This window comes from Manis javanica, chromosome 17, assembly GCF_040802235.1.
Source record: "Manis javanica isolate MJ-LG chromosome 17, MJ_LKY, whole genome shotgun sequence".
Classification (NCBI taxonomy): domain Eukaryota; kingdom Metazoa; phylum Chordata; class Mammalia; order Pholidota; family Manidae; genus Manis; species Manis javanica.
The window spans coordinates 36,943,690-37,049,703 of record NC_133172.1 but is presented as its reverse complement, the minus strand read 5'-3'; the positions used below and the strand labels follow the sequence as shown (position 1 = coordinate 37,049,703).

Genomic DNA, 106,014 nt, shown 5'->3' with positions numbered 1-106,014 from the left:
AAGAGTTTTATGGTTTCATGACTTACATTCAGGTCTTTGATCCATTTCGAATTTACTTTTGTGTATGGGGTTAGACAATGATCTAGTTTCATTCTCTTACATGTAGCCATGCAGTTTTGCCAACACCAGCTATTGAAGAGGCTGTCATTTCCCCATTGTATATCCATGGCTTCTTTATTGTATATTAATTGACCATATATATTTGGGTTAATATCTGGACTCTATTCTGTTCCACTGGTCTGTGGCTCTGTTCTTGTGCCAGTACCAAATTGTCTTGATTACCATGTCTGTGTAGTTGAACTTGAAGTTGGGAAGCGAGATCCCCCCTGCTTTATTCTTCTTTCTCAGGATTGCTTTGGCTATTCGGGGTCTTTTGTGGTTCCTTATGAATTGTAGAATTATTTGTTCCAGTTCATGGAAGAATGCTGTTGGTATTTTGATAGGGTTGCATTGAATCTGTATATTGCTTTAGGCAGGATGGCCATTTTGATTATATTAATTCTTCCTAGCCAGGAGCATGGGATGAGTTTCCATTTGTTAGCGTCCTCTTTAATTTATCTTAAGAGTGTCTTGTAGTTTTCAGGGTAAAAGTCTTTCACTTCCTAGGTATTTTATTATTTTTGATGCAATTGTGAGTGGAATTGTTTTCCTGATTTCTCTTTCTGCTAGTTCATCATTAGTGTGTAGGAAATCAACAGATTTCTGTGTATTAATTTTGTATCCTGCTACTTTGCTGAATTCAGATACTTGTTCTAGTAGTTTTGGAGTAGAGTCTTTAGGGCTTTTTATGTACAATATTATGTCATCTGCAAATAGTGACAGGTTGACTTCTTCCTTAACAATCTTGATGCCCTTTATTTCTTTGTTTTGTCTGGTTGCTGTGGCTAGGAACTCCAGTACTATGTTGAATAAAAGTGGGGAGAGTGGGCATCCCTGTCTTGTTCTCGATCTTAGGTGAAAAGCTTTCAGCTTCTCGCTGTTATGTATGATGTTGACTGTAGGTTTGTCATATATGGCCTTTATTATGTTGAGGTACTTGCCCTCTATTCCCATTTTGTTGAGAGTTTTTATCATGAATGGATATTGAATTTTGTTGAATGCTTTTTCAGCATCTATGGAGATAATCATGTGGTTTTTATCCTTCTTTTTGTTGATGTGGTGGATGATATTGACGGATTTTCAAATGTTGTACCATCCTTGAATCCCTGAGACTAATCCCACTTGATCACGGTGTATGATCCTCTTGATGTATTTTTGAATTTGGTTTGCTAATATTTTGTTGAGTATTTTTTGCATCTATGTTCATCAGGGATATTGGTCTGTACTTTTCTTTTTTGGTGGGGTCTTTGCCTGGTTTTGGTATTAGAGTGATGCTGGCTTCATAGATTGAGTTTGGAAGTATTCCTTCCTCTTCTGTCTTTTTGGAAAACTTTAAGGAGAATGGGTATTATGTCTTCCCTGTATGTCTGGTAAAATTCAGCGTTGAATCCATCTGGTCCAGGGGTTTTGTTCTTGGGTACTATTTTGATTACTGATTCAATTTCGTTTCTGGTAATGGGTCTGTTCAGATTTTCTGTTTCTTCCTTGGTTAGTCTTGGAAAGTTGTATTTTTCTAGAATGTTGTCCATCTCTTCTAGCTTATCCAGCTTGTTAGCATTTAGATTTTCATAGTATTCTCTCATAATTCTTTGTATTTCTGTGGTGTCTGTAGTGATTTTTCCTTTCTCATTTCTGATCTGTTCATGTGTGTGGGTTCTCTTTTTCTCTAAATAAGTCTGGTTAGGGGTTTATCTAATTTTTTGTTCATTTTCTCAAAGAACCAACTCTTGGTTTTGTTTATTTTTTCTATTGTTTCATTCTTCTCAATTTTATTTATTTATGCTCTGATCGTTATTATGTCCCTCCTTCTGCCGACTTTGGGCTTCATTTGTTTTTCTTTTTCCAGTTTCAATGATTGTGAATGTAGACTATTCATTTGGGATTGTTCTTCCTTCTTTAAACAGGCCTGGGTTGGTATATACTTTCCTCTTAGAACTGCCTTCACTGTGTCCCACAAAAGTTGGGGCTTTGTACTGTTGTTGTCATTTGTCTCCATATATTGCTTGATCTCTGTTTTAATTTGGTCATTGATCCATTGATTATTTAGGAGCATGTTGTTAAGCCTCCATGTGTGTTTGTGAGCCTTTTTGTTTTCTTTGTACAATTTATTTATAGTTTTATACCTTTGTGGTCTGAGAAGTTATTGGTAGGTAGAATTTCAATCTTTTTGAATTTACTGAGGCTCTTTTGGTGGCCTAGTATGTGGTCTATTCTGGAGAATGTTCCATATGCACTTAAGAAGAATGTGTATCCTGCTGCTTTTGGGTGTAGAGTTCTGTAGATGTCTGTTAGGTTCATCTATTCTAGTGTGTTGTTCAGTGCCTCTGTGTCCTTACTTATTTTCTGTCTGGTGGATCTGTCCTTTGGAGTGAGTGGTGTATTGAAGTCTCATAAAATGAATGCATTGCATTCTATTTCCTCCTTTAATTCTCTTAGTATTTGTTTCACATATGTTGGTGCTCCTGTATTGGGTGCAAACATATTTATAATAGTTATATCCTCCTGTTGGACTGCCCCTTTTATCATTATGTAGTGTCCTTCTTTATCTCTTGTTACTTTCTTTGTTTTGAAGTCTATTTTGTCTGATACAAGTACTGTAACAGCTGCTTTTTTCTCCCTATTGTTTGCATGAAATATCTTTTTCCATCCTTTGACTTTTAGTCTGTGTATGTCTTTGGGTTTGAGGTCTCTTATAAGTAGCATATAGATGGATCTTGCTTTTTTATCCATTCTGTTACTCTGTGTCTTTTGATTGGTGTATTCAGTCCATATACATTTATGGTGATTATCAATAGATATGTACTTATTGCCATTGCAGGCTTCAAGGGTACCTTATTTGCTATCTAACCATCTAACTTTAACTCACTTATTATGCTATTATAAATAAACAGTCGGATGATTCTTTATTTCTCTCCCTTCTTATTCTTCCTCCTCCACTCTTTATATGTTAGGTCTTTTATTCTGTACTCTTTTGTGTTTCACTTGACTGATTCCGTGGATAGCTGATTGTATTTTTTGCCTTTTGTTAGTTTTTGGTTTGTCTACTTTCTTTGCTGTGATTTTATTTTCTCTGGTGACATCTATTTAGCCTTAGGAGTACTTCCATCTAGAGCATTCCCATTAAAATACCCTGTAGTGGTGGTTTGTGGAAGGCAAATTCCCTCAACTTTTGCTTATCTGGAAATTGTTTAATCCCTTCTTCAAGTTTAAGTGATAGTCTTGCTGGATACAGTATTCTTGGTTCAAGACCCTTCTGTTTCATTGCATTAAATATTTAATGCCATTCTCTTCTGGCCTGTAAGGTTTCTGTTGAGAAGTCTGATGATAGCCTGATGGGTTTTCCTTTGTAGGTGATCTTTTTTCTCTCTCTGGCTGCCTTTAATGCCCTGTCCTTGTCTTTGATCTCTGCCATTTTAATTATTATGTGTTGGTTTTGTCCTCCTTGGGTCCCTTGTGTTGGGAGATCTGTGGGCTTCCATCATTTGAGAGACTATTTCCTTCCCCAGCTTGGGGAAGTTTTCATTAATTATTTCTTCAAATACACTTTCTATCCCTTTCTCTCTCTCTTCTTCTTCTTGTACCCCTATAATGCAAATATTATTCCATTTGAATTGGTCACACCATTCTCTTAATATTCTGTCATTCCTAGAGATCCTTTTCTCTCTCTCTGCCTCAGTTTCTCTGTATTCCTGTTCTCTGATTTCTATTCCATTAACAGTCTCTTGCACCTCACCCAGTCTGCTTTTAAGTCCTTCAATTGATTGTTTCATTTCTGTTATCTCCCTCTGGACTTCATCCCTTAGCTCTTGCATATTTCTCTGTGGCTTCATCAGCATGATTATGACTTCTATTTTGAATTGTTTTTCAGGAAGATTGGTTATATCTATCTCACCAGGTGCTCTCTCTCTGGCATTGTTTGAGTGATTTTGGACTGTACCAGGTTTTTCTGCCTTTTCATGGTGATAGACATGATCGCCAGCAAGTGGTGCGTGTGTCACCTGGGAGAACAAAGTCCCTTCCTGCTTGCTGATCACCTTGCCTTTCTCCACTGCCTGTGCCAGTTACCCACACACAGGGAGCAGTCTCTGGGTTAATCCTCTGAGCTGCCATGGGTGGGGCAGCCCTCCAGATAGCCTAGGATACTGCAGGAGGTTGGAGACGTGCCCGGTTTGTTCTCCTGCGAGAACACACCCCTTTGTGCTTTCTGGGCCTTGCATTGGCTTCCTCTGCCTGTTCCAGGCAGCTGTGTGTAGGCAGCAGCCTCTGAGTCTGGCCCAGTTAGCTGCAGGCTGCAAGAAGACTCTGTGTGGTTGCTGTGGGCAGGGCTGCTCCCCGACAGTTGTGGGTCAGCCGTTTTAATTACAGTGCTGGCAGGGGGGAATGAATGGCAGGCTGCTTATCACTGTGAGGGACTTTGGAGTTGCACTGCCACCCAGGGGGTTAGGGCACCTGAAGTTCCTTAAGATTCCAGCCTGCTAGGCTGAGTGTGCCGGGACAATTTTGCCCACCTGTTAAACCCTTGTTCCTTTAAGAGTTTTAAAATGCCCGCTTTTCTTTTGTCCCAGGGGAGCTGGCTGTGGGGTCCTGCTCGCAGACTACATCTTGGATTTTACTTTTCCATTTCTCTAATATCCAGTACAACATGCAATGTGTGTCTGTGCTCCTGGGGCAGATTACTAGGGCTGGTTATTCAGCAGTCCTGTGCTTCCACTCCCTCCCCACTCTGATTCTTTTCCTCCCACTGGTGATCTGGGGTGGGGGGAGTGCTCGGGTCCCGCTGGGTCACGGCTTTGTATTGTACCCTTTTCGTGAGATGCTGAGTTCTCACAGATGTACATGTAGTCTGACTGTTGTATCTTCTGTTTTAGGAATAGCTGTATTTGCTGTATTTTCAAAATATGTATGGTTTTGGGAGATTTCCACTGCCCTACTCATGCCACCATCTTGAGCATCCCCCTTCTCCATTCCCTTTTTCTCCATCCATCTTCTATCCATCTCAGCCCCTTTATGTAATTATATTTACCACCTATTTACCTCTTTGACTTTACTCCTATTTCCTGTTTACCTCCTCAACTTTTTGTATACAAGAGCCAATATAGTCAAGGTATGCCTTAGATAAGTTTAAGTAGGATTTCTACTCATATACACAATAGAGTCCTGATTAAAATAATTTGACATTTGACTATTTACACTCTATCTAATTTCTCTAATTTACATTGTGCTTGATAATTTTATCTATAACAGTCTTTTCTCATCTATTGGATATGTTCTTAAGAACTGGTAAAAATATTTAAGCTTTTTATTTAAATATAATATACATAAAGAAAGTGTGTATAATATATATTTCTTGAAGAATTTTCACTAACTGGTCACACTTGTGTAACCAGCTCCCAGATCAAGACACAGAATATGATCAGCATCCCAGAAGCCATCTTGAGCCCTGCTGTAAGGCCTGCTCACCACCCCTCTTACTGCTTCATCAACTACAGGGGTAACCTCTATCCTGACTTCCAGCTTTTTCCGGATGTTGTAGTTCATGTAAACAGAATCATGTGCTCTTGCATCTGGTTTCTTTCTCTCAACAGCATGTTAATGAGACTTGCCCACATAGTACATGGTTGTAATTCATCTTTATCATTGTTGTGTGGGTATTATTTGTGTGAATATGCCATAATTTATCCAACCTACTGTTGTTGGCATTTGGATAGTTTCCAGTTTCAGGTTATTATGAATGGCGTTACCATGAATATTCTAGAACATGTCATTCAGTGACCACATGCACGCTTTCTCTTTGATATTTACCTAGGAGTAGCTTTGCTGGGGTCACATAAGTCAACTTTAGCAGACTAGACACTCTTGAGTTTTCCAAAGCAGTTACACAAATTTACTATCTTACCAGCAGAGTGAGAGATTTCCAGCTGCTCCACATTGTTATCAATACTTGCTATTTTCTGAAGGACTATTTCAGTTTGTTTTTTTAATTGAAATATTGTTGACATACAATATTATGTTAGTTTCAGGTGAACAATATAGTAATTCAATGATTATGTACATTATAAAATGCTCCCCATGTTAAGTGTAGTTACCATCTGTCCACCATACCAAGTTATTGTGCTATTATTGGCTGTATTTCCTATGCTGTACTTTTCATCCCCATGATTTGTTTATTTTACAACTGGAAGTTTGTACCTCTTAATCCTCTTCACCTATTTCTCCTGTCCCTACTCCCCTCCCCTCTCACAACCACCAGTTTGTTCTCTGTATTTATAAATCTCTTTCTGTTTGTTTTGTTCTTTAGATTCCATCTATTAGTGAAGTCATATGGTATTCGTCTTTGTCTGACTTACTTCACTTAACATCATACCTTCTAGATCCATCCATACTGCTGTGAATGGCAAGATTTCATTCATTTTTTAGAGCTGAGTAATATTCCATTGTGTATATGTACCACATCTTCTTTATCCTTTATCTATTGGTGGACACTTTGGTTGCTTCCATATCTTGGTTACTGTAAATAGTGCTGCAGTGAACATAGGGATGCATATGTCTTTTTGACTTCGTGTTTTCATTTTCTTTGGGTAAATACCCAGGAATGACTGTGTGCTCTGCTAAAGTTTGTGCTAAGAGTATATATGCCTCATTTTATTCCCTGGAAAGGCACAAGTGGGAGAGAAAAACCTACCCAGTCACTCAATTGTATCAGGTAGGTCACAGATTGATTCAGAATTTACTGAATACTTAAGGTAGTTATATTTTTAGTTTTCTGAGGAACTTCCATACTGTTTTCTGTATTGACTGCACCAGTTTACATTCCCACCAACAGTGTAGGAGGGTTCCCAAGACTCTCAGTTTTATTCTTATTTAGTACCATGTATTTCCTTGCTTAATTTAACCGTATGCAGCAATCGTTCATTCCCAAAAATGAGTTACTCACTGGAAACCATGCACCATTGATGGACAGTTAGTAATTTTAGGTCAGAGACAACTTTGTTCAACACCATGAGTACTGGTTAGGTGACCAGGCAATCAAGGGCCACTGTTACTGCCACCACTTCTTTGAACTTCAGGACTTTTCCTTTTGACACTCAAATCTCTGAACAGAAATCATGTTATGTTGTTGTGGTCAAGGCTCTTCTGATCCTCTGTTGTAATCAGGCAATCAGATTCCCTGGATTCAGTCCAGTTCTAGCCCTGGCAAAGGCAGAGCTAGATGGCCCTAGAAGGAACTGTAGCCTGAGGGGTGGATCTCAGAGGGAAAACTGCCCTCCCCATGCACATAGTGGGGGATACCTGCACCCCCACTTTCACCAAAGAGTTCCACTGCCAGATTCTGAATCCAGCTGTACAGGGCTTCCTCCTCCCAGGCTCTGACTTTCACTTTCTCTGCTCTAAAAGCAATGGTGATTTCTCTGTCTGTCTTCCAGGCTCCAAAACACTGTTGCTGTCATCTCCTCTTTCATTCTGTTTGCACATGTGGGCAGGTGCCTTTAAAGACTTTATTTTATATCCTTTTAGAAGAATGCCAAGAGGGAGAGTAAATAAATGCAAATTCTGCTCCTTCTTTTTTAATAGGAAGTGGCAAACTGCTTTTTGAACGAACATTTAAAAATATTATGCAGTTGACTCTTGAACAATGCAGAGGTTAGAGGCACTGACACCCCATGCAAAAATCTGTGTGTAAATGTTGACTCCACCTAAGATTTAACTAACACTGTTGACTGGAAGTGCCTTACAATAACATAAACAGTCAGTTAACACATATTTTGTATGTTCTATGTATTAGATACTGTATTCTTAACAATAAAGTACAAGAAAAGAAAATATTTTTTCCACTTATCACAAATCTCCGAAAAGTTTTCCAATTATTTGTTGAAAAAAATCTGTGTATAAGTGAACCCATGCAGTTCAAACCCATGTTGTTCAAGGGTCAACTGTATATGTTTCTATATTTTTGACAGCTACATAGTATCCCATAGTAAGAATATTTAGTGAATTATGTAACCAGTGATTGTTGGTCCTTCATAGTTTTACCACTGTCAGTATCAGTGAGGTGAGCCATGCAATACATACACCTTTGGTCTTCTTTGAGTTAATCTTAGAGAGGAAATAGCTAGGATGATGGAGATGCCCCTTTTAAGTGTTTGAGTGGATTTTTCCAAATTGCCCACAAGAAAGCCTATACTAGTTGATCTCCCACATTAGTGGTTAAAGTTCCTACTTTCCCAGATTCTTGCCAGTACTTGGCATTGATGCTGGGGGATCTTGTTTGCAGAGTCGAAGAACGAACTTAGCAAACACTCAAGGTAGGAGAGCCAGAGAGAGGCTTTTATTTAAAAATAAAGTGAGAAGACATAGCTCATAGGGGACAAGAGAGCCCATAGTTATGCGTTGTCTAGGGGTTTTATAGGCAGTTGAGGATTTTTGGGAATGTGATAAAGGGCTTAGGGGTGTGGACTTGTTCAAAGTGACGTTAGAATGTTCGTCCTTGATGAGACATTAAATCCCTTTTAGCATGCTGAAGTGAATCTTACACATGATTATAAATGAGTAGCATAATAAAAAAACATGGGCTCTGCTGAGATACTTTCCTTTATCTGGGGAATATTAACTGATGTCACTGAAGAATGACTCTAGAGTTGAATGTTCAGCATGGAGTTTTGGTAGGGGGTTTCCTTGCATGCTGTTATGCTGCTCTGTCATTATCCTGCCTTGCTTTTTGCAGGGGGGCTCTCACCCTTCTCTGACTGCACCTACGGTCCCTATCTCAGCATGACACTAAAATAGTAGTGGCAAACATCCTTGCCAGTTTGACAGGGGCAGTCTGAGTATTTTCATGCTAATTGGCATATTGAAATGACATTTTAAATGTGTGTAGCTTGAAAGACCTAGGAACCTGTGACCTTCTAAAGTGAGAACTGAGTGCCAATACCAATAGATCCTTGGATTTGGCAAACCTCTGTGAAGTCCAGCATTTTCAAGACACTTACATCGTTATTCTTGCTGAGATGTGTGGGAGTCCAAAAGGTCAAGCATTCACATGTAGAGAACTTAGCTGTCCTTGGAAAGGAGAGCTCGCCTTCTACCCTCCCAGTGAGTGTTTAGGATGTTCCTTTTCGATAACCTTCTTGGCCTCTCCAGTGGCTTACCTACTTCTGCCAGATTCTACTTTTGGAAGCATCCCTTTTATCGTGTCTTTCCTAGGATTAAAGCATTTCAGTAGTTCCCCATTGTTCTGGGTGAAAGCCAGCTCTCCTTAGCTTGGCATTCACGTCCTCTGACCTCTATTCACCTTTCCAGCCCAAATGACTTCCTCACTAAGCCCCCAGACCCACCTTGCACCACTGCTAATATCTTCTCTCCTCTGGTTCTCCAAATCCTGCTTACCTCTTAAGGCCCAGTATAATCAGAGGTCATGAACAGTTTGTGGCATTAATGTATATAAACTCTGACAATGGGCACTTCTCAGGGTAAGAAAACATACAACACAAATCTCTAGTTTGAGGTCACTATATTCACCCAGAAGTCTGTAATAAAATTTTGTCTGCTAAGTTTGCTGAGCCCTTTCCAGATACAGTTCAACCTTAACTTTCCTGGGCCTAAATATTTTGATTTAGGATCAAAATTTTGTATTCACCCTTTTTCCTTTCTTCTCTCTTACTCTTAGAAGTCTGCAGGAAACCTTTTAATAGAATAGCTGTAGTTTTACAATCAGGCTTGTGAAATTTAAAACAAAGAAATACAAAAGCTCAGTGTTTACCAAAGGATAGTGTACTTATTTGCAGAGTTAGGCAAGATCACTTTAGATGCTGTACGAACTTTAAAGTGTTATATAATGGTTATGTACATTTTTTGCTATGTATTAGAAAAAGAGTCCCTAATGCCAAATTCATGATTTAATAGATATTATTTGTGGCAGCAATTCCTAGTGTTCATTAAAATCTGCCCTGTCTTCTTTGGCTCACATCCAGACCACACCTCCTAGCCTACCTTGAAATTAGACTGGCCACGTGGCTAAGTTCTTTCCAATAGAATATTAGTGGAAGTGAGGAGTGCCACATCCAGGCTTTGTCCAGCCTCTCTCACTCCCCCAAATTGTCATTCCTCCATGTTCCTCCCACTCCTGCTGACTAGAATCAACACTCATGACATTAAAAACCATGAGCTAAGGATGACAAATTTTCCATATTCTAGATCAGGGATCAGCAAACTATGCCTCTTGGGTGCAAGGTCAAATCTGGCCTGCCACCTATTTTTTTAAATAAAGTTTTATTGAAACAGCCATGCCCAGCTATGGCTACTTTTGCTACAACCTCAGAGTCGAGTAGTTGCTACAGAGACCATATGACCTGCAAATCCTAAAATATTTACTTTCTGGTCCTTTATAGAAAAAGTTTCCTGGCCACCTGGTTAGATCCCTGAATGAAGGATATCCACCTTATTGTCCTGAACAGCACCCCACTTCTTTCCATAAGCAAGAAATAAGCCACTGAAATTCTGGCACTATTTGTTGTCATGGTTTACCCTGCTCTCACAATAAATTCTTAACTCAATAGGAGCTCGACTAGGCAGTCCTATGTTGATTGCCTAACGTAGATGGTCTAAACACCAGTTGGTTTAGTGCCATGCAGGGTGACCACTTAGGCCCATGGGGAGTCCAGCACTCCCTTCCAGAACCCACCCCCAGGCCAAAGTTTCTCACAGGTGTTCACAGGTGCTGTCTGTCAGTCCTAGGACTGGATTAATCCCAGGGAGTCTGATTACCTAATTACAACATAGCACCAAGGGCCTTTAGATGTATGCATATATGTGATTTCTGCCCAATGATCTGAATGTCAAATTGAAGAAGGTCCCTAAAGCACAAGGAAGTGGCTGTAGTAATGATAACCCTTGGTGAAGCCAGTATCTGCTCCTCTTGTCATGATGGTGGACAAGGTTGTCCTTGTCCTTATATTACTATTATTGTCAACCTTAAAAAATAAATAACAAAGGTTATGAAGCAGCAGATTAGTTTATTCAGGAATAGAAGAGAAATTGCAATTCAGGGCATGAAAACTATGGCAACTCATAAGCAAGTCTGAGGGACAAAGGAGGAGAGCATCCTTTTACAGAGGAAAAGAGGCATTTGGTTGTTCTGTTCAAAAGTTCATTGGAGGAAAGTAAGAGTTCAAATTGGTGGCAGCTCTTCGTTGGCCACAGTTGAGGGGAGCTTGCTACTGCCAGGCTAAGAGGAAATCGTTCTTCCTGCTGGGCACGTCAGCTGTGACAAGTGCTAGTGCCTGTCAGCTCTCCCTTCAGGGCTCCCCAGCTCCAGTTTGAATGAAGATTCCTTTATTCATTTTCAAAATTCTCCCACTTGATCAAGATCTTTCTCTGAAAGCATCACTGATCAAGAGTCAGGTTTTCCATATTCAGTGGTTTTGTCCACTGGTGTCAGGAAGGACCTTTCCCAGCTGTCATGTCCCATGTCAGAAAGGACATAGTGATTGGAAACCATGTAAGGCCACATTTGAGTAACAAGGAAAGGTAGGAGGAAGAACTCAGGATTTTCTCACGTAAAGTCTGTACCTATCTTATCAAGGTCAAGATAAATCTTCCTGCAGCACTGAGCCAGCACCACCCTGTTACGTAGGTTGTTTCTCTAAAGATTCGATAGGCAACAGGTACAAAGCTTTAAAATGATTACACAAAACAAAATGAAGAGCAGAATAATAAATCCAGTTAGTGTATATAATTGTTCTAAACCAGGAACCCAAACCTGAAGGTAACCAGCTAAATAAATCAAAAGACCAGGGGTCAGTTAGGTTTTCTCCTAGCCTGACATAAAAATTGTTATAAATTCCAGAGGTTACGCGCCCAACACACACTTAGCATTGGCGTGGGAGATATAAATGATGCCGTTACTTTCCAGGCCAGTGACAGAGTGAAGGAAAGAAAGAGGATAGGGTTTTATGTTTAAAGTATGAAGTCTTGATCCAGTGTCTTGGGTAGAAGCAGTTGTTCTCAATGTCAGCTACTTCTCTGCCTAATCACTTTGATTCAGAGGTCTCCAGCATTTGTACCAGACGAGAGCCTTTTTTAGCTGTGAGATGTATATCCATGGTTCAAGTCCCTGAAGTCTGGTTGCCGTCTGGGTAGTAAGAAGGACCTAGTATAGTCCCTTTCAAGGAGGCTCAAGGACAGTTTTGTTCTTAGTCATTCCAAATCAGAAGGATGGAAAAAAATTAGAAACATTACTTTGGAGAGTCAGCTAGATATTTGAGGAAACTAGAAGAATTTAGGATCTACTTCAGTTTACAAGTATATAACAAAACCTCACAGCACTATTTATGATAGCCAAGAAATGGAAGCAACCTAAGTGTCCATCAGTAGATGAAAGTATAAAGAAGATGTGGTACATATACACAATGGAATATTATTCAGCCATAAGAAGAAAACAAATCCTACCATTTGCAACAACATGGATGGAGCCAGAGTGTATTATGCTCAGTGAAATAAGCCAGGTGGAGAAAGACAAGTATCAAATGATTTCACTCATCTGTGGAGTATAAGAACAAAGAAAAAACTGAAGGAACAAAAAGGCAGCAGACTCACAGAACCCAAGGATGGACCAACAGTTACCAAAGGGAAAGGGACTGGAGCGGATGGGTGGGGAGGGAGGGAGAATGGGGTAAAGGGGCATTAGGATTAGCACACATAATATAGGGGTGGGGCACGGGGAAGGCAGTATTTACAGAGAAGACACGTAATGATTCTATAGCATATTACTATGCTGATGCACAGTGACTATAATGGGGTATGTGGGAGGGACTTAATAATAGGGGGTCTAGTAACCACAATGTTGTTCAAGTAATTGTGCATTAACAATACCAAAAAAAAACTCTTTTATAAATAAAAAAAATAAAAAAGACAGCCAATAACAAGTATTAGGATATGGAGAAATTGAAACCCTCATACATTGCTGGTGGGATTGTAAAATGATGCAGCCACTTTGAAAAACAATTTGACAGTTACCCAAAATATTAAACATAGAGTTGCTATGTGATCCACCAGTTCTCCTCCTAAGTATATATTCAGGACAAAGGAAAATGTATGTCTAAAGAAAAATTTGTATATGACTGTTCATGGCAGCATTATTCATAGTGGTCAAAAAGTAGAAATAACCTAAATGGCTATCAACTTATGAATGGATAAATGAACTGTGGAATATCTATACAACAGACTATTACTTGGTAATAAAAAGGAATGAAGTCCTGATCGATGCTCAACACAGAGGAACCTCGAAAGCATTATGCTAAATGAAAAAAGCCAGACACTTAAGACCACATATTTTATGATTTCATTTATATCAGATGTCCAAGATCCACAAATCTATAAAGATGGAAAGTAAATTAGTAGTTGCCAGGGCTCAGGGCATGGGGGAAATGGGAGTAACTGTTAATGGGTCTGGATTTCTTTTTGGTATGATGAAAATGTTCTTATAATTGGGTAGCAATGATGGTGGTAGAACTCTGTGGTTATACTAAAAAACATCAAATCGTATACTTCAAATGGATGGATTTTATTTGGACCTGGTCTTACATGCCAAGACCATGTAATCTGCCATCCAGCGGTTGAGCTGCCAAGCTGAATACATGAAATCATTGGAGCATGTGAGGTAAATGTTAACAAGGAATCAGAGTATTCCAGTGTATATTTTAAAAATGCTTTTCTGTATTTCTCCCACCTTATCTTGCTTTATATCTGATCTCTTCATTTTCTAAATACATTTGTTTGTTTCTGAAAAAAAAAAAGCCTCAAAGACAACAAACAGGATTAGAATCTAATACAAAGGTACAAACATTACTTTTCTTTCTATAATTATCCCCATTGTTTTTTCCATAATCACAGCAAAACTGATTTGTTTGCATTAAATTTGGCCTGATTATTTACATAAGTGTAGCAAGAATACTGATTGACCATATATAAGCTCTCTTAAGACTGCTTTGCTGAAACTTCTCATAAGGAATCTCAGATTAAACTTTTTAAAGCCTCTGAACTTCATTGGCTTCTTAAAGTCAACCTGAACCCCTTAAAGCTATCTGGTAGTATCTAAGTCTCTGTATCTCTCTCTTAAATATGACAATCCAGTCAAAGTTTTGGCAGTATGTCACTATCTTTAATAGTTTCCTATCTCAAGTAGAACATATTTTCATTGAATTTATGCAAATAACTAATTATATTGCTATGAGAAAAAGTACTCAAGAGTTTCCAAGTTCCAAAGGAATCAGATAGGGAGAAAAAGATAAATATCTAATCTTGATTCACAACAGGTTTTACCAAATTGTTGAGTCATAGATAGTTTAAGAGAAAAGATTGCCTCATATCTGAAAAAACAAAGATTAAAGAACCAGCAGAATTTTTAACAAAAACACATAGAAATGAAATCATTCTCATCAGTTTTTTCAGTCCCATATTACTAATTTTTGTTCTGTTTGAATCCAACTTTTCCATTACTTCCAGAAATTCTTACCCAGTTCAATTTTATGATCTCAAAGTTATCAGAAACCTGTTTTCTCAGAGTTCTTTAATGAATCTCTTTGAAGATAAATTGCTTTTGTATGTACCCCTTTGCAAATAGCGTCTGAGTAAAACAGTAACTGTAAATGACAGAAGACTTAAAATTGCCTATTATTAAAGATCTGATGACAGTTCATCACAATGTAATTGGCAGTGTAAATTTGATTGTGTCTGTAACATACAACAGTTTAAGGTAAATGGAATGGTGACTATAAACATTATCCCATGACATACCAGATTTCAAGAAGTCTCATAATTTCTAGAATATTTATATTAATAACATCACCTATACAATATAACCTAACCAAGGTTTATCATCACTTATTTGACAATGCTGCCCATGTAATTTAACATACAGAATAAGTCTAAATGGTTTAAAGAGAGAGGAGAAAACCTTTGAGATGTTCCAGGAGCTGTCTGGAAAAACCCAAGGATAGTGGAAGGCAAAAAACTTTACTTAGAATTTGATTTGGGGAAGTTTGTCAAAAACGGCAAAAGGTTTTGAAACACTGTGTCAAATAGGATCATATGTTACCATGAAACAATACTTATTCATTTAACCATGATGACAATAGAAGATGTTTAAGGCAAATGCATAAAGTTACATGGTTCTGAGCAGAAACTTAGCTGTTTTAATATCAGGAAGACTCACTTTACTTAAGTAATCAAAGATCTGGTAAAGAAAGCAAACAGGATATCATTGTGATAAGTCACAGGGTCCTTGCTTTGTTTTATTTTTGTTTAAGGCAGACTGCTTTAAAAGGTAAAGAAAAACCTTTTATAATCTTTTATCAAAAGCAGACTAATAGTCCAAGAAAACTATGTCCTTTCACCAGAAGAAAGAAAATTAAGGTTTATTTTATGTAAATACACTATTGATATTAAAGCTTATTTTTAAAACCTTTCTTACAAATCTATTTAATCTCATCAAGCTTGATCACACATACCATTCTTTTCCCAAGATTCCTTTTCTGCAAACCTTCTACAACTTTCTATGTCCATTTTAGTTTGTCCCTTGTTCTTTTTCCCTTAGAAATAACCAGCCTTTTTCTTTAGATCAAAATCATTTTCATTTCCCTCAACAAAAATGCATCTCCATACCTCATACCTTTTCTAACCAAAAAACCTATCCTATTTTCCTGGCATACAGAGTTGTTTCCCTTATTATTTCTAGTAGCTTTCATTACAATTCTATGATTCTTTAATCAGAAATTTTAACCCTTAAAAATCTTAATTTCTAGTGAAAATTTCTAGTGTGCACTGTCTGTTGCCAGGTCAATCTTCAAAGAAGCATTCACCTCTGGGGACTGACTAATGCTGTCACAAAGTCCTTGCCTCCACCACGAGGCTCCCCCTCCCTGGCACACCACAGTGGCTAGAATGAATGCAAACGACCATCCCGTTTTTAATTTGGGTCTCCAGAAGCTTCATTTCAGCTTAAACTATGGCCTTGGTCAAGAACCCCTGACTGTTCTAGGACTGTCACATGCTTTATGGCTGCTGGTTGCCCAGTTCTCCCTGATGTCAATATTGGTTTGGCCTGGACAATGGCAGGCTTGCCAAATGCACTGGGAAAGCAGTGCAAGCACGGAGAAGGCATAGCTGCCTCTTCACCACTCTACCCTGGTGACAACCCTGCTTCCTGTTGTCAATCCTCCCCCTCCATTGCCAAGAACAAATTTCATGACTCTAGTAAGTGCCAGGGAGACTGGGGCATGTGATTCCTGGCTGGGCAGTCACTTCTCAGCAACAAGTCTCCACTGGGAGTGGCCAACCATGAAGTTTGAGCCATCAGCAAGTACCTCTGTTACCTGGTCATTAACTCTCTCAAGAACCCTGGCACTCCTGTTACCAACCATCCTTCTAGGCAGCCTGAGAATCCCGCAGGGCTCAGCAGGAAAGAATTGGTGGGGGTGGAGAAGATCCCAGAGGAGAGAGGCTGCAGGACCTCACTGACTGGCGAGTCAAGCATGTGCTTAGGGCACCAGCCAAATCAGTTTGTCAAAAAGGTTTTGACATTGTGGCAGAGTGACTTAGAGTATGGACTGTAACGTTACACAGCTTCTGTGCAACACTCAGCTCTTCCTCACAGTTGATGTGTGACCATGGGCTGTGCCAGTGCCTTGACCACACTGAGCCCTGGGAGACAACAGTGTCCATTCTCAGTTGCTTTGAGAACTGTGAGGTCCTGCATACAAAATATTCAGCACAGTCTTTGACATATAGTGAATTCTCAAAAAGTATTTGTTAAATGAATGTGTGAATAAATAGAAGTGGAAAACACAAATAAATAAAACCACAACAGCATATAGCCAAGAAATGGTTATTGTAATACAAAGTAGATGTATAACCTTCCAGATTTTTTCCTACACAAATAAAGATAACTAAAATGGGATATTACACACAACTAGATTCTTAAAAAATATTTCTTTATTTGAAGTGTAATTCATACACCATAAAAATTCACCTTTTAAAAGCATACAATTCAGTGGTTTTAGTGTATTTCACAAAGCGGTGTAACCATCACCACTATCTAACTCAGGACACTTTCATCAGCCCAAAAACAAACCTCATGCCCATTGACAGTCATTCCTTACTCCCCACCTTCCAGCCCCAAGCTGCCTCTAATCTACTTTCTGACCCTAAGGATTTGCTTATTCATATAAATTCATTTCATATAAATAGAATCACACAGCGTGTGACCTTTTGTGCCTGGCTTCTTTCATTAGCATACTATTTTCAAGTTTCCTCCATGTTATAGCAAGTATCCATACATCATTTCTTTTTATGGCTAAATAATATTCTATTATAAGGATTGATCACATTTTATTTATCCATCCATCAGATGGTGGACATTTGGGTGTTCCCACTTTGGGCTATTTCAAATACTGTTGCTATTTGTGTACAGGTTATTGTATGGATATGTTTTCAATTATCTTGGATATATACCTAGGAGTGGACTTGCTAGGAAATATAGAAACTCTACATTGAATTTTGAGGAACCTCTAAACTGCATTCCAAAACAGCTGGAACTATTCTGTAACCTGTTTTTTTCCCTTCACAACAGATTATGAGTGGCTTTCCTTGTCAGTAAACAGAGGTGCGCATCACTAGTTTGAGTGAATGCACAGTATTTCCTTAGCCAGCTGTACCAGAGTATATTTAAGGAATTCCCTATTAGCTGGACATTTAATGAATCTATGAAACAGGCTTTGAGCATTTTCCCAGTGTGCCCAGCAGGTAAAAGGACACTTTCTCAGGTGTATCCAGAGCACTTTGTATCTCTGTATTTTGCTGCTTTTGGGTTGCATTGCAATCTATCACCCCCCTCCACTTCCCACCCAAAACTGTCTTAACTACTACATGGTAAGCTTCTCAAGGAAATGGAACATGACTTGAACTCATCTTTGTATCTGTAACACTTAGAATAATGCCAGGCATTTGGTTAATGTTTGGAGAATGAATGAATAAATGGAAGGATGGATGGATTAGGTCCAGGGAGTTTGGAGAGATGGAGTTCCAAAGAACATTCTACCCAAAGATACCTGCCTGGAGAGGTAGTGAGTTCCCTGACCTGAGAAATGTGCCACAAAAGGCTGAGTCACTTGGCAGGAATATCATAAAGTTAATTTAGACTTAAGAAGGGAGACGGGAGGAAATTTAAGATGCTCCCAAACATGACAGCATAGAACTCTCTGAAAAAGGAGCCCAGGGAAGCTAAGAGATTTGTCCTAAATACCCCAGCTGAGTAGCTGTGCAGGTAAGAGCTGCTCTGAAAGTTTGCAAGCTTATTCTGAGGACCCGAACCAAAGGCATCTGTCTGCTGGTGCCTGCCTTGGGACGCTCACAGCCCACTGGGGTTTAGAGTCCCACAGTGAGGAAACACTTCTGTAGCAAGTTGTTCGACAAGTCAGCGACTATCTAATCAGAGTTTAGTACAGGGTGGTCCGAAGAAAGAGGGTGAACTCTGGGTGGGCGTGGCTTAGCGGCTCCCACAGCTAAAGCGATCTTTAGAAAGAGGAAGAGTTTTCCACTGTTCCCTGATTAGGCAAGCAGGCGGTGGGAGCGGGAGTCCGGGGCGGGAGCTTGGGGGCGGGCAGGGCGCGCGGGCGGTAGCGGCCGAGCTGGGGACGCAAGATAAAGCTCTGCGGCTGGATTCCCTGCTCCTCAGAGCAGCCGGGACACACCTGCAGGCCCGGGAGCTGCAGGCCTTCCACCATGTGGCTCTTCGTGGCGGTCCTGACCTCCCTCGCCTCCTGCGCAGCTTTGGGTGAGTCCATCGGAAATGCAAATCGTAGGCGCACGTTTGGAAGGCCTCGTGAGGGAATGAGATGGGGGAGATGCGTAGAGGGCCAAGAGGGCACAGCGCGGGTCCGCTGCAGCGCGCGCCCTCTGGACTGGGCGCACAGAGCCGGGGCCACCGGCGCGCGGGAGCATGAAGACCCCGAGACCGCAGCTGTTCCCGCCCTGCGCAGTTGAGGACTGCGGAGAGCTCAGTTTATTTTCCCCTTGATTATTAGTCCAGATGTGGACAAACCATGGCGAGTGGCTTAGCAGAACGTTAGTACAGGCTCCCCCTGCTTCTCTAAGCTCGCCTTCTACTTCCCTTTGCCAAAGACCTGTTCTCCCTACCCAAAGAAATCCAAGGAGGATTTTCGCTTCTCCATTACTGTACTAATGTAGGTCTTTCCTCAAAGCAAAGCTGTGTAATGAGAACTTTCTGAAAGTAGGGGAAACCCTTCACCTTATACCATTTCAGCTTAGGAAAAATTTCATAGGAATGCTCTGCTCTTTATTTGATAACGTATTTCAGATGGGTATCGACTCAGGAACCAGAGTGGGTGCAAATAAATCCCAGCTCAGCACTCAGGAGCTGTGTGTCCTTCAAGCAAAGTACTTTTCTGGGCCTCAGTCTCCCCCTCTCTAAAATGGGGATAACAACAGCACCTACCTTGCTGGGCTGTTTCTAAAGAGCACCTGGTATTGAGGGCAAACAAAAGGGGTTGTTTTGAAGTATAGTGTATTAATAGAAAATTTGGGGTATGATAAAGCCAGTAGATCAGGAACCAACTGCCGTTGAAAAGATGGTTTGTTACAGCTCGCCATGACGGGCCACAAGGGGAAGCCCCTGGGTGGGTCCAGAGGTAGCGGGAGGAGGGAGGAATTGTGCAGAACAGTCTTTATTGTGGTTGTGGGGGAAAAGGAGGCGAGGCAGAATACGCAGATTTAGGACTGGCAAACTAGCCAATTTCAACAGGACCTGGAGCATAAGCTGCCCACAGCTGTCAGGGATCTCGCCCTGGAGCGACTGGGGCAGAAGGACAGTGGCCTAGATTGTGAGAACTGATAAAGAATGTGGTTGGGATCTGGCGTGCTGGAAGGGCAAGTTGATTGCAATCTCTAGGAACGGGCTGACTTGGAGAGGGGCAGGCCCTCTCCGGGATCTGCAGAGGCACAGAAGCCCAATGGTCAGCATACAGAAAATAAAAGACCCAGTTAACACAAGGGTTCAGCAAGGGACTGCAGGAGGCATCTGTGCCATTTAATAGATGGAGAAACTGAGATTCAGAGAAGGCAATGTACCTGCCCAAGGTCAGCTGGAAAACCATGCTCTGGCATCTACCTATGGCTCCTGAGTCCACAGCCAGCGTGCTGGCCTTCAGTGCTCTGACAGCCCAGGCCCCATCTGGATTTATCCTCTTCCTGGGGGTGCAACACCATGAGAGGCCTGGCACTGAGTATAAGAGCGGATTAAGAACTGATTTAAGAGTGGATTATTCCCCTACTGCTGGTCACCCCTGGCAAGGCCATCCCATTTCCATCTTTAGAAAGTCCATACTGGCTGCCTCCATTTCTTCAGTTTCCTCATCTGTAAAATGGGCATATTAATGCCTACCTGGCATGGCTTTTGTGAAGATGAATTTAAATGAACTGGGGTGCACTTCTGGCACATAGTAGGTGCTAAGCACATAAACATGACATATAGTGTAAGTGGGAACTGCTGCCGTTAACCGTTTTTGCTCATACCTCTTACCCAATCCACCTACTCAGGCATCCCGGCCAGTTCTGTCCACTTCATCTTTTTTGAAGGTTATCATTGGATATTCTTCAGGAAGACCAGATCTGGATTGTTCTTTTCTGTTCTACCCACACACTTTGCGAGAGAGGCTGACTTTCTATGTCTAAAAGGGAGCAATCAGGAGGATAGCAGGTTAGAAATCTTTGCCTATGAGGAATAACTCATTCTGAAGCTATTGAGGGCATGCAGGAGAAGACTTGAGGGGTGGGCAAGATCAAGTGTCTGAAAGGTGGCCTGCACACGCAAGTTCTGGGTAGCCTCTGGGTGGAACCAGGACTGATGTGTAGCTGCAGGGATATGAATTTCCACTCACTGAGGACACTGTCTGCTCTACAAGAATGAAACAGATCAGAATCTGACCCCCGGTCTCTCTGCCCTATGGACGACCCTGCTCAGAGCACCAGGAGAATCCTCTTCAAGTGACTGACTCACTCTCCCCAAACCCTGGAACTGTTCCCTGCTGCTCATTTATCCACTACAGACAGCCTGAACCCTGAGGCTGGCATCGAGGACCCCAGACATGACAGGATGATTCCCTACTCCCCAGAGACTCCCTCTGGCCCAAATGGGCCATTTGCATTACGTTGTCTCAGAGCCTCCCCTTGGCCCCTTCTCTTCTCCTCTACCTGTATCTCCCCCTCCCCTTGTTCAATCCTGCCCTGCTGGGCGAGGCCCCGCTTCCGGTCACTGCCTCCATCATGCCACCCGTAAGAGGGCTTCACTCCCTCTTCTGACTCCCAGAGAGCCTTACTGGTGGCTCTCTCAGGACACTGACCCCTTTCTTCCTGGAAGAGGGGTCAAGTGGGTTTGTGGCCCATTTTCCCTAGAAGATTCAGAGTTTCTGAGACAAAGGGCTTCCTCTTGTTCACCCTCACACCCAGAGGGCAGCTCAGCACCAGGATTCCATGGATAGTCGTTGCCAGAGGCTCCTGAGAGGGGACACCTAATGTCTTAGTCACTCCTAGCAGTTCTCCTTGTTTGCATTTTCTTTCTACTTGATGTACCTCCAGTTATACCTTCCAATTTGCTCCTCAAGGAAGCTCTGTAAGTTAGGAAGGAGAGTTCACTTCCCCTCTCTTTTATGGAAAAAGAAACTGAGGCCTAGAGAGTTTAGGTGATTAATTCAAGGTCACATGCGAAAGACCCACCTGGAGCCCAGAGCAAATGCTGCACGGCTGATAGTCCTCATTTCCTCCCCATGTCTAGCAGGGCACCCACCTGTGCCACCTGTCATGGACACCGCACATGGCAAAGTCCTGGGGAAATACGTCAGCTTAGAAGGATTTGCACAGCCTGTGGCAGTTTTCCTGGGAGTCCCGTTTGCCAAGCCCCCTCTTGGATCCTTGAGGTTTGCTCCGCCGCAGCCTGCAGAGCCGTGGACCTTCGTGAAGAATACCACCTCTTACCCTCCTATGTAAGCCGGCGGGGCAGGGTGGGGGGCTTTGGCATCTTTCAGTGGGAATGTTTGTTTCCAAGAGATGCAGGACAGAGCCAAGGCAATCCTCGAGTGGCCTACACTTCATTCTGGAATCCTCAAGATACTGTAGATCCTTAAAAAACATCCCCAAATTCTCACAGTATGCTAGAGCCCTTTATTCAACAAATACTTATCGAGCACCTACTGTGTGCCAGGCAATTTCTAAAGATCCCACCTTCATGGAGCTTCAATTCTAGAAGGGAGAAATAGATAATAAACAACATGCAAATTAGTAAGTTATGTATTATGTTAGAATATGATCAGTGCTTAAAGAAAAAAATGTTGAGCAGATGAGGGGGATCAGAAGTCATGATTCTATTTATTCTCCTGTCTTGAACTTTGCCATAGCTGGGGAGTGGGGTAGGCCAGGAGATGTGTGGGTGCGGAGTGCTTTAGGATGTTGACCGGGAAAGTTCTCAGAGCCCACATGTGCCTAGCTACCTAGCTGGGAGCAGAGGAATGGCTGTAGTGTCCCAATCACCCTGACCACGCAGGTCAAGGGAGCCTCGCAGCTGCCTTCCCAGGGCACCTGCATGCCTCCCAGCATTGATTCAGACTTTACTCATCTCAGTAAAGCATTACTGGGAATTTCCAGGGTTACCTCTTGTTGTCTTCTTCCCTTCCCTTCTCTCCTTTCTCTTTAAAATAATGTTCACTATTTTTATTTTCTGATCGCAAATGTAATACCTACTTACGACAGAAAAGGGAGGCAGGACAGGTAGGTCAAGCTAAGAAAATGAAACTCATACACAATTCCACCACCTAGAGAGAACTGTTGTTTATATTTTATATTCTATTTTTCCAGTCTTTTATCTGTTACATATTTCCTCCCTTAAAAATAGAATCACGTGAGATTCTAAACCCAGTTCCAACTTGTGGGTCTTTTCCCCTCACACCAACAAAAAGTTATTTGATACCAGCTGGCTGCCCTATGACTCAACTATGCGGACACCGTCTACCTGGAGGTAGTATCAGTGCCCACAGGTTAGGGGCTCAGTGATGCCAGTTGCAAGTCCAAGTTGTCCACTGTGCTTCTGACCAACGAGCTATAAATCAGAGGTTCCCATAACCCCCTCCTTGGATTCCATTAATTTGCTCCAGTGGCTCACAGAGCTCAGGAAACCAGTTCTAAACTGGTTCACTTAAATTACCGGTTTGTGACCAAGGATATTAAGAAATAAGAAGCAACAACCAGAGGCAGAGATACACGGGTGAGGCCCAGAGCAAAGGAGCTTCTGTCCACTTAGAGTTTGGGGCTGCGCTTCGGGGCATATGGAAATGGGGCGAAGACCAAAGACGTGTTTCTTACTATAAATCACAATGTCACATCACCCTATACAAATAGTTTGGAAACCTGTTTCACTCGTTTATATCACGAACACTATTCTATGTCCTTAAATATCACAGCCTGACATTTTAAAGCTGTATTACTTTAGGTATTAAATCATGATTTATTTACCTAGTCTCTTACTTGATTTAGTAAGTAATGTATTAAGTTACTATTAATGTTTTTGGTAATGTTGGTAGTGCTCTGATAAGCATCCTATAGCTAAATTTTATGCATAGTCATGAATATTTTGGGGTAAGTTTCAAGAACTCACACTTTTGAGTGAAAGAGTATGCCCTTTTTGTTAAATGCCCTTCCAACTACACTCTGTCCATTAATATAGGAAAACCTCCATTCACCAGACTGTTGGCAGTGCTGGGGCTTACCAGAAAATATTTTTGGCTATTGGGGAGTCAAAATAATAAATATTATTATTATTATCATGATTATATATAGTTTTGCTGCTCATTCTGTTTTTATTTGAATACCAGTAATGTTTAACTCTTGTTTTTCTTCTTTGACATTTGAATTTCTTCTTTTATGAATATTATCCCCCTTGCTCTTGGGGAAAGTCCGCCCAGAATAGGATCAGGAAGTCATCTTTGCAGACTCTGAATCTGCCCCTTGACAACTGTGTCACCCAACACTGCAGAGCCTCAGTTATCTCCCCTATGTCCTGGGGGCAGGGGTGGCTGCCTTCTGCACACACTAAAAGTCAGAGATGTTGCTTATAGCTTTGGAAATATAAGGATGACATGATGGATCTTTCTGGCTATGTGAACCTGGGCAGATTCTCTAACCTCAGTTCTCTCTCCTATAAAATAGGGATGATAATAATAGAGCCCATGTCATGGCATTGATCTGAGATTAAATGAGTTAGTACATAAAGAGTACTTAAAACAATGCCCAGCATGCTGGGAGGACTCCTTAAAATAGTACCAGTTATTATCTGTGTAGTATCTTCAAGATTTGTTATTAAGGCACTAAACAGTGCTTGCCTGGGATGGGTTAATGATAGAATCTTAGCATGTCAAGGCTGCAAGACCCTTGTAAAAATCACTTCCCTCACTTAGGCCTGACAGATTTGGGCCAGAGCAGGCAAGGAATTCACCCAAGGTCACTCAGCAAATTAGTGGTTGAGGCAGGACTAGAATGCAATTCTCCTGGGGTTGCCCCACAGATGTTTCACCCCTGACCTGTTGTAGACCCTAATGTCTGTCATTTGAGTGATTTCTCATGGCTTGTGGAAGTCTCCCGTGGGCTAGAACATGTTTTCGTAGTGTAGGAACATGGTCACCCTCTAGCCTACCTTGGGAGCCAGCAGAGAGCTGGCTGCAGCCAGGCTGTGTGGGGAATGGGCCTTTCCCGGGTGGGTCACATATGGGGCATCCCAAGAGGTGCCAGGCCTTCTTACTCTACATGGTCCTGGGGAACCCTAGTGAGCCCCACGGCCCCCATCCAGGTTCCCCAGGTGGCCTCCTAGCCATCCCAGTCTCTCAAGTCTGGTGAGAACAAGTCTATTTAGCAGCCTACACCTGCTGGCCCGAGGCCTGGCCTGTGTGCAGGAGACAGCCTGACTGAGCTCTGACTGACCCCCAGGAGTTCTTCTTTCTCCCCAGGTGCTCCCAAGACCCACTGACCGGGCAGGTGCTCTCAGAGCTCTTTACCAACAGAAAGGAGAACATTGATTTCAAGTTTTCTGAAGACTGTCTTTACCTAAATATTTACACTCCCGCCGACTTGACGAAACAAAGCAGGCTGCCAGTAAGTGGCGAGTTCCATCACTCTGGGCCTTCTGGGGCCACTGGAAGAGGCTGAATGCAGCTGGGGGGCAGGCTATCATTCTGTGGCTGTTCCCAGGGCCCCGGGCTTCCTTTAGCCGCCAGATCCAGGCTGCATGTGACCAACAGAAACACGTTTTCCATGCCTCAGTTTCCCCTGGTGACAGACAGGAGGGCCTCTGGGGGAGTTTGCCGTACATGTCTAATGCACACTGTAACATTTCCAAGTTCTTTTATGCTAATAGGAGGACAAGAATTATTACTCTTAGTTGCTAGATTAGGAATCTGACACCCAGAGCAGCTAAAACATAATTTCCAATAAAGTTAGAGCTGCAGGGAATCTTAAGAGTTAAGACACAACCCAACCCTTTGTTTACAAATAAAGAAACTGAGGCCCAACATGGGGAAAGTGTCAGAGGTGTTGGGACAGCCTGGGGCAATCCAAGAAGCACTTTTCCTTAGCCTTTGGCTAACTGGGATTTTACTGTCGCTTATTCCCCACTTTAACTGTCTTTTGGCAGCCTTGGTGCCCCAGGGAGTCAGCAGCTCTGGAATAAAGGAGACCTGCAGGTGGGGCAGGCTTCCAGGCTCTGCACCTGCTGGAGGGTGGGGAGGGTCCACTGGAAAAAGAAGGGGGTCACTGGAATGGAGAAGGTGCAAGTGTGTGGGGAGGGGTGGGTTGGCACCCAGCCATCTCCCGGGAACACACCTGGCATGATGCCCAGGATGGGGGAGGGCCTCTGTGTACTTGTCTGGAAGCTAGCACTGCACATGCTTGGCACAAAGATGTTGGGACAAAAGTTCACTCATTCATTCATTCCTGCATTCATTCTTCTCCTGTGTACTCAGTGTCCCCTTAGGGGGTTAGGAGAAAGGAGGGACACAAAACACTTAGCATGCAGCCCCTGCTTTCGAGGGTCTTACCATCTGGCTGCACAGATATCAATGAGCTTCAGCAAATCACTGCTGGCCAGCCCTTGACTCAGCCTTCACCCAGAGATGAACACTAACCCACTCCCTCTGCCTGGAAGTAGGCAAGGCCCCCGGGGTGTAGGACGGACGGGGGCTCTGGGAACCTTGAGTCAAGAGAACCTCTGGTTATGGACACCAGCTCTGGAATTACAGGGTCCGGGGTTAAATCCTGGTTCTGCCTTCATTAGCTGAGCAGCTTGGCTCTCGTTCCTCAAAATGGGAACAATCACATGCGAGTATCCAGCGATGAGGACCAAGGTTTGGCTCAGTGCCTGGTGAATACACAGGGCAGAAGCTCCTGAAACCTTAGACTTGAAGGGAAGATCTTATGCCCATGTTAACAGCGACCCACTGGTCATGGCCATTGGCTGCCGTGAGCTGAGTGGCTCAACACGTGGACTCTGGAGCCAGACTGTGGGTTCAAACCCTGGTTGCACCACTTATTAGCTGCATGACCTCGGGCAGGTTAAGTGCATCACTTTCCTGTCTGTACCTGGATGAAGGCTGAGCCAAGGGCTGGTCAGTTCCTGTCTGTTAAATGGGAATGAGAGCCTCATGGATCGTTTATTTTTAAATGCTTAGGAAAATACTTGGCACATAGTTCATGTTATGAATGACTTCTTTAAACTAACAAAATTATTGCAATATTACTTTAGCCGCTCTCACTTCCTTGCTTACAAGCTCATTAAATGCAAGATCCACGTGTTATGAATTTCTGTGTCCACTCTCAACCTCAATTCTTATCACAGTACCTGGCACATAGAAGGTTCTCAGATCATATTAGTCAAATGATTGAAGACTTCTCGGAGGAGGTGGCTTTGAGGTTGGACTCCAAGAGAAGATGACACTCGGAGACTTGGCTGTTCCTATGATGATGTGTTCAGTGTGAGGAACCCTGGGAGGAGGTGGCACTGGAGCCAGGGAGACTGGCAGAGGCAGGGCGAATGGCATGGTGGCCTCAGGCCCAGGTGGGAGAAAGAGGGAGTTGAGCAACTGCCAGTTCCAGCTTTGCTGGGGACGGGGGGGACTTCTGGAAACAGTCTCCTTGAGCCATGGCCGACAGGTAGGTGATCAAACCAGACAACCTCATGAGGTCCCTCCCAGCTTTGCTCCCTATAACTGTTATTTGCTTCCTCCCTGTCCAGGTGATGGTGTGGATCCACGGAGGTGGTCTGATGGTGGGCGGGGCATCAACTTATGATGGGCTGGCCCTGTCTGCCCATGAAAACGTGGTGGTGGTGACCATTCAGTACCGCTTGGGCATCTGGGGGTTCTTCAGGTAAGATGCTAGGCCCTCCTCACTGCACACTGGCCGCCAAAACAGGGTGCAGGGATTCAGCTCTGTCATGCATCCCTCAAGGGGGTCTTTGCTAGGTTCCCTAGTAAGACATCCAAGTCCCTTTATAACTGGACCCCATCTACCTTCTCTTTCCCCAGCCACCCTGGTCTGCTTGCTTCTGAACTTTTGGAGATGCTCCTCCATGTGCCTGGAATGCTTAGTCTACCTGATAAACTCCTATTCATCCTGCAAGGCCCAATCCAAATGTTACCTCCTCTAAAATACTCATCTCCTTTTCACCTGTGCCATCCCGGTGGCTGCAGTTGGAGGTTGTCAGAGCATCGGATTCCAGTGGAAAGCCCTTCTGGGAGGAATGTCAGACCCACTCATCCCATTTCTTTCTTGGAATTGACACATACATGGCTAGTGTCTTGTACATCGAGTCTCCATGGGGACAGGAACCAGGTTTCCTGCAGGACAGTTACTGTGAACCTTTTTTGAAAGACCTGTGACCCTGAGATGACTGATGGGGCTCCTGGGGGTGAGGTGGGCTCCTCACTGGAAAAACCTCTAGAGTAGGAGGAAGGTTCTCCCCAGGGGTCACGCCCCAGAATGCATTGCCTTCATTGAGAGTCCTCACCCACGGCCTGGCTGCTCCCTGGCCCAGCACAACAGACACCAGCGCCCCCAGCTTCCTCTCCTCTCATTCTCTCCACTGTGCCATCCAGGGCTCTACTGTGACCACTGCACTGTTCAGGGTGAGGTCACCCATGTCCCAACAGCTCTTGGCCCAACCTTGGCAAGCATCTGCACACGGTCACGGCAGCATCCACGCGTGATCCCTCGCACTCTTTTGAAAAGCTTCTTTCTCTTGGCTTCTGGTCACCTCCTGCTTCATGGCTGCTCCTTCTCGGTCCCTTCACTGGACCCCCCTCCTTCCTGTCCTCGGGCCTTTCTCCATCTCCACTGGTTCCCTGAGTGACCTCAGGGGGCACCTTCATAGTTCCTTCTTTCAGCCCCAACTTCTCCTTTGAAATCCAGATGGACATCTCCTTCCACCTCCTGCTGTTTCCACTGGATGACTGAAGGGCACCTCACACCCACATGGACGAACTTAACCCTTGACCCCCACAGCTCCTCCCCCAAGAAACACTCTTACTTTCCCCACAGTGCCTGCTGCTCAACTGCTGGCAGCTCTCTCCTTCCAGTTGCAGCTCTGTGATCAGCCTAGACGCTTGTCTTTTTCTCACACCCCACATCTAGTCAGTCAGAAAATCCTCTTGGTTCCACATTTAAAATATAATCAGAATCCAACCACTTCTCACCTCCTCTCTTGTAACCACCCTAATCAAAGCCCTTGGTGTCTCTCACCTAAGTTATTACAAAAACCACTTACTTTTATAACCCTGTGGCTTTTACACTATATCTGATCCACACAGTAGCCAGAGTAATCCTTTCAGACATAAATTGCATCATGTCATTTCCCTGCAATGGCTGCCCATGTTACTTACCATGATATCAAAGTCCTTACCAAGTCCCATAAGGCCCTCTAGCTGCATGTCCTACACTCAAACTTTTGTTCCTTGGACCCCAGGGCCCTTGCACTTGCTGTTTCTTCTGCCTGGAATTCCCTTCTTTGGATACTTGCAAGGCTCCTGTGCTCCTTCATTCAGGTCTCTTCTCAAATGCTACAGCTCAAAAAGGCCTCTGGTCATGTGATCTAGAATAGAACCCACTGCCCCATCCCTGCCTTTTCCCTTACTCTGTTTTATTTTCCCTGAAAGCACTTTCACTACCTGATGTTATATTCTATGTATATCTGTTGAGAATCTGTAGAGGGATCTCTACGTAGTCAGAGGTTCTGCCTGTTTTGTTCTCAGTTGTGCTCCTGGCTCTTCAAACAGTGTTTGGCACATAGTAGATGCTCAGTAAATAGATGCTGGATGAGTGAATGAAGGGCCCTACAACAGAATAGCGCTTCAGGAATGGAAGGCAGGAGAAGACCCCTGTGTCAGGGCTGTGGAAGCCCGGGCTTACTCAGGAAGGTTGACCTACAGCCCCAGCCCTATCTGTGGTCCTGAAACCCCTGCCATGAAGTTGCTGCCCCCACCTACACCCTGTTTTCTTACTCACAGCACTGGGGATGAACACAGCCGGGGTAACTGGGGTCACTTGGACCAGGTGGCTGCACTACACTGGGTCCAGGAGAACATTGCCAACTTTGGAGGGAACCCTGGCTCTGTGACAATCTTTGGAGAGTCTGCAGGAAGTGAAAGTGTCTCTGTTCTCGTAAGTGTCCCCGGCCCTGATGTGACTGCTCATGGGGCCCCTCACTGGGAGACCAGCCAATCCAGCCATGGGTATCTTTACTTAAAAGCCCTGGATTCAGAACCGACTGTACTCAGCATGGGACCAGATGGTGGGGAGCTAATGGCCAGACTCTCTTGGCCCCAGGAAGCTCAAGAACTCAAGTTAGCATTGTGGAGCCATTAAGGACCTCTCACCCTAACCTGCAGCAGTGACGCTCCTACTCTTCTAACTTGTTGAGCTCTCTTTCTCCTCCCCAATCATTTTAACATTAGGCCTAGACCCACTTCACTTCTCTTGAGAAGTAGGGTGGGTATAAATTATGAGTAAAAGGAGGGAACCATGGGAGCTTGGCAGAGTGTGATTGTGTGGCTTGAAGGCAGATCTGCTTCCCAAGGGGACCTGAGCGCCAAGTACCAGTCAGGTCCTCCTCTGGGGTGGAGTGATGGCCTGTCCCCGCTCCAGAGGGAGGGCAGCAGTCTCTGGGATTAAGGGATGGGACTGGGCTGGGGGAGGAGTGGGCAGAGAGAATGGGTGGGGGGATGGGGCAGGGGCTGTGGGAATCTGGGGTGGGGAGTGGGGCTGGGGGAGGCGCTGAAGGAAACAAAGATGAAAACCAAATCAGAAGGTGCTGGAAGCTGTAAAATCCCTCTAGCAACCTCACAGTTGAGCAGAGGGTCTATTACTGACTGGTATAATAATATGTATTGGTTTCACAGTCAAATACTAGGATGAAAATATTTTTCATATTCAGTAAATGTGGAGAGAACAAAATAGTATGGAGAAACCTATCTCTAATCCTATTTCTGAGGGATGTCACCATGGGCATTTTCTAGTCTTTTTCCATGACTCACTCTGTCTGTTAATCTGTCCATCTCTGATTTTTTAAACAAAAACCTTCCTTATCATTATAACATACATATTTCTCTAAATATTAAATACTCTTCCATAGTATTTTCTTGTAGTTGCATAGTATTCCACAGTAAGAATGAAGAATGGTTCATTTACCAATCTCATAATATTAGAACCTTTGGTTATTTCCGAGTTAATTTTATTTCCAATTTTATTATAAACAGCCTGAGCATTCTTAGAAATGTGTGCCTCCATGATCATTTTTCTTAGGATAAATTCTGAACAATGGAAATGTGGAATCAGAATTGTGTCTTTAAAGTGTTGCCAACTGCCAAGCTGTCTTTCAGATACTTTTGATTGTAAGCAGAGCATGCCTCACACTTCCGGTTCTGCCCCTCACTCTGCACTCCTGGCTCCTGCCTACGGAGATTTTCTTGGAAAAGCCAGGCCCCACGGTCAGACTTGAGGGAAACCCTCAAGGCCAGGACCTGTCATGTCTGAGCGCCAGCACCCCCAGGAGAATGAGCCAGGGCAGAACTGCGGGTGGGGATGGCTCTTGAAATCCTCTGCCCCAGGAGTGTGAACTCTCTTCCTGTGCTCTCTCCTCCAGGTGTTGTCTCCCCTGGCCAAGAACCTCTTCCATCGGGCTATCTCTGAGAGTGGCATGGTCATCAGTCCTGTACTGTACAGGCAAAGCACAAAGGACATAGCTCAGGTAGGGTCGTGCCCTGGATCGCCCCATGCCCTTTGCTGTGCACTGCTGGAGTCTGTAGGGGGTTTTCTTGCCATGGGATCCAGCTGACATGCTCAAACAATCTTGGAGGTCAAAGGGCAAGGAGACACTTCACCCAACCTCCCAGTTTTCCCACTGACCAAACTAGGCCAGAGAGCAGACCTTGTCAAGGTCAGAGAGTGGTCAGGGCAGAGCTGGGCCTCAAACCCTTGACTCTGGACTGCTGGAGCGTACTGTCCTCTGACCATACTTTGCAGGGTGTGTCTAGGTGGGGTGCCAAGCTGGGCTGGGAAATGGACTGTCCTTGTCTTGTCTGTCTGAGGGTCTGAGTTCTGGAGAGCCCACTTACAGCATGTGGGCCTGGTGTGTTTCCTCTCGGGGGCCTTGTGACTGGGGTGGGTTCCTGGAGAATTCATGTTTTGATTCATGCAGTGACTCAGCAAATAATTTTGATCTAGCCAGGCATCTAGAAGTTTCCATGCTAATGGTGGGGATAGGTTAATGATTATAGAATCACACAATTACAACATGTCATTTGTGATAAGAGCAATAAAGGCTTTCCTGATGTCATAACAGAATATAAAAGGAGCACTTAGTCTGGTGTGCAGGGAGAGGTTATCAGGAAAGGCTTTCTAAAAAACAGATCAATGAGTGGAGATAGAAGGATGAATAGTCATTTATTTTGTGAGAAAAGAATATTCTGGGAAGAGGGAACACCATGTGTAAATGTCCTTCGGCGGTAGGAAGTGTCCCAGGTGAGACAGGGAGAATGGCTGATGTGGCCAGAGCAGGAAACGCAGAGGGAACCTGGAGTGAGCTGCGGATGGGGACATTGGGAGGGGCCCTGCTGCAGGGACCCTGGGGAGGAGTTGTCTTTATCCGGAGACTTAGGAAGCCAAGGAAAAGTGAGCAACAGGAGGCTCTGCTGAGGAGCGCCCACTGGCGCCAGTGATGTGGCACGTTTTGGTAGGGTTTTGAGACCTGGTTTTGTGGATTGGTGAGGACAGCAGCCAGACACTGTGTGGAGCTCTGGGGAGCCGTGCACGCTCCTCGAGGCCCCACCGTCATGGCGCATGGCTTCTCTCCCTCTGCACCTTCCCTTCTGGCGGCCCTCTGCGAGTGGCCTGCCTGAGGCCAAATGGCTAGAAAGTGGACGCGCTGAGATTTGAAACCAGACAGTGTGATCCCGGATGCCAGGCTCCTAAGCCCCACCCCATGCTGCCTCTCTTTGGACATTCAGCTTTGAGATCATTAACCCATTTTACCGGAGATAAGGTAACAAAGACAGGTTCATGGTGGGCGAGACTGGGACCCAGACCCGCCTTGTCTCCAATATTGTCTGCTGCCCCTGCTGTCTTAGACGTTGGGACAGAACAGCTCTTTATTGACTGAGGGAAGGGACGTGGCTCTTGAATTCTGCTGTCACCTGTCATCTTTGCAGCAAATTGCTTTCTTTGCTGGGTGTAAAACTACCACCTCAGCTGCTATTGTTCACTGCCTGCGCCAGAAGACGGAGGATGAGCTCCTGGAGACGTCACTGAAGATGGTAAGTGCGTCCATTCTGCGGCCTTACAAGCCTCCGCCCTGTGAACTTGGCCCCAGGAGTCATCACCCCAGCTGCCCCTGGAGCAGGGTCTCGCCTCCCTCCCAGGACCAAGTCAGCCTCTGGATCTGGATGGAGAATCTCTTTGTTTTTCTTTTGTATCATGAAGTGTCTCAAACATTAGCAAAATCAAAAAATAACATAAGGAGCAAATTGTGTAATAATCCCCAAGCTTTACGAAAACCTACTATTTTGCCATTCCTATTTTCAGACATATTTTTAAGAAATTAAGCACTACATATTCCCAAAGGTAACTGCCATTCTGAATTGCGAGGGTGGGGTTATTAAGAACAAAGATTTCCAGAAAGGCGTCATAATTTAATCCTCATTAATTTAGAAACTGCCTCAGTTATAACCCAGTGGTGGCCCAACTAGATTTTCTGAGACTGCCTCAATTATGACTCTAGAATACCCATCCATCCATCCATTCACCCATCTGACCAACCATCCATTCATCTATTTATCCATCCATCCATCCATCCATCCATCTTCTCATTAGCCACGTATCCACCCACCAATCTAACTACCTCACCAATATCCTCTCATCGATCCAATATGCATCCATCTATAATGTTCATTTATCTATTGTCAGTCATCTATGTATTGTCCAGCCATCATGTATTTCTTCGTCATCCATCCTTCTAAAATCAAATACCTGCCAGTTAACATTCATTTATCCACTTTTCCATCCAGTTCACCCATACTCCGTGTATTGGCCAACCCCATCCATCCATCCATGCTAAGTGTATGAGGCGGTACCAGGGAGGGTGATGCAGACATGAATAGGATATAGTCCCTGCTCATAAGTTCTTATCCAAGGAGAAACACACCCATACACACTGTGGGTTAAGTGTGGTGGGAGCACAAAGAGGGGATTCATTCATCATAGTAACCAAGAAGGTTACACCTGAGGATTGCTGCATGCCTGTGGCACTGTGTCATCACAGGGGCGGACACCCAGAGAATACAGCATGAAGGCTCGACAGGAGCTATTCTCTCAGGGTGGGGGTGGGGGTTTTGAATGTGAGCTTAGGCGTAGCCTGCACCCCTGCACTGTCTGGTCCACAGGCTCCTGAGGACTCCTGGGCCCCCAGGGACAGGCCTCGAGCACTGGACTCTGCTGTGTCCGTGGGCTGACTACAGTCTGGCCTTGGGGCTTGGATCCTGGTTTCTCAGATAAGGTGACCAAAGCATTCGAAGCATAAAAACACAACAGTTTTCTGATGCCTGGTAAGAGGCAATTGATTTCAGCAACTCTTCATGTGGCTCAAGAAGACCCACCTTGTAAGGGGAGAGCTTGGTGACTTTGAGAAAACCCAAAGGACCTAAGAACACATATTGTCTTTCTGAGATTTTCTGAGATGATGGGGAAGTGTCTCTGTGATCATCTACTTTCCCCAAACACACACATGTGCATGCAGGCACACACACCCACATGCACCCCTGGCTGGTAGGGCTACAACCTATCAGGGAGGCACCCCAGTTGGTCCCTTGCTGCCTACTGCTAAGACTTGTTAGCTACAGGGTAACATCACAGTCAGTGCAATCTTAGTGAACACACCACAAAGAGAAGTGTGGAGTGTGGTGAATTTCAGTGAGCTTCTCTGTAAGTCATGACTTTCCAATGCTAGATGAGAAAATGTATCTCAAAGTACCTTGAGCAGAGAAAGAAATGTAACAGAATCTTCAGGTACCTAATTGAAAACCATAGTTCAGGACTATGTGGCTTCAGACATGGCTGGATTATACAGAATTATGAAGAATCTGTCACTATCCCTCAGTTTTTTAACCTCTCAGTATTGGCTTCACTCTTGGGCAGGTTTTTCCACCAGGAAGGTTAAAGACAACAGCAACATTCTAGACTTACAGGCCTGCAAACCCTCTCACAGTAATCCCAGCAAAAGGTTTAGGGTAACTCTATTGGACTGACAGGGGCATGTGTCCATTTCTGAACTGAACCCTCTAGTCTGGAAGGTAGGGCACCCCAGGTCACAAATTGAGGCAGTCTCTAAACTGAGCAGCCTCTGAACTGAGCTCCCTCCCCTCCCTTCCTCGCCCCTCTGCCAGGGGCACCAGGGGCCTGCCCACTTCCTCTCGGCCCCGCCAGGGTGGCACCAGGAGAGAGAACTTGACACCTTTGGCATGCAGCTCACAAGGATCAGCTTTTCTCCCCAGAAGCCTTCTCACCCATATCCTCTGCCTTTGTCTTCACAGAAATTTTTCTCTGTTGATTTTCTCGGAGACCCCAGAGAGGTAAGCACCTCTGATGTCTTGATTTCAGGTTGTAAGTCTTCACACCTTTAAACTCCACTTTTAAGTCAAGCATGAATGAAAGAATTCTCTCTTGTGGACTCACAGTCACTCCTGACGTCATGTTACAGAGGCCTGGAGAGGGGCATGTAACTGGCCTGGATAACGCAGCCCGGAGGCCCAGCGGAGGGCTGAACCTGTTCCCGTGACTCCCAGTCCAGGGCTCCCAGTCATCAACTCTGTGTTCCCTGGGCTCAGACTTCCCCACTCCCCACTTTTTATTTACACTTCCTGCTCCCAAAACTTCCCCTGAGGGAGAACCCGGACTAGAAACTTCCACAATGGGGCGGTGGAGGTAACTGGGCGAGGAGCTCCTTCGGGAGCCTTCAGTGAGGAGCCCCATTCTTCTCCTGGGAGGCTGCAGGGTTGATCAGCTTCACGAGCTGTGCTGCTTTTAGGACCACCTGGGAGGGAGCCATGAATCACAGTCCTGAGGACACGGTCCTCCTCCCAGCCACACAACACACTGCCGTGGCGGCCTCCTCACCTCCCTGTCCTCCCCTCCTGCCTTCCTGCTCGTTTCCGGGTGCCCACTGCATCACCTCTGCAACATCTCATAGTGCTGGCCTCTCCGCTCTCTCCCTGGGGATTGCAGTACTTAACCTTAAAAGGTGTTGTGACCATTAAATGAGATTCAGTCAGTCTTTAGCGAAGACTTAATCAACATTTACTTTGTGCCAGGACCTAATTTAGGAGCTGGGGCTATAGCAGCGAAACAGGCAAAACAGATACAATCCCCTGCCCTGTTGGAGTTAGGGAAGGGTGCTGTAAACAAAGAAAGTACGGAATGTGTTCGATGGTGGTCAGAGTTATGGACAAAAAGGAAGTGGGAAATGGGGATAGAATTTGCCAGTGGTTTGGATTTACGCAGGGTCAGGGAATGGTTCAGTGAGAAGGTGACATTTGAGCCAAGTTCTGCAAGAGGCCAGGAAGCCAACTGTCAGGAAGAATGTTCCAGGGAGAGGGAACAGCAACCGCAAAAGCCCTGAGGCAGGAGGCCAGTGTGGCTGGAGAGGAGAGAGAGAGCAGAGAGAACAGGCTTAAAGATACAGAAGAAAAGGGAGGTGGTGGGGGTGGCCCTTTACAGGACTTGATTTTGCTTCCAAGTGTGATGGGAGGTATCAGGAGGGTTTTGAACAGAGGAGTGGCATGACCTTGGATTTTAAGGATTCATCAGTTGCTGTGCTGAAATCCATGGTAGGGAAGACAGGGCAAGCGCACGGGCAGCAGCTGGGGGCCGCTGTGCCACAATCATCCAGGCGGGGGCTTGCTCCCCCACAATGAGGCCCATAGCAGAGGGGTGGTGAGGACAGGACAGCATCTGGTTATTTTTAAAGTAATGGCTGACAGGATTTACTAGTGGACAGGCTGTGGGGAGTCAGAAAGAAGCCGTGAGACGTGCCCCTGGGTGTTTTACCTGAGCAGGGCAATGCAGAGGCCCGCACAGGGGGCCCACATGGGGGGCAGCGTTCACACCCACTCTGGCCAACAGCAGTTACTCTGTCTCTCCCTGCTGCTGGGGTCAGTCGTCACCTCCCGGACACCGCCCCAGTCAGATCCTTCCCCCGTTGTCTCCCAGACTCTTACTATCTTCCTCCTTTCCTCTCCTTTCCTGCCTCCTTCCATGCCCCATGGGGCTACCAGATTTACCCTTGTAAATATCACTTGGCATATCACCACCTCCTTAAAAGGCCGACCTTCCTTACAAGACAAATCCCCTTGCCTCCATGGACTTTATCACTTGGCATATCACCACCTCCTTAAAAGGCCGACCTTCCTTACAAGACAAATCCCCTTGCCTCCATGGACTTAACTCCTTCAAATCATACCCGAATGGCTGTGAGGTGCTGGGCCCTGCAGAGGTGCGCTGCGCTATCTGGCCCCCTCTCCACTCCACACCCCACAGCATTCCTGCAAGCCTAGGAGCTTTCTAGGATCAGCGCTGTGCAGTGACACTTCTGTCACTTTGGTCATGCCGTTCTCACTGTCTGGAGCGCCATTCATTCTCCAGAGCCCTCTGAACTGAGCAGCCTTTTGAAGACAGGAGTGGTGGCCCAGAGGTCTTTTCCCCTGATGTCAGCCCCACTGCATTCGGATTTGCTCCCTTGTCCTGCCGAGTCAGATGCCCTTTGCAGAACTGCTGTAGCAGCCAGAACTGGCCTGTCATTCATTGGCTCTTGACAAGCAGACGCAGGTCCTAGGAGCCACAGGGCCTCACAGCCTGGGGGTTATCCAGGTCCACTTGCCATCGGTGGGGAACGTGGCACTTTGGGCTGGTGTGTATGCAAGGGGTTTGCAGTATCACTGCTGATGAACTACAGCTAATGCTTATAGAGCCCTTCCCAGGTACCTGGGGCTGTGCTGAGCATTCTGCATTGTTCAGTCATTTAATTCCCATGACAGCCCATCTTATAGATGAGATAACTGAGGTGCAAACAGGTGAAATTACTTTCCCAAGTTACCAGCTAGTAAGTGGCAGTCAGGTTTCAAAGGCAGATAGTATTTGCTAATTCAAAGTTCATGGTGACTTCATAGCACTTAGCGACCAGGAATAATGGGAACGGACTGTGGATAGACAGCCGCAGGTAGATATGCATACACTTCAAATTGAGATATATACAAATATATTTTATACAAGTATATATAAAAATATGTAAATATGTACATATTTCCATACTTATATATGTGTGTATGTATGCCAATTTGAATGAAGATTTGCACCCCCCCACCCCCAACCATACCACTGTCTTCTGCCCTCTGGGGTCACACAGCCTTAGCCCCCTTTGTCAGGACCTGAAGTTCTTTGGCTGCTGCCCATGGCCATGCAGGTCTGTGGTGCTGGCCTTGTGCTCAGACAGGCAGGGATGGGACTTGGGTGAGGCCTGGAGAAGGAAGCCCAGACAGCCCCGCCTTCCCCCAGAGCTGCCTCCTCCTGCCCACGGTGGTTGACGGTGTGCTGCTCCCAAAGACGCCGGAGGAGCTTCTGGCCGAGAAGAAATTCAATGCCATTCCCTACATCATCGGCATCAACAAGCAAGAGTTTGGCTGGCTTCTTCCCACGGTGAGCGGGTGCAGGTTCCTTAGACCTGCTGCCCCTGCCCACTCTGGTCTCCTTCTCCAGACTCCCCATGGAGGCCGGGACAGCTGTCCTCTTTGCATAAGTTGACATTACTGTGGAGACCATCTCTGGGATGGGCCAGCCGTCCCCTGGGTGGTGGGAACCCAGGCCAAGAATGCTGAAATATTGGTGCCGGGGGCCCTGCAGAGATAATCTTTGGGCAGATGGAGAAACTGAGGCCTGGGAAGGGGGAGGCCTCGGGGCCATGCAGCCTCTCCCTTGGGCTTGGTGCCCTCTCTACAGACCCCACACTTGCTGCTACTATCTAACTGTAAACACTGGCACTTCCTTCCTCTAAAGGTCCGGAGGGCTTGCCCTTCTGTCCAAGGTAAACAAAGCTGGTTGAAGTGGTTTCAGTTACACAGTCACAGTCGGGAGACACAGTCACAGTCAGGAGATGAGACCAGTGTGCATTGAACTCAAGTCCCCAAAACAACAGGCTGGAGGCCTTTACAGGCCGGGGTGTGTTAAGGGGACTGCAGGGTGTGAGGGGCTTGTCCCTGTGCATGGGCCACCTGGATTTGTTAAGTGGCTCAATTTGGAGGAGAAACACACTTCTCCTGTCTTTATGACAGGTGGCAGGGGTACTCGTTGAAGCAAGATGCCCACTGATGTCAGAGATTTACCCTCCCAATGGAGGAGGAGAGAGTGAGTTATCTCCTGAACACTGGCACTTCAAAGAGATGGCTCTCAGGCCCTGAGGAAACAGTTCTGGTGGCAGATTTACATCTCAAAGGGCAGAGACAGGATACGTAATTGCAGGCTTTCTAAAGTAGCTGCTCTGAGAGGGGCTTTAGGGACCTATCTGCCTGTTTGCAGGTTTTGGCTAGAACAAACAGTAAATCCTCCTGGCAGGTATTTTTAAGGGGGTCTGGGGTCATCCTAGGGGTCCAACCTTAAGCTTCTAGAAGCTATGCTAGAATGTGGTCAAGTCTTTTGGTGCAGAGGTTTGGGTGGAGTTACGTGTAGGGCTCTGTAGTTCTCCCTCCAGAACAGTTCCATGTGTTATACTGAAGTGCCAGAGCCACAGAGGGCATTTGTAAGGTCTGTGTCATCTGCCCCAGAGCCCTTTGCTTCAACACCAGCCTGGCTTAAACCTTCCTCTCTGCCAGGATGACCAGTGTGGGGGCTGTAGCCTAATCTGTACATAAATTCATGTTGCAAAGCACTGGGACAGCTTCTTTTAATATTTACTTTGTCCTCTTTGCACTCCTTGAGTTTCTGGATATAGTAAGTTCATTTGATTCATTGATTTTGTCCAACTGGTCAAAGACCTGTGCTCGTGAAGACATGGCAAAGTGACCATCAGCCCTAATGGGCTTGCTTGCTCAGTCATTGTGGTTCTTCTGACTAATTCCCAGTGATCACAGCTACTTGACCTTCATTTTAACAGCTAATGGGCTACCCACTCTCCGAAGACAAGCTGCACCAGGACACAGCTGCATCACTCCTGTGGAACTCTTACCCCCTTGTTGTAAGGAATCATGGGAACTGGCTGAGACGCAAAGAGGGGCAGGGTCTTAACAGGCAGAATGAAGCCTGGGGCTGGATGGGTCTGCCCCCATTTTTCTCCGTTCCCACCTTCCGTTGGTGGGGGCAGAGGGGGAGGGAGTGCCCAGGTGGAGAGGTTCACCGCTCACACTAGCCTTCCTCCCTGGCTGGAGGAGCTGTGTCATTCACCAGGGGGTCGGTGGTCCCTTTCACTGTTGCTTCATTTCAGAACATCCCTAAGGAGCTAATTCCAGTGGCCATTGAGAAGTATTTAGGAAGGACAGATGACCCTGTCAAAAAGAAAGACCTGTTCCTGGACTTGATGGGAGATGGGATATTTGGTGTCCCATCTGTGATTGTGGCCCGTTTCTGCAGAGGTGAGTCAGGAGAGGGACACGAACTCTGTCAGCCTCACTCTCTGTCTTGTCAACACCTCCATATAGACATATATGTGGGAACTGCCAAGGGTCAGGCCTCCAAGGCCAATTCCATAGGACCTGAGGTGGAACACTGTCTTATTTTGGTTTCCGCTAGAAACCAACTCTGAGATAGGATCCAAGTGCAAGTAGATTATTTCAAGTTGATCCCAGAAAACACCAGTAGAGGAGTGGGGAGGTGACATGGAAAAGAGAAGGTAGCCAATCAGTGCTTCCCTGTCAGAGTATCTGCTGTGGACACCTGGATCTGGGGAAGGGAACCAGCGGAGGACATGTCTCAGGGGTCCCCCGTGAGAGCATCAAGGGAACTGGGGTATTTATCCTTCAGTTTCCATGAGTCATTGGTTGAAGGCTGTTGCCAGGGGGTTGCTAATTCCCTGGAGCTCTGACCTGCTGCACCTCGGGCAGAATGATCTCAGGTGGCTAAAGGTGTCAGGCAAAGGTTTCAGATGCTGGGGGAGAAGTCAGGCTGGCGTGCCCAGAAGCAGGGGATATGGTGAGGCACCAACAGCATCTGCCACAGGGGCCTCTCTCCTGAAGTTACTGTGATCCGTGGTGCTGGAGGGCAAATCTTAGAAGATGTGTCTTGGAAGGTCTCCAAAATCAGAGCTGGCTGCAAACTAGTTTGTTAACTAGCAGAGCTGGGGTTAGAGTGAGGTCAAGATGGGATCAGGAGGGTGGTCTGAGATCAGGAAAGCCAGAAGAAGTGAGCAGTGGGAGGTATGGGGGCAGTGGTCTGGAGAAGGTCAGTGTCTGTGTCTGCAGCCGGCTCCTGTCCATCCTGCTCTTTGCTGGGTCTGCCACGGGACCTTCCGACACTGATGCAGGGCGGTGTGAGTGGAGTGTGAGGTCAGGCCTGGATGAGCTCACCTGGAAAGGTGGCCCTTCTGGGTACCTTCTGAGGGCCTCACAGGACCCTTCCTTTCCTAGAAGCTCTCCTTTACCTAGTCTGCAAGCCAGAAAATAGTTCTTTGGGCCAGACCTCTCTCTAACCATGCTGCAGGGGTTTTAAGATTGAGACTTCACATGCATGATAAAAAGTAGCTATAGCTGGCCTGCCATGTCCCCAAGCACTCAATACAGTGATGTCCAGGTGCCAACTACTGCTGCCTCCCCCTGGGGGTCCTGATGAGACTCGCTAGCCAGGGGCTGCCTGGGGTCAAGTCTGTGCTTTCATAAACTTGATCTTGCCTTTTGACATGTGTCTGATTTGTAGCAGGCATTTTTTTCTACATCACCTGCTGCTGGTCCCAACCATACTGGACTTGTGTTTTTTATCTGATATCTCATGACATAGAGTCCAGGGTCTTTTTCCAGGACTACACATATTTTTATCAAAATTATTCTTTCAGTTTATTTTTGTTACTTTTTGATTAAAAAAATAACTTTTCTGAATATAAAATTCATATTGTAGAAAGTTTTGAAAGCAAGGAAACACTTGAAGGAAACACTACCTTCACTTGGAAGTGTCTGCCATAAATTGTTGGTGTATTTTCTTCTAATGATCTCTCAACATCTTACATATAATTTAAAAGTCAACTTTATGTTTTTTGCTTCTAGAAACTGTATTATAGGAATTTCCTCAGTACCAATAAAAACTCATCAAAAACATCCATTATTTCATGGAATGATGCATCAAAATTTTCTTTCGCATTCCTGTCCTGTTGGATATTTCGTCTGGCTGCTCATATTTTGATGCTACAGAAAACATTATGCTCAGCCTTCTGTGCATGAATCTTTAGCCAAGTCCCTCATCATTTCTTTAGGGTTGGTTATTAGAAATGAAATTACAAGGCTGGGCCATCGGAACATTTTAAAGTTCTTGATTCGTACAGTGCATTTGCTTTTCAGTGTTTAAGAGTGGGATTTTTTATTCTCTCACTTGGGATACTCAGATTAAAAAACAAAAACTGCTGCCAATTTCATAAACTCTTCCTCGCAAAAAAAAAAAAAATCACGTTTTCAATTTTGTGTTTTTGATTACTTTCTGTCCCCCTCTGCTTCTCTTATTCCTAATTGTTGTTATTTAATCTGTGCCCTACTCTCCTTTGAAAAATTGTGTTGTGATTGTAGGGATTTTGTAAATCTCAGTGGTTTAAGGCAGAAAGTTAAAAGAAGTGAGAGAGAAAGAGCTCTATCTTGGGAAGCATGCGACTACAAACTCTCACTCACAATAGATCTTTCCTCGATGGTTGGGTTCTGAGTTCCTTTCAAAAACTTTTGAGTGGTAGAGGCAGTTATGCTCCCTCTGTTGAGTGAGCTCCACTTGACCTTGAACAATACCTCTTGCAAAATCAGAGGTGGGGAAGGTCATTAAATAAATTGCTCTACCTCCTCATGTCAGGATGGCATATATTGTTTAGCTATTTTGTGGCTGAATACTTAATGACATGAAGAAATTTCAGTCATTGCAAAATAACATATACAGTATTACCCCAATTTTATATACATAAATGGGATCTGTGATGAAATATTAATAGAGGTTTCTCTGAGTAGTGGGATAATATGTGATCTTTTTGTTCATTTTTCTTGTTTCTGCATTTTCCAGATTTGTCTACCTAAGGGGGGGAAAGTCATAAAATTTCCCCACCAGCCTTACTTGGGGCCCGACCCTTTCCCTGTTAGAGTCACTCGGCTGTGCGCATTCTTCCTCATGCAAAGCGCTGAGCTCCCGGGACAGTGGCCCACCAATGAGGCCGAAGGAGCAGGGCCAGGCAGGTCTGAGGAAGCTAGAAGACTGCCACCTTCTGTGGGGGAAGGAGAGGGGCTGGCATGCACAGGGGCAGGGGAGCGGAGGAGGGGCAGCCTTGTCCTTCCTTGGCATGTCTTCCACCACCTTAGCCTTCCCTGGGCCCTGCAGGAAGCGAGATAATGTGAGGTGACAGGAAATCGGAAATGCTGAGCTTGCAGTTTCCTGAGACCCCCGACACAGATTTCCCCGTTGTGCACATTTGTATGTAGATTTCTTTGCTTTCAGACCAGCAACTTGGATTTGCTTCTCTCCTGTCAGAACAGGTGAGAAAAATACTCGAAACAATCAAAATTGAGCAGAATAGAAGACATCTATTGTGCTACAGATATTTTCCAAAGGAATTAAAATGAGCCTGTTATCAGTGAGCTACAGTAGTGTTAACAGTGTGCATATAGTTGTTCTTGTGTTTGAACACATCATCAGGCAAAGGGGTGAATTGACTCAGTGCCCCAAAATGACAGGATTTTGAAGGGATTTACCCAAAGATTGAACATTCAGTTAACAGGGGTTCCTGCAGGGCCACACGGCATCCAGCACACAGCACTCACAAAGGGCAGCTGCTGTGAATGTTGTTGTATATCAGGACCCAGGTGTGCCACCAATTCCCTGAGTGCTCAGAACCCCTGGGGACCTTGGTACCGTGCAGCTGTGCATCTGGTGAAATGAACTGTGCAGGAATCCATGTCTTTTCAGATGCCGGACTCCCCACCTACATGTATGAGTTCCAGTATCGCCCAAGCTTCTCATCAGACATGAAACCTGAGAGGGTGACAGGGGACCATGGGGATGAACTCTTCTCCGTCTTCGGGGCCCCATTTTTGAAAGGTGATGGCCCTTTGGTGACTACAAACTTGGAGTTCAGAGATTTAGGTTCAAGTCTTGAGGTTGGATGGCCCTGGGCAAGTTCCTCCTCTCTAGGTCTTAGTTTCCCAAATTCAAACCATAGTAGGTTTGAACTACAGAGATTGCTAGTCTTTCTCCTGCTGTGATGTGCGTGTTGGAGGACGTGCATCCATGTATTCTAAGGACCTGGGCCTGGGCATCGACAAGACGACAGGTGATGGGTCACCTGCAGGGCCTCTCAGGGGCTAGGATGCCACCACTCACTTCCCACTCCCAAGAGCATGTCAGAGTGTGAGGGAGGGTACACTGAGAATCGGGGCTGATGTGTGTCAGTCTTTCTAAAACTCGTATCTTTTTTAACTTAATATATTTAACTGCACAATATTTGAAAGGAACCCTTTCACAAATGCCTCCAATGCCTGAACTCCCAGCAGTTAAGACGACTTGCATGTAACCCACCTCAGGGCTGTTATGTGCACCAGCACCCTTGGGTGTTTCCGGGTTGGTGACTCCTCAGGGCCGCTGCTGGGTTATTTTTTGGATTCTATGAAAATGTGGGTGGGTGAAGGAGATTGAGACCAGATTCAGCAGAGAGCATTTCCAAGGTGCGGCTGCTGTCGAGGGAACCCCAGGCTGTGGGATTGGCCCCAAAGAGGAGGTGGGTGGGTAGGCACCCAAAACACAGACAGCCAGCGTATGGTTGGCTGTAGGCCCTCACTGAGTCCTAGGTCAGTAACTCACAAGCTTGAAGTGCACATAAGTCACCCAGGAGCTTGTTAAAATGTAGACTTCGACTCAGTAGGTCTGGATTAGGGGCTCAGGTTCTGAATGTCTAACAAGCTCTCAAGGGCTGCTGCCGTGGGCCCATAAGCCGTGCTTTGAGTAGCAAAGGCTTTTCTTCTTCCCCACAGGGAATGTGTCAGAAGAGGAGACCAAATTAAGTAAGACGGTGATGAAATTGTGGGCCAACTTTGCTCGGAATGGGTGAGTCTGGTGGCAAAGATGGAGCAGGGCTGGGGAGGGCATGTCTGTTGGGAAGGGGCAGCTTCTACCACTGGACGATCTCCTGGCCCTGTGCCCTCCAGCATGAGAGCTCCCTGCAAGTGGACCCACTCCCCGGGATTTCATGAGCTCCCTGCCTCTGGAGGCATACGGGCCTCTCTCTTGGCAGAGATGAGGCCAGGGGTCCTGCATATCTCAGGGCTGTTGGGATCACACAGTAATTTGGGGGAATTTTTATTTGATTCTTTCTCCAGGAACCCCAATGGGGAAGGACTGCCCCACTGGCCGGTGTATGACCAGAATGAAGGGTACCTGCAGATTGGCGTCCCCAGTCAGGCAGCCCAGAAGCTCAAAGACGAGGAAGTAGCTTTCTGGACGGATCTCTGGGCCAAGTCATCAGCGAGGGAGCCACTCCAGACAGAACACATTGAACTGTGAATGGGCCGCCCAGCCAGATTTGGGGGCCCAGGGGAGCCCAGATAGGGGCACTCTCCAGAAGGCATTTATGCCCCAAAGGGGCATCTTATCCTAGAGGCTGGGGAATTGTCTGGTAGAGGAGGACAGAGGCCAGATTGGGGGAATTTCTATACCTGTGGCTTCAATTTTGGGAATAAATTTTCTTTTGGAGACCAAGTCAGTATTGTGTCTTAAGCAGGAAATAAATGCACCCTCCTCAGAGAGAGAATGGTGAACAGGGAGGGCACCTTGGCAGGAAGTTGCCTCTGGTGGTGATGGTTCGGTCCATGGGGCTGCTGGGGGGGACTCTGCCTCAGCTCCATGGCTCTGGACCCCAACAACTTCCAGCAGCAGGATGTGGGGTGGCCAGTGCACGGTGACCCTGTGGCACTTGGTATGGCCCTTCCTGAGTCTCTGTAGGCCTACAATTCTTTCTTAAACATCTGTGGCATCTTTCTGGGTCCTCCCTGAAGCCATCTCTGCCAACAGCTCTTCTGAGCCCCTTCTGCAGCCTGGAGCACTTCAGCAGCCATCACCTTGATGTGAGTCCCCAAGGTGCCACCCCGAAACTGCCTTTGTCAGAATCCCAGGGGTGATGTCTGGCTTCAGTTGGGATGTACTAGCTCTAAGGAGTGTCGCCTCTACCCTAGCAACAAGAAAAAGCAGGATTGTCCTCAAAATCATGACTTGAACGCCCTGAAGAGCTGAGGTTGCAAGGTGAATAATTAGCCTGGAATCTCATGGAAGATTGGCATTCAGTGGGAAGATGGGGTGTGAATGCTGGCTTACCCTCTGCCTACAGGCAGAAGATGGGGTCACCACCCATGGGAATAGAATCACCCAGAACATTCTAATCAAGTGCTATAGGGCAAGAGCATAAAATCCACGGGCCTCCATTAGGGGCTCATGAGAGAGACTGGGAGCAGGTGGAAAGCCTGGCTCAGGGGGTGCAGGCCTGAAGTCCTGCTCAGAGGCTTCTCCCTTAAGGAACAAAATCCCTAAGCCACTGGGGAAAGGGCAGCAAGCCCACCTCCCTCAGGGCCCTGGGGAAGACCCACAGACTGAGGGAAAAATTTAAAAACCCTCTTCTCCTGGGAGAGAGACAGGAACTGTTCTGGGTCCTGCTGTTCACTGCTGGGGACAGGCAGGGTCACTGAGGAAGCCCCCAACCTCCATGACAAAGAGACACAGGGCCTGCCTCAGTGTGAGGCTAGACCTCATCTTCTGACTCAATTAACTCAGCCCCCCAACACACACACACACACACACACACACACACACACACACACACAATCCAGCAGAAGAGATGTTTCCTATTGCCAGTCATCAACACCATTTCCCATTTCCTTCAGTTTCTGCTCTTCTGCACCTGCTGCAGAGGGACACTGGGGATCCCTCATCCCAAACTGCAGACACACAGAAAGCAAGAAGACGTGAGTCTTCATGCAGATGCACCGAATACCAGAGTCACGGAGGTCCCGCATGATGGCTCGGGTTTGGTCCTTGCAGAGTGGACCCCGGGACAAGGATCGAGTGCGGTGGTGTATCTGGGAGGTGATCTCAGGAAGCACAAGGAGAAGAGAGGAGAGGAGGGATGAGGAAGGGAAAGCAGCGATGCAGGGTGTGTTGTAAGCAGGGGTCCTCAGTGGACAACTTGGGTTCAGTCCCAATGGGGACGAAGAGAAGGTGGCATGAAACAGCCTCAGAAGGTGCCCCCCAAGAGGAGCCAGGAAGTTGAGAATTTTACTCTCATTCATGCAGGGCTTCTCTTCTCAGCAAGCCGCCTGCCTGCAGAGGGGAGCCACCTGTGCTTGGGAGCAGAGCGCAGGGAGCAGCTATGAGCAGGGCATCAGTCTACATACGGATCAAGGGAGGCTCAGAGAGGGGAAGGAACAGGCCTGCAGTTACCCAGAAGTCACTGACACAGCACGGGTGCGTGGAGACCTCCTTGCCTCTAAGCCAGGGGGCTTTCAGCAACGCTGCCTGGCCACCCGCAGGTTGGCACCCTCCCTCAGGAATGGCACTTGGTCTCTTGGCCACGCTCTCTATCGCCTGTCCCTCTGTGTCTGCCTGCAGCTGTGTCGCCTCCACACAGCTCCAGGGACAAGACTGACTCCATCAAACACACTCCCCGCGTTCCGGGCAGCTGTGAGAGGCCTGGAGCTTTGAAAATGCCATCAATGGAATTCCCTTGAAAAATCATGACTACATGTTGTGGGGGAATGGTGACGTGAGCTGGAGCCACATGTAGACAAAGTGAGGACCTAAAATGGACACAGGCCAAGCAGCGAAAGAAACACTGGAGACAAGAAAAGGCAGGAGGATTAGGAGAGTGAAAGCAGACCTCTCTGGGTCTGCTCGCCCAGCTCCCCAGGGTACTCTGTCCTTTCTTTACGACCCTAAATCTCCAAATAAACTCTTAATGTGCAACGGCGAAGGAAAAAAAAAAAAAAGTGAGAGCCTGCAGAGGCTGAAAGAAATCCAGTAGATGAGAGGCTCCCTACCCTGGCTACCTGTTAAAATCACCTGAGCAGCTTTTTCAAAAATGCTACGATCCCTCTGGCCTGGGGAGGGGCCTGGGCATCCGGATTTTTTTAAAGCTCCCCTTGTTTAGTCGGTTTGCAGCCAGGGTTGAGAACCACCTACGGTCTGTGAGCTCCTGAGAGCAGAGGGTCTTTCTACAGGGCTTTGTATCTGCAGGGCCCTGGGCTGAGTCTGTGCTGAACGTGTGCATGCATGGATGGGTGGCTGAAAGATGAGCGACTGAGTAATGGAGTGGTTCTGCAGGTCCCTGGGAATTGCAAAAAATGTAGGCCCACTCCGGATTCCGTCAGTGATTGGGGGGGCTTGTGGTAAGACTGCAAGAAACAAGAAGGAGAGCAGTGAGTCTACCAGGCCTTGAGCAGACGGATTCTGTCTGGTAATGAACGTGAGGAAGCTATAGCGATGGAGGTGTTTGGCCACTTCCCCTGCACCAGTGCCTTTATACAACGAGTTATAAGAAACATTGTCAGGTGACAAATATATGTGTCCCAGGCATATCTGGTCTTCATCCACAGTCCCAAAGACACTTCAGAGCCTTAAAGGTGGTGGGTGTCTTGTCATGTTAATGAGACGTTTGGACCCCCACCCAAGGGTGGGGTGTAGAGCTGAATCAGCCGCTGGCTAGCCAGTTGTCAATCATGACTATGCAGTGAAGGCCCCCAAAAAACCCACGAAAGGAGGATATCTCCTGTTTGCATCCTGCTTCTGTGGTGGAGAGAGCTTCCACGCTTTGGGAACAAGAAAGCTTCCATGTGAGGTTCTACGTGCCACCGAGCCAGGCCCCAAGCTCCATGAGGATAGAAGCTCCTTTATCTGGGGCCTTGCTCTCTGTCTCTCTTTATCTGCCTGTTAACATGCATCCTTTGCAGTATCCTTTATTAAACTGGTAAACGTTAAGTGTTTTCCTGAGCTTTGTGAGCTGCTCTATCACGTTAATTGCCCTGAAGGGGGAGGTCGCTGGAATCCCCAATCTGCAGCTGGTTTGTGAGAAGCACAGGGAACAGCCTGGGGCTTGCACCTGGAGTCTGGAGTTCTGGGTGGAGGGCAGTCTTGCAGGACGGAGCCCCTAACCTGGGGGATCGGGTGCTGTCTCCGGGCAGATAGCATCAGAATGGAGTTGAGTTCTTGGACACACTGCTGGTGTTCTAGAATTGCTTGGAGTCCTGTGTGGGAAGGCCTCCTCCCTCCCACATGCATTGGAATCAGGTCCAGGAACCGGAAAGGAGTTATTGTGGAACAGAGCTGTCCACCTCTATGGCCTCTCAGCTACTCTAGCTTCTGCTTCCACTGCTCTAGCCAGTGCCAACTGGGTCTGCTCACCATAACCTCACTTTCCACTCTGTCCCCTCTCCTGACCCCTGACTTTCTATGCACGATCTCAGTGCAAGCATCCTGAGAGAGAAGGCCTATCTGGTTGTGTCAGTCACCTTCCAATTCATATCGCCCAGGACTAGGATATGGCTCCCCTCCCACTAGGTCTTCTTGGCCTGTGTGCCTGCCCTGGACTGCTCAGCCGTGACCGGGCTAGCGGGGACAGGCAGAGCAGCCTACACCTCACCCGTCAAAAGGGCACCTGGGATGGCAGCCTTCCGAAGCTGACCCTTGTACCTGCAGGCCCAGCTGAGAGCCTCACCTGTGAGATAGACAGTGAGGGATTGAATGAGATGGGCAGGTAACACAGGGTCAGCAAACATGATGGCCCTGCCCATTAGATACAACATCTCCATCCACACAGACAGGCAAGAGAGGGGACTTCATTTTTCTTTTTAACAATTAAATTTAATTTGCATTTGAGCTCTCCCTGGGCTGGTGACATTTGAGAATCTTTCACCCACTTTCCTGGTTTGTGTCTAAGTTATAGGAGCCTCATTAATGCTGATTCTTGGTTGGGGGATAGGTAGCAATGGAGTCTCAGTATTATCATCTGGCCACATGAATCTCCTGAGGCTTCTAGGTCCCCATCTGGTCCTTAGATATGGGCTTGGGTTGGCTGCCAAGCTAAGCAGGGGAAGCAAACTTCTGTATGGGGCAAGATAATAAACACTTTCAGCTTTCAGTGGGACATGTGGTCTCTATTGAAACACTTCAGCTCTGCTATTGTAGCAAGAAAGCAGCAAAAGACAATATGTAAACAAGTAAGTATGGCTGTGTTCCAGTAAGCAGTATTTATATAAATAGTCAGCAAATGAGATTTGGCCTGTGGGTCACAGTTTGCTGACCTCTGCTCTATAGTGTCACACCTCATTCGGGGCCAAAAGGAAAAAAATAATACTATTTCACTGAGGCTCAGGCAGCTCTCTGAGGCTGTCTCAGACAGCATGAGCAGGTGAGGTGTTAAGATTCTGCACTGTGGAATGTGCATGGCACCCCTAGATTTGTGCAGTGCCTAAACTGCACAACTGTATATGGCAGTCCTGATTTAAATCTGTCTGCCCAGCTACTTTAAGAAGCCACGTCTACTTGGGGCTTTGGATTCCCCCTGGGTTTTTCCAGGGTAGAGGTCTAGGTCTGCTCTCAGTTGCCTCAGAAGCCTATCCGGCTGTCTGTGGTGCTCTCCCAAGCTTGGCTTGGGAGAGAAGGAAATAGGGACTTCCATTCTTAGGGATTTCAGCAACACCACATCTTCTCTCCGTCTTTCCAGCCCAGGAAATCTACATCTTGATCATGAAGTCTGGCTCTTACATATCTTTCACTCTTCCAAATCTACTTACTTTACTGAGATATTCCAGGACTCAGACATACCACACTCAAAGGCTAAGAAATGAGTGGCTTTCTGTGTTCTGCTCTGACATTAATTACCTAAACAGTCATCGAAACATACCCTAGGCAACTCAATAGCAAATTTGCAGGGACACTGTAAAATACGGGGTGAGGAAGGAAGGGCAGAAAAGAAGCAATAGTTCCTGGCTAGTATTTCACAACGGCCCCCACCACTCCTGGACTGAAAGCCTGTCAAGCAAAGGAGAGGCTTCGAGATCTTCACAGCATCAAAAGACCTGGTCAGTGGGTGTGAATCACTTCCACCCCAGGAGTTCCTTTGTCCTCTAGAGCTGCCGAAGGGATCCCTGTTTTACCACAAACCTGGGGCCCTCCTGCCCAGTGGGGACCGTGCCCATGGATTAAATTTACACCGGGTCCTCACAGACCCGTCAGCCCTGGGCGTTAGGAGGGAGCCTCCTTCCTTTGCTGCCCCCTAGTCTTCCCCCATCTCTGGATGGTGGAGTGGGGGTGAGGGATGGGAGAGGAGACGCCCTTCCAGGGCTCCCGTCTGGTTGTAGCCATCAACAGCCAGCCTTTGGTGAGAGCTACAGTGTTCCTGGGCAGCATGTCCTCTTCTTCTTTTGACATGCTTGGACAGGAAGGTGGTTATTTTTATTAGGCAGGAGGAATGTCCTACCCGAGGTCACCCAGACCCAGCTGTGCCACCAAGCAGTAATTTAGGCCCAGGTGTCTGTTGCAACTCAGTCCTTGTGGCCACCAGCTCATTTGTGTTCATGTGTACATGGGCACCAGGGATAAAAACAAAGGTCAGTTAGCTGGTGATCAGAGGCTTTCCTGTTAGACTGGGGGCTCCTTGAGGTCAGAACTAAGGCCAGGTTTCATTTCCACGGTTTCCTGGCCAGTGCTTGGCAATGCGATGAGATGGATGAACTAAGAGATGGCGGGCCAGGCGGATCTTTATAAGGTGCAGGTGGACATCAGCTTTTAGTGATCTGTTGATTATAGCTTGAAGCCTATAATAACAATAACCTCTAAGAGTTACTAAATATTTATTACATGTCTTCTCAATAAAGTACTTTTCATATTAATTCAGATAGTCCACACAGAAACCCTATGAGGTAAATACTTGACATTAACCCCATGAAGGTCCAAAAAAACTCAACTAGTAAGTGACAGATAGAACCAGCTACATAATTTTCTGTGCAAAATAAAAACAACCCCTTATTCAGAAAAGTATTAAGAGTTTTCAGATGGAGCTAGCAGAGCATTAAAGCAGCCGTGGAGCCAGGAGCCTTCTGAGAGCAGGGTCTCATCCCCTCGAAGCTGGCTCTGCCGATGGAGCTGGGATATGAACCTTGGCTGTCTGGCTTCAGAGCTTGAGTGCTTAAGCATAAAGCAACCCCCACCCCCTTCCTACAAATCATTTAAAACTCCTTATCCACGCTGGTCCTGATCTCTAACTTACCTGACTGTGGCCAAAGGCACCCATTTGGCTGACAGTTCTTTGCTGCCCTCTTGTGGGCAATATTCATATAGCTACAGCTGCTTCATAAGGAGCCAGGAGCTCAACTCAAGGTCAAGATTCCCAGGAACATCCTCAGAGAGTGGTGACTATGTCTGAGCTGACACATCCAGGGACAGCATTCAGACAGGTCTTTTGGATGTTTCAGCCTCTGGACACTAATCATGCCGAGGCTTCTTAGGTGGGAGCTTCCTAAATCATATTCTTCCTTCAAACTGAGATTAAATGCCTTGTGGCTCAGGTGGCCTTCCAGCCTCCAAAACAGAATTCCTCCCGGTCCCAGCACCGCAGAAGTGCCCTGGACTCTTCACACAGTATCTCTGCAAAGGATCTACTGTGTGCCTCCCACCTGGGCTGGTGTAAGACTCCTGACTGGTCTCCCTGTGGCTATTCCCCACCCACAGAGCCGTAGTGGGTCATCTGAACGGCCACATTTGTTTCCACCTCTCTCCACACCCTTTGCCATGTGCCTTTGCAGCTCCACTCATTTAGAGTCTGGGCTGACCTGCTGACTTGAACGACAGCAGAAGTGACGGTGTGCCTGTTCTGGGCTCAGGCCCCAAACGCCTTGCACATGTCCACTCACATGACTGCCGGTGAAAAGCCCAGACTGACCTGCTGGAGAGTGAGATGCCACATGCAGGGGAGCCGGCCCGGGAGAGGCTGTCAGCCTCTAGCTGACCCAGCTCACCTGAAGCTGATCCAGTCACGGAAACATGGGTGAGCCCGATCCACATCAGCTGAGCCTCGTCCAGATCAGAGCTGTGCGAAACAAGTGGTCCACAGATTCTTGAGCTAAATACAGGGCTGTTCAAAGTTTTTGGTTTGTTACACAGCAATCGCTCATTAGAACACCATGTAACACCCATGTATGATCACATCAATCTGCCAATCTAAGACCCAGTGTCCCTGGAAAAGTTCCATCTCCTTATTCCAGCAGAGGAAGGCCCTCATCTTCTGGATTTTACTTTCCTCTGCAGCCCTTCCCCTCGGACCCTGAAAATTTCTGCAGATCCTTGTACCCCATATTATGGGGAAGACGGAAGTTCCTATGGCCAGGATCCTCACCTGAACCTAAACTACTTGGTGATGTAACTGGCCTACTGCTAGGCTACTGCTTCCACACCCATAGGCGATAAGCTACTATTGACTGAGTCAGTATCTAAAGAGCTCTGCCCAGTGCTCTGCCTGGAGGAAGAGGTGAAGGAGGATCACAGACCTGCAGACTGTTGGATGCAGATGTGATTCTAGTGCTCCACCTATCACTGGGAGGACAAGCTGGGTAATAAGCCCTTTTACACCAAGAATGTTCCATTGTCATCCCTCGGTCTCACTGAATCCGTAGTGAACTTGCCCGGGGCTGAAACCCATTGGCACGACACCCCTGTACTGATTCATGCCTCTGTGCTACCACTTGCTATTCTTGTGACCTGGAATTTCCCTCATGGCCCAGCTTGAGTGCCACCTGCTATGAGGAGCACTCTCTGATATCCCCCAAGTGGGGATGGGGGTGGGGATCAGAGAGTGCTCTGTGTTCTCATTCTCAGCCAGTATGTGAGATGGGTTTGTCTCATCATCTCTGTAAACCCAACCATCGACTGGAGCTAAACATGTGCCAGATACTTGCCTAGAAATATGCATGAGTAAGTGGTTGCTGCCTCCTGCCCCCAAAGGTGCTGGTCTTGAAAGATCACCTCAGCAATGATCTTCCTGTGGCAAGTGCAGTGACGGGTCGTTTAGAGAAGGTTTTTCTAAGGGGATGGCATCTTGAGGGACAGAGAAGGGGTAACTGGTTTCAGAGAGATGGGGGAAGAACCAGGGATGAGTCTCTGAGTGTGTTTGTGGGTGCTAGTATGGTGGAATTGGTACAGAAAGGTGGATGAGACTAGGAAGGGGACTCTGGGGAGTGTGGATTTGCATTGAAGGCAATGGGAGACAGGAGGATATCACATCAGCAGGCAGTAGGTGCCCAGTGACTGTTCCCTTATCATCACGCCACCTGCGCCGCCTCCCCCATCACACTGAGCGTGCCTAGAGGACCAGGTTATTCCTTTGTGTTCTCTAGTTCCTGGTCCATAGCAGGACTGGGCACGATTCTGAGCAATGAATGAATGAGTGAATGAATCCATTCAAGACATAGCAATATCGAACCAAACCGACCTTTTCACCCGCTTTTCACTCCTCTGGTTTGGGGAAATGCTGAGGGTTTAAACAGGCTCTGAGACAGGTCCAGAGGACAAAGCCCCCAGTCTTCTTGGCTTCCCTGAGGCAAGAGTGCGTGTTGGTGCCATCTAGTGGCCACAGTGCACATGTTCTATTGCAATGAGCTTCCTAAGCAGCTGATGTGCCCTGTCAGGCCAGAGAAGGGGAGAGAGAACCTGGAATGGGCAGAAATGCTCTGTTCAGCAGACATTCTCACCTGCTCAGCTGATGTAGAGCCAGATCTGTCTGTTCTCACCCTGCAAGACCTGAGTCCCCATAACTTAAAGCCAAGAGAGTAATTGATCTTGGCCCATAGGACGTAGAAGTGCTTTTCTATGGCTGCTCATGGTACTTTCCACAATGGCAGATGACAGACTCCAGGGTGAGGAGCCCACCAGAAGGGAGGCAGTGTCCTCCCAATGTCCTCCTTGTCTTCTTCCTAAGGGAATTCTGATTCTGTCCAGGGCAGCAATGTACCCAGTACAATACTGCCTCCAGACTCCCCTGCAGCTAGAAGTTGCCCGGTTCCCTGGGTGCTGGCGAGGGAATCTACTCTTCTCCGGAGTACAGAGGCACAGGCTCAGCGGGCCACTGCCTTCGCCTTTTCTCTTTATTTCCCTTCTTCCTTCTGAAAGGTGAGCAAGATGTCTTCCGTGAGTCTGAGAACCCCATCCTATGGAGGGGGAGCAAGAAGCTAGAAGGAGTCCAAATCCCTGAAGACTTTCTAAGCATCTCCAGAGCCATCCGGGCCTCTGCACATGTCCAGGCAGAAGCCCTCACTAAAGTCTTCCTCCCTGACCAAGGACACTTACTCCTCTAACTGCTGAAGGACACTCCTCCCCCGACCCACTGCTTATCTGTTGCAAGAGAATGGGAAAACCCCATTTATTAAGAGAACAAGGTTAGACTTCCGTTACATGCAGTCATTTGTCATGCTAACATATGTGTGTGTGTAATCTTTTGCATCTTAATAGTGAGACCGATGGAACCTGAATCTGGCATGAAGGACTAGAGATCACAGGCTGTGTTTGGAGAAAGCCAGCAGAGGGAGACGGGAGACTGCTGTTCAAGATGAACTTTCCTTTACTAAAGTGACCTAGGGCAAAGCATTTGCTTCCTAGCACATTGTAGGCACTTAAATACACATATATTTAAATATATATGCATTTACATGTATTTACATCTAAGTATATATAAATAAAATACATATAATAAATATAACCTTAAATATAAATATATAGCAAAATAAATAAAATAAGGAATAATATTTTATTAAATAAATAAAAAACACATACAAAATATATATTTATAACAAATATATAAATCATTTAAGTATGTGTATATATGCATATATAATGTGTATATAAATTACATATATGTGTATAGATTATGTATATGAATATATCTAAAATACATCTATTTTTATATATAGCATGTATTTGTAATGGATAATGTATATATGCCTGTATGACTGGGTACCAGGGGCGATGGCATATCAGAGTGATTAAGTGCCCAGCCTGGAGCTGAACTTTCTGGGTTCAAGTCCCAGTGTTCAGCAACTAGTAAATTACTTCATCTCTTTGCTAGCAGTTTCTCCGACATATGAATGGGGATAGTAATACCACTTCACAGACTTACTAGGAGGATTCGGTCAGGTGAAATCTGTAAAGCCCTTGGGACAGTACTGGCCCTGGATAATCCCACGTGTTTGCCAGTATCAGCTGAGACCATGTCCTTGTCCGAGGTGCTGATGCTCCCCGGGCCTCAGCCCTCCTGGGAATCCGTGGGTTGTGAGTCTGGGAGGGCCCCATTCTTTCTCTGACACAGCCAGCTACTCCGGGTGCCATGTTTCCCTTCCAATCCCAAAAGTCTGTTGGGAGCCTCTGTAAATTTAATTGCCAGACTAATAATTTTAATCTTGACTCTGATGCTCCCTGATCTGACTGCAGCTCATGTGAAATGTCACAGTTGCAAAGTCCTTCCTTATCTGTGAAGCGTATCCATGCCTCGGGTATCCATGCTCCCCCTCACCCTCTTCCACTGATAGGGTATTGTTACTATCAAGTGGCTGGAAATGGGGATTGGGTTCAATGGGAACTAGCGGGACTGTGATGCAAAGGACAGGGACCTGGGAATGGATTCAGGGGAGGCGGTGGCCAGGTGCCCTGTTGTTGGGCTGGCCATGGCCTTCAGGCTTGCACCAGGACCACTGTGGCCAGGGTTTGGGTCTGTTTCAAATTCTCCTCTTCTGACCACAAGTCTGCCTATGCTAGGTTGGGATTCAGGACTAGAGCCTGAAGCTGCAGCGGAGTGTGGGGGCTGCCCCTTGTATCATAACCATTGCCTGTTGCAGAAAAAATGGATCTGTGACTCCTAGGTATGTCCAGGCCATGGTCCTTGCTAGGGCCTTTTCTGTGGACAGAGAGGATCTTCCTTGACTTCTTGCAGCCCAACCCCTCCCTACCTTCCTGTCCTGATCCTCTGGCCTAGCTCAGCCCCTCCCAGGCCTGAGGCCAACAGCTGGTAGCAGATAAGCAGGACAGCAGAAGCCAATTTGTTGCCAGCTCTTTCCAGAGTCTCTGCTCATCATACTTCTGTCTCCTCCCCTGGGTTGCAGCTGAGGTCAGGGCCTGCCTGAGATGTGGCCCGGCTAAGGAAGCATCTCCCTTCCAGCAGCCTAATGGGAGCTGACAGCAGAGGGCTTGTGGGGCAGGTGGGTCCTGCAAATGTTTGGCTGTTGCCTGGCAAGGCCTGTGGATGCTGCTATTTCCTGAAGCTGGCACTTCCTGCCCAGTTGGTCACATGCACTGGGTCCAGGGAGACTCAAATGTGGCTACCCAAGCCCAAATTCAAACAGCAGGGGTGCCATCCTGAGGTGGGGGAGAAGGAACAGAGACACTTTTGGCTACAGGAAAACATCGTATTAGCTGGGCTGCCTTTGAAATAGGCAGAGATGAGTGAGAAGAAGGAAATAGATATTGATAATGTAACTGATATGTACAAAACATGTAATAGCAAATTGCATAGCAGATACTGTTCCGAATATGATATTAACATTTAATCCTCCCCACAGTGCTATCGTAAGTGGCCCCTGTCACTCCCATGTATAGACAATGACCCAAGGCAAAGCCACAGTCAGTACCTTGCCCAGGTTTCACGTGCTGAGTGATGGAAGCGGGCTTCGGATCCCGGTACTGCAGCCCCAGGGAGGTCGCTCAGACACGCACAGCCTCTCGTTGGGCCCTCTCCTCTCAACTCTCCCACGCAGTCTTACTCCCATCCTTCAGAAACAAGAAAGCCTCCAATAGTTTACATAACTTGTTCAGAATTCCACAGCGGTGAGTGGTGGAGCTGGGGTTCAAACCCAGGCCTAGTCTGACTCCAAATGCTTTGTTCTTTACACTAAGCCAGGGCAAACCACAGACCAAAAGGCCAAATCCGGCCCATCACCTGTTGTAGATAAAGCTGCTTTTAGGCTACAATAGCAGAGTTGAGCAGTTGTGGCAGAGACCTTTGCAGAAAAAGTCGACTCCTTCACTAAATCTACAGGATGAATAAAAGGCAGCAAAGAACACTTCTGTCTACAAGCATCTGCCCACACAAGTGGTCGTTCACATGTTAGTGTGAATTAGCCCATAGACACTGTGACAGCTCCCTGAGAGCATCTCCAAGTTAAAAACAGAAGGGATTGTAGAGAATCACCTAAACCAACCCTCTCATTTTACAAATGGGGAAACTAAGGTTTCACGATTACTTTTCCAATGTGACTCAGTCATAATATCAGAGTAGCTGGTCTCAAGTGGGTGCTGGAAGTCCTAAAGTTTTCCATAGCCTTGGTGCTTAATAGCATTGACCCACGTAGACCCATCTTGACTGTTCCTTGACCCACATAGACCCATCTTAACAGTTCCTTTTCAGGCTGTATGACAAAATGATCTTCCTACTCCCCTGCAACAAGCCGTCCCTTGATGTCCAAGTCCTCACGGCCTTGCTGTCCTTTCCCACAACTCTGGGGCCCGTGTCAGGACTTGTCGGGTCCCTACCACCACCTTATTTCCAGAGGGCACCAAGTATAATGAGGGGAGCATGGACTTTGTCCATCAGTGGCCCTTATGACCTTGGGTAGGTCATCTCCCAACCCCAGCCCTCAGTTTCCTCATTGAGGAAATTGTTCTTTTTGCTGCCTACCTCCCAGGATCGCTGTCAGGAAAGCATGAGATATTTCAGGTAGGAAAGATTCAAATGAAGAGCCATCATAATTTGGGGTGATGGAGCTTTGGAAATAAGCCAGGGTGTCATCTTCATTTAGTTTGGGGTGGAGGACAGAGACTGACACCACATATCATCAGGAGATGCCCCCACAGGTAATACAGTTGTGAGCCTTAAACATTTGTGAATCTGGTGATTATATGGATTCTCTCAGAAAAAGTAGACCCAGACTCATCCATACAAAAACTTGCATTTAATTTCAGAAAGTTCTGAAATTTTTTGAAGCCCACCCATGAACACTAGTTTTAATAACTCCTGGCCCACGGTACAGATGACAAAGTGAAGCCTAGAGAGAAACTACACGATATCACTGCCTTTTGGGAGGAGATTAAAAATGAAATTATGTCTCTCCAAAAATCAGACAAGGGTGTGACTAGATTTGGGACAGTTCAAAAGCCCACCAGTTGCCTAAAGTGAGGCTCGCCTGTGAGGCTTCTCCTACCACGTTTGTCTGCCCAGGGGACAGGGCAGCAGCCAGGGTTGTCCTTTATGCTTCTGGCCAGCCTCCCTCCCCTACTCCTCCAGGGCCACTTACTCATTAAATGTCAGCTTGCATAAGCGGAGGACTGGAGACACGGCTGCCTTTTGTTTAATTCATTATAATAAACCTGAACTCCAATTCTGGAGTTCAAACAAAATGACCAGAATGAGAGCACCCATTCTGGGATGTCTACACATCTTGACAGCCCACACCACTCACTGCCTTGGGATCCTTGGTGTAAGTGTATTTGCGTGTGCTGATGCGGCTGCACAGACTGGGCTCATGGCTAGCCAAAAAAATCCCAGCAGCTCGGAATGGAAGGGACCTTAGATGTTTTGCAACCTCCCCCCTCCACCCCCATGTGACACTGAGTCCCCTCTACAGGCTACCCAAGAGACATTGTCTGCCATTTCCTGCATGTCTCCAGTGCTGCGGGGGGCTCACCACTTCCAGCAGCAGCCCATTCTCTGCCTGGGCTAATCATGTAAACTGTCTTCTTGGACTTCCTAATGCTGGCCTCAGTTCAGCCCTTGGGCCCACAACCAACTCCCTGAAAGCCTTTCCGTATTTGAAGACACAGACTGAACTGTTATCTGTCAGTGCCTCATTTACACTGGTGCCTGTCTACGTGCTGACTTGCATTTAAAAAAAGAATGTAAGTTATACCTTTCCCAAACAATGATAGTGCTTAGTACTGAGGTTAATGCAGCCTCCCCAGAAAAATGCACACATGCAACCAATTATGCATTGAATTCTGTACAATTAGAGGGTGTGACCCCTTGAAATTCAGCCCTCGAAATGAAAAAGCAACACTGGATAACTAACTTGGCACCCACTTTCTATTTAAATAAGCATATGTGTCAATCTCAGAGCTGGGATTACAGACTTAACCCCTCCCAGTCTCCTATTCCATGGGTTATAAAAAGTTACTGGGGTGAAATGTGGGCAACTATGACCAGAAACTCTTCTTTACTAGCTGGATCAGAGACAAGCCCATTTGCCTGGCATAATTTATAGCATCACCTTCATGAAGAATCCACTACCAGATACACAGCACAGGAAATAGTCTTTATTACTCCATACACTTATTTTTCCATGAAGAGCACAGCTTTTAAAATAAATCCACACCAGACATAGAAATCTGACTGACACTGGAACAGTCCATGACACAGAGAGGGCACCACTGAACAGTCCTTATTTACACAGAAGTGGAGAAACAGCGGGATGAGTGTGGGCAGCCCAAGAGCAGCTTCACGTTCACTAGTATCTCGGTGACTTCTCTGATTGTAGTAATCAGTATGCTGACATCCACAGAGCTGTGTGTCCTGGAACTTAGGGGACCTTAGATTATCTGATCCAACCATGCCTTTGCAGACAAAGAACTCTGAGGCTCACGGCAATGGAGCCACTCTCCCCAGAAACCAGCTAGTCCCCTGCAGACCCAGATCTGTGCAACTCTAAATGCTGTGCTGTTTCCACCACACCACCCTCCCTCTCTGTTCTCCACTCCATAGCTTTCAAAGGAAACAAACAAACAAATGAAATGAACTCAGTGGGCTCCTTTACTAAGAAATGACTTCTTTGGCAGGAATGCTTTGGTCTCACATTACCAGGGCTGGGGCACAGATCATCTGGGAGGAGACTGGCCCCCATCTGGAGGAACACCCGCTGAGGATTAAGGCAGCTTCCGGGACTTTCATTCAGCAGGATATTGGGCAAGAGTTGGCAGCTGCCCTTCCCCTTTGTCTCGCTGGCATCTAGAATGAAGACCAACTAACGGATGGACATTAAATAAGTAGACACTGAGTAGATGTTAACACGATGGTCTCAAACAGATATTTTACATTTTGTGGAAAATAATAATTCCTTTAAAATCTGGTAAAATATCAAAAGTGTCAATATACACAGGAGCACCCTGATTCTGGGTAACTCTATCAAAGAAAGGCCACAAAAAAGAAGTCAAATGTTATTTAGGATAAAGCACGTACTCCCGCGGCATTAAGTGTGCGGGGAAGGTGAACCCAGCAGGCTGGCCGGCACCTCCACAAGAACTTCCAAGGGCTTCTTCTGGGGTCCCTCCACACCCCAGGGCCCTGACTTGGAGCCACGTTCCCCGAAGCTCAGGCTCAGGGGCCAACTTCCATCTCAAGGCAGCACCACTGTGTTGTTTGGTGTTGGATCAGCGAGCACCACACCTCCGAGTCACCCTTAGGATGGATGTCTGGAGGCAGAAGGGCCACGTGCAGATGCAAAGAGAAAACCACAGGCTGCCTCTCAGGTGTGTCCCTGTTCTGGGACACAGGCTTTTCTGGCTGTTTGCTCTCATTTCAGCCAGGTAGACTCAGCTTTCCCCACCCTGCTGTTCACAGAGCCGTCACTGCCATCAAAAGAAAGCAGCTAAATGACTTTCTCTCTTGCAACCAGCTAGATGAGAATAAATTGCATCCTCTCCCCTTTTCCCTTCTTCCGATGCATTGTTCTTTTGCTAAGAAACACCCCTCAGCCACTTGACTGGAATCTTGTTGAATTTTAGTGGTGACCCTGGGTGGGGTGAACCGTATCAAGCACAGAATGTCAAGGTGCTCTGGCTGAGAGTCAGGGGATCTGACTGGAAGGTCCGACTGGATCGCCTCATAGCTGAGAAACCTTGGACAAGAGTGACTGCAGTGCTGGGCCTTACTTGTCTCACCTGGGAAATGGGGACACAGAAGCTGGCCCTGCATTCCTCACTGGGCAGATGGGAGGTGATGTGGATAAAAGTGCTTTGTAAGAAAACCTGCAACGTTAGGGGGGAATTACCCTTCACGGGAGGATCTCAGGTCCCTTCCAGGCCCATATTCCATCAGGGATGGATCTCCTGCTCCCGTCTCCCAGACCCGTGCCTTTCTGTTCCACCCTGTTGGAGGCTCCCAGGCCCCAGCTTTTACAGGGTCCACAGCAACTGCCACTTGGGCTGTCTCAGACTTTGGGCTGGCCTTTTTCATATTTCCCAGAAGTCTCCTGGTTGATCCCCTGTAATCTAAAGAATGTCCTGAGAACCCTGACTCAGAAGGGAAATGGGGCCTTCAGAAGGAAAACCATCCCCTTGCCCCAAGCTGGCCTCTACATAATCCTCTTCACAGACTGCGTGATTGATCAGGCTCAGTGACACCCTAGTTTTATGCAAAGAACCTTCTGGAAGTGTGTCTCCTGACACTTCCAGCATTAAATGGAATGGTCCCCTTTTTCTGACCCAAGTTTCTGCAACAGGGGCTCCCACAGTCAGAATAAGAGCCCCATAAGTCCAAATTTCCAACAAGGCGGGGTGGGGCGTAAGAGACTCAAACCATAAATAGAAACCCCAAATAAATGCCACCAACTTCAACTATAAATCACTTCTCTGAATGAGCTGAAACTAACCATGACGACCACCAGAGGGCACCATTTGCGAGTCTGTATCAGACGTCATCCTGGAAATTCTCTAAAATCACTAGCCTGCTCCAGCAACTCAGAATACTCTCCTCAGCTTGAACGACCAGGTTGTTGTGTGTTTGGTTCCACCCGGCCTTCCAAGGTGCCACGTCCAGTCCATGAAGAGAGACAAAGGGAGTTTTCAGGGCCAACTCCTTCACTTGAGTCTGCTGGTCTGTGCTGGGTGGGATTCCCAGGGAAAGGTTTTTGCAAGCGTCCATGAACAATAAACACACAAACAGCTTCTCAGGCTGCCCTTGGGCACTCACCCGCTCCTGTGAGGACAGCAGAGAATCCCGTGGTAGGGACTCACTCCTGGCCTCACTGATCTTCTGTCCCCAAGCCCCCAGAGAGGCCTCAGGACCCACAGATGGGTTTCTGGGCCTTGTGTGCCTAACAGAATATGCCCTGCATGTGGCCTCCGTGAGCCTGTCTGCACTTCTGCAGACACTGCTCACTGCAGCTCATCGCCATCCTACCCCATGGCCTCCACATCCATGACCTATCACCTGACCACCAGCAGCCACACTCTAGCACACATGCAAATCAGACTCCGTTGGTCAGAGTGAAAATTAACTCTGAAGGTTTCTGTTCACCATCCCCTAGAGCATCTGCCCTTGGCCTTCATGACAGGGACAAATAAACCCAAACCCCCTGACAGGGCACAGTTCAGATCCCAGTGTGCTGCCTGGAGTGGACAAGAGAGGAAGGATCTATGTCCTCCACCCACCACCCACCCCCAGCCTCCAACTCAGCTGGCTTTTGTTTGTGTTTAGTTTTACGATGTTTAACATAAAAAAGCAATATCCTCTCTCTGATTTGTTGGACTGAGGATTTCTTCTGCGGCCTAAAGTACAAGTAAAGGAGGTGGGGAGTTCTGCCGGAGCTGTGGAGCTCAGCCTGGGCCGCTCCCAAGTTGGGTGAGACCTCCCCAAAACAAAAGTGGTTCAACAGAGTCATTTTTCCTGTTCCCTCCTCTCCTCTTCTCCCTCGAGGCTCACCAATCCAAGCTCACAGTCCCCAGGCCAGGTGAACGGAAGGTGAATGAAAACCGGAGCACTACATCATTTGTGACTGGGACAAGAGGAAGAAGGGTCGGAAAGAACGCCTCCAGGAGAGGAATCCCAGGACAGCGTCCAGGGTGGTGGTGACTTGACCCGGACATTGGTACAGTGGGGTCCCTCCTGGGGGTCAGGTTCAGAGGGCCAACCAGTGCTGCAGCTGCAGAGAGAGAAAGCAAGGTGTGCCAGGGCCGGGGGGCATGGGTGGAGGGCACCAGGGCAGCCCAGACGGGCAGCAGGAGGCACAGAGCAGGCAGAACACGTGCCTCTCACTTCAAAGACCCTGGAGAACATGCAGGTTGATTCCTAATCGTCACTTTGGCCCAGAAAGCACCAAAGAGCCCTCCCAAAGTCCAACAGCAAGTTTGAAACAGGGGGCTTGGTGGGGCCCTTCCCATCCCCTCTCCCCGAAATCTTTAAGGGGAAAGGGGTAGGAGGTCAGTGTGTAAATGATATACCTGTGGGTCTTCCTTTAATGTAAGAAATCCTCAGCCTAGTCTGGTGACAGTTCACAGAGGGAAAAAGTGTTTAGGGACTTCGCATCCCAGGACCCAGGAGCAGAGGGGCAGTCAGGGCTGGTAGAAGGCAGAGGACAGGCCCCTCTCCTCTGTCCCAAATACCTAGAGCCACAGCCATTCTGGGAGGGGTGTGATCCTATCTGAGGCATTCAGCACCCAGCAGGGAGCAGTGAGAGCTCAGACCACAGCCCCCACCTGGAATGGCCTAGGCTGCACCTACCTGGAACTGCCTGACATCCCTCTGGGCCACCAGGTGATGCTCACTCTCCGGCGTGATGCCATAGGCCAGTCTCTGTGAGAGGGTGGAGAAGGGGCGGAGCTTCAGCTGGGCCCCGGGACACCCTCCCAGTGGCCCAGAGGATGCCCCAGATAAAGGCTACCTGCCATTTGGCCCTTAAGTCCCACATGGACACTGTGTGAGGTCTGCACAAGATGCTCGCCACCCTTGTTTGTGGAGCTGGTCACTCTGAGTCACTCATTCAGTGAATGTTCAGTGAGCCCTGTGGTCAGACACTGGACGAGGCCCTTGGGGTCCAGAGTTGAAGGTGACCCAGAGGCTCTGCACCAGGGGGGCTTACAGTGTAGGGAAGGGGTTGGCATTGAACAGATAAAGACACAGGCCACCAAAACCAGGACTGGAGAAAGTGCTGCAGAGGACAAGCTCAGAGTGCAGATTAGAGGGGACCAGGTCAGGACTCAGGAAGGCATTGAGAATCAATCACCAATTCTGAGATGGCGAGATGCCCTTGCCAGTTCCAGAGTGTGAAGAATAAAAAGCTCAAGGCAGGTCCTTGTTCCCACGTCCCAGATGAGTCCACAGAACACGGGTCCTCCCAGCGACCCAGAGGCTCCCAGATGTTGGGATTTCAGGGCCAGGAAACATGTACAAGGAACTGGGGGAGGGGCAGACCCAGCCCCACCTGGGTCCCTCTTCCCTAAGGTACTGTGTGGGCCCCTTACAACCTCACTGTCATCTGTCCCCCAGTTAGAACATGCACTCCTGGAGAGAATCCAGCCCAGGTCATAGCCTCTCAGTGTCTGTGGAGTGAGGGACGGAAGGAATGCCACCTCAATCTTGTAAAGTAAGGACATGTAGAAAAGATTATCATTATTGATAAATGAAAAGGTATTTTACCAACCCAAGACTAGGAAAGATATGACTTCAGAGTACAGGTTTGCTAAATACTTGTCTATGTATATGTGTATACGATGTGTACAGATGAAGAAGAAAGTGTAGTTTGGAAATCTCTGGTTTAGGCTGATCGGGTGTCAGGTTCAGGAAAGAGGCAGGTAAACCAAGATGACGGGGTCACAGTGAGCTCGGATGGGGAGAGTGGGGACATCTGGGGACATGAGACTCCTTAGAAAGGGAAACAGGAGAGGGCCCAATTAAGGCAGTCTAACTCATCCTTAGAGGACTCAAGGACTGAATGGCACCTCTTTGCACAGCAAACAGCAGGAATGGCAGGAGGAGCGTATATGGCGTACGACACACAATGTCACAGCAGGTAATAGGCACTTTGTGCCCAGAACTGTGCTAAACACTCCCCTTTTCCTTCAAGGTCCAAATTATTATCCCCAGGTTACAAAGGTGGAAACTGAGGCTCAGGGTGGTAAATGACTCAGACCCCACTGTGGGTCTGCTGTCCGTGTCCTTCTGCCCACCCTGCTCAGGGCGCCCCCTCCCATCCTGTCCCCTCGCCCCCAGCCAGAGCTCACCTCCCGAATGGAGCCCCGCGTGCTGAGGAACTTGTAGGCGGTGTAGGTGGGCACCAGGGCCATGGAGGAGAGCGCGATGCCCCAGCCCACCCAGTTGGCCCACAGTGGGAAGATGTAGTCATCGTAGGTGAGCGGCTTGAAGTTGATGACGCTGACCACCACCACAAACTGGGGGAACAGGAAGGGAGGCGGAGAAGAGAGACAGGAGACGGAGGGGCAGGGGGACGGGATGGAAAGAGGGAAGGAGGTGGGAAAGATGGACAGAAGCAGAGAAAGATCAGAGGGATGTGAGAGGCAGGGAGGGAGGTGGGTTACGGCAGAGGACAGAGTGAGGAAGGGCAGAAGAGAGAAAGGAGAAAGAATTCAAGAAGCCAATGTCACGAAAAAGAGACAAAGACAATAGAAGCAAGAAAAAGAAGAATGGAAAGGTAACGTTGGGGCTGGGCTGAGTGGTGGCACACACAGCCCCCCTGGGGACCCGGCCCCGGGCTAGAGACCCCACTAGGGTGGAAGGCCACCGTGCTATGACAGGGCTCAGCATCCACGCGTCCTGTCACGTGAGCAGGGCTCTGCCTCCCAGAACCTCCTCCCCTAGGAAAAAAATATGCTCCCCCACCGCCACCCTGGGCACAGGCCTCTTGCCCCAGAGAGCCCCAGCCACACCCCACACACCAGGAGGAAGGCAGGGCTGACAAACTTCCAGCACAGTCTCCAGTACAGGCCCGGCTTGAAGCCCATCATCTGCTGGATGTCGTTGCTGAACCTGTCCACACCTGCGCACACACAGAGCAGCCCCGTCACGTGGCCCCGCACAGCCCCAGCCACCCCCTGGGCCCTCCCACAGGGCCTGGCCTCAGGCGGGGAGCAGGGCAGTGAGACAGGACACCCTGGCCATTGGCTGGTGCAGAACAAGGGGAAGGTGACACTCAGGGGCAGTATCACCTTTCAGGTGCCACCCCAATTCACTTCTCAGAGGGAAAGCAGGGCCTGGGGCTGCAGGGGACCTGCTCCAGTCTCCACAGCCAGGCGGCCTGACAGCAAACCCCTCCCTCCCTTCCCTCTGCGCATGCTCCCTTGAAAGTGATCACTGCACCTTCCCTGATTTTCATCTGGCAGAAAAGCCCAATCACACTGCCATCTGCCTGACTAGTATAAAAGAGTGAGACAGGACTAACACTTTGATGTGACCCCTGCAGAAAAAAACCCACAGTTACAAACACCTTTGACAATTTGTAATGTGTTCTCCTTATTCAGCTCCAGAATAAGGTGGCCAGAGAAATACAAAGCACCAGCTCCATGTGAATTTTACATAGACCATGAAAATCACATTATTTTAACTACAACTCATGCGATATTTGGAGCATACTTATACTAAAACAATTATTCATTATTTATCTGAAATTCAGGTTTAAAAGAGCACCTTGTGTTATATTTGCTAAATCTGGCAGCCCTACCCTAGGCTTGGAGATGAGCAGCTTCCTCGTAGTTCCCCTTTCAAACCTGATGCCGGAGGCCTCTGGGGGCCTCTGCAGCCTCCTGTTAACAGGACTGCGTGCAAAGATGAGCTGAGGGCTGGGAGAGCTGTTCCTGATAAGCGACTTGCTTGGTTCTGGAATCAGCCAGGGGCTGTCCTGGAAATGGGAAGGCCCTTTGCATCTCCAGGGGCAGAGGTTCCCGGAGCAGCAGGGACCCTGAGGCTTTCCCACCCACTCAGGGCCCAGCACGTACCATAAAACCAGGACACTCCGATGGCTTCCATGAGCACAGCAAAAAGAATGGAGGTCCCCGCAGCAAATGTGTCCAGCAGGGTCAGCACGTAAATCCCACCCTGGGGCATGGAGGGAGAAAGCCTGAGGCCACCTTGGCTAGAAATGGCCACTGACTGTTATGTGTATGCCAACTGTCCCACTTGCTCAGAACCCAGTTTCAGAACATGGGTGACAGGCCTGTGGTGCTATTGTACTGATGTCACGTGTTCGCATCCTTACAAAGGCCTTTTGGAGTCCCTGGGTCTGAGGGTCGGTACTGTAGCCAGTCAAAGGCCAGGTGGGTTTCAAAAAAATTTCTGCCTCTCAAGCCAATAAGCAGCTAATAGGGTTGCCTGGAGCTCTTCAGGCTCAGAGGTAGAAGATAACAATGGGATATGACCCCAGGGGATCCCCACAGGGTTGAGGATGCGGGCTTCCCCTGGCTCCCCCTGAGCTCACCCCATTTGGGAATGTCTGACTGGGTGGAAATGTAGCCGCACAAGTTCTGGGTGACCCAGAGCCCAGCCCCGCCTCACCTTGGTTATGCAAAACAGGGCCAGAAGGAAAGTTCCAAAGGTAACTCCAAAGGTGAAGAGCTTCCTGTGTCGCTTCAGGACCTGGAAGTCGTCGGCCAGGCCTGTGATGACCGCCTCCATGCCTCCCATCTGGAGGGAACCAGGCAGAGTGGGGAGCAGGAATGAGGGGCCTCCTGCACCTCAGTCTCAGGCCCCAGGCCACCTGGGGCCGCCTGCAGCTGGGGACTCAGGCACCCTGCCAGCCACCTCGCCTCTCTAGAGAAATCAGCCAGTTCTGCCTTCTCCATCCTCATCCCACCTCTGCCAGCTTTTCAACCAGAAGAACTCAGAAACTATGTGGGAGAGATGAAGAGTTAACTCCTATCTCCTCCTAATCCCAGACACCTGACCCTCTCAATCAGCCCGAGTGGGCACTGGGAGCCAAGGGGGAAATGAAGGGGCAAAAACACGCATGTAATATATTTGCACATTAATAAGGGCTTCTGGAAACATCTGCCAAAGGAGAGCTTCCGGTGGTTGCAGTATAGGTAGTGGTTTCTGACAAGAATTTTTGGCTGCCTCTGTAATTGTCAATCAAGTAGTCACTTCAAACTCCAGACTCTCAGTCTGAAAGGGTCTCTTATCCCACAGCTATGGACAAATCTATTTTTTATGAGGCCCTCGCTATGGCCTCACCTGAGTAACAATTACATGCTTACATCAGTGACATCCTGAGCCTGGGATGGCAGACAAGGAGTATGCATGCCACCATTCTCTACCTCATGCAGGTCTCCTCTACCCTTGGCAGACACTATTAATTAAAAGCAATATTCCCTCCTGTGTGCTGGGAAGCAGCCTCAGAATCCTCGGCACACTGCTTCTAGCAGATCCACCAACTGAAAGGAAAAGGCAGTAAAAGGAAGCCTATTTTCTAGCCCTACCCTAAGACTTCTTGCAAATTTCCAGGTACAATATACAAAAGGTAGACATAGATATAATAAGACATCAGTAAACTGCATCTTACATATGCATAAACTAAAAGGTCCTAAGAAATAAATGAGGCTTAATGTGTTTTTGCTGGTTGTTGGTGATGAAATATGGTGAGAAGAATGCTTGGTTAGAGAACAAGAGTTCCATCGGTACCCTCTCTGAATTCAGTGTCCCTGTCCTCAAGAGGGGCCTGTTGTGCCGGCTTATCTGAGGTCCTCTCTGTTGTGCAGTTCCATGATGCCAATGAGCTTTCTATTAGTTCTTGGCTTTGGCCTTTTTGAGGGAGGACTCAATCCCATGTTTGTATTTAAACAGGGCCTCTGGAACCAACTACCAACCAGAGGCTTGAATGGTGGGAATTTTAGGCTGGGTAGCTGGGGTGGGGGTGGGGGAGGCTCAGGCCCAGTGGTGTGTGTGGGGGGGTGTATCCTGGGCAGGCTTACTCACTGAGCTGTCAATTCCTAGAGCCAGGAGCATGATGAAGAACACAATAGCCCAGAATGTGGATCCCGACAGGGTGGAAATGGCTTCTGGGTACAGGATGAAGACTAGGCCAGCTCCTGCAAGAAACACCAAGGACCTCACCAATGGCTGGGACTGTCTGAGCGATAGATGGCAGCATTCTGAGGCCCAGTCAGCCCTAGCCCAGGCCCATGACAGTTGGTCAGTCATGTGCAGCAGAGCAAACCAAGGATCTGAAGATGCAGCCAGCTCCAGCTTGCAGTTCATTGCACACCAGGGAGGCTGATTCAGAGCCAGGTCAGAGGGCCGTGCCTTGCCTGGAGAGCTACAGCTACATGCTATGGATCCTAACTCCTGAACACCGTGAGGATCCTCTTACTCTCAAAAGTCTTTTGTCCTCAGAGTCCATTTGAGTTCCTCCCCGGGTCTCAGCTTCTTTGCGGATTATGGGGAGCAGTGGGGATGGACACAGTTTCCACAGTCGGACTGGTCAGTGCTTGAATCCTGGCACCATTGCTCACTAGCTGGGGGACCTGGGACAACTTAAACAGCCTGAGTCTCAGCTTTCTCCTCTTTAAAATGGGCCCATTCACACTTGCCACATGGAGCTGTCAGAACCAATGAAGCTATGTCAGGTGCTTGGCATGGGGTATCGTCTAGGGAGCTCCAAAATCAGCCTTACCTTGCCTGACTCAGAGAAAGCTTCTGTTACACATGCAGGGTCCAGGACTGCCTGGAGCTCCTGCTCATAGCCTCAAAGGAAGCCTGTCACATGGGCAGCTTCGGAATCTCCATGTCCAGGAGCCTCAGGCCTGAGGCCATGGGGAAGCTGCACAGCCATGAATGTAGGGGTTTCTCAGCCTCCTCCTCTTTCATCTGCCCACCCACCTTCAGTGGCAACGTCCTCAATGTTGACTTTGTGCTCATGGGCCATGTAGCCAAGGATGGAGAAGATGGCGAACCCCGAGATGAAGCTGGTGACACAGTTGATGGTGCTGGTGAGCAGGGCATCCCTGGAGGAAGACGCACTGTTAGTTCAAGTCGCCTGGCTCTCCCCAACCTGCTCATGGACAGCTGCGCCGTCTATGAAGTCTCAGCTTCAATGCCATCCCCCATTCAGTTTTCCTGTGCCATGGACCCCAGCGCCCCACCATCACCTGGAAAGTGCCTGCAGGTGCAGGAAATAAGTAACAGCTTCTGAATGAAACATTTGGAGACCAAAGTCTGGTATTAAATTCTTACTGGGGAATCCTGCCCCCAGCCTCCTTTTCAACAAGCTCAGCAACTCCTCAGTGTCTCTCACCTTCTCACAAAGGCATTTAAGAGCTTTGCTAACATAACCAACCCTCTTCCAGACTTACTTCATATGCGTTCCTGGCATACACTCTTTATACAGACCAAACCAGGCAACTTGCTGGTCCACAAATGCAATGCCATCCCTGGCTTTGCTCATGCCATTCCCCCTATGCCTGCTGTCCCCTTCCCATCTCCCATCCCGGTCCCAACTGCCCTCTTGCTGGTTGGCCCAGCAGAGGGCCGATCACCCCATTTCCTGGGCCTTCCTACAGCCTGCCCCATGGGTATGCATTCAGCCTGCTCTCTTGTACCAGAGGGGCGGTGATTCTGTCTTGAGCCTCTGATCGAGTGATGGAGGCAGGCCCAATCTGTGCCCATGCCTGAAGCCCTCACAGCACTGGGCCCACAGTGGGCAGCATTAAGGGCCTACCGAACTGAGCTAGAGCTTGTTCTTCTGTCTCTGCTGCCCTGCAGCCTTACCTCTGACTCTGCCAGGCCCTCACCCCTCATGGACCAGCCGGAGTAGTCCACTGCCTGCCTGGGCATCAGATGGACTGTCAGGCAGTACTGTCTTCTCTGAAAGCCACACAGTGCCCCTCTGTCCCAGCTACCCAACCCCAGGATCTCCCAGTGCTTTACATTCTTGGAAGAGCTGTTCTGATTTGTGTTCATCAGGACCCCGTAGGCCATGTCAGAGTTCATAGAACACCCACTCTGGAGGTCACAGAAGGTCCACCCTGCCTCATCTCACAGAAGAAAGTCAAGAACAAAAGTTGACTTGTTCCAGACCACAGCCCTCTCTCTCTCATTTCCTAGGAGTGTTGATTCCTAGGATTTAGAACTTTCCCAGAGCCCTGAAAAGGATCTTACCTATAGCAGTTGTTGTCAAATTTGTTGTAACTGGCAAATGCAATCAAGACTCCAAATCCAGCCCCCAAGGAAAAAAAAATCTGAGTCGCAGCATCAATCCACACCTGAAATGGGCAAACAGAGGCCATCACCTTCTGCTCCCTACAGAGCAGGACTACCTACCTCCCTGCCCCAGAGGGCTGGGAAGCCCCAGGGATGCTCTGAGCCTTGGGAAATTAGTTCTGAACCAGAGATGGGCAGCCATGCAACTCCTCCACCCCAAAAGCCTCTTCAAAATCACCATGGAGAGAGACTGGGGTCTGTCTAGTATCTCCTGGTCTTCAGTGGCCACAAGGGAGCCCACCTGGGACTCACTGAGTCAATTTGATGTCCTGATTTCCCAAGAAAGTTAATAAACTTACAGTAGCAGGTTAGAGTGTGGATGAGGTGAGGGCAAAGGGCTATAACCATGTCAGGAATCACGGACATAACATCATCAGAAAGAGATCATGGTGTCTAGCACCTTCTGCCAACTCACAGCCAGCGGTGACTCCTCAGAGGCCAACGGGGTTTACTTATTCCAGTTTTTGGGTGATGAAAACACATGGCTGAAAGCTGGTGATATGAGCCCCTCTCTACCCTCTCTGCCTTGTGGCCTAGCCCTGGTCAATTTCACCTCGCTAATCTCACTTTCTTCATCTCTGTAGTAGGGGGCAACTATTCCCAGCCCACCCAGACTAAGAGCTGCAAATCAGGTTTGTGAGATTTCTCCATCTCCCTACTCCCATTATTCTGGGCTCCCCCTCCGTTGAAAGGAGGGCGCGGCAACAGAAGCAATCTGATGGAGGAAGATACATGTGCTCCTGAGACAGCATTCAGGCTCCGCTTCTACTCGTCAGGATTCAGGATATTTAAACAGCTGCAGAGCAGATAGAACTTGTTTCACAAGGCTGATTGCTTTACAAACTTGTTTTTACAAGGCTGGTGCAAGTCTTACGCTCTGTTTTCTTTCTGACAGTTACTAAGGAAATAGGTTTTTCTCTTGGTTACTGGGCTAAAGCCCCATGGTCTGGTGAGGTGTCACAGCTATGGGAGCTGCCTCCTGAGAGGCATCCCTCTTCATCCTCTGTCACTGCTGCCTGCCAGGATTCCTGTGGGGTCAGACGAGTGTGAGGAAGCCTTTGGGAATTGTGAGGGAGATCTTAACTGAGATGGGCCCGGGGGAGGAGGCTGGGTTTCATCTCAGTTGTGATTTGAAGACGCTCAGGGGATGGGGCACCCCCAAGATTGTCTCGGCTCCCATCTGCACCCCACTGCTTTGGAGTCCACTTCGAATTAACCCACTGTCATCCAATCGGTGTCTCTGGGTAGGACAGCTGCAGGAGCCTGTGGGGGGACAGTCAGCAGGGTCCAGACCTCTGTGGGTCTGAGGCTGCTCCTTATCGTGAGATCAGAGGATGGTAGCAATGCCAGAGGTGGAGACTAGAGAGTGGAAATAGGGCTGAGGTGGCTGGGGTGGGTGAGGGAACCATGTCACAGGGTAGGTGTGTCAGGACCAGGACAGGGTATTGCTCTCCTTGAAAAGAGAGGTCTGCAACAGGCTTGTGAAGACCAGCAGGTGCGATCAAAGGGACATTGGTCAGATAGAGAAGCTGCAGCCCGGGGAGGGATGGTTCCATCCCAGGCTACGCTGCAAGCTCGAGGCAGGGCTGGGACCAGACTTCCTATTGCTGCTGGTGTGGAGAACCCTCCCCAACCCTGGCCCACGGGTGGGTGGTCACTGAGCACTGACCGTGGCCTCTTTCAGGCGGTAGAAGTCGATGTGCAGGTAGGCATTGATGCCGTTGGAGGCGCCGGGCAGTGTGACGCCATGGACCAGGAGCACAAACAGCACGAAGTAAGGCAGCGTGGCCGTGATCCACACAACCTGGCAGTGGAGAAGCTAGCCGTGAGAGCCCAGCTCTGCCCCTGGCCTGGTGGGGCTGCGGGGGCACAGGCCCTTTCCCAGGAGCCAGGCACACCCTCCCTTCACCTAACCTCACGCAGTGCACATGCCAAAAGCCCCATCTCCAGGCCCTGGTGCTCCAGGACAGAGAACAGACACTGGCTGCACCCACAGCAGCTTGGAGTCCAGGGGCCAAAGCACACCTGGGAACAGCGGTGCCGCCGAAGCTGAGGGCTGAGAGGACTCGACTAGCTTCCCTCAGCTCCCAGTGCCACAACTGCCACAAGCTGCCTCTACTGACCCTCTCAGTCGCCCCCGTGGAACTAAGCACAACCTCCTTGTGCCCCCTCCTCCTCCCTCCTCTCTCTCCCTCTCCTTCACCTTCACTCAGGCAAACTCTCCTAAGCTCACTGCCCACCGAGGCAGGTGGCTGGGCAGAAAGCAATCTCTGGCCGCCTTTACCTTGGGATGGATTTAGGACAACGACTAACTGTCTTGTCCAGGAACCCATGAGGGAAGAGTTCATCCCCAGACTAGAAAAAGTCACCCCCAGCCCCCACCCCACCCCTGCCCCTTGCCCCAGGTGGAGGAACCGAGAAGAAAGGGGGGCCGGGAGAAGGTTGTATGGGCTCCCCCACTGTTCGCTCTCTCCCCTGACTGCATGTCAGAATACTCTGGGGGAAGTTCTAGATAAAAACGTCAAAGTTCAGGTCCCATTCTTGGAGTTTCTGACTTAATTGGTCTGGGGTGGGGCCTGTGCCTCAGTGTGTTTAAACCACCCCCCCCTAGGTGATGTCAATGAGCGGTCAAGGCTAAAGGCCATTGCTATAGGCAGAGGCTGCTACAGGCGGCCTTACAGAAAGAAGGCTCAGCAGAGAATCTGTTCAGGGCCAAGGTGGCCAGACTCAGGGAAGACTCAGCTGAAACATAAGAGGACATGTGACCTAAAGACCAAACGGTCCTTCCCCCACAAAGTGCTGGCATTACACAGCCTCTAGAATCTTCACATATCTCTAGGGAGAAAATGGAAGCCCTGAAACATGATGGAGGGTAAAGTTCTTTGCTAGCCTAGAAAGATATGGGCTCAAGACAAAAACAGAGATAAATGACATAAAATCATATGTTTTCTACATCTGTACTGAAGGACCAAGATTTATCCTTCTTTTCTGTCTTTCCCACTTGGCCAGGAGCTCCTTAGAAGCAAAATCTCCGTATTTTTCAAGCTTATATCCCCAGAAGATGGCACATATGAATGCTTAGAAACTGACTGTTGGATGGATGGACGAATGAATATGGATGTTGTATCGGTGAATGATTGGACAGATGGATGGATGGTTGTGTGGTTGGATACAGAGTTCGGTAGCTAAATGGGTAGGTGGATGTTAGGTGAGGAAATAGTTGAGTGGATAGATAGGTAGATGGATGAGTGGATCAGCAATAAATCCAAGGGTGTGTGGGTGACTAAGTCAAAGAAGGAATGAAAGAATGAGCAAGTGAATAAACGAGCACATGAGTCAAACAGTAGTTAAATTCATCAATAGTTGGTCATGTCTTCTGAGGGAATCAAAATAGGAATCAGGCTTCCCTCTTTTCTGTTATCCAGGTGTTCCTCCAGTTTCCTCCATCGTTACACTGTCTCATTTGGAGGGGCTTCTAGATACACGCTTTAGGCTTCTGTTTTCTTTCAGGGGTCCAGGAACAAGGAGGACAAATTGCCAAAAACAAATGCAGAGGAAAATATGCCTTGGAAAGTGAAGCCACTGCATCTGAGTGGCCTCATATTAATCCTGGATTTATTCTCCCAAAGTGGGAGAAATGGGTTTAACTCCCTGGTGACAGGCACAAGGAGGAGCCCTCACATGAGCTTCTGTTGGGTTCTAACTGATGTTCCCCTTCAACTCATGCCAACAGCTGCAGACCCATTGCCTAGCCAGCAGGCCGGAAGAGACCAGATTTCACCCATCAAAAGACAACATCCTCAGGTCTGACTCCAAGGAATCTCCCACGGGGCTGCTGGCAGCCCTCATTAGTCATATCTGAGGCTCCAGCATGGATTCAATTTCCCCAAGAACACATCAGGACATGACTAAGTTGACCTTGACTGCAGTCAAGTATCACGAAAGGGGAACTTGTCTTGTCCATGTAGATGTGTTTAAAGCTAAACCATCTGAGTCTGGCTCAAAACTGATGGCAGAAGTGAGCTGAGCTGCTAAAATCTTGTGCAGAAACGGAGGCTCCGGGATCCTTGGCCAACAGCTACGTCATGCTAATATGTGCCCAGCAGGTATGTGGGGCAAAGAGAAGGGACAATTGGATTCTGTCATCTCCACCCCAGTCTTCTCTGATCAAAATGTCAAATTGCAGTGCACCTCTGGCCACAAGAAGCCAGACTTGGTCCGTCTTTGAGCACAAGATGAAAAGAGCCATGAGCAGCCCATTGTTCCGGCAAGCGTCCTCTGCGTCCAAGAAAGCACGGCTTTCCAGCACCAAAATCCAACCTCGGGTCCATTTGTGTTTCTATCCATAAAGGTTACAATTTGTGTGGTTCTCGGGTGCCAAACTCAAACCTATGGTTGATAATCACAATGAGGAAGATCTGGGCTCCATTAAAGGAAGAACTTTCTAATGAATCAAGCTCTCTGAAGAGAGAATGAGCTTCCCAAGGAGGTGGTGAGGACTCTGTCATTGAAGGTGTGCAAATCTTGCTTGGGATCCAGGCACTAGGCAAAGGATTTCCTGGAGCAAGGTGAGGCCCAGGGACCAGCACCCTCTGCATCACTAGGAGCTTGTCAGAGACGCAAATTCTCACCCCACCCCCACAGAATCAGACTCTCAAGGCGGCAACCAGGAATCTGAGTTTTAACAAGCCTACCATGTTATTCTCATGTGCACAAAGGTTGAGAAGCATTGTTCAACGTCACCTGGAAGGATAAATGTCCATGCTTATTACTGCAAAACTGCATTAATTTAGCCTGTAATGGTTAGGCTTCATGATCCTTTGAAATGGGTTTAAGGGAAATTTGCCCTAACAATGAAGACACATGAAGATTTATGGGGTGAGGGTTATGCACTAATGTTACTTCAGAAAACACTGAGCTGTAAATATTTTAGTACATTCATTGCTCATATGCAAATGATGCTGTACATTATAACAGGGTCCCCAACGAGTCACTAAAGCAAGTCAAGACCACCCTGTATTGACACATTAGTGGGAAGATTTGGCTATAATTGTGACTTGAACTCCAAAGGAACAGAACGACTTTTTATTTAGATATTCTAGAACTCAGGTTTTCTCCTAATTGGTCTGGCTTTCTCTCTCCTCAGCTAGACCACCTGTGCCAGAATTGGTGAGGTGTTCTGTCTTTTTCCATCCCCCAAGGAGCCCACAGGCTGGCAGGGAAGTGGGCAGAGCATGGAGGCTGCCCCTGGCCAATTCTGTCGTCTTGTTTTCTCCAGGCATAGGGGAGTCTTGGGTTTCTGAAAGTTTAGCCCGGCATGTAAACAGAGCACACAGGAAGCTGGGCCTGCCCCTCCACCCAGCGGGAAGTCAGCAGAACCCACGGAGGTGAGGGCAGAGCACTGGAAGGGCTGCTGACAAAGGGGGCAGACGAGGGTCATGTCCATCTGCCAGCCCTGCACTGGGGCCCTCCCCTCTTGCCCACCCTCCATCAGGGTGGGAGGCCAGTGTGGCCACTGATTGCTCTCACTTTGCGGGTGAGGACACTGGAGTTTAGGGGGTGTTATAATCTCTGGTCACCCGGTAGGAAATGTTTGGTCCCCAGCCCAGGTGGTCTGACCACAAGACCATGTCCTATCACTTGCTCTCCTGTATATTTGAGACCCAGGTTCAATTTCTAGCCATGCTAGACTGCTGTGAAGCCCTGTCCCTCTCCAGACCTCAGCCTCCTCATGTGAACAGGAAGGTGGGAGTAGATGCCTCCCTTCCATTCCAACTTGTAGGGTCTCAGTTACTGGACTTGTAGTTGCTAGTGCCAGCTCAGCCAGCAGTGCGTGAGATGGGGAGGCAGGCCAGACTTGGGGTGACAGGCAGCGGTGTGCACATACTCGCCCGCCTCCCTGGGGGCCGACTAACTCTTGACTCAAACCTCAACCCACTGCTCTGAGGTAGTCAGTGGGCCAAGGTCCACAGAGCGTGTGGTTTTGGGTAATCCCTTTTCCTTATTCAGACCGTACTCCATCTTCCACATCCTGGCTGCTGGCTGTGGAATCACACATCTTCCCAAGTGCAGAGCCATCACTTGCCAAGACCGGAAGTGTGAACATTTGCAATTCATTTCAGGTCGGTTCTGTGGCTGCAGGAGCCTGCTAAGAGAAGTTCCATGTCCTGTGCCAGATGAAGTCTGGGAAAAAGTAAGCAATGTTTTTGGCTTTCTCATGAGCCAGTTTATAAAACCAATTAAAGACAGGGCACAGGAATGTCCTGATGGAAGTTCCTTATTCTAGAAAGCCCTTCCCATGGGCTGCCAGGCTTTGTCTGCTCGTCTGCAGGAACATTGGGAGACTGACGCACAATGTGGGCTGTGGCTTCCATGGATGTATTTCCACCTAGGCGGGGAGCTTCCCTAGGGCAACAGTCCTGCTCTGCCCCTCATTACACTCCTTAGGGGAGGGGTGAACCCAGCATGCTCAGCTCAGCTTCTCTTTTTAGTGTCAGTCTCCTCACAAGTCATGCTCTTTGCTCTTCCCAAGTGCTAATCTAGGTGGGGCAAGCTGTAACCGGTCAGCGATGGCTGCAAGGAACTTGACCTTGGGATGCAACTTTAGAAGCCTGTGGTGGCCCATTGCCCAGGCCAGGAGCAGCAGTAAGCCTCGCTCATCTACGGTTCTGCAGCCTGCAGAGGCAGGAGAGCCCTGCTCCTGAGGACGAGGAAGGGTGCAGGGAGGCTGGCCAGGTTGGCCTGGACCTTCCGCACCTCTGTGGCTTTGCTCAGGCAGTTCTTTTCGCCAAAAATCTCTTTCCTCTGTCCCATACCTACCCGTGCCTGTCCTTAGAGACCTAGCCCAAATGTCACCTTCTCTGTGGTCTTTGCAGATCGGTCTCAGTTGGAAGAGCTTCTTCCTTCCATTAACGCAGCATCTCACACTTTTTTTACTGCGACAGCTCATGGTAAGGAAAACCTTATATATCGAGACAAAATGTGCACAGACGTATGAATTGCCATAACTGAAACACCAACTTGTGGCAACCCCTGCACTGGTTTCATGACTGGTGAAAAGCCCACAGTTTGTATTTCAATTAAGTGCAACTTAATGTGAAATGATCTCCAAGGTAACATTAAGAAACAAAGGAAGACATGTAATAGTGTGCATGGTTTGTGGCCATGAGTGTTTAAAGGGGAACACACATATATCACTGGATGGAGACTGGAGGAACGAGTGACACTGGCTGGCTACAATGGTCCTTCATACATGTAATATTATAAACAACTGAAGATGGGATCTGTCTTATTTTTTCCTGGCATCACCAGTGCTAGCACAAAGCCTGGCACAGTGTCTGGAAGTATGCAGTAAGGTGAACTGAATTAAAAAGAACAACTTAAGTTCCCCAAGTTTATTCACTCACCCACCCTTTCTCCTTTCTTCCTACCTTCCCTCCTTTCCTGAGTTACCCTTCAATCAATATTTACTGAAGACCTACTATGTGCCAGGAGCCAGCATGGTAGAGACCTTAGCCTGGTTTTGCTCTATCCCAGAACTCCTTCCAGCCCTGGACTGCATTTTATTTGGGTTCTTCCTGGGCATAGACACTGTCTCCAACTTGCTGATAGGAAGTTCCATTTTAAGCTTTCTTGACAGATTCCATCCCCACTAACTGCCGGTGTCCCCTCACAAGCTTTGCTTTCAATAATGTGACCAAGGGCTCTAGGAATCCCTGAGAGAACCCTGATACAGCCCACTTTCCGAAGTCAGCTGCCTAATGAAGCTTCTCGCAAACTCATGCCTGCCTGATTACGGTAGATTACTGCCTGTGACCCCCAACAAACACACATCTGCACTTAGTCCCACCTGCACTCACTCTGGGCTTTATCACAGGACTTATCTTGGCTGCTGGGATAATAGCAATCAGGACACAAGCAGTGACTAGAAGAGCTATTTTCACTTTGGGGCTTGTCTTCTTGGAACATGCTTGTGGCAGTCAGCCACCATGCTGTGAGAAGCCCAGGACACATGGAGAGGCTGCACAGAAACAACCCAAGGTGTTCTGCTGTACAGCTCCGGCTGAGTCCCCAGCCTGTGCCCGCTGCCATCCTTGAGTGTGCGCCATCTTGGATGTCCCAGCCCAGTCAAGCCCCCAGGTCTGTAACCCCGGCGGTATCAGATGGAGCAGAAGAACTGCCCAGCTGATCTGTCAACCCACAGGATCATCTGAGATAATAAGATACTTGCTATTCTACATCACTAAATCTTGGGGTGCTTAGTTGCACAGAAATAGCTAACCAAAACATGGAAAGAACATTTCCCAGCTACAGCCTCTTTAATACAGTCAAGCTTCACATGGACCCCATAGGGTCCAAATGAGATTACTGTTCTCGAGATGTTCTTCGGCCTCAGGATCGACATGGGCCATGGCCTGAGGACATTCCACCCTGAGGGGCTGACTACAGGGGCAGTGTCACCTAGGTGAGAAAGGCCCTTGCAGGCACTTGGCACTGTCCAGAGGAAGCACAAAGCCCCAACTAGATAGCTTCTGGAGCATTCTGTTTTACTCAAAGGTTCAGCAGGGGAATGACTGATTTTCATAGTGAAGCAAGTGGTTATCAGAGTCGGTTGCAACATTTGCAAGAAGATTTAGGCCAGAATTCAAGATTTGTCATTTATCACACATGTCAATAGGTTGTTTCTGCCTTTTCCCCAAGAATATCTTGGGATATCCCATTCCCTGGTCTCTGCTCTGGGGCAGTTTTGACAGAAAAGTGTGAGGACACCTGATCCTCCTGCAACCCCTCACCCTACTGCTGGGGAGCCTAGGGGAGAGAAGGGAACTGTCCAAGCTCTCCCAGGAAACAGGGGTGGAGCTGGGGTACAAACCCGGGCTCTCCTGTACTTCTAGGTCCACTTCTTTTCACCACCACCTGGTTATAACTAGAAAAAAATTTCTTTTTGAGGCCAACCTCCTAACTGAAAGGGACACAAAGGTATTACCTTTCCCGATGTCTTCACTCCTTTCCAGAGGCTAAAAAACAGGATGATGACGACGACCATCAGACAGAGTAAGAGCTGCCACTGGGGCAGGCCGACGTCATGGATCCCGCTGCTCTCGTGCAGATGCAGGACACCACGCCTGCCCGGGGGGAAGGGAGGGGCCGGGGAAGACGGAAGTCAGGGGCGACGACCGAGGCCACAACCACAGGCCAGTCCTGGGAAGTGCCATGGCTGGAGGTGGGCCCCGGGCTGCCCTGGCCACCACCCTGCAGTTTCGGGGCCTGCTCTGCACAGTCATGGCCTGTGCCCAGGACTGCCCTGCCCTGGGCCAGCAAGTCATCTGGGGAGACTCCTCGGTTGAGGCTGCTTTTGGTCAGTCACCAAAATTTCAACATAACAAAAATCTCGAGTGCCGTGGATGAGGATGCGGCGGTAGGACGACCGTCTCTGGGTCCACTGCTAAGCCCAGGCCTGCCAGGTAGCCTCTTAGCTCCTGGTGGGTTGTTGCATCAGGAACAAATGCTCACAGTCTCTCTTGCTCAGCCCAACAATTCATCTTCTATAAACAGTAAGACCCAGAACCAGCACAGGGGAAGCTGAGAAGGACAGAGGGTCAGTCTCCCACACACTCTCACTTCCTTTAGCAAACCCTTCCGGGCTACGGGGGACACCTCACCCTTTGTCCAGCCCTTTCATGCTGCCAGGGCCACTTCCCCTCATAGATATTTCCCTTCCCCAGGCCTCATTCTGCAGGTTTACCAGGGCTCCATTCAGAATGTGGCTCATTAATAAATTTATTCCAGTATTTAAGGCAAATATCATCCTGCCCTGGAGTAGGGCTCCAATCCCAAAGGACGTGCTTTTGGGTATCTTACACACCTGCGATGGGTAAACTGGGGGATAGCTGACTGTCTCCCCACCTGTCTGTGTCCCTGTCTCTCTCCCCCTCCTCCCTATCCTCCTTTTCCTCTTTACCCACACCCTCCCCCTAAAAGAGAAACATGAGGTAAAAGAATGTGATTTTGAGGTCCATAAACAAGAACAGGGTTTGCAACCTGTACATCGGAATTGCCTGGAGATCTTTCAAAATCTTACTGATAACTGGGCCCCACTTCAACCAATTACATTGGAACCCTTGGGGAATGGGCCTCGGTGCCAATATCTTTTCAATCCCCTCGGTGACTCTTCTGGACAGCGAAGCTGAGACCTGCTGAACTAGAGGCCCACCCAAATGATAGGTTTTTTAGAGAAAACTTGAGCCTTCCAGAAATTTGTCTTTACTTTCCTGGCAAAATAAAATTGGCTTTCTGAGCCTAAGGGGAAAAAAGGCTCAGAGAGGCTCATTAAAAGTAGGCTTGACATATCCCAGAAGCCTGGGTGTCAAATGAGCCCACAGAGTCAGAGGCAGATGGCTTCCCTCTCTGGGAGCAGAGCATATAATGCTGGAAGATGCTAGACTTGCAAGGAAAACAGGTACCCTCAGTCTGGAAACTTGGTCAGCTTTCCCCTGGACAGGGGTGTACATTTCCTGGGCAATCAAGGACTGGAAGCCACCCTTGATGTTAGATATAGTTCATTCATTCATTCATTCATTTCCCCATTCAAAACGAACATCTATTATTAGTAAGAACATGAAGGAAAAGAGAAGGATGTGGCACAGAAGTTATCCAGGCTCTAGGGTCAGATGCAAACTCATTCTGTACATCTGCTGTGAGCCAGGCAGCGCGCTGGGGGCTGGTGACATGGCTACAGACAAGCAGGTGATGGCTCCAGCCACATGGAGTTCCTGGCAGAGGGGACAATAGCTGGTCAATACATTCCCCACCTTGAGCCTTTTTCCTTTTCAGTAAGATGGCTCTCAAAGATTAAATTACAGAATGTGAAGATAGTGCCTGGAACCCAGGGAATGCTCAGCAAATGGTGAGTGTAACTATCATCATGCGTGAGCAGCAGGCATCAGCAGAGGAGCAAAGGAGTGCCTGGAAAACTCAGCTGAGGAAGTCAGCTGAGCAGGCTCCACGGAGGGAGTGGCTGCTGCCTTCTCTGCTGATCTGCGAGAGTAACAGGTGGACTGAGAGATGCACAGGCAGGAAGAGATGGGGAGAGGCTGTGTGGACAGGCATAGGCGTCTGCAAGGGAGCATGTGTGGATGCATGAGCAGAGCTGTGTGGGTGATCCAGGCCCACAAAGACTCACATTTCCTGTCCCTAGTCGGTCCTCATTCCCGTACCCCAGGCCGAAGTTTGCAGCTTTAAATTGCTCACCCTGCATCAGCTTCCCTGAGCAATCAGTTTCCAAATCTGCCCCTCCTAGTCCTATCTCTTGGTCTGCTACCAATACCCCTACCCTCATGGCCCTGTCCCAGGCCAGAACCATGTTCTCTTCTTCCAGGGCTATTATAAAAGTGTCCCTATCTCCCCACAACCCAGGTCTGCCTCCAGTCAGCCCCCATAAAGCCACAGTCTGCTGCTGTAGAACTATCCATCGGGAGTGTCCTTCCAATCTTGTCCCGGTCCTGCCCCTAAACCCTCAGAGGCTCCATATCACCGGAAATAGTGGTCCTCTCTGGGCAGCTTTGTCCTGCCTCTGCAGGGACATTTGGCAACGGCTGGAGACATTTTGGGTTGTCACATCTGGAGTGGAGGGACATGTGCTAGTATCTAGTGGGAAGAAGCCAGAGATGATGCTACATGTCCAAAATACACAGGGCAACTCCTCCATCGCCAACATAGAATTATCCAACCTCCAGGTTGTGAAATCCGGTTCTAGGGGATAAAAACAAGGGCCTTTCAGAATCTGACATCCTTCACAGTCATCCCGTGCCAAGTGCGTCCTCTGCCTCACCACACCCCTGCCTTTGGCTCCGGGCAACGGCCAGCCACTTACCATTTCCCAGTCATATGGAGCTCCCACCGCTTTGGAGCTCGGAACTTTCTGTCCTTTTCTGCCTAGAACATGCTCCTGGCCCCATTTATCTGCCTGGCAGACTTCTTCTCACCTTGCTAGTCTCAACTTAAAAATGATACCCTGACGTAGGCCCCTCTCCTATGCCCTAAGAGATGAAGAGGAAGGGAGGGAGGGAGGAAGAAAGGAAGGAGGGAGGGAGGGAAGAGAAGAAGAGAGGGCGGGCATATCTAAGAGAACCGGAAGCAGATACTGGGCGCATCTGACTCAGTTCTGCTCCTTCCATTTGCTTTATGGGCCAAGGATTGAATGATGTCAGTAACTGTTTGGCCAATTTGACTGTTAGAATCATGAAAACAAAAAGACACCGAACCAACTGGGCTTGCCCTGACACTTGCTAAATGACCCTAGTGTCCAATCAGATGGCCACAATGCCCCCAGGTGGCCCCACGTGCATGTGAAGTCCACTTTCAGGGTTATAGGGGCTATCAAGCTATTTAGCTGGTGAAAAGGCCAGACTCCTGAGCTGACTCCCAAGGAAAAGAAAGCCTGTCCAGCTTCCTCTCCCCAGCAGGCCCAAGCCCCGGGGGGGGTTAGTTAATACAAGTAACTTGGGTTTGTTGTAGTTTTCCAGCAGTTTAATGAACATGAATCATCATGAAGTATATGGTCCAGGCTTTCCGAAGTCTATGGGCCAAATGGCTCAGTTTCTCACTTGACGCTGAGGTCCAAAGGTTTAGCTCTGGAGTGGAGGGAGGCTTCTCTTCCCCACCAGGAGCAGGCGACAGGTAGAAGCCTCCTATCCCCAGACCGTGCTCACCACGGGTGCCCTGTTCCATACAAAGTCATAGAGCACCAGAGCTGCTTTTAGCCAAGGGCTGTTTGGCTTCAGGCCTGGAGTCTGGGGAGAATCGTGGTTTTGTTCCCTTGAATGATACGTTCAATCCGTCAGTTTAAATGAGTACAAGATGGCAACAAAATAGGCCAGCAGGCCCTGAGGAAAGAGAAAAAACCACCTAACCTTCTTGGGGTTGGCTGGCTCTGGGAGTCCTATATGCTGGGTCCCCAGAGCAGAAACATTTAAATGAAAAGGGCCATGTGCCATTAAAAAGAAAATCTGGAGGCAGCCTGTTACTTCCGAGCACACAAAAGCAGGGTCCACATGAGAAAGAGATGCATGAGAGAGCTCCTACCTACCCACAGTCTCCCACGCTCCTGTTTCAACCATATCCCACTGCAGACTCAGCAGGACAGGGAAGAAAGACAGCAGGGAGGCCTGGCCATGGGGCAGCGCCCTGATGTGGACAGCTGGGATCAGAGCCACCTCTGCCACTTACCTAAAACCCCACTGCCACATTCTTGTCTGTAAAATAGGAGTGATTTTTTTCCACTTCCGTGAATTGTGAGGGTAAATGGACTTGGATGTGAGGAGATGCCTGGTGCCTGGCTCATGGTAATTGAGAAACTGGGAGTGGGGGAACTTAAAAGGATAGATGAGGGGAGGGAAGCTGCCTGGACTGTGTTCCGCATTGCGTCCCCCAAGCTCCTGTGTCCCTTGCGTAAGAATGTCATCTTCTTCCACCACTTTCCACCCACAGATGAGCCTAGAGGAAGGTTGGGGCTGTCATTAAAGTAACCTGGTTCTTAAGACCCAACTCATCTCTCCCTCCCGCTGGGTGTCTCTGCTAGGGCAGACCTGCTGGCCATTAAGATGTCAGACGAGGAATCAAATAATAACTAGACTAGAGCCGAGACTATCATTTTCCATTTTAATTTATAAGGACAAGAGTTGCCAAGAGCAAAAAGGAAAAATCATTTTTTTCTTTTACCATTAGATGATAAAGGGGAAAACGTGGAACCAATTACATGTATCAACAGCCTCTGCCCCACTCTCCTTTATGGTCTCCCAGGCCAAACCACATTCATAAACTGGGAAGACCTAAAATCTCCACCCTCAAGCTCCCCAAAGGTTCTGGGATTTTCCAAGGCCATGCTCCTGAAGAGAAGAGTGAAGGAGACCCTAGATTTTCCAAGAGATGACACTGTAGGGGTGGCAGCCTGATCCTAGTACAAATCTTGCTCTGTCTGAGATGGGAGAGGTGGTGGCTAAGACAGGGGCTATCAACCTTGGCTGGAGATTAGAATTGCTGGAGGAGCTGTTAATAAAAATCCTCATACCCTGGCTGCACCCAGACCAATGCAGTCAGAATGTCTGGGTATAGGGTTCAGGCATCTGTGGATATTAAACTCTATAGATGTTTCCAAAGTGCAGCCAATATTTAGAATTCCTGGCCTAAGAGCTTGGGCTGTGCAGCCAGACTGCCTGGATTCACACCTGCTTCCAATACCATTTTTAAACTGCATGACCTTGGGCAGGTCACTTCCTGCTTGTGCACATTTCCTCATTCATGAGACAAGAGTAAGTTTAGACCACAGGGGTCAGGATTAAAAGATAGCATGGGAAGGGCACTTTGCATGATGGTTGTGCAATCTAAGCTAGATAAATGTTAGTTGTGACTATGACAATATTTTGGAATAATAACAACCACTTACAATGGCTAGGATCCAATAACACGCACAGCTTAAAACTGTAGGCTCTGGAGTTCCACTGCCTGGCAAGGCAGGGCCCAGGGTGAGGAGAGCGAAGCTCCTGGGGACAAAGTGTAAGGAGGTGCTCACTCTTGAAATACGGCAACTGTAAGCTTCCTGGCACTAAATCTTGTTTCTGCACAGTAGTAGCTGTAGGGCCGTGGGCCAGTGGTTTACTGTCTCATCTTCAAAATGAAGTGAATATTTGCAGCCACTCCATGTGTGTAATGAGACTAAGAGTTACAGAAACCTCAATGGGCTGGTGTGAGGCTGAAATTGTAATAATACCTTCAAAGAAGTTAGCAGAAAGTCTGATACGCATGGTAAGTGATTAGCCGTTCATGTGATAGTGAGACAGACAAGAATCAGATGCTTGCTTTAAGTAGCAGCAGTGTTTCAGATCCTTTGGCGGATAGAGATGTATTTAGAATGCAAAAACAACAATGGGCTATCTCCCCCCAAATTTCCAAACCTATATAATTTTGCACATGCCTCCTGGTAGTCCATTGGAAATATAGATGGATGCAGGGGGACATGTGGATCCAAGAAATTCTCTGCAATGGTTCACTGAAGGTAGTTCCTAGGCCACGAGAACCCTATGTCCCCTGAACTCCAGGAAGTGGCAGACTTTCCAAAGGCCACTTCTAACCAAACCAAATCTCCCTGGCCCTACTGCACCAAGAGGGTAAGAGGATGGGGATGGAAATTATCCTAATATAGCCCCAGTCTCCAGAGAAATCAGGACTCACTCCTAGATCCTTGGTGTAAGGAATCCATAGACCTGAAGGAGACAAGGTCTAAAGTTGATGTGAATTTCTTTTCACAACACTTTAGACCTGCACTGTCCAATATGGTAGCCACTGGCCCTATGTGGCTAAATATCTAAAAGTTAAATTGGGTAGAATTAAATAAAATGTAAAATTCAACTCTTCCATCACACTGGCCCTATTTCAGCTGCTCCGTAACCACATGTGGTCTATGGCTACTGTATGGACAGCACAGATAGAGAACATTTCTATCATCACAGGAAGTTTTACTGGGCAGCACCACTCTAGACCAGGAGTCACAGATCATAGCTCCCAGGCCAAAGCCAGGCTACAGCCTGTTTAGGAATGGCCTGTGAACTACATGTGGTTTCGATCTTTTTAAAGGGTAAAGTAAAACAAAGAAGAATATGCAAGAGACACATATGGACTTCAAAGCCCAAAACATTTCCCCTCTGGTCTTTCACAGAAGTCTGCTAACTTCCACTGCAGGCCACACATACAGTGAGAGTGAGTTTCCAGAGGATTTATCTGTCCCACCCCATAGTTTGTAAGCCAGACTTTCTGCTTATCTGCTAACACTTGTGTAGGGATTATTAAAATGTGACTTACTGGCATCTGGGGGAAAAAGACAACAGATGCTATTTCTGAAGACACCGCCATGCAAACATTTTAAATCAAGTGGCTGAAAACTTGTTGACCATTGCACACCTCAAGGAGAGAAAGGGATGGAGTACAGGCTGAGAGGACTGAAGGCAGCGACAAAATAAATAGTGGTGGTTATGGACTAAAGCCACAGAACAAAAACATAGCCCTGACCCTATACAGAGAAAAATGAATGAATCAGGGACATGCAGATTAAAACAACAATAAGCTACCACCTCACACCTGTCAGAATGGCCATCATCAAAAAGACAAGAAATAAGTGTTGGTGAGGATGTGGAGAAAAGGGACTCTTCGTGCACCACAGGTGGGAATGTAAGTTGATGCAGTCACTATGGAAACCAGAATGGAGGGCTGCCCTGTGATCCACAAGTCCCACTCCTGGGTATCTATCGGAAGGAAACAAAAACACTAATTTGGGAAGATATCTGTATCCCTATATTCACTGAAGCATTATTTACAATAGCTTAGCTGTGGAAACAATCTAAGGGCATCAACAGATGAATGGGTGAAGAAAATGTGTTATATCTGTAAATCATGGTATGCATATACAATATTCAGCCATAAAAAGAGAGAGAAATCCTGCCATTTACCACAACATGGATGGGCCTTGACAGCATAGGGCATTATGCTAAGTGAAATAAGTAAGACAGAGAAAGACAAATACTATATGATCTCTCTTATATGTGGAATTAAAAAACAACAACAAAAACAAATTCATAGATACAGAAAACAGATTGGTGGTTGCCAGAGACAAGGGTGAGGGCTGGGTGCAATGGGTGAAGGGTGTCAGAAGGTACAAAATTCCAGTTATTAAATAAATAAGTTCTGAGGATATAGTGTTATATATCTTATATCCTATAGTTAACTATAGGATAGTTAACTAACTATATCCTATAGTTAATAATAATACTGTATTGTATATTTGAAAGTTGCTAAGAGATTAGATCTTAAAAGTTCTCATCATAAGGAAAAAATTGTAATTATGTGTCATGGTAGATATTAACTAAACATAATTGTGGTAATCATTTCACAATATATACATATAGCAAATTATTATGTTGTACACCTAAAACTAATGTAATGTCATATGTCAATTGCATCTCAACTAAAAATGAATGGATAAGTGAATAAAGTAATGGATAAATAGGGGGAAAGGACAACACATCCTTAGAGAAGAATTCCAATCAATTAATATAGAGGAAATGATGGGAATAGAAAATCACAAACACAGTAGTAATCATCTTTGCTTGCAAGAATCACTGAAGGATGTCAAGAAATGCGGGCAAAAGTATGATGAGGAACAAGCTATTTACATAACCTCAAAGTAGCTCCTCAGAAGACATTTACTAATTACAAATGGAATAATACTATCTCTGCATAGGCGGGAGCTGGCAGACACTGCCTTAACCAAGTGAGCGCAGCAGACATCCCCAGTGATAAGAGATTAGCGTCACATAACCCCTGAGAAGATGCACTGAGGATACATCATCATCTCTATGGCACTCTTGTCAAAAATGCCGAACTTCAGTCTAAGCAGATGAAAACAACAAACCAACCCACACTGAGGGCTATTTTACAGAATTGACTGGTACTCTTCAGAAGTGTCAAGGTCACATGACACTCAGGAAAGATCGAAGAACTGTCACAGATTGGTGGAGTCTAAGGAGACATGACAACTAAATGCCACATGGGACTCAGGGCTGGATCCTGGGCCAGAGAAGGACATTAGTGGGAAAACTGACAAATTCAAAAAAGGTCTTTAGTAGGTTAGTTAATAGCATATTAACGTTAATTTTCTGATTTCAATCATTGCACTATGGTTATATAAGGTGTCAGCATTAGGGGAAGCTGGGTGAAGGGCAATTTTTCTGTGTCTAAAATGATTTCAACATAAAAAGTGTCTTTTTAAAAAGATGTTCTGTCTTCCACCACAGTCAGTTCCTCCCATGCACACATGGCCCAAATCATTTCCCCCAGCTGCACAGAGCTGGCCTGTCTCCCGCTTCCTGAATTTCACTCACAAGCTCCAGAGAGCGCAAGCAGCATGCAGTGGGCCAGGCAACAGCTTCAGGATCAGATGCATTGGGGTTCAAGCTGCAGCTCCATCATCTGCTGGCTGAACCCCTAGATGTTCCCCTGGCTGACTTGATCAGTTCTTACATCACCTCCTCAGAGAAGCCCTCCCTGACCAACCTGAGCTTAAGTTCTTTCCCCCGCAACCCCTTTCTACCACATACCTGGTTTTAATTCCTTAAGAGCATTTACACTCCCTAAAATGTGTTTTGTTTCCTGGAGGGCATGTCCACTTCCTAACACATTCTTGCTTCCTTACCTGTTGATGAATGTATGGTCTCCCCACCCCCACCTCCCTGCTCCAGAGCACAGGCTCCTCCAGCTGCCTGGTCCATGGCTCGGTCCTCAGCTCCTGGCCCAGGTCAGGTGTGTGGCACCTGCTCAGTACATGTTACGAACAATGACTGTCATGTGCCTCTCCTCCCGCGTCGTTTCCCTTAGCGTTTGGCTCAGGTCCTGCTCGGCACAGGTCTCAGTGCACCTGTGTGGTCAGGATGAATGGTGGATGACTTACTCGTAAAACTCTGCTGCTGGGGTGAACTTGTACTTGGAGTACTTGGTGTGGTTGCCCAGCACAGAGCCGTTGAGGAGCTTGGGGTCGGTGCAGTTCAGGCTGTTCCAGGCATGGCCACAGTCAGTCCAAGGCAGGTTGAAGGTGAAGGAGGAGAAGAGGTAGTAGAGTGACCAGGCGATGATGACGTTGTAGTAGAAGCCAACGTAGATGGCAATGAGGATCACAGCATAGCCAACTCCTGGGTCAGGGACAGAGAGCGGTCAGGCACAGGTCTCCCCAGGCCCAGCCCCAGAGCCACTTCTCCTGGGAAACTGGCTCTAACCAGTGCAACACCCAATCCCTATGCCTCTCTTTTTCTGTAGCAGATTGTCAGAGCCCCAGCGGTATACCCTAAGCACCCACCGTCCCTTTGGCCTGACTACTCTCTTTTGCCACTGGATCCTCCTCTGCCCACTCATCAGGCTGGCCAGAAATGCCAGGACCTTAATGCCTCCAGGGAGAAGCCAGGCCAGGCATTGGAGTCTAAGTACCCAGATCCCTTTTCCTTTGGGCAGGATAACACTAAAGCATGTTAACCCCATGGGATTCAGTCCCTGGCCCATGGTGGAACTGACCTGATGACACACCCTTTATTGGCTGCCTCCCCTTCTCAGTCCCCTACTAGTCTTCCAGGGATCACCTCGCTTACGCTGAATCCTTATCCCAGGACCTGCTTCTAGGGAGCCCCAAACCGGCACCCCCTGGTCAGAATTTAGCCCTGTGTATTCTCTGGATCCTACTTTCAACCACCTGCTTCCTGAACATACTGGAAGCTCCTTTAGGGCTAGTTCTATGGCTTTTGCCTATAATATGCATTTTTTTGGGCCTGTATGACATTATTTTAAGGAAGTAGCCTTAAGCATTCTTAGCATATGAGGTTTAGGCCTGGCTAATCCCTCACTTCCTTGATCTAGCTGTAGGCACATGACTCAGGTCTGGCCAGTCAGAGCTGTGCTTTCCCAAAGCCACAGTGATTGGTTGATAAATGGGCATATGACTTAATCAAACCAATCAGTCTTCTCTAGGACCTTTAATGAAGCTAGGATGATAAAGGTGTTTTCGTTTTGCTTTGGTATTATTAAACTTGGTAGGATTTAATCTTACTGTTGCTAATGGCCATCTTTGTTAGCACCTGAGAAGAATATGCCTGAGACTGAGGCTAACACTGGAAAAAAAAAAAGGACTTGAGTTGGAGAGAGATTGAGAGTCCAGATGACATTATTCAAGCACCTGGAACAAGTGGTATCTGAAGGTAGATCTCCTGGACTTCACTGAATCATAAGCCAATAAGGTCTTTTATAATAAAGCTGCTTTGATTAGGATTTCTGGAAATTAAACTAAAAGAATCATAATACTCATATTTTATAAGCCTCTTGTACTGGCCTGCATCTACTATAGGGCTGAGTGCATAGGAGGTACTCGGGAGACATGTGCCAGCTAAGCAGAGGCTCATAGGAGTCACACTGGCCCTCAGTGTTGTCATCTGGGCCCAGTCTCTGACCAGTGTTTGGGAGACACTAATTCTTACTCCATGCTCTTCTCACAGCTGTACAGGGGCCAAGAAATGGCAGTTGCCATCGTCACTTTCTCCAAATGCACTCTAAGTCTTGAATGCAAGCAGGTGTCATCTTATATCCTAGCCATGATCAAGTAGTCCTGGCTGTTGTATTAAGGATTGTGAGGTAAGTTTCTGGCTGAGTCCACGGTCAGTTTATCATGTCTGCCATGGGAGCAAGAGGAGAGAGTAGTGGTATATATCCTGGGTACTTCTGAAACTTCTATAAGCATTTCCCCTACAGGAAACAGACACCCTCTGGTCCCCCTCAGCTGTAGAGCCTGGACTGGAACCCAGGTTTCCAGACTTTCTAGTCCAAAATTATTCCTGACACACCAACTGCTCTCCATGTAACTTTAAAGAGTGGACACACTTGGCCTTGCCGATGCCTGTGAATCCCACCAGAGGCTTGGTCTACCTCAGATCCCACCTTTGGGGAAGATTCTCCAAGGCACCATGGAAATCTTTTGGACAACCTCTGGAGCCCCAAGACCCAAACTTTACCTTTGAAGAATGGGCAGATCTTCCACACCGTGGCGGCCCCTTCCCGGTTATACTGGCCCAGAGCCAGCTCCATGTAGAACAAGGGCATTCCCGCGATGACAAGGAACAGTGTGTACGGGATCAGGAAGGCACCTGGAGGACCCAGAGGCAGACTGTGACCCCCTAGACCCCTGCCCAGGCTTGGGACTGTGCCTCAGAGTGCTTGGATCAGTGTCTGCTGGAGCCTCGAGGGTCCTGGTTCATCTGCTCACCCGGCCACCTCCCAGGTGTTTTGCGGTAGGTAAACAGAGTTACACAGTGATTAATACAAGTGATTGTAACAATAATAATAATAGCTGTAGTCATAGCAATAATATACTATACTATAATATAAATATCATATCATATCATATCATATCATATCATATCACAATAATGAGCTTCTGTGGTCATATTAGGGAAGTCTAGGCTAATCAAAGCAAAATAGGCTTGTTCTGCAAGAATCCTGGCAGGATTCTCCCAGCCCACAGCAGTGCCATGAGGATCACGGGTGTAGGCTTTACCAGTTTATTGAAGCACAGAACCTTTTCTTTCATGAATCATCACTTTGGGGAATGCCAATTTCCAAAAGCCCTTCCTTTTATAGGTAAGAAATTTGAGAGCAGAGAAGGAGAGACAGAGCCCAAAGTTACATACGACAGAGTTTCTAATGCTGCTCATCTGTCTTTCACCTTGAGGTTACATGGGGCTTTCCCAAATATGATCTCACTGGAGCCTTCTAAGTCTCACAACAGCTCATAGACATAATCAGACAGGGCCATTATGTCACCCCAAGGGAAACTGAGGGCAGAGAAGGGAGTTGAATCCATCCTGTTTGTACTGCTGGCGAGTGACAGTAGCAGGATTCGCATTCAGGTCTTCCAAACTATTGGGCTCAACTTGTTACAGGTGACTGGAGATGAATAGATACTGGAGCAGGGAGGCCAGAGGCTCAAGCCCCTGACCAGGGAAGATGCCCACCCAGAACATCGCAGAAAATAGAGGGTCCCCTGGCAACGGGTGGCAACTACTCCCTGGGAGAATTCCTGATGGAATTATATGCATCTGAGTTTCAGAGACAAATCTCAGTACGCCAGCAGCCCATGGTGAGCTTAGAGGGCTCTGCTGCCCCGAGGTGACTCACTGGGACATATGTCATGTCAGCCCAGGCTGCAAAGCAAAATGCCAGCTCCTTTTCCTGACGCAGCTGGAGGTGGCCAGGCCACATCCACACTCCTCCCACCACTGGCCTCTGGCTGAGATGCTGAGATGCCATAACCATGGAAACCAAACACTCTGGCCCACCCACAGCAGAAAGGTGCAGAAACCGGGAAATATTTAATGACTGTAATGTTAGGAATATAACATGTCCTACTCTGTTCCAGGCACTTTCCATGCAGTGTGCCAGTTAATTCTCACAACAACCCTCAAATGTAAAGATTATTACTATGTCCATTTTACAGATGTGCAAAGTGAGGTTCCAAGCTAGCAGAGAACTATGGCAAAGTCACATGGCCCCCAGGGTTAAACTCACCCAGCTACTCAGACTGTCAGTCTCATTTTCTTCCCAGAGTTTCTTCTCAGGCAGCCCAGGGCCTTTGGGACAAAGTGTGAAGTGTCTGCAGCACTGGTGAGATGCGGTGCCTTCGGTAGCGGGGGACAGACCAGCAGGTGAGCCAGCCACAGGAAAGAAAACTCCTGGGAAGTGAGTACCTTCTTTGTATCAAGCAGGGCACTGGCCACGGGATGTCTGTGACCCCACTTACCCTACCCAGAAACTATCTGAAGTAGCAAGTGCTCTATCCATTTTTTAGAGGAAGACACGGAAGCTTACAGAAACTCAGTGACTTGACCAAGCTTACCCAGTTGGCATATGACAGACCTGGGATTTGAGCCCAGGTATGCCTGGCTGCAGAGCTCCAGAGCCATGCCCAACATATTCTGCAGATTCCAGACATTTCAGCTTTGATTAAGGACATAAGTCTGAACAGGGTCTTGGGTGAGAGGGTGTTCTATAACTGGGCATCTGGGGTCTGCTGAGCCACCTTGTCTGTTGGTCACAGGCTGGTCCAGTACTCTAGCCTCTGCTCCAGCCTGGACTTCTCTGGAAAGGCCGCATGCCAACCTCTCTTCCACTCCTCATTTCTTGCTTTCGGTCCCCACCCTCATCCTTCTCCCACACAGAGAGGACAGATCAGCCATCCCACAGTGCTCGCAGTAACCGTCGTGGTGCTGATGATGGAAGTCGGTGGTGGTGGTGAAGGTAACAAGTACCATTTATTGAGTGTGTTATATGCCAAGCTATGCACTGAGTTTTTATGTAATTAATCATTTAAAACTATCCCCAATACTTTTTTAGCTCAACACTAATCCCATTTAACAGGTGAGGAAACTGAGTCTGAGAAAGATCATCTTCTTTCGAAATTAGTAAGTATGCAGTTTGGCTGCAAACCTGCATTTATCTGAGCCCCTCTCTACCTTGTGGCCACTTGATACTGCCCTTGGGGGCCTGGTGCCAGGGAGTAGGGGAAATAGATGTATTCAACTGTTTACTAGGCCTGAAGACTGAAGTCAGCGGCCCCAGGGACAATAGGGAAGGAAACAGCCAGCAGTCACGGCTCAGATCTTGGCACTAAGGTTTACCGCTGGCTACTTGATGGTCTTTTCTACAATGAAGGGAAAGAGCAAAGTGGGCCAGTTAAACAGGCGTCTCAGTTTGGCCAGTTTTCTTAACTCTAAGCCTCTCGGTAGCACTGCCAACAGGTAGGTATGCTGCCCAGCTTGAGATTCATTTCCTCTTGTGCTGGCTGGTAGCCCCAGCAATGGGAGCAAAAGAGAGAAGATGATGAGTCTGCGCAAGCCAAGCCTCTTCTCTAAGAGCGTGTTTGATGTGGGCCAGCCAAAGCTTCAAGTGGAAACAGCCTGAGACATTCAGGAATGATGGAAGGGCTGAGTACGAATGAAAACTGCAACTGCCCTGTGGCCAGCAGCTTATTCTAAGGGGACACCACCCAGCTAGCTGGCCCAAACCCCCTTGCAGAAAGATCTGGACAAAGCCAGGGTAGATCTGAAGAGTTAGAAAGGGGTGACTGAGGTCTGCTGAGGATGCTTTTCTAGAAACAGCCCTGCACAGGGTTGTTGTAGAAACAGCCCTGCAACTGAGGCTGGGTTGCAAACTTCCTAGAAGTGGCTGCCCTGCAAGGGCCATTACTGCCACATTCATGCAGCCCCACTACGTCTCCTTGTGGGGTGGTGCCAGCGGCAGCCAGCCTCATACAGGGTCTGAGAACAGCCCAGGATGCTGTCATGACTCTGGACTGCTCTGGTTATGCAAGGGCTGGACTCAGGGGCAGACCTGGAGAAACACAGGCATATACCTCCTGAGGGTCTCAGTTCTGGGCATTTTCAACATATTCAAACACATATGGAAACTCACACACACATGTATTACTCATGTGAAGATACACACATATTTCTGCACCTTGACACACTCACACAAACACACCAGGAAAATAATTGTCAATTGTGAAAGGGGCTCTAAAATGTGGCCTTTGGATTAGTTTAGGAAGGAAAACATCTGTCCCATCACCTCTAGCCCAATGCACACTGCCTGACACCCCACCATTAGAGAGGAATCCTACTGGTCACCCAGGGATTCTGGAATCCTCTGTGCCCATGCCAAGTCCTTTGGAAAGGAAGCCCAGTGATCACCAAGTTTCAAGTGGGATGCACAGGAACAGCCCCCAGGCAGATGAGGAGGAACTGGAGAAAGGAAAGGGAAAGCCTGTAGGGGCCTCAGCAAGAGGTGGTAAGGCCCAGGCCTCCTGGGGAGCAGAGGGAATGTGCTCAGGGAGGGGCCACAGAAAGGACAGGAGGGCCCCCTGAGGCCTGTATGGGCCAGCTTCCCAGCCTGCTGGAGGCAGGATTCCTCACACTGGATTCTGGCCTCACGCTGCTGCATTGAGATGCCAAAACCCCACAGCACTGTGCCTTCGGTGGCTGTAGCTCAGCGGTGCATTGTCACTGCCCATGGCTTTCACCAGAGATCCTTGGAAACCTCGGTCATTGCCCAGGGTAGCCAGATTGTCCCTCCCTGCCAAACATCCCAAGGGCATAATGACAGCAGGGTGCAGGGGGCGAGCAATTTCAGGAGACAGGGCTGCCCCCAGCAGGCCCACGGCAAGCTTGTGGGGCCAGGGTGAGATCACTAGGAATCTTCCCTGCATGTGTTTCCATATTTAAGGGGACAAATCAGCCCACAACAGTTAGATCAAACCTTTTCTATCCTCTACAATGCCAACTAGACCTTCATGATGGTTCTATTATAAAATTTGAATTTGGAACCCTCAGCTCCTGGAGCTCTGCACTGGAATACAGTGCCATGCGGGGAGCCCCATTTGCTCCGTACCCCACTTCCGCTCCACTTCCATCTGCAACCAGCGACTGTGAGGTCTTTTGCACACACATGTGGACTCTTGCACCTACATGTCTAAGCTGTGTCCACGGCCCCTGCAGACAATGTGTCCCAGAGCACGCCCCCGGGCTGGGGCTGTGAAAACCTGCAGCACGGTCCCCGTTACAGAGGATGGAGTCAGGTGAGAGGCCCAGGCAGATGCAGAGGGTCTGGGCGGTTTGCACAGGGAATCCCAGAGACTAGGTACTGGAGTGTGGCATTTGGGAGGCAGAGTTCAGGGCAGGCAGGCCCTAGTGAGAAGGGGAGGAAGGCGGAGGAGGGTCCCCAAAGCACAGAGCCCAGGGCAGACCCCTGTGACATAAGAAATACATATATTTGGCCTCTGTTCTGGGTTCCTGACACAGAACTCCCAAAAACCCTTGTAAGTTCCTGAGTGGGGGTGACAGGAAGATCGTACCCAGAGCTCCTAAATCCCTTGGAATTTTCTGGGTGATAGATGTGGCTTTCGTTCTAATGACAAGACTTCTGGTGGGCTCCTGGATGGGCGCTGGTCACCAGAAAGGCCAAACCATAATTAGAAGCTTGGAGCTTTCAGCCCCAGCCCTACCTTCTAGGGAGGGGAGAGGGGCTGGGGATTAAATTAATATTGAGCATACCTCCACAGAACCCCCGAACTACAGAGTTTGAACACTTCCAAATTGGCAAACACATCGATGTGCCAGAGGGTGATGCACCCCAGCTCCACGGGGACAGAGGTGCCTGTACTTGGGACTCTTCCACACCTTGCCCCACAAACCTCATCTCCATCCTTTATCAAAGCCTTTGCAATAAACTGGAACATGTGAGTGCTTCCCTGCATTCTGTGAACTGTTAGAGCAAAGTATTGAACTGGAAGAGGGAATCATGTGAACCCCTGGTTTATAGTCAGTCAGAAGCAATTGAAAACTTGGGCCTTGTAACTGGTATCTTTTGTGGGACTGAGTCCTTAAACTGTGGTGTCTGTCTGCCCTAACTCCAGGTAGATGGTGTCAAACACTGAATGTAGGACTCCCAGCTGGTGTCTAGAGAGGTGGGGAATTGGTTGGTATGGAGACAGTTCCCATACATTTGGTGTCAGAAGAGTGTAAGTATATGTGAAAGCAGAGTTTATTCCTTTTACTTCCTTCCCTGGATCTAGAGACAGTCCTGCCCCAGCCCCCCACCTACTACTTATGTCTCTGTGACCTTGAGTAAATGTGACTTCTCTGAGCTTTAGTTCCCTCTTTGTAAGTAGGGACAGTAAGAGCTGTGCCCCTGGTTTGCTGTGATAGGCAGAGGTAACCGAGGCGAAGTACCTGGCATCCCACAGGTGCTCTGTGAATGAGAATCATGTTGTGCCGTCACACAGAAGAGCAGAAGGATGCACTTTTGTAAACTGGAAACAGCAAGTTGAGGATTGCCCTGTGGTTGAGGTCACCCGGGTCCTTGGCGGGCACAGCCAGACCACCTGCTAGAGGCTCGCTGGCACAGAAGGGCCTGACACAGTCCCTTGGGCCCCTCATGGCCCTAATCTCTTTTTAGGTGAGGCTGGCTACTCACCCTTGTGTCCAAATAAGAGTGCCACCCATGAGCAAGAGCAGGGTCCAGATCCTCCAGGGCCACTGCCAGCCCCATGACCAAAAGGGCTCCCCGCAGAGCTGCCCAGAACCCCTTCGGGAGTGGACCGTCTGCCACACTGCTGGGACAGCTCAGCCCTTAGCTGTCAGCCCTTTGGGAGCTCCTGTGGCAATGGAGAGCCACCTCACCCAGGCCACATCCCCTTCCCAGGTCAGCTGGCATCCATAATCAGTCAACATCAGGGTATACAGGTCTGGCCCCCTCACCTCAGGTCAGGACAAGTCAAGAGGGCCAAACCTCAGGAAAGCTTCAGAGGTGCCCATGGTGAGCTGAGGCTTTGCTGAACCTGCCAGCCACCCTCTCCATCTGGCCAGGGCTTCCTCCCCTTCCGCAAAGCCCTGTCCTTGCAGCCTCCACCCACTGCCTTCGTTCTGTCCCTCAGCCATGGAGAACAACACAAACCAGCCCCTTCCCTTTGTGCCCTGGGTGTCTTTGCCAGTTAAACGGCCGGCTTCCCGAGGCCATTATTTAGGAAAACACTCCAGTTCCCATAATAAACCAAGTCCAGATCATTCCACTTTGTCATCACAGAGAGACTTCTGCCCAGGGGACAGCTGCTGAGCCACATGGTACCAACTCATGTCTCCTCCTTCCCCAAACAGATCTCCTTGGAACCCTCAGTGACCACAGGCAGGGTCCCTGTCACCTCAGCCCAGGTAAAGTCCTGCCCCACTCCCCTCCCTCCCTCGCTTTACCAGGACTGGACAGGAGCAGCCACAGAAGCCTCTGCAACAGCTCCTGCGGCTCCAGGACAGATTCTACACAGAATGAAGAGCTGGCTTTTTTGGCTCCATTAAGGGGTCACCCCCTCACCCTCACCTTAGAGGTCCTTCCAGCTGGCCTCTGGGCCTTAGCACTGAGACCAGGGGACAGTCCCAGCAAGGAAACACCCCCACTCCCCTGACAGATTAAACACCACTCTTCTAAGAAGGGCAGTGGGGGTGGGATTCAGGGGAATTAGCATCGGAGCTCCCCCTCCGCATGGGCAGTTCTACCTCTGCTGGCAACTTTGCAGGATCTGGACTTGATTTTTATTAACGAAGGTGGAGCTTTCCACAGAGCGCTTTGAAGGTTCTGGTTTCCCATGTCCATCCTGGTCTCTTTAAAGGAAACAAATTAGAGGGTGTCTGGGGATGATCAAAACTCCACTATAGAGGAAAATAAAACATGTGAAGAACAGAGTAGAACCTCACCTCCCTCACTTAGGATGTAATACTTCCAAAACTAGAATCCAAAATGACATTAACTTTTAGGATCTACAATACACTATGAACTCCCTAAAGGCACAAATTGCCTTTTGCTCATCTCTGTGTTCCTGGCATATGATGGACATTTAGTAAATATTTTTGGTTAAATAAATGGATCCCTGCATGACTCACATGGAGAACGCTGCTAATGAAAGCCCCAGGGCCTTTCCCGCCTTGCTGGGGCCTAATCCTCACTTGGGAAGTTGGGTTTGGCACTACAGGGCAGTGCGTTAACGTTTATCCCTGTGAAATCCCATCTTGTTGGAAACAGTCTCTCTAGATTTTTTTAGCCAGCTCAGAGCAATGGGCCAAATCATGCTGGTGACCAAGGTCTCAGCTTCAGCCCCAGAAGAGCACCTCATTCCTGCAAACATGTCAGCTGGAGGGCCACACCAGCGGGCTGGCTCATGGGCACCTGAGCTAAAGAATTAGCGTCAGGCTTGGCAAGCTCAGGCTGTAGGCAGTGCCCTGCAGGCAGGCTGGATGGGAAGGCATGGAGTTTGCGAAGTCCTGCCCCCTGTACCAGCCTTAAGTACCCCAGACATTTGCACCAAGAGGTTCCCAAAAAGCTGTGGATACCTGAGACCCTCAGCTTATGCAGGGAGAGAACCCTATTCATGACCCAAACCGTATCTCATAGGACCTTCATGGGACCCCATGCAAGAATGTTGATCCCCATTTTCCAGGAGAGGAAGCTACAGTGCAATAAGGTTTCACTGCCAGAATATGGAGCGAAGCCCAGATCTTGAGTCTTAATTCCCAGGCCTTATTTCCCTTTTTTCTCATCATCAATTTCCTCTTAGAACCAATTCTGCACCCTCCAAAATCAGGGCTGTGCCCTACTGCCAGATCTAGCCTGTTTGAACATGATGCTCAAAATAATTGAACAATAAGAACAGTAGTAACAGCTCATTTATTGAGCCCCTACTATGTGCCAGACATTGGAGTGCTTTGCACACATCACTGCTAACATCAGGAAGGTACAGTTATTCTCCTTTTATGCACAAGGAAACTGAGGCCCAGAGGGGATGTGTGACTTGTCTAAGGCTATATTTCAGGTTCAGGTTCAAATCTGGGTCTGTCCGAACCTGCAGGCGTTGTCTCTGATAACACAGGACGTGTATCAAACAGAAGCAGCCATTTGCAAAGGATAACAAACAGCAGCCTCCTCCCTGACAGGGACGCAGACAGGGGGACCAGTCGATCTGCCCTTTCCTACCTGGGCCCCATGACAGGCCAGGCCCAAGAGCACAGTTGCAGAGGGAGAATCTGGCACCCTAGAAACTGCCCCATGTCCTGGCACTGTCTCCTTGTGTAAGAAGGTTCTGAACAAAAGCCCAGGAACTTCCCAGACTGGCTTTCCCCGCCGGAAGCCTCCTGTACCCATGCATCCCAGTGGCTGGCCTTTGGAAGATGTTCCAAAAAGTTGATCTTTCCCAGTAATTCCTTAAAAAAAATCTTAGCCAGGGGCCTATACTATTGGCACCTTTATCATTTCAAAACCTCTTCCAGTCTGGGCCAGCACGAATAGCCAGACTTGGAGGGTACTGTGTGTGGGTAAAATTGTAATATTCCAGAATCTCTCACCTGGCTTTAGTGCATCTACATATAAACAAGTGCTCCTAAGGGCTGGAGAGCAGTAGTTCATCTCCATATCAGTGGGTGATTAGCTGGGTCACTGAGGGCTTAGTAGAACCTTAGAGGTTTTGTGGCAGGGTGTGTGTGTCTTGCTTGCTTCTGACGGAGCAAGAGACAGCTCCCAGACCGCGGTTTGCAAGCAATAAACGGGTTTTAAACTTCATTTCTCCCTTTAACTGATTTCAGTTTTAGAGGTATTTTGCCCTGGGATTTCTTCTCCCCAGAGTTACACCAGGTGAGTACCAACACCAGAAGAGCACACAGGCTGTTAAATAACAGAGCGGGTGAGGCCCGGCTGGGGCACAGCACTGAGCCAGGTCATTGGAGGGGAATGGGGGTCATCAAAGCTCACCTCCAGCTGCAGAGGGGCATTTGGGGTCTGAGAGGAGCTGGACCATGCCCAGGGTAACAGAACTGGGATTCAAACTTGGGTCTTCTGGTTGCTGCCATGGTTACAGGAGGCCCACCTGCCAAACAGCTTGCCCATCTCAGGGGATGACTTTAGAATTACTGGATAAGAATTGGTCCACAAGGAGAAGCCAAGACCCAAGTGCCTTTGAATGTGAGCCTGACAGTTGTGAAATGAAGCCCACAAGGGGCCCACTGAGCTCCCTCAGAGGGGCAAGAGTCAGTTAGAAAAGGAGCTGCCTCAGACTCTGAGATGGGGGCTGCTCTGCTCCCTTGTGCCAACCATGGACATCCTAGCCAGAAATGGAAACTCACTGGTTTAACTTCCCCACTCCTTAGCCTGGCATTCAAGGTGCCCACAGCATAACCCCACTCTGCCGCTCCCTCTCCGGCTTGCCCTTCAGCCAGCCTGTGCTCCCAGTCTCTGAGATGATCCCACATGCCTTCTTGCACAAGAATACTTCTTCCCTTCTGGAGGCTTGTCCAGGCACCTCCCATCCTGAGGGGCTGAGGTCCCACCACAGTCCACCTCCTCAAATCTTTCCTAAGAAGCTCCCTCCTCAGGTCTTGGGAGCACCTGTCATCTCTTCTGTCCACTTCACACATCGTCATAATGATGTTCTAAAAGGCAGCAACTCCCTTTGCTAAGGCCATCCTCCACGCCACGCTCTCCACACCGAGCATAGGGTGCTTAGTCCTCACAACACCCTCTGAGTTGAACACCGTTATTTCCACTTGATAGATGAGAAGACAGGCTTGGAGAGTTGCCCAAAGTCGCACAGCCAAAAGTTGGAACCCAGGACTCCACAGCCAAAGCTCCTAATCTCCAGACTGCCAGCTGTGCACATTTACAGGGTTTCTGCTGTTCCTGGACAGGCGTTAGGCCTTCGAGGGTTTGGACCGTTTCGTTGATATATTCACTCAGCAGAAGTTTGTTGGATACTTTCTACCATATTCCTAGGATCTAGGCCTTATCTTGGGCATGAGAAAAACAAGGATGAAAAAACTACAGTCTGTGCTCTCAATGTGCCCCAGTCTGTTTGGGAGACAGACCCACAAAGAGACCAATGGCCAAACAGGTCAGGATGGGTGATGGGCAGGGCTAGTGAGCCTAGAGGAGGGCGCTCCCTGACAACTTCACCTAAAAATTGGAACCTGTGATAAGTCTGTGATCTGTGCCCAAAATGTGTCACCTTGCATATAACAGGCACTCTCAGTCAGTGGTAATGGCCACGTGAACACAGAATGTCAGTGAAAGCCCAAGAACCTCTATCTGGCCCATGTGTCCGCTTGGCTGTTCGGGTGCTTTTAGTTTCAACAAACACTTGCAACAGTGGAAATGACATGTGGTGGTGTGACAAAAGTTTAGATGCCTAAAGGTCCTGGCAGGCAGATGTGGTGGTTCGCACATCTAGGTGATCCCTGCAGAGCCTAGCATTGTTCCTCAAGAGGAACCCAACAAATATTGCAGATTAATGCTAGAACCTCCCGCTGTCTAGGGACATGAAGTCTCAGACAGTCACCGAGGACATGCTGGATGGCACATCCTATGGTCTCTCAGTCTGTCTTTCAATTTTCAACTCTCTGCTTTTAAAAAATACATCACATTTGCATTTGCTCCCTCCTCGGGTCCAAAGGACCAGAATTTTCAACCTGCCCAGAAACTTTTGAGGAGCTGCAGCAGCCAAACCCCAAAGAATTTTACCTTCACATCATGTCTCCCATTTTTCATCCACAGTACACATGGAAGCCAACAGCTGTCCCAGGCCCCATGGGACAGATCATAAGCTTTCTCTCTGCCCAGCTCCAAACTCTCAACCTGCCCCCCTTTGACCTCTTGGGGTCCTGAACCAGAACCACTGCCAGGCAGGATGGCCCAGTGTAGAGAAAGAGGTTTTCCTGGGTCATTTTCCAAGGCTCTCTGCAGAGCACTCCTGAGTTTGTTCCAGCAAAGGGGATAGGATTGGGGTGGTTTGGGCACCCCAGGAGCAAAGGCCCTCTGTAGGTATCCTGCCCCCTGGGCTATGGCCCCTGATGGGCTGTAGCTGATCTCCAGGCTCTCAACCCAGGCAGGTGATCTGTCACCCAGCAGGGGGAAGGGGACAGAGCTTGGCTACTCCACTACAGTCTTCTCCAGGCCCTACTCCCACTCTGCCCTGCAGTGTGGCCAGGACCCCAGGAGGAGGAGGCTTCGTCCCTGTCACCCAGGCCTCCTGCCCCAAGCGTCAGGCCAGCTCTTGGTACCAACTGATGCAACCCTATCTCGGCTGTGCACTCTGGTCCCTCCAGCAAAACAAGAAAAAACCTGGGAGTTCTCTCTGACATTAGCTTCTCTTTGTGCATGTCTGCTTGAGTCTCTGTCCCCAAGAATGCAGTGCCTCCAAAGTCCTCTATCCCCTTGTGGCCCCAGGGCCCCAGCTTCAAGGCTCAGTATGCTAGATTTAGGGTCACCTTGTGTCTGGTTGTCACATCCTGTGCATTTCTGATGCCCCTTCAAGACTCTTCAAATTTCCACCTCCCTTCCCACAGACCATCACAAAGTTCAGGGTTTCTCACCCAACATGGTGCCCCGAATTCTGTCCTTCCCGCCATGTGCCTAGCACTGTCCAATGTCATGCCCCCATTTCCCTTTTCCAATGGGGACTCCAGTCCTTTCTCCTGGAGCCCTGTCCTGCCTCTTCCCATGCTGCTGACTTGCCTGTGTGCTTCCTGTTTCCCTCCACCACTTCGGACAGGTACCCTCCCAAGTCCAACCCCCCAGGCCATCAAGGAGCTCACCGCCGCCGTTCTTGTAGCAGAGGTAGGGGAAGCGCCACACATTGGCCAAGTCCACCGCGAAGCCCACCACAGACAGCAGAAAGTCTATCTTCTTGCCCCAGGTCTCCCGGGGGCGCTCATCGCCGCTGCGGGACGCCAGGAGGCACTGGACGCCGTTGCGCTCTTTTACCACCAACAGGTCAGCTCCTTTGCGCGCCGACAGGGACAGCTCGGGACCGGGGTCCTCCCCGCTGTTCTGCGGCTGCACCTGCGGGTTCATCCGCGCCAGAAGCATGGGTGCGGCTGGAGAGAGGGACGTCAACGGTACTGGGAGCTGGCCGAGGCACTACTTGGATAAAAGGAGAAGATGTGGTGACTGGACCATCCACCCTGCCTACACCCCCGGAACTCTCCCGGGAGCGCCGGAGATACTGGGGCTAGCGCTCGCTAAGCGGACGCGGGGCTCCCGGAAAAGCGCGCGTCTGTTGGAAAAAATTGGAAACAGAGGTAGTGGCGAGACGGACTGAGAGGGAACTTAGAGGAGGAGACCTCCCCTGGCGCCCTGTACATCTAGCTTGAGACCCCGCAGAGCTTCTCTCATTCGCGCGCTCCCTCTCGCCCCCAAACGGCGGGGTTTGGACACGCTGCGCCTGCGTTTCCCAGGGCGGTGACCCTGCCGGGTGTAGCTTGCTGTCCACTCCCCCCAGCTCGGGTCTGCGCCATCTCCCGGAGCCCCAGGAGCCTTCCCGGACGCGTACACTCCTGCACTTCAAACTCACTGGCTCTTGAGCTCCGTGCGACTCAGCCTGGGCCTCCCCCGCGCACCTAGCCAGGTCCCGCGCGCAGGGCACACTCACGTGTTGGGCAGCGACGGGATCTTGGGTGCCTGGTGCCCGGCCTGTCCAGGACCCGCCTCGCCTTCGGCGGCTGTGGGGCGCGGGTTGGGGCTGGGCTCCGCCGCGTGGCGCTAGGGTGCCGCTGGAGGAGCGCTGGAGGCGCGGGGCGGCCGGCGGGCGCGGGCTGGCTGGTTCTGCCGCTCCGGGCGGGGGCCGGGCTGGTAATGTAGCCTGCGCCCCAGGTAACGCGCCGATTGCATTAACCCAGCGCCGGGCCCTCTCTGTCTGGAGCCTGTTAACACTAATGGAGACTGACAGCGCGGCCGGGGCTGGACGGGGGCGGGGGCGCGGCGCGGGCTCGGGGGGCGGCGGGAGCCCTGCTCCCGGCGATTCTCGGGACCCGGGCGCCCAGTCCCTTTACAGCACGCACCGCGGCACTGGACGCAGCTCCCGGGGGCAGCAGGCTCTGACCTCCCACCCCGGGAAGGGAGCGAGACGCCCA

The 106,014-nt window shown here is 48.3% G+C and overlaps 2 protein-coding genes across 3 annotated transcripts; one reads left to right on the top strand and one right to left on the bottom strand.

Annotated features, from left to right (window-relative positions):
* Positions 1–18,742: 18,742 nt before the first annotated feature.
* CES1 (carboxylesterase 1) lies at positions 18,743–45,651 on the top strand. Of its 2 annotated transcripts, none has more exons than XM_017646325.2 (14): positions 18,743–18,925; positions 21,944–22,148; positions 25,158–25,302; positions 27,437–27,570; positions 29,706–29,859; positions 31,340–31,444; positions 32,904–33,008; positions 35,280–35,318; positions 38,296–38,436; positions 39,887–39,967; positions 40,214–40,361; positions 43,867–43,998; positions 44,928–45,000; positions 45,273–45,651. In XM_017646325.2, exons 1-14 carry the CDS (start codon positions 18,874–18,876, stop codon positions 45,454–45,456), a joined length of 1,698 nt encoding a protein of 565 aa, XP_017501814.2. In that variant the 5' UTR covers positions 18,743–18,873; the 3' UTR covers positions 45,457–45,651. The 2 variants fall into 2 exon arrangements, with proteins under 2 accessions (XP_017501814.2, XP_017501809.2); XM_017646320.2 differs by having other exon boundaries at positions 18,744–18,925; positions 21,941–22,148.
* Positions 45,652–60,273: 14,622 nt separating this feature from the next.
* Positions 60,274–105,790, bottom strand: SLC6A2 (solute carrier family 6 member 2). Its single transcript, XM_017646308.3, has 15 exons — positions 105,534–105,790; positions 104,698–105,022; positions 92,539–92,670; positions 90,441–90,678; positions 80,931–81,069; positions 73,614–73,748; positions 71,843–71,946; positions 70,565–70,689; positions 69,662–69,774; positions 68,246–68,374; positions 67,690–67,789; positions 66,634–66,734; positions 65,962–66,129; positions 64,463–64,534; positions 60,274–63,884 (listed from the first exon to the last, which is right to left on the bottom strand). Exons 2-15 carry the CDS (start codon positions 104,969–104,971, stop codon positions 63,861–63,863), a joined length of 1,854 nt encoding a protein of 617 aa, XP_017501797.1. The 5' UTR covers positions 104,972–105,022; positions 105,534–105,790; the 3' UTR covers positions 60,274–63,860.
* Between the last annotated feature and the right edge of the window lie 224 nt (positions 105,791–106,014).

What these genes read in the sequence shown, in the direction of transcription:
- CES1 (XM_017646320.2), top strand. Translation starts at nt 18,874, where the DNA reads ATGTGGCTCTTCGTGGCGGTCCTGACCTCCCTCGCCTCCTGCGCAGCT. An exon ending in GGAACTCTTACCCCCTTGTT is followed by an intron (nt 39,968 to 40,213) that starts GTAAGGAATCAT and finishes GCTTCATTTCAG; the next exon opens with AACATCCCTAAGGAGCTAAT. An exon ending in CGGGGCCCCATTTTTGAAAG is followed by an intron (nt 43,999 to 44,927) that starts GTGATGGCCCTT and finishes TCTTCCCCACAG; the next exon opens with GGAATGTGTCAGAAGAGGAG.
- SLC6A2 (XM_017646308.3), bottom strand. Translation starts at nt 104,971, where the DNA reads ATGCTTCTGGCGCGGATGAACCCGCAGGTGCAGCCGCAGAACAGCGGG. An exon ending in CTGCTACAAGAACGGCGGCG is followed by an intron (nt 92,671 to 104,697) that starts GTGAGCTCCTTG and finishes TGGGTCCTCCAG; the next exon opens with GTGCCTTCCTGATCCCGTAC. An exon ending in GGGATGTCAGGCAGTTCCAG is followed by an intron (nt 63,885 to 64,462) that starts GTAGGTGCAGCC and finishes CTCTCTCTGCAG; the next exon opens with CTGCAGCACTGGTTGGCCCT.